The sequence below is a fragment of the Phaenicophaeus curvirostris genome, chromosome 1 (genome assembly GCF_032191515.1).
Source record: "Phaenicophaeus curvirostris isolate KB17595 chromosome 1, BPBGC_Pcur_1.0, whole genome shotgun sequence".
Taxonomy (NCBI): Eukaryota; Metazoa; Chordata; class Aves; order Cuculiformes; family Cuculidae; genus Phaenicophaeus; species Phaenicophaeus curvirostris.
Window position 1 is genome coordinate 98,839,582 of NC_091392.1, and position 119,035 is coordinate 98,958,616.

General features: G+C 44.7%; 2 protein-coding genes across 4 annotated transcripts; both read left to right on the top strand.

The window, feature by feature from the left end:
* The first annotated feature begins 7,735 nt into the window (after positions 1–7,735).
* Positions 7,736–80,310, top strand: PTGFRN (prostaglandin F2 receptor inhibitor). Its single transcript, XM_069869724.1, has 9 exons — positions 7,736–7,814; positions 37,716–38,081; positions 38,936–39,355; positions 42,628–43,011; positions 49,449–49,874; positions 57,218–57,637; positions 68,296–68,403; positions 75,146–75,451; positions 76,721–80,310. Exons 1-9 carry the CDS (start codon positions 7,751–7,753, stop codon positions 76,885–76,887), a joined length of 2,661 nt encoding a protein of 886 aa, XP_069725825.1. The 5' UTR covers positions 7,736–7,750; the 3' UTR covers positions 76,888–80,310.
* Positions 80,311–91,785: 11,475 nt separating this feature from the next.
* On the top strand, positions 91,786–110,251 carry CD101 (CD101 molecule). 3 transcript variants are annotated; one of them, XM_069869698.1, is made up of 9 exons: positions 91,786–91,905; positions 93,034–93,411; positions 94,324–94,740; positions 97,534–97,917; positions 98,683–99,066; positions 100,044–100,448; positions 105,885–106,289; positions 107,146–107,541; positions 109,862–110,251. In XM_069869698.1, the coding sequence occupies exons 1-9, from the start codon at positions 91,854–91,856 to the stop codon at positions 110,056–110,058; spliced, it is 3,018 nt and encodes a 1,005-aa protein (XP_069725799.1). In that variant the 5' UTR covers positions 91,786–91,853; the 3' UTR covers positions 110,059–110,251. The 3 variants fall into 3 exon arrangements, with proteins under 3 accessions (XP_069725799.1, XP_069725803.1, XP_069725812.1); XM_069869702.1 differs by having other exon boundaries at positions 106,026–106,289; XM_069869711.1 differs by lacking the exons at positions 107,146–107,541; positions 109,862–110,251 and adding an exon at positions 106,607–107,135.
* The last annotated feature ends 8,784 nt before the right edge of the window (positions 110,252–119,035 follow it).

Sequence of the window (119,035 nt, forward strand, 5' to 3'; positions counted from 1 at the left end):
GTGTATTACGTGTAGCACTTCAATCTTGCACAGGCAGAGACCTCCTGGCTTCTTGTCTGTGTAATTTCCATGTCACAGGTTAGCCTAAAGTCAAGGTTAGGTTATGCACCTTGTGTAGTAGAAGGTAACAATATGTAAGGTTGTGGGACCTGCCAGAGAAACACAGTTACTGCTTATCTGATTTATCGTCATCGCATGGATGTCCTACTCGTTGCAATCAAGGTCAGAAAAGGATTTGAGCCTGTTTCTGATGTGGGAAGACAGCAGTCCCACAGGTAAAAAACACAAAGAAGAGCTAAGCTCAGATTGACCTCAGTGAAAAAAAGCAATCTCCCAAAATGGAGTTGAACTGGACTGTATCAAGAGAGTGAATCTGGAGCAGGGTGAGAATTGTACCTGCTCATGTTATAAGCAGAGACTTTCCCCTCCCTCATGACTTCAATTTTGCCTAGGAGAATCCATATATAAACAAACAAATGCCAACAGAAATGTTTCTATTGTTTTCCTTCTCTGTTTCTAATCAAAACTGTTCCTTTAAAACAGAGCAATATCCTCCCCTATGATTTTTGCAGTCACAACACAGAAAGAGAGAAAACCTGAAAGCAAAATTGACTCCTTTTGATTTTTCCTAGTTCAAGAGAGGAAACATGCCAGTGGGAAAGAGAACAAAAATGATACCAAGTAAATCTGAATTTTAAACTGCCTCTAATGATCAACAGCAATCATACAAATATTTATTTTCTGGTTTTATAGTTTATTTGTGTCTAAGCTGACAGGAGATCTTTAATTTGATATTCAGTCTTCCTTACATGAAGATATATATCTTTTAGATTGGTTCTTTAATAATACGCCTCTGTAGGAGTTCAGAAAGCTAGTTGTTGGGGGATAATTTTGTCAAATGCTGCTTTAGCATGTAGTTTCTGTTCACTAATTCTTTGGTTGATGATGCTCAGTTTGTACTAGAGATCAAATCCCATTTGCTCTCAGGTTGACAGGAAAATGTCCAATCATTTGAATAGAGTGTTGATTTTACCCCTGCTGCTCACATCGTAGTAGGATCTTCCATAACATATAACGCCAAATCTTTAATACTTGTCTAGTGCTTTGGATGCATCCTCCTCATACTGGATAGTAAGCATTCACAATTTAAACTAAAAAGCAATGGGGGAACTGCAGCACTGCTGCTGGAAGTGCAAAAGAGAGGCATGAAGTAGGAGAATGTCTCAGTTATTGCATAACTGGTTGGTTAATTTTTTTTGCGTGTAGTTTGCTCATGTGGTGCCATGTGGTGTCATGTGGTGACACAGATGTGCAACCCACAGCCATGGACAAGTCTCTGCAACCTGCCTGTTTCCTAGTTATTATGGCTCTATTATGATGTAGACCATCACACGAGTGAGCATCTAGAGATATGTTGCTAAATCTATACATATGCATTGAAATATCATGACACAAGGGTTTTTCTCCTCATGTCTGAAAATTCTATCAAATTCAACAAAAGCTCAGCATGTAATATAAAGCAGCTGTTTATGAGTGGTTAAGTAGTCAGGAACCAAACTTCAGGCAGATAGATTTGAAAAATGTAGTCAGTCTTTAAATGATGTGCTGTATTGAGAAGAGTTTACTCTAAAAACATTCATGAAGTCTGTGTGTTTATGATGTAACAAAACCTGTAGCACGTGGGGTGTGCTTCTTGCTTTTCCAGGATTTCATTCTGCCTTCCTGCCTCACAAAACAGCTGTAACATTAAACCCATTGGAATCTGTAAAATGCTTAGAGATCCACTGAAGGGAGGCAGTAGAGGAGTAAAAAGCACTCAATTTTCATTGCTATTATATCAGGCAAGATAGTTTCTAGAGTGTCTTCATAATAAATGAGTAACTGCAAATGTAGAATCTGTTCTATGCTTATTAATGAGCACCTTTTGGACTGTGGTTGAGGAGGATCTTTTTTAAGAAGGTGAGTGTAAATTTGAAGATTTGAATTCATATTTCCATACCTTTCTTAGGGCCATGGCTTGAAGCATTGAGGTGTGCTTTACTAGTGCATGAGCATCATCCAGGTCTGCTGGCGTTTGAATAATAGTGGCAAATAGTTTATTTGACCATTTTTGTCTGGCGAATTTCAACTAGATTTTCAAATAAATCATTCATTAATATTTTTTTCTCATGATTTGGTTAGCTCAATAGCCAGCTGAACAATATTCTTCAAATAAATTACTTGCTTTTCCTTCATCAATCTGCAAATAATGTATTCACAAATACTTTTTACATGAGGCAGCCAGCTCTAGCCAGGACAAATCAAGGTAATTTCCCACTCTTTTGATCAAATGCCAGTAGGACTTTATCTTGGACAGCTCAATAAAGACAGGTTTTAATGCATAATACATAATGGGTAAGCTGAGTTTTTCACAGTTCTTTGCGAGCTCTCTGCTATTGCCCATATTTCTGTTTAGTTACTGAGAGAGGAATGACAGAAGGGCATATACTTCCCACCTAGGTGTGTTCAGAAGCATTTCATAAAACCGACCGTACAGCTTCGAGGGCACAGGGCTCACATCAGCAACAAGAGAGATGGGGCAGCCCCTTGGTGGGAACATACAAGCTGTTTAATACAGCAAGGCAAAACTTAACAACAGTTGAGGAGAGGAAATGAAGATGACTGTTGTGCCTGCTCCAAAACACAAAGGGAACCTAGAGGCAGAATGAAATCAAGCAACGTGGAATTTGGCCAGCATGCTGGGGATAACGTCTAGCTCTTGAGAAGAGTCTTTAATGAGTAGCCAAGACAGGAGATGGCACATCCTCATGCAGATGTCTCCAGGACAACGTTCGCGCTGTGGTTCCCTTTCCCCAGGCTTCTCCTGCAAGCAGTTTGGAAGCCACTGACAGTCCCCTTCCTACCTCTAGTGGCTCTCATATTGCTCATGAGCAGTTGAGCATGGCCTTATCTACCTGTCTGCCTATCTCTCTCTTTCGTTGTGGACAGCATAAGGCTGACATACACAAAGAGCAAAGGCCCTCACGTAGCTAAGGCACTAGGAACAAAACAATTTCTCCCCTGCTTAAGGTTTGCAGCCAGCAATTTGCACTGCAGGTAAGCAGCACTTTTGCAGCCCCTGGCACTATACAGGGTGCTGGGTCCTTGTCAAGGTGAGTCCTTCTGTTGTTGTTGGGAGGTGTATGGGTCTTCTGAATACTGTTCACCCTTGCACTCCATGCTGTATATGGGCCCACTATGCAATTGATTTACCTTTGTCCTCTGCTGCTTGGTGGAATGAACAAGAGTTTTGTCCATGTTTTTCACAAGAGAAACATTGCAAACGCTAGCAAGTGTGCGTAGGAGGAGTAGCACAAGTAGGGAGTGGTTGCATGTGGGTTTCTTTAGGGTAAGCATGTGTTCATCTTCATACACATATGTGCATGCATATTGTTTAATATAACACTTCATTCTTGATCCTTCCCTGAGATTCTGTTGGCTGATCTAGTTACCCCAAAATGAGATGCTGTCAGCCTATATATTATGCAGAAGTGTAGGCAAACATTTCTGCAGCATCATCAATAAATGAATTACATGTGGTATCTACCCAACAACAACATGCTAAACACTGAAAGTCAAATCGGATGCCTTCCTGAGAAACAAACAACTGACCACATATTTACTCTGCATCTCATAAATAAACATGGAGAAAGCACAAAAACAGAAGAAGATATTTGTCTTGACTTTATACTCAGAGAAAGCTTTTGACTCAGTTCGGCTCTGAAAGCTGAACTATACAAAATGGAATTGGCAAGGGGAAAAAATGACATAATCACATACATGTAACAATCCATTGAAAGTAGGACACACAAAAAAGACAAGAAAACAGGCTTTGAAGGAGAAGGTAGGCTAGCACAGCGGTCAGCTTCAGGCCTGCTCTGTCATCTATGCTGGCGATTTATCAGCCTCTGTTCTCGAACAGAATGAGGGATCTCAAACACCTGTTTAAATTGTCACAACGTTACAAAACGTATGTTAACACACCCTGCTGCAAGGGCATGTAGTGAGGAAGGAAGAATATCAGTGATGAATGGCAGGATAAAGATGCTCTCTTGAAAAACACAGGTGCAGAAAGAAACTTGGGAATTCAACATGGGTAACGGACTCCACAAGCTTTTCGTGCAGCATAGGCAGTTAATGGTCTAATTCCATATTTAGATATGTGAGAAGGGAAAACCAGACAACAACTGAGAAATGAATTTTACTCTGTGCACAGCATGTATGTATAGTCCACAATCACATTGCATCCAGGCTGGATGCCTACTAGTCCTAAAGCACAATTCAGAAATCAAAAAAATGCTGTAATGGCTGAAACTGAGTCTTACAATATGAGGCTTCAAAGAAAATCTATTCAGTTTAGTAAGGACAAGTGATAGGAGCATCATGTATAGTTACTTACCCATGATAATGGGATAGGTGTGCAGCTTTGTAGACAAAGGCATAAGAAGTTCTGATGTCTCAAAGTTGAAGTTAAACAAATTCAACCTTGAAAGAAGCAATTTCCTAGCAGTAAGGATAATTAAACATTGGAATAAATTAGTAGGTGGAGTAAGGCACTTGCCATTACTTGGAGTCTTTAAGAGAAGATGTGTTGTCTTTCAACCTCTCTTGGATCCAGCTGCTGGGAAAAAAAAAATGTATGGCTTGCATATATGAGTCAGGTTAACGAGTTAAGGTGGCCCCTTCTGTCTGGAAGTCTGACTACATGGGAGGGAAAGCAGTTCATAGTAAATATGAGGTGAAAGAGTGAGGTGACATTTGCTGAGAATACCGTACAACACAACTCAGGATACCAGGGGTTTACCTCTTCTTCACACCAGTGTAACTAAGTGTGCAGCAGTGGTGAAGCAGATGCTGGTATCTGACAGTTATAGTAAGGGCAATAGGGAGTTTGTGATTGGACAGTCGTAAGGAAAATCTTTCCAAGGATATAATGAGAATCATCAAGTCACTGCTGTAGTTTTTCAGCACTGTAATTCAGGTCTGGAATTGGTGATCCTCAACTACCAGCAGAGCACTTGAAATGGAAAGCCCAGAGCAAATAATGACTGGGCCTTCCGCAAAATCGGTGGCCTTGTGCATACAGTGAACTTTGCACCCATGACTACATCCATGTGTATGTATTAAGATTGCTGCTGCAAGGCTTCAAAAGGCACAAAGGGATACATTTTCAGGACTAGAGTTTGATGAAGGATCAGCAGTTTAACCAGCATGACCGAATCTGACCCATAAGGGTGAGAGATCTTCTAACCTGTTTCCTGAAGTTGATGTAAAGGACATGTCTTGGTTTACAGAAGTGGTATTTGCCAGTGGAGAAAAAATGTTTTTGACTGCCGGCCAAAGGAGGAGCAGGATGATCGGAAACAGGCAGCAAGAACAAACAGGCATGTGAAGGTATTGTAAACACAGATGAAAGCTGTCTTGTTTCGTTTGGGCAGCCCTGTCGCAGTCATGTGTGTGAATTCAGCCTGATCTGCGGTTTGGGAGCTCAGAGAACTTCAGTATGGACAGGACCAAGTGTCCCCAGGCTTCTAATTGCTGCAGCCACACAAAGAGATCTACAGTGTGCAGGAGCACAGGTGATTGTGGTTGGAGGGTGAAAGTTCTCATCAGTTTTAGGAGGGTCTTGTTTCATTCCCATCAGACAACACCCTTTCTGTTGTGATGCATTACAGAATGAATAACAAAGTTCAACCTAAAATCTAGTCTGGTAATCACACTTGGCTACAAATGCAATTCACACTTCCTGCTAGTGAGAGCAAACAACCTCGCCCAAGCCAAGGTGTGCTCAAGACCAAGGTGTGCTGGAGAGGCTACAATAAAGCCTAAACCAGCCATTTTGTTCAGGAACAGCGGCCCCAAACTGTGCTTAGGCTCCGGAGATTCCCTACACAGAGAAATGCGTAACACAGCTCTGGCTCCACCAAATAGCCAAAAAGCAGGTAGCCTGAAAGGAGCCCGGGCAGCAAACAGCAAAACGCACACAAGGAGAGCACCAATTTTGCAATTAAAGTGGCAAGGGGATTAAAGGAGCAGATAACTGTCCAAGTTACTGGAGAGCAGGCCAGCGCTTCAGTTCTTTGTTTTTACAAATGAACACAAAATTAAACCCCCGAGCAAACAAAAATCTCTGTGAGCAGGCCAGGAAGAAAGGCAGCGAGCGGTGGCATGAATGCCGTGCAGCCTCTTATTGAGTTAAGCAGGAATGCGGGCAGGGGCAAAGAAACCCAGTCCTAAAACACAGCAGCGCTGCTGTATGTGGGGCAGCTACACGGAATGTCCCACCTGGAGCAGAGTGCTTAGAGTGTCTCTGTCCCAAGGAGCATGCCCACCATTGCCATGTGCGCCTCGGGGTGGAGGGGAGGCAAGGGACACGAGTGGGCTGCGGGTGCATGGATGGGGACAGAAGCGAACCTGTAGATTGGGGAGTGCGACCGGGTGTGAGGGAGGCTCCGTGCTTGCAAGGTTGTCAGTGAATCTGCAGGCGAGACATGAGTAGACCCTGCATTTCGGGCCGTGTGACTAAGCGTGAAGGAGGCTCTGTGCTTGCAGAGTGTGCGTGAACCCACAGGCAGCCCAAGCTGGGGTTTGTGACATGAACGGGCCCTGCATTTTGGGATGCGTGACTGGGTGTAAGAGAGGCTTCATGCTTTCAAGGTGTGAGTGAATGGGCAGGCGTGACAGGAGTGGACCAGACATTTTAGGGTGCATGACCAGGCACAAGGGAGGCTCCGTGCATGTGGGGTGTGAGTGAACCCACAAGCGGCCCAAGCTGGGGTTTGTGACATGAGTGGACCCTGCATTTTGGGGTGCGTGACCAGGCGTGAGGGAGCCTCCGTGCTTGCAGAGTGTGCGTGAACACGCAAGGCAGCCCCACCTGGGGTTTGTGACATGAGCGGACCCTGCACTTTGGGGTGCGTGACCGAGCACAAGGGAGGCTCCGTGCTTGTAGGGTGTGAGTGAACCCGCAGGGGTTTGTGTGCAGGGGCAGGGGTCGCAGCAACCCCCCCCAGCCTGTGGGGTGGTTCTGTGCCCGCGTGTAGAGGCAGAGGGGACCCCAGGCTATAGGGCTGTGTCTGTGCCGGCATGCGGCCACCCCCCACCCCCAAGCTGGAGGCACCGGAGGGGAGCGGGCACCAGCGGATCCCACCCCACCCCGCAGCTGCACAGATGGGGCAGAAGACATCGTTCCCCGGGGGCCGGTCGCCTCCGGGATCCCCTCCTCGTCTCGGGGAGCTGCTTTCCCCCCCCACCTCCATCCCACCCCGGTCCCGGCCCGTCCCGGCTGCCAGGTCTACCCCGAGCCACGTGTTCGGGGCTGCCCGGGGGCAGCGCGCGCTCCCCTCCCCCTTTGTCCCGGGGAGGGGGCCGGACAGCCCCTCCTGCCCTTTCCCCACCCCGTGCGCGCGCGCGCCGCCTCCCCGCTGCTACCTGCGGGCGGGGGCGCGCGGGGGCGGGCGCAACAAGAGGGAGGGCGGCGGCGGGGTGTGTGCGTGTGCGGAGGGGGGAAGTTTGTCTCTGTGGTTGGCTGCGCCGCGCGGCGCGGCCGGGCCGGGGCGGGCGGGCGGCTTCTGTGCTCTCTCTCTCTCTCTCTCTTGCTCTCTCTGGCTCGGGCAGTGCCGGCAGCTCGGTGTCCTCGGGAGAGGCGAAGGGGATCCCGCCCCCGCGGGAAGAAAGAGAAAGAGAAAAGCACCCGCGCAGCCCTGCCAGCATGGGGCACCGCGGGGAGAGGGCGTCCTGCATGCCTCTCCTCCTCTTCTTGCTGCTGCTGCTCGGTGAGCTCGGGGAGGGGGGCGGTCGGTGGGAGCCCAGCGCTGCTCGCCCATCCCCGCAGCCTTCGGTCCCTCCCGGCCCGGGGGCAGGCGGGGCTCGCTGGGCTCGCTCAGCCCGGGGAAGGGAAGGCTCCGGGGAGAGCTCGGAGCAGCCTCCCGGTGCCTCGTGGGGGGGCTACAGGGGAGCTGGGAGCGGCTCTCGGTCGGGAGCGCAGGGGCAGGGCGAGGGGGAGCGGCTTTAAGCAGAAAGAGGGGAGATTTAGATCAGAGATTAGGAAGAAAATTTTTCCGATGAGGGTGGGGAAGCAGTGGAACAGGTTGGCTGGGGAAGTTGTGGCTGCCCCATCCCTGGAGGTGTTCAAGGCCAGGTCGGATGGGGCTTTGGGCAGCCTGGTCCGGTGGGAGGTGTCCCTGCCCAGGGCCGGGGGGTTGGAACTGGATGATCCTTAAGGTCTCTTCCGACCCAAACCTTTCTGTGATTCTATGAAAATTACTTTTCCCTAGCTTTCCAGCTTTCTTGGCTCTGCTAGGTGCCATGCCCTTTTAAAATCATGCTGGCTAAAACATGTATTAGCTTTTATAGCTTAGAATAATCGCATCTGGGATTTGTTGTTTTTGTTGTTTTGTTTGTTTTTTTTTTTTTTTGTCTTGTCTTGGATTTTTAAGGTCCCTTCCAACCCAACCCATTCCAAGAGTGACCCCCGGTGCTGCCCTCGCAGCTCTGCAGCCCTGCCCCCCCGCCTCCAGCTTCTCCAAGGGCTGGAGCAGGGGCTGGGTGCCGGGTATCTCGCCACAACTTTAAGGGTCCCTCTCGGAGCAGAGATGGGATGTAAAGGGATGATGCTGCTTTGTGCGGTTTTCCCTGGTTGCGGGGCAGCGTTGGTTGCTCTTTCTTGCACGACCTGCTGTGGCTGCTCTAAGGTAAGGGCAGTGAAAATTGGCCTCGCAGAGCCGAAAGGGATGTTTTTTTTCCCTGCCTAAACGGGAAAACTGCAGGAGGGGGCTTCTCTAGGCTGGCAGCAGAGTCCCGAGCTCTCCGGGTGCTGGAGGGAATTGGGGGAGTGATGCTTTTCCAGCCCCTCTTGGCTCTCGGGGTTTGCTGCCTCTGCCGCGAAGTTCTGCTAAGAGATAACGGGTAGCTGTGTGGTTGGTGTTTGATGCCTTGTTCGCGGAATTGTGGAGCTGTTGTTGGCTTCACGTGTGGTGGTCTTCCCTACTAGTATAAATGCCAGGCAGCGTGCAGAAATAAAGACTGTAGCAAGGACACAGAAGGGTGGGTGGTGGGTTTGGGGGTTTGCCCCCTTGTTTTAGTCTCCTGAAGTTTGGACTGGTAATGTTGCTAGCAGCATTACTGAAGTTGTAGTGAATACAGCTAGAGAACGAGGGGATTGTTCAAGTGAGGCAGTTACCTGTAATATTTCAGCAGTTCTGTGTCAGCTCTGCGCAATCAGGAGTACTTCAAGTGCTGGCAAACAAGTTTGCCCCATAGGTTCTTGATTCAGACCGCTTGACTAATTGTAAGTAGTATGTGAGAGCGTTTTCCAGATTTGGGATGGAAGGAGTGAGTAACTGAGCAGTGCCCCAATCCCACACTGCAAGGCTTTTCTTTAAACACAGCTCTGTTTGCTGACTTAGTTTGTGCTTGTACTTTTGACACTGCTATGACTAATTCTTTTTTTAAAGTCTGCCAGAGCACTTTCCTCATGGTTTGGCTGTTGAATCTTTCATAGCGAGATCTGCAGAGCAGGTACACTTGCAAACTCTGCTTCCTAACTAAACCTGGGCTTGTCCCAGGCTCTTCCTGAGGTGGCTTGCAGGCAGTGAGTGAGCAGAGGGTCTACAGGTTGAGATCCCACCACACAAAGCTGTCTGCTTTCTCTTACTTGCAGCTGAGGTTAGTCACCTTATTTATCTTTACAACATAGGCATTCTTCCAGCTGCGAAAACAGTGAAGAACTGGAGAGAACACCTTTAGCGGTTTTGTTTAGAAACAGAAAGGAAATAAATTTTTTCAAGAGAATGGCTTAGTAGGGCAAGTGGAAAATGTGAACTCCCAAATAAAGTACTGAAAGTAGTGCAGCAAAAAGTAACAACTATTAAGGGTGATGTGCAACAGGAAAGCTATCTCCTTCTTAATTCCAGCTGAAAAAATTGCAAGAAGTTAAAATGTGCATGCACAGATATCAAGTTCATGATATGGTTTGTCTGAATGTTCCGAGTTACCTTTTAGGGATTTTCCTTTGTTATGTGGTTTGGGGTTTTTCTGTTTGTTTGTTTTTCCTTAAGCTGGTATGGTGCTGTTAAAATTGAAAGTGCTTTTGTGTGCAGGAAAAGAAACAAACCTGAACTTTTCAGTATTACTTGTGGTGTGTACTGCAGCGTGGCTATCTTCTGATGCCATTACTTGGTAGCTTCCCTGAGATATTCCAAATGTTGTTGTGAAGGTGCTTTTCCTCTCACTCTGGATGGGAAAAGTGTGCTTCGTGAAAATGTCTTGTCTAGCAGCTCTCTAATAGATACAGATTGGGCTCTTTGGTTAACTAATGTGCTGCAAGTATTGAGGAATTCTTGTATAAGCGAGGAGGAGGGAAACAGTTGAGGCATAGAAGAGTTAATCTCTTGCGTATACTTAGACTTGACTGTTTTGTTCAAATCTTTATGAAATAACCAAGCAAAGGATGCAAATAGCTGAAGTATTTCTCTGTAGCAAATAATGCTTCCTTATCCTTTCTCCTGGATCCAGTACAGTTGTAATTGCTTGCCACTGTTGGTAAGGGGGTTGTGGATTCTAAGATTAAGGCCAGATCTAGTCTCTCTTTTTTCTTCCCTCCTCTGATGTGGTTAGATCCTGAGAAGAGAGGGCAGCATTTTGCACTGCCTTTGCCTGCTTTATGTGTGATTTCACTCTGCAGTCAGACATCTGCCTAATCTGCCTGTAAAACGCTCTGGAAACCAAAACATCTCTCCCAGGACGAGGTGTCCGAAACTCAAAACAGGTATCCTATGGTTCCCAGGGCTCAGACTGTAGTGTAAACAGTAAGCCTTGCAGCCCCTGGATTTTTTTTCCCCTGATTCTTGTTTGAGATTCAAGCTAAGAATTTCAGTATATCCGAAAAAGCTGTTTTTTGTTTAAGTGCTATGGGGCTCGAGGAGAGCCGGCACTTGGTAGATCCTGGGGGAAAACCATTGATGATGGGTTTCCCAGAGATGGCCTTTTTCTTACTACCATTTAGACCTGTGTGACACTCGCTGTCTGCTATGATGAAAGTCAGTTCCAGCACACCAGATCCCCAGGAGCCTTGTGCATACATGAATGGAGTTGTTTCCTGCAACTCTTATCTGAAACTCTTTATTGCTTTCTTTTTTTTTTCTTCTTTTCCTCAGAAGCAACAACAGTTAGTCATTTGAATCAAGGTTTAATTCAAGCTCTGCAATAGAAAGCTTTTTGTAATTAGTATAAGTTATTGTGATCATGAACTTCAAGGAAAATCATGCTTTAATCTTTCCCTGCATTAGCAACTGAAGTGAAAACATAAGAAAATGGGAGAGCCTCAAGGTTTAAGGCAGGGAGATGATGCAAGAACGAGTGGCCATGGAGCGTTCAAGGTGTATTAGAGTGTAATCTACTTCTTGTGTCCTTGCTGCTGCCTGTTCACCTGCTGGTGAGCTCAGCGCTGGTGCTGGTGGTCTTGGCTTGCCTGCTCTTGGAAGAAGGCAGGCTCAGATCCTCACTGCTACTCAGAGAAGGACCTGACAGCTAGTCTTGCCCCTCTCTGTTGTAGCTTTAGAGGTGGTTAAAAAGGTCCCCGAAGGGGAAATAATGACAAGCCTGTCCTGATCTTAGCAGCTGCAGGATGCTAAGGTAGTAGAAGCGCATAGGGAGTGTTGGAACTGAGTCCGGATGGCTCTGGAGGGCAGGTGGTGTTGCTGAGGAGGTGCTTTCTGTGTGGTTTTGCCGTGCTGATGTATTTTCTTAGCATGTAAGCTGTGGGAAGATGTGGGAATCTAAGGGCAAGCGGTGTAGTGAGTGTTTTTTCCTTTACATCTATACTTTTTTTCTGGTCAGCAAATTGTAGCTTAGTCACCTTTTCTGGCTGTCTTGTGTCTTTGTAGGTCCTGTCCAGGGCTGTTTTTTTAGGGAGTCTGGGTGCTTTTTCTGAAATTCTTTGACCTTGTTCTCCAGGTTTCTCCATTGCTGTGTTTCGACATAGCAACAGCTTGCTCTCTTTAGGTAGCCTCTGTTGTGTTTGGCTCTAATCCCTGAACTGAGGTATAAACCTGCCTGAACAAGATTTGAAGTAAGCAGTAGGGGTCACTTAAAAATGCAGCCACATGCTTGATTACAGGGGAATGTACTTAAGAAATAGTATGTATACACCTATCTAGCTATATAAACAAATATCCAGGAGCATCTGGAATTTCAGCTTTGACACTTAGTACATTTATGGATTGATTTGGTTTTGTGTAGTTCTTTTTTGTAGCTGGATTTCAATTTTTTTTTCAGTTTCCGTAATCTTTGTCAAACACACACCTGCAAAACAGACCTGTATGTTTTCTTAGTAGGCAATGGTTACATATCTCAGTAGGATATTTCTAGAAAGTGAATATTTCAGTTGTCTGGTTTTAGGTGCCTTTTGCTGATGTATTTTTGTGTGTGAATTTCTGTGTTTTAAAAGGAAGGGAAATGGACGCGCTATCAGATAATGTGAATTCTTTCCAATTATGTATAGGAATTAATCAATTGCAATTGGAAAGAACGTGAGGAAAATGTTACTAATATGAGCTGGGTCTGAGTAGAGGTTATGTCAGTGTCTCTCAATGTCTCTAGTATTTTTGAAATAAATGTATTAGACTAGAAAGTAAGACTATATCAGAATACAAAGAAAAAAAGAAAAAAAGGTATTTTTAGTACTTTAATTTTGACTATTACTGGAGATGTTGCAATTGCTTCCCAGACCCCTTCTAAATGTCCTGCTTTCTTACAAGACCTGCAGTAGAAAGTGATGAAGTCTGTTTTCTAGAAACCTGAAAGGTGAAATTGTCTAGGGACACCAGTGTTTCAGTTTCTGTCTGAGAATGGTAAGCAGTTTCTTGCATGATCCTGATTCCTAACCTGAACCAGGTACCCCAAAACTGGATCACACAACGACAGGGAGAAACTGTAACATAAGCAGGTTTTGTCTGGGTTGTTAATATCACCTGCTCTGAAGAAGGAGTGAGCTTGTGTTTGAGAGATACAAAGCTCTCCAATTGTCCATTTTTTTTTTTTGTCTGCTGATTCTTCAGAAAACCTCAAATGGTAGCTTTCCTCCAAGGCTTGAATACCTGCTGAGAAGTGCTTTAAAAATAATGAGATAAACTTTTAATACACCTTATGTATTAGGTTTTGTAAGGGGCAAAGGTATAAAACCAATTTCAGACCAAACTGCTTTTGGCATTTAGTGGTCTGAAAAATAGCTGCTCAGATGCCAAAAGCCTTGAATAATGTCTTTCCAGATCATCAGCATATCTAAAATAAGATAAGGAAACACAAGTTATGGAACTTTAAAAACTTTCCTAATTTTTGGAGTTTCATATCATAAACTGGCTTGTTCGTTTATGTTTTATAGTTGTAAAGCATAACTGATTTCCTTTGATTTTTTTTTTTTTTTTCCTCTGGACTTTGAAAAGGTTTCAAACGAGGGTTTTCAGTGGAAACCATTGTCAACTTTAACTATGGTATTCTGACTAAGTCTACAGCGAGGAACTAGAAGGTGGAACCGGTGTTGCTAAATGCCTTTGGGTCTTGTAAAGTTATAAAGCATTATGGTAATGCTGGTAGATTTGAGTCGATGTAATTGCCATGTGGACTGCTTGAAATTTGTGATAGTGTTGCAGTCAGTGCTCCTTTTCATTACACTAGATGAGGCAGGTTGCAGAGATAGTCTTATATGAAGGGGTCTGAAGAAGCAGCTTGGAGAACAATATCTTTTGTATGCAGTGATGGCAAAATACTGCTGCAGAAATATGAAGAATTGCTGAGGCAAGCTGAAATATTTCACTAGGGATAATCTTTGTGGCCAGATGGAACTTGCATGGATGCTGTAAAGGATCTGAACTGCTAGCTGTGCTATGGGAAGAATAGGCAAGTGACTAAGACACGAAGTCCTGGACAGGATTTCCTTTAAAAAAGGGTATGAGGATGGATTTTGGAATTAATTGACTTGTGAACTTCAAGAATGAGCACTAATTAATGACTGGAGCTCTCAGACAAGCTGTCACAGCTGCTGATAGGCAAGGTTGCCAGGAATGTCTGTAGTATATCTGCTTAATACTTTTTGTTATGAGGGACATCTCTTAAGTTGTTTATTATTCTGCAAGACTTTAGGCATTCATGCTGAAATTTTCTGGGCTGGGTGCCTACCACAGGTTGACTTTTATTTCCTAGGAAATATACCCCTTCCATCCTGCAAAAAGAGCTCAAATATTTCCTACCATGACACATGGGGAGGGAGCAGGAAGAGGAGAAAAAGAGGGAGAAGCTGGTTTTTTTTGTTTATTTATTTATTAATTCTTGCATATTCTGGCTTATTGCCCCTCCCTGCTCTTGAACAAATAATAATTTCAGTTCAGCTGAGAAGTTCTAGCACCTCCATGCTTTATAGCAAGAGCTGGAAATGTGGCTGGAGAAGAATGTAGCTTTTGCTGTTCTTATGAAAACGTCCAAATTTGGCCCCATTATAAAACTTGGAGAAGGATCACTTTGTAAATGCTAGGTAGGGGAGTAGTGTCATGTCCCTAGAGAAAGCACTTTGTTCTTGCTTTAAGGTGTCAAAGGATTACAGCTGTAATTGGGGGGCAGAGAGGTAGAAGACTCCATTTTATTCCAGTTTAAGACTTCTGTGTGTTGTGACATCCTTTCCCACTCTTCCCCTTCTCCTTTCTCTCCTCCTTCTGCCAAACTTACCGATGCTGGAGCAATGTATTGGAGAAAAAAATAAATGCAGACTTTGTGTGGTTTTTAACTTTTGTTCTCTAGCTTTAGCTCTGTCAGGCTTTTTCCCAGGTGTTCATCATTGTCCTTTACATCATGCTGGCTATAAAGCAACTCCTCCTGCTGCTTTAGTTGCTCTCAAAAAGGAGTAAAGAACTTACACTCCTCTCTGTGTTTAACAGGCTTGATTAGTCTGGACTTGCCTTTCTGCTGACTTTCTTAAAGATGTGGTTTAGCTATGCTGCTTATTGCTTGCTTCATGGCTGCAATTTGCATGCTTTTATGCTTTTTAAGTCACTCTTTTCTTTCCATATCAGTAGTCATTAAAAAGAATTTGGTGGAACCATCACTGGGGGTCACGTGTGCTAGCAAGAGTCCAGTTCTGACAAAAGCCCGTTCTGCTTAGGTTTGTCAGTCTTAAAAAGAATAATTGCCAACATAAAGAACTTTGTTTCTGTGCATGTTTCACTGTTAGCTCCAACTGCAGAGATTTAACATCGTGTTTCAGTCAGTCTTTGATGCAATGTGGCTGTGGGGAATCTTTGAGCAGGCTGTAACAGCATTGTTCTCCTACACGCATTAAAATGATTGTTGTGAGAGAGGCTTCCATGGGGACCTCTGCCAGCTTCTTATTGATGTGTTCAGTTTCATCTATTGACACACTACCCTTCATTATTATACAGTGAATCCTGTGGCAGTGGAATTTGCTATTAAATCTGCCCTGCAAAAGAGAATTGGCAGGAGCTGCTTTAAAAGCAGCATGACCCCAGTGTTTGCAAAGAATGGCTTCTAAATATGAAACAGATGCTGAACTAATAAAGGGCACTTCCTAAATTTTCAGGGTACCAAACATAATAATTCTGAGAAAAAATCAGAATTCACGTAATTTGGGAATAATCATTCAAGTTTTAGAACCCTTTCTTCCCAGAAATGTATGTCTGATCAGTACATGTATTCATTTGTGCTTGAATAGAGCAAGTAATACTGAGGTGAAAACAAGCAATTATTTGTTAATGGAAATTGGTAGAATAAGCAGTGAGATGTTAGTCTTTCCCTCTGTGCTCTAATCCTCTACTGAATGCTAGAGGATAGGAGACGTGATGCACCTTCCTTTGTCTTTCGCCATTGCACTGTTTTGTGCTTTCAGAGCACCACTCGTAATATTTATCCAGACGTTACAACCTCTGTGTTATGTTCTTTAGGAGCCCGGTGACATACCATATATTGGTAAGTTGTCAGTGGATAGAATATGTCTATGTAAAGAGCCTTTATGTTGTATGTAGAGTGTGTGTGTTTGTTTCAGTACCTATGGAGATTTAAATTAATGTGGAGTAGGAAGTCTATTGCATCGATCTGGTTTCCCTTTGATCTCAGGGTTTGGTTCTAGACTAGGCATGCTGTACCTATTGGCTTAGAGAGCTTAAATGCTTGGAGCAGGCTTCATCAGTGAGAAAATAAAGAGCATGACAGCTTATCACAGACAAAAATCACTTTGTGGTTGTCTGAAGGTGGGAGGTAGCAAGGTAAACCTGGGTCTTTCATGCCTATCACAAAGCAGGGTTGAATGGATGCTAAAGCTATTGACTAAGCCCTGGGTGCTGGCAGAGTATTGATAGACACCTGACAATAGTTGCAAAGCTGCTGACATCCCTAGTTTTGTGGGTTTATTTATTTTTTTTAAGAAAGTAGAAAAACTATGTTGAGAAAATAGCTTATAGAGCCAGAAGTCAATGGACACTTAAGTGTGGCTGTTAGAAATCAGGGAAGGAAGGTGAGGAGAGAGTACTGAAGCAGAACACGCTTCCCAGAGAGGAAGGGAATTGATGGAATAGCTTGTTTAAAATGGAAGAATGAGTTAAATGTGTCTGCATGAGGTGGTGGTGTTGGGGTGGTTATCACCAAAACCCAGCCTTGGTAAAATTCACAAGCTTCTCAAAGCTCTTCGAGCAAATATTGAAATATCCTAGTTCTCTAAGCAAAGTTTTCTGCTTACCACTGGCAGGTAAATAGAATATCTAATTGTAGACTCCTGCAGAGTTTAAAACAAGGACTGAAGTGGGATGCATGCGGCTGCAGAGTGTGCTGTGGCATCTGAGTTGTTGCTGGTGTCTGCCTTCTGAGTCTGGAAGGGAGGGGTGAAGGGAAGGCTCAGTACTCTGAATAGTTATTGGGTGGGGATGTCCTTCCAAAATAGAACTTGGAAGCCAAGAACAAATGATATTTCAGATGCTCGTGATCAAAGAGAGCAGGGAGTTTTCCTGTTTCAGACTTTGCCTGGTGAACCCATAAAGATTGATGGAGATACGTCAAAGCTACTTAGAAAGCAGCTGTTAAAGGCAATTTAAAGAATTTCTCACTACCCCTCCTGTTGGTGTGAGCAGTCAGTTTTTTTGTTTTGTATGCGTGTAAAGAGATTTTCTCCCTGTCTGAAATGGCACAGACACACCTCTGTGACTTATAACCTGAGTCCTTTCCTTGCATAACAGTTTCTACCTGGAATAAGAAACTAGTCTCTTTATAGTGCTGTCCTGGAACATGCTTATGCCATCAAAATAACTTACTGGCTTCTCTTTATTCTGTATTTTCTTCTTCTGCTATTGGCGCATTGGGCTGAGAACTTGCTTTGCGTATGTGGGTTTGGCCAAAGTCCAGCATGAATACTGTTTTTACATGAGTGACAGTCTGGCGTCAGCAGTGCTCCTCCAGTGCCAGGGTGGCTTGGTGTTGTAGAATCTTGCTTGCAGTCCAAAATGGGATTTTGGTCCAGTGACCGTTGAGAGTTGACAGGCGTTACTTGGAATTAATGCCTTTCGACTGTGGTTGCTGCCTCAAAGGAGGCTGGTAACAGGAGACATCCTTTGACTGCCGCTTGGGTTGAAACAATGTGTTCAGTGAAACTGTTTGTTGTGGAGATGATCAATGGGGAACTTACAGGGTGAGCCTTGGAGAAGAGCAGGCTGTGCATGGGGGTGAGATTATGTTTGGAGGTCTTGGTGGGGAGGAGGCAAGGCCTCAGGCTGTAGATTCTTGAATGGCACGGTGATGAAGAACACGTACTTCACGCTGATGATATTTTGCACCTTGGCATAAGGTCTTTTTTCACCTTGGGCACACAGGAAAGCGGGGTGGTGGTAAAAAGAATGAATGGTGCCTGGGCTGCTTGGTTGTGAGGAGAATGGCACAAACTCATAGGAGATCTAGCAATGGCGCGTGCTTAACCTCCTTCGGAACTATGTACATTATATGTGTCGAAGTCCTGTTGGGAAACTGACTGTAGATTAGGTATCCTTTTCTCCTACCTACTGTCTTAAGTGTCGTGCTCTTGTATTGACAGGGTTTGGGCTTTGGGCTTGAAGCCTTGTACTGATTGTCAGAGGACAAAGATACCTGACCTAAGGGCCCACTCCATGAATTGACCTGGAAGGCTGCTAGTCCCAGGGAGTTTGCTAATATGAAGATAGAGCCTTCTGGTTTTGAGCATCCAGATGTGAATCCAGACTTCTGTCTGCCTTTTGCTGGGCCTGTGTAAACCGAATTGCTGGTTTTGCTTTAGTTGTGAGTGGATGTATGTCTGCTGGTCTGACTGAAATAGCAGCGATTACTGCTGCTTTCTAGTCAACAAGATTGCTCCCTGAACAAGGCTGAGTGGGCTTGGTACCCAGGTTCTGACACAAAACAAACAGATGCATGTCGGCTGTGGATGAAACATGCACACGGAGGCTGCGAAGGGGTCAGCCTTGTCTGCCCTGTTCTTGATCATTTTGTTTGCATGGGTGAGTGAGGTTTCAAACTTTGCTTTTCAAACTTATTTGAGTGCTTCTCAGTGCTGTTTAACATCACCACTTCCTCCTGCACCTTTCCATCAATTGTTGTTTTTACAAGCATTATAAATCTTTAAGGCTCATGAATTGACAATTGCTTTCAATACATATGGGCAAGGATATTTTTAACTTGTGGTAATTAATGCCCTACCTTTAAGACTTACGTGGAATCCTGGATGTATGCCACCAGATTATGACAGGAAATAACCTGATGATTGTTCCTGTCTGTTTAGCAGGATCTCCAGGTCCCTCACAAGGAATTGCATGTACCCACTCTGTGGTAATTTAATACAAAATTTGCTCCTGGATGTTACATTTACCCTCTTTGAAACAGATCTCTACTTCCTCAGAGGCAGTAGGATGGATAAGTCATGCTGAGCATAACCCAATTCAGCTCTGTGTGTTATGATGTATTCTGTTGAGTTCAAATTTTTTATTTTGGGTTTAGTCTCTAAAGATGTGCAAAATGGGGCAAGTATGGCTGCCTGTGGTGGTGTTCTGCTGTTGCATTCTTTGGAGGTGGCAGCTTTCTACGCTGAGCGTAGTTTGGACAGTTGGTGAGAGTTTGTGGGGATCTGTGGCTCTTTTTCAGTACCCAGTGCTGCAGGAAACAGACTGTCTTAGCTAGCCTGCTTGTACTGAAGTGCATGTTTTATATTGAAATAGGTAAAGGGCAGCAAATGCCTGCTGGAAAACTTGAATAGCACTCGTTTACAGAAAATTCTGTTTATCTGGTGGTATATATTGTTGGTATTTTCAGGAGAGCTGAATCTCTCGTCCTCTTTGGGAACTTCTGTTTTTGTATTTGAAGTTACATTTTGCCTGCCTTTTCTCAATTTATATCCACTACCTCTACCTAAACAGCCTCCTCTGCAGTGTCGGAATTATGAGTGCCAGCAAGGATTTTTGTCAGTTCATCTTGGGTGGTTTTTTTCCTGCAGGAAAGTGACTATGTGTAGAAGCACTAGAAAGTGTACTTATGATTGGGGAAAACCGTGAGAGGCTGTGGGACTTGGCTGAGTTGGAGCATGTCTTGAGGCACGATAATAGCAAATGTATAACCGCAAGTGAAATTTTACAGAGGTTCCTTGCTGCATCTGTTTCAGAAGAAGGACCTGTGTGCCATCTCTTCTGACTGAATCAGCTTATCTAATGAAAGCTCTCTAAAGGATATTGCTTTAGACCGCTGTGGTTACACAAATAATGCTGCTAGGTCATACAGGTCTTCTGTGACTTGAAGAGATAAATTTGATGATGATTTCTGCCACGTGCATACCGAATTGTGTTGCATGGAAGCTCCTGTCACTAGTCTCAAGTAATAATAAAACTGGAGTTTAAAATGAAGTAAGCTCTGAAAAATGAAATAGTTGGCAGAACATTCTTTGAACTAATGAGTCATAGAAATTATAGTCATATAGAAATTCTGGTGTCTGTTTCTGGATTCCCCTGTGCCACTTAGCATCTTCTAGTTCTGATTGCACAAAATTTTCTTACATTGAGGTTGAAACTAATAGGCATGGGTTAGTGTTTCCTTTCCCTGTCCTCTGACATATCTGGCATTTAAGGAGCAAATGAGGACAAACATTTAACTGAGTGATATCCCGGCTTAGCAGAAGTTTGTGAAGTTAGGCTGAGGAAGTCTGTCTGTTTTTCATCCCTTTTGCAGATCAGATGCCTCATTTTAAGCTTTTACTGCAGGGTGTTTCTTGTACATCCAGTACTGTCTTGTGGTCTTAGTCTGGCTTTGATATCTGCAATTCAACATTAAGCTGTTGCCTATGTCCACAAAAACATACACATGCTGAAACAGTCCCCAACAGTGCTGCTAAATTTATTAGCTTCCAGGGTTGACATTCAAGGACGCAGCTTTTACCTCTGCTGTTGTTTCAGGCTCTCTGCAGATAACTTATGGCCTTGTCTTACAATACATCTGTTTGGGTGGGTTTCATTTAAAGTTGGTGCTAAGCAGTGTATAGGTATGTATCCTTCCTGTAGCAAATAGGGTTCCGTTTATAATCTCAGTTGAGTTCTGCTGCTTAACTGGTGATCATTTCAGTGATAACCAGTTTACTGACCATGCTGGTGACTCTTTCCCAGCAGTCAACTATGTACATACCCTTTCTTAAAGTGCTTATCAGCTAGGAATAAGAAGTGTTCTTGATGATTTAAAGCATCGTGCCCAAGATTTTTTTTTTCCCTAGAGATTTTGTAATCTGAATAATGTGATGTCAGTTCAGCTTTATTAGAATTGTAACCTCCCGTAATGATTAGAAGAGAAGAATACATCTGCCAGGTGGATTAATGAAGATCGGTCTTTTCATCAGTAGGGAGATGTTTTTCAATAGGATCTTGGAGAATTCTGGGAGATCTCACTGATTGTACTGAGCAGCTGTAGGTGATGGACAGGTAGTGGATTTCTTGCATTGAACTGCTAATAGATAAAAGTACAGTAGTGTGAACAGGCAAAAATACAAATACCTTATAACTGCTCAGGAAAGCTTTTTACTCAAGTGTTAAACTGATTTTCTTTCTTTTTTTTTTTTTTTAATGTAAACACCAGTCCTCTTTGGCAAAGAGGATCTCTTTTTATGATAAAGGCAAAAAATGCTTCTTTTCAATTTACACACAGGCTGGACTTCTGTACTTTAAGACTTCCTAACAATCCCTTGTCCAAGGCTTATTTATTCCTTGTGAAAGGGACAATGATCTTGAAATAATCTGTGTTTTGTCTAGGGAAAGGCAAAACTTGATCTGGTTGTGTGCTTTGTACCCTGCATTTTGACTTGTGGTAGGCTTGGGCTATAAAACTATGAACAATGGACGCATTTGTAGGCTGCTCTTGCATTGCATTACAGCTGGTGCTCCTCTGCTTGAATTCTTTGAAATGTCTTAATTTGATGTTGTGGATTTTAAGTGGTTTAAGCTCCTGGGAAATGGTCTTCAGATCATTAATCTCTAAACCTGTTCTTATTTCTGAAAAATTAAGTGGGGAGGCAAGGGGTGAGGTTGAGGGAAAAGTTGTGTAGTTAACTAGAGCTCTGTAAATGTTGTACCTTCTATTTCAGTCTTCACTTGCAGCAGGAGTGCCTTCTAGGTACTTTGTTACTTTCCTGTAACTGTAATAATTCCCATTGCTCTCTAATGATAAGCAAATTTTACTATAGGATAGTGCTGTTAACATGATTTAAGACTGCCATACCAACAAGAGAGCTAAACACAGTTCATTATGTGATTCAGTGAAATAAAAAGTCAATGAGCAGGGAGTATAGATAGTACTTTAAAGCTTCAAAGTACTAAATTTATACACAATGAAGAAATTAAGAGAGAAATAAGCATTTTTGTTGTATTTATGTATGAAGGGCTTGTCAGTCTTTTTGTTCTGGTTCTTAAGTTGATGTGTATTGCTGACATTGGACATGACTAGGTGCAGAGCTGGGAGGAGGATCCTTTATTTTTAAACCATCTGTTCGGAAGTCCAACTACCTGTGTACTGCATCTCTTTCTGAGTGTTAATGAAGGCATAACTCCTTTTGTCTTGCCCACTGGGGCTTAGATATTGCTTGAAAAAGTCAGTGTTATGCTATTTTTTCAGATGTTATCACGAAGCATGAAAGAAAGGAGAATTTCCTGATATTGCACAGCATTCAATGCCTTTCTTGTTTTTTTCTTTCTTTGCTAATGTTGGTGAGATCAGGCTTTGAGTTTAGGTTTTTTTGCAGCCAAAGTGCAAGGCTTATGTGCCCAGTGAACACCTCTTGGGTATAGGTTGGTGTGATACAAACGTATTTCACATTTCTGTTTTCTTCATTTTTTTTTTCTTATGTATAGGTCAATGTTTTGTGTTTACGTTCTGAAGTATATGTTAGTTGATATTGTCTCTAGGGCTAATGCTGTGTGAACAGGTCTCCCGGAGTTCACCTGGCTTCCAGGGTATGTTCTAATAAAGGGATTCTGTGAAGGGGATGAAGGCTTGCTCTGCACTTTGGATGGCAATGTTTTATGTTCCAGCTTTCTGGGTCTAATCAAAAGTACCTCTGGGGAATATTAGCTCTCCCTGTGCATTATGTACATCTCCTTTGTTACCTGAGGACTGCTTGCCCTTGAACGAAGGAGGCAGTTCAGGGAGGCGCCTGTTAGCTGGAATTGGCTAGAAATCTCAAAGGTGCTTAAAAGGTACTGCTAAGAATCTTCTCTCACAGTTTAAAAATTTGGACTGGTAAGTCTAGAGACTGTCACCAAGTCCATCTCCAGCATTCCAAGTGAATTTTAAGACCCTTGACTTTCTAAGTTGGTGATCTACTTTTGCCTCAGTTCTTATACTGCTCTATACTATATGCTGTTAGACAGTGGCTGTGTTTGCACCAGACATAAATTGTTCCTTTGTGTTAATACCGTGGCTGGTAGAGTCTTTAGAGACTTAGTCTGCAGTGCCATGTTGCTTTTGCAGTGGGAATTTGGAACTTGTAGTATTGTCTTCAGTTCTTGCGCTACGTACGTGTACCAGTTTGGGATCCATAAAATGGCTGGTCTGCTCTCTGTTGTGATGAAGTTTGGTTGTAGAGCCTTTTGTTCTGTCGAACAATATAGTATAGGACATAATTGTTCTTCCCAATGTGGCAAATATGGAGATGCCTAGGGTGAATGCAATCTGCTGTCTGTTTCAATGTAAGCTGATTATAAAAGTGTTAGTTACTGAGTAATTTCAGGATATCCAAGTTTCACCCAAATATGAACAGCTACTTATTTTGTACGTAGGTTGTCTTATTAAATAGTGTAACTTGGAACAGCTCTGCAAGGAGACTGGAGCATAAAAGAAACAATTAAGCATCTTCCCTTTGGGCATCTTTCAAAAACTGTATTCTCCTCCTCCTGCTATTTAAATGTCATGTTGGTTCTTTACCCACCTCTCTCGTTTCATGCTCAAAAGAATTCCCATTCTTCTGATTTTTAAGAGTTATTTGAAAATTCTGTGTTCTTTTGTTCTTTTTTTTTTTTTTGTTTTGTTTTTAATGTCTCTTCTCATTCCTGGGCACAGCCTAGACACCAGCCTGGGTGTCCCTGAGGAGCAGTTGTGGTAAAAGGGCACTTCCTCCAAACTCCCTCTTCCTAAAAGTATAACAAGAGGGAAGGCTGACACCAAAAATCTACTGAGCCTTGTGTATTGCCTCTGCTGGTAGAGAACAGATGCCTAGAGAAAAGTGAGCATACACCATTACTATCCTAGTATGTTGTCTCATAGTCATCTGTAGCTTGGAGACTTCCTAAGTTAGGGGTGATACCCTCATGTTTGACCTTGAATATTTTCTCCAACAGTTTGCTGACTCACAGGTGTTGCATTTGGCCACCTCTGAAGTTCCGTTTTCTGAAATGTTCAGGATGATGGTGCATATTAGCTGATCTCTGACTGTTTTAACTTTCTCCTTCTTTTTTGTCACCTGTGGTGTTGACCTTCCTGTACATGGCATGCCTGTGACAGCAGCAAAGATGTGTATATAGGCATGCTTATCTGAAGATTAGTAGCTAAAGGCTGGATGACAAACTTTACTAAGACTCCAAGCAGTAATATATTGTGATGTTGTCTTTTATTACGTGGTTGCATGTGGATTTTCTCAAATATCTAACAGCGTAAAATTCTCCCCATAGCTTAAATGTGTGTTCTGTTGTGCTCTGTGTATACCAAGGCGGCTATTCAATATCAGTTGTAGAGGAAAGAGTAGGTGCTACTGCAAATGCTGCAAGTTAATCAAAAGAGGTAGCACTGAAAACTTTCTAACGTGTAATGTAAAGAGAAAAAAGACTTTTCAGTTTGTGTTGGGGAACATGAGGAGACTGCTGGATTTCTTCAGCCAGGCACTGAACTGATGAACCTTGCTATTCCACTACTGAAGATAACAGACTACTTGCATTGAATACAGGGCAAGGTTTTCAGAGGTGATGGAAAGCTTGAGGCTGTAAGCCTGAAAACTTACAGTCTTCCCTACAAGGGTGATCCTTAGGGTTTTTTTGAAAGCTGATCCTCTTGATTTCTTGAACTAGCTTACTTTGGTCACAAAAGTGGATTTTTGTTTTTTTTTCTGCTTGCACTAGAAGGCACAAGCACTGAGGAATTTGTTTCTCTCCAGGACTGGGCTAACTGGGAGAAGAGTTGTACCGACCGTGTATCTTAACTAAGATAGTTCAGCTCTCTGCAGGTTTTGAATTCTTTGCATGTTGCCCACACGCACGTACCTGCCCACCCTTCCGAGAGAGTCTATTCTTTTTGTCCAGTAAAATGAGTCTTCTAGTATGCAGCCGCATACAATACCATTTCCTTTCACATGTAAGGGCAGCTTTTTAGAGGTAGAATTCAGGGGCAAAGACAGCTAGTTCCACGGTTAATTTGCCTTCAGCTCTCAGAGGCAGTGAATGCCAGCAAATTTTTGACTCTTGCTTGCTTTCTTGATAATTTTGACTCTTGAATTTGTTCAGCAGGGATAATCAATGCTGCAAAGTGTGAGTGGATTTCATATCCTAGCCATATTTTTTGTTCCTGGCTTAGCTCACATTTGTGATTTAGGGAAGAATTCCCCTTTCCGCACTGAAGTTCAAGTTAAATGTGAACAGCCCTTTAAGTATCCTTTAGAAGCATACAGGCTGCATTTTCATTACCACCTCAGTTGGGGTGAGGATTGAGTTTTCGAGATGAATCTCCTCACTGTCCCACTTTCTGCATACTGCTCTTTACTGGGAAGCAATCTGAGTGTACAATTAGGATGCCTTTGGATATAACTGAACTAGAAGTTTCACTCTAGTAGTGTATGTGCTGTGTTTTGGGTGCCGATGGGTCTTTGGTCTGTGACACTGAACTTGGTCCAGTACAAACCCCCTGCATAGTATGATTTTTAGGGCTTCTGCCCCAAGAATCACCAACGGCTCTCTGCAGCCTTTTCCTCTTTTGGGCTGTGCTAGGTGCTAAAGTAGACAGTTGTGCTAGTCTCAAATCTCTATATGATGGGAGATAAGCTTTTCTGCTTTTTAAATATTAGTGAAGTAAAAAAGCAGGCCAACTTGAGTTCCATCTACTGATCTACCTTATTCTCAATTTTCTTGAGTCTTAATGCAACCAACCAGATTAGTTTGAATGTTGTTTGTGAAGCTTTTTGCTGTGTCTTCAGAACTATCTGTGTTGGTATTTGTCTCTTGCAAATAATGAAGTGCTGTGGCATGCCTGTTTTTAAAGCCAGCTGTTTTGTAAACCCATCTGGGGGTAATTTTATTTAACAGTCTGGGGGGGGGAGGTTACACAGACCTCCTTAAAAACCTTGACTGGAATTCCTGTGTGCCTTCTAGATGTAGTTTAATGTCCTTGACCTCTCATCTTATGTGGGCCTCTTTCCTCCTCTTGCCCATTGTGTACCACTGACCTTCTCCTTTGCAAGAGGGCAAAAATACCATAATGAAAAATGTCTTTTTCTGAAACAGGGTAATTTCCCGTGTCTACTTTTTTTTAATACCGGAGACCAGACTAGCTGTCTTTTCTGGGGCAAGAGTTTCTCATCAGCAGTGCCGTAGCAAATAACAAAAGATCAGCCAGCAACAAGTACTGTAAATACCTTGCAGTCCTGTTCTCAATTACAGAATTAGTTATGTAAATCTTGTATTAAAGGAGGAAGAGCCCTGATGTCTCTTAAATCATACTTTGTGTGTGCACGCATGCGTACAGTTCCTTCTTGTCGAGGAGAAAAATACCTGTGCTTCTAACCTGCAGGCTCCATAGAGATTAGCATACTAAACAGTATTGCTCTGTGTGACCTGAAATTGGCTTTCAAGTGCTAATTGGATATATGGGCTTTGAGAGAAGGGGTTTGAAAACATTAGTGTCTGGTTTTCCAGGTTGTAGACAGTAGTATGTATATGGTGGTGGTGTAGGTGCCCACATGAAGTCCTTGGGGGACTTCTGAGCTATGGGGGCGCCAGTTGAGAGCAGAAGCTAACTGCTTGCTTTGCATTTGCTTACTTCTTCTTTGCCTAGCTGTAGGTATCTTTGTCTTTTCATCTTTATGTAAAGAAACAGTGCAATACAATGAAGTGAGCACTAAGCCTGAAACCAGGAATGCCTGTGATCTATTCCTAACTGCTTCTGTTTTACTGCATGAGATTGGTCTAGTCAGTTAATCTGTCCAAGTAGACCTTCTGCAGCCAAAGAGCTGACAATAGCTGTGCTACTGCACTTACCTGCATGTGCCGACGAAGCACAGGCATTCATTCCCATGCTGTAACACCCATTCTGTGTGCATCTGTTGTTGGCATTTTTAATGTGGCCACTTGCTTGGAGATTATTTATGGTGAAGATGGGACTGCTAGATAATTAAATTACAGACAAAAAGGATTACTCTATAAATACTGAGATCCATTCCTCCACTGGCTCATATGGCTGCAAATCAATTGTCAGGCGTGGAGCCAAGATGGGCCAGTACCATTTGCTGCCCTGTTAAGCAATTCCAGCAGCCTTGCTGCCCAGCCACTTCCTTCCGTTATCTCTCACAACAGCAAATGCCAACAGAGTGAAGCTGCCCTTCAGGATCCCTTCCAGAAAATCTGAGAGCCTGACGTGTTGGGTTGTTCGGTGTTGTGGCTGCTGACTTCTGTAATTGGACTTTGCTATTTTGCTGGTTTTGAAGCCTCCACGATCTTCACTCATCCAGTGAAATGCTTACTGGGAAACTAGTCTCTGGGTACTGAGATTTGAAGTGATCCCCAAACCCAATTTTTTGGGAAGTGGAGGTTAAGATTAATAAAATCTGGATTATGAAAGCATTTTGCAATCCCATTTAGACTCCATTTGGCTTTAGACATGACTTTGTCTGTTATGGGTGGGGTATTGGGTTAAATTGCGGGAATGCCACCAAATTTAAGCAGGTAAAAGCACCTAAATAAACACCACCACCCTCTTCTTCCCCAACTCCCTGCAAACCCAAACGTGCACGCACACACACACACTCTTGATCAAAAAAAGCACCAAAGAAAAGAAAGCACACAAAGACAAAGCACAGAGAACAGCCAAGATACTAACACCACACAACAAAACCCTGAACAGCTGTTGGTGGGGTTTTGATTTGCTTTTTTTTTTTTTCAGTATATCAATGAAAAGTGAAAGACTGCTGGATTCAGCATTTATTATATTTGAAAGCATTTTGAGTGTTTCTTGGATATTACCTAGTACTAAAGATAACCTGGAAAACAAATGATTGCTTCATATCAATAAAAATAAATACCTGCTGCTCTGGGAGGAAAAGAGGGTGATGATACTGAAAAGGGGGGAGGAGGGTGAGTTCCTGGATTTCCTTTTCTAAATGTATAATTTGGGAAATTATAGATTTATGAAACACATGGATATTGCTGTATACACGTTTTTAAAAAAGTTTTTTGAAAAGTCTTTTGAAAAATACTTCTGGTTAGAGCGAGTCCAGACGAGGGCCGCAAAAATGATCCAAGGGCTGGAGCAGCTCACCCACGAGGACAGGCTGGAAGAGTTGGGGTTGTTCAGTCTGGAGAAGGGAAGGCTCCAGGGAGACCATAGAGCAGCCTTCCAGTACCTCAAGAGGGCTACAGGAAAGCTGGGGAGGAGTTCTTTATCAGGGAGTGCAGGATAGGACAAAGGAGAATGATTTTAAGCTGAAAGAGGGGAGATTTAGGTTAGATGCTATGAAGAAGTTTTTTCCTGTGAGGGTGGTGAGGCACTGGAACAGGTTGCCCAGAGAAGCCGTGGAAGCCTCATCCCTGGAGTTGTTCGAGGCCAGGTTAGATGAAACTTCGACCAACCTGATCTAGTGGGAGGTGTCCCTGCCAATGGGAGAGGGGTTGGTACTGGATGATGTTTAAGGTTCATTCCAACCCAAACTGTTTTATGATTCTATGAAAAATACTTTTCCCTTCCTAGCTTTCCAGCTTTCTCAGCTATGCTAGGTGTTTTCAAAATCATGCTGGCTGAAATATGCATTAGCTTTTATGGTTTAGCATGATTTTGTCTGGGATTTAGGTTTTTTGTCTTGTCTTAAATTTTCACACCGGTGTATGATCTTAGTTAATGTAGATGCTGATTTAGAAATGATTCATTCTATTCTGATTGTTTTCTCCATTTAAATCCAAAAAATGTTCAGTTTCATCCTGGTGATGTGCTGCATTCCACATAGAGCAGTATAGAGCAAATGGATTTGGACTGTTCTGCTCAGTTCCAACTGCTTTGCAAAAGATTTAAGATAACAGATAAGTTCAAGTTAATCATGTTGCAGAACAGCACTTTTTTTAATTCTGCATATTCCAGTTCGAGGACTTTTTAAAAAATGTATGCACTCCTCTTGAATTAAAATGAGTATTACAGTTTTTAACCTGTATCATTCCTCTCCACTAAAGAAAATGAGGAGATGCTTTAGATACAGGATTTCTACAAATACGTGCAGCCTTCCTTCCTACTGTGCTAGCTCTTCAGCTTTGAATTATGGGCTTTACTGCTTTGTCAACTGTTTTTCTTAAAATGTAACATATTGAACCTCTCCTCTGGCAATGCAAATTGCTTGTGAGGCAGAACAACAGAAAATCATGTGTCTTGATGTCGCAGTCTAAATACCACTTCCGAAGTACCTGGACTTTTTGGGTCATATGTCACCAGGTAGTCTAAGTGGGCTGCTCTGGCAAACTAGTGTAAAGATGGGGTTCTGCAAGACTGTTTGGAGGAAAGTAAATGAACCTTGTTAGCAGGACAGGTATTTCAGGTGAGACTCAAGAAGAAGCAGCATGTTGACTCTTGCATTTCATTGTGTTTTCCTGTCCTTCCGTTTTTGCTTCCAGCTGCATTTTTGGAGACTTAACAAAAGTAATTATTTAGATAACAGCCTTTTATCCTCAACTGTCAGGCAGTGGTATGGAAAGGAAATAGGAGATCTTATGTGATGGACTTGTTTGACATCCAGAGGAGTCTAAAATACCGTCTGTAGTACTATCTCTGCCTGTTAGATGCATGTTTTGTTTGGACCAGTGGTGCCACAGTTCTTTGCTTGCCAATGGCCACTCTGTTTGACAAACTAGCCTTCTGCTTTGTGGAGCTGGGAATAATTTATGTGGCTCCTCCTTTCCCCGCTACCTGCTGTATGCCTTGCTCTGCCTTCCAGTGGCATACCTCTCCCCATGACTGGGAAGCAGTGGCACACAGTGGGATCTATGCCGTCAGTAGCTGGCGGTAGGGTTTTAAGCTCTAATTAGTACTGCATATGCAACCTGGATTCTGCCTTTACAGCTTCTGCTGTAGTTTACAGGTCTCTTCTTGTATTGCAGCAGGAATGATCCATGGAAGCGCTTATGGCAGATTCGTGTGATTTGTTTTGGCAGACAATTGAAATAAATTGTGTGCTTTGGTGAAAGAGATGCCAGCCAGCTGGTCTTCAAACAGGTGGAGCTGAGCAGTTGAATAGCATTTTATTGCTGATAGCCCAAGAGATGAGAGACAATTCTGCCTGTTGCAATTGCCTTAGCAGAGAGACATGGCAGAGGAAGGAGATTTTCCTGCTTGTGGGGCAGTTCAGTGGAGTTTTTACAGAATGGGTTTTTTTGGGTGGCAATCTGCAGTGATACGGTGTATTTTATATGGTGAAGTATTATTCTCTTGTAGTCCCTGTCTTTTTAGACAAGGCCTTCTGACTGCTGTTTCCAGATCAGAATGTGCCGATTACTATACATTTATCCGAAGTGATGTCATCCAGATGCTTGTGTCACGTAGAACAGATTGGATCTAACTCACTGGATACTCATCTGGCCCATTGTGCTGGTGCATTTTGTGTATTTAGAGTGAGAGTGGAGGGTGTTTTTGACAGGAGGTGGGTTTTTTTTATTTATTTTTTTAAAAATTTCTTAGAAATGGGTGGGGTAGAAGTATGGAAAATATATTTCATTTTTCTGCTGAGCTCAGGTGGTTGTCTCCCTAGTCTCTAACTACAAACAGCAACAGGCAAGAAGTTTTTGAGAGAGTTTCCCTCCATCGATGGCAGAGAGAGCTTGGGTAAGAAGCCGTATAGGGCAGCAAACATCTAACAGCTATGCAGAAGGTCTCCTGGAAATCGAAAGATGCACCATAACGTAACATAACTGCTTGACTAATCTGGTGGTCCTCTATAATGGAGTGATTGCATTGGTGGATGAGGAAAGAGCAACTGATGTCATCCTCCTTGACTTCTGTAAGGCCTTTGACACTAAGTTGGAGAAAGATTGAGTTGGTCGGTGGACTGTTCAACAGATAAGGAATTGATTTGCTGCATCTGAAGACTTGCAGTCAACAGCTCAGTGTTGAAATGAAGATGAATAAAAAGGATGTCCCTCAAGGGTCTGTATTAAGACTGGTACTATTCAGTATTTAGATGAACAACGTAAACGGGACGGAGTGCACCCAGAGCAAGTTTGTGGACAACACCAAGCTGAGTAGTGTGATTGATTTGTTAGAGGGAAGGGATGCCATCCAGAGGGACCTGACAGGCTTGAGGAGTGGACCTATGTGAACCTCATGAGATTCAACAAGGCCAAGTGCGAGGTCTTACACCTGAAATGGGGCAGTCTCCAATATGAGTACAGGCTGATGCATGAATGGGTTGAGAGAAGCCCTGCAGAGAAGGACTTGGGGATGGTAGTGGATGAGAAGCTTGACATGAGCCAACAGTGTGCGCTTACAAACCAGAAAACCAAACATATCCTGGGCTGCATCATAAGAACTGTGGCCAGCTCTCTTAGGGAGAAAGGCTGGGAGAGTTGAAATTGTTCAGCCTGGAGAAGAGAAGGCTCCAGTGAGACTTTATTGTAGTCTTTCCAGTACTTAAAGAAGGCTTATAACAAAGCTGGAGAGAAACTTTTTATCAAAGCCTGTAGTGACAGGACAAGGGGCAGTGATTTTAAGCTGAAAGAAGGTAGGTTTAGACTGGACCTAAGAAAGCTCTTTACGATGATGGTAGTGAGCCACTGGAAGAGGTTGCCTGAAGAGGAGTTGTGGATGTTCCGTGACTGGAAACGTTCAGTGTCTAATTGGCTGGAACTTCAAACAACCTAGGCTAGTGGAAGATGACCTTGCCTACAGCAAATGGGTGGAATTAGATGTTCTTAAAAGGTCCCTTCTTACCCCAACTATTCTGTGGTTCTGTGATAACTAAGAACTCTGTCCTAGTGAAAGCCTTGTGGTTTGCTTAGGTGCATTTGAAATCATTTTTCTTGGGGGTGGTGGGTAATGAATGAGGAAGACGTCAGGTCATTACTGTGCAGCACAAAATATGCTGTTTTAATTCTTTTATGTGAATCTTAATCCACATGTTAAAACAGAATCCATCTGGGAAGGTGCTAGCTTTTTCACCCCATGTTGGAGATGTGGCTTTTCTAGGATATCTCAGATGGTGTGGAGAACAGAGCAGTCCAACAGCCTTGCAGTTTCATAGCATTTCTGAGGCCTTATTTAAGATGCAGTATGCGTTTTTTCATCCTGATAGAGATAATGGGTTTTAAGCAATTACACCCAGGCTAATTCCTTCTGATAAGAGCTCTACATTATCTAAAAAAAGAATCCTGGCCGCCTGGGAAAGAACACAAATGTCTCTCTCATGGACTTTTTCATTCGCTTTTCTCTGATATCTTCAGATGATATGCTGCAGATCTTTCAAACCATAAAAATCTATCGGGTCTTTTTTTAGGTAGGGAGTATTGCAGTCAGGAAAGTGTAATGGTACCGTTGGCTTGCGAGGTATGGAGGGAGCCCTGCATGCTTCAAATGATTCCAGGCTATTGTGGTGATTACAGCTTCAACATAAGGAATTAAATTTGGTCTCTTTAGAATGAAACCTGTCTTCCCTCCCTGTACAAGCTGTCTGGTTGTAAGATGCTGGTTGATTCTGCTTATTAGGGTGGTCTGAATTTTGTAATTTGAAAGAGTAGCAAGAGCCTACTAAGAGCACAGCAAGGGTTCGGAGCATAGATCCTGACCCCTGATGTGTGTTTTTCTGCACTGGAAAGAAGAATGTGATGTCCTGTGTTAAGCAGGAATAGTAAAGGATCTCATTTATTTAGGATTCTTTTTCTTTTCTTTTTGAGACCAGTAAAGAGATTTCACTAGTTAGCTGTATTTCTGATACTCAAAGGCGTTAATTTGATTCTGCTTAATCTCTCTGACTCTTCCCATCATACTGTATTGGTTTTGGCTAAAGTAGAGGTAATTTTCTTATTAGTAGCTAGTATGTAGCTATATTTTGGATATGCGCTGGAAACAGTGTTGATGATGCAGGGATGTTTTAGTTACTGCTGAGCAGCGCTTACATTGAGTCAAAGCCTTTTCTGCTTCTCACACCAACCCACCAGTGAGCAGAGTAGGGGGTGCACAAGAAGCTGGAAAGGAATAAAGCCAGGACAGCTGATCCCAGCTGACCAAAGAGATATTGCACACCATATGACATCATGCTCAGCAATCAAACCAAGCGAAGATTGGCTGTGGGGCCACTGCTCGGGGACTGGCTGGGCATCAGTCAGTTGACAGTGAGCAATTGATTTGATTTGCATCACTTGTCTGTCTTGGGTTTTATTTCTCTTTGTTATTTTTCTGTTCATTTGAATTTATTATATTTCGATTATGAAACTGTTCTTATCTCAACCCATGAGTATCCTCACTTTTACCCTTCCAGTTCTTTTTCCCTGACCCTGCTCGGGATTGGAATGAATGAACAGCTGTGTGGTACTTAGTTGCCAGCTGGGGCTAAACCATGATGCATGCATATACAATGCAGGGTAGAAAATGTAATTGCTGCATTTAAAACCAGGGTGAAATCCCAAAGCAACATGCTGCTTGTGTAAATGTGCTACTTTCTAGGAAAATAATGTTTTGTATTTAAAAAGTGATAATTGCAGTAACAGTATTGAATGGTTTTCAAACATTGAAGGCATGTTTGTTACAACTTGTTCGTTCTCTCGTTACAACTCGTTTGTTCAATTATGTTTTTGATGTGGAGCAGCCTGATGGTAATTAGAGCTGGGAGGAAAGGCAAGAAGAAAAGAGGAAGTTTGGAGATAAAGATTATAATCTCCCATGCTGATATGCTTTGGTTCTCCTTCCCAAGAGAAGAGCTTGTGAATATGTGGCATACTGTCTGTCCTTTCACCTGCCTGCCCGCTAGGGAAAGTCACTGAATGCCTCCTGGCGAGAATCTGCTCAGTTCTCTTTCAGAACTGAGGAAGGTGATTTGTGTGGACACATTCTCTGGTGGGACAAAAAAAAATGCAAAAATAAAATCTTTTTTCCCCCCTCCATTTTGTGGAAAGGCTTAATGTATTGCAAACACTGTAGTTACGCAGTGCAGGATGGAAGTGGGAGATTTGGGATTTTGATAGAAATAGCAGGCAGAGTACTCAGCTTTAATTGTGGGGAATCCTTTGCTTATTCTCTAGTGTGGCACAAGAAGGGTTGTCCCTGCTCAACCCCCTTATTTACACAGTGCTGCAGCAAAGTGATGCCTGGGTTGAAAATAAATGGAGGAGTTCAAGGAGGGAAAATTGTTACCACCGTTTGCAAAGTTGGCTGTGGTATTTTTTTTCTGTCATAAACTGTTGTGAACTTAAAGGGCCGCTGTATTTTCTTCACAGACACGGTAATGTTTAGTTGGCAAATGAAACAACCTTTTGTTCGGAACGCTCTTTGGAGATGAAAGGCATCAGCAAAGTTGTCACTGTGTCTCCCATGACTGCCTTAGTTGAGTTGCTGGACTGTGTGTTCTAAGTCTTTCTGATGCAGAGGCTCAAGTGCTTAGTCTGAGCCAATTTACTCGTTCTTCAGCTCTTACTTTTTTGGATTTAATTGGCTTCCTACTGCATGTCACATTGCATTTTCTTTGGATAGCAGGCGTGGAGAGTCGACCTCCATCTCTGAGCTGCTAAGGGAACATGTTTTCTTATTAGATGGAGCTGTCTAGTGCAGGCTGGAGGAAACACCTTGTGTAAGAGTGCTGAAGCAGAAGTGTGTTCTTTGCAATGAGAATACTTTCTCAGCCTTGCGGGCAACTCTGCAGATTACCTCTCATCTCGTTCTTTCATAAACGATATGTAGATGCAGAACCTATGTGAAGATGAAGCTCCTAGAAGATTTCCCTCATTTATAGTAATGTCCTTAATGAAAGAGGAAATCCTCACCAGCTCTTTCCTTGAGGGCTTGTGTAGCTTGTTGAGAGTTTAAGCAGACCACCTGTTCTGTAGATCCTGCACAATTTTGCTGCCTTGTTTTCTTGGTTAGCCTAAAAATGACAGATCGCTATTTAATGTACTCGAATTGACTTCACAGTCTATCTGTTCAGTCAAATACTTTTGTTATTCTCTTTGAAAGGATTTCATGTAGTGACAGCAATTAGATGGTGCGTCTAGGTGATGGGACAAATTAATTGAAGTATTTCATGGATTATTGCTAGAGAACAAATACTAGCTGAAAGCTGCCTTGGCTATGTCTGGGCTATCTTGTCTCTGTACTATTAATATGGCAGCCCCCTGTTTATTATTCTACCTTGAGCCACGCTTTGCCTGTGTTCCCGGTGGAATATTTCATGTATTCCCTTGGGAGAATCCTCTTATAAAGTACTTGACAAACAACCACAAAGGTTGCCCTACTTTTTGGATATTTCTAGCCTAGCCCTGCTAAAGGACTAGTGTAGCCTTGTACTCCTGTCACCTGTCTAATGACGCCAAAGAGTAAGTCCCATCCCTTGTACTTGATTACTGACCTCCTTACAGGGGTTCCTTGGAATTTCATTTGGTGGTCTGTTGACTGAAAAAATAAAGATTTGCATTTAGGCAATTAATCTTGTGCTCCAGCAGGGCTGATGCTCAGCACTGCAGTTTATGATACAGAGCCAGTTATTGAGTTCCTACTAAATATGCTTTTTTTTCAGTATCACTGACACCATACTGAATTGTCAAAAGTTCTGTTGTTTTCTGTCACTAGTGTATAGGCTGTTCTACCTTACTCCGTATGTTCTACAGTTAAATGGAATTCAAGTGAATTCATTAAGGATGTCACCTTTTATTAACAGTGAAATATGTTAGATGTCATGAAAAATAAGTGTTTCCAACAAATTTAGAGTTTAAAGCTCTCATATAACAAAAGCTGAACTTCCATTGCTCTGGGAAGATGGAAGCAGTGTATGCAAGTAATGCAGGACACTGCAAGAATAAAATCTTTGTAAAAGCGCCTTGTTTATCTGCTAGCGTAAAATGGAGCTTGCATCTTGCCAATATCAGTGCCTGTAGCTCTGTGCCTTCTGCTGCAGCTTCATGAAACGTTAATCCCTAATGCATAGCAAGGAACATAACACCTTGTTTAGTAGTTAGTGATGCTTTTGCTGTTGACTGCTGCAGGACAAAAAAACAGAATCCTGAGTTCACAGCTTGCTTGATACTGAGCCTCCTGGGTCACCTAGAAGGGCAGCTCACCCTTGGAGTGTCAGCCCTGTGCATGTTCCTCTTTACCTGTGGGCAGATGCTCTGCAGTAAGTTCTTATTCTTTTCTATTGTGATGCTGTCTCTGTATGCTCCTGCCTTAGGAAACTCCTGATTTATCTTAGCAGTAACAAATGTTATTGTTTGTAAAGTACAACATTTTAACTGCTACAGGCTGTCCCTTTTCTCTCCCACAGCCTGTTCCACTGCCCTCCTTTCAACTTTGTGTTAAACTGGAATTCCTTCTGGGGCTGCTTCTGTGAGAAGTCATTGCTTTATAGCAATAGGGTACAGACTCCACAGATCTGTTGAGGAGTCCCTGTGCCCCCTATCTTTTCCTTTGACCTGCCCTCTCTTGATGAAGGTACTATTCACCCCCTACCTTCATTTAATGTCAAAGGGTCTTTAGTGACCTTGGAAGAAGAGAAACTGAGAGGTGCTAACCTCAAACAAAATGTGCAGCGCTTGGCACATTAGTCATGCCTTCCTCACCTCTAGATTGGATTAGTGCAGTGCATGGTATGTGGGTCTGCTGCTGAAGGCACGTGCAGAACAGTGTTGTCTGCTTGTTTTAGTGTTACAGGAGAGCATTTTCTAGAGAGATGTCAGCATCTGAGGAGTGCCCTCAATCAGAATCCTGAGCTGACTTCTCACATTGGTCTGCTGGAAGCTAGTTTGGCTGTCACATGGTGCTTTAAAGCTTACCTGCTGCTCTTACTACTTGTAAGAAGATAAGTTGAAGGATTGAATGGGGCTGCAGCTTAAGACCGAGTGAGGAAATACATTGAAGCCCTGCAGCTTTCTGTATTTTTGTTGGTTATTTTTCTGTATCAATGATTTTACCATATGGTGCTTGTTTAGAAAGATGTTCTTAAACATACATGGTCGGGGAACAATACATTGGCAATGGAGGTTTTTCTTTTTGATTCACATGTGAATGGTACAGAAAAGTCCAGCTTCCTTATTAGGACTAATCAATCACTTGCTCAGGTATGGTCTTCAGAGAGGGATATAAGGGGTAAGAGATTAACCCCAGTCTGCATTACAAAGAAGTTTAATGAAGTATTAATTATGGGTACAGAAGGTTGTGGCAATGAGGGAAATGGACTATTATGGCTAAACTTAGTGAACAGCCTGCAAAATGAAAAACATACTGTGAGCTATGAGCTAGGGAAGTAAAGTCAATGTCAGTCCTTGGTTCAGCTGTTTGCTGAACTGTAAGTGGAGATAAAATATGCATTTTTGTAGTAATGAAAACCACTTATTAGTGTTGTCTAGGTGTCTTCCCTAGCATTTGGCTTGTTGTAGAGGAACTGCTATCCATTGCACTATGGCTAGTTCTCACCTCCTTTTTTTTTTTTTTGTTACCTCCTTACAATTTCTATCTCTCTCCCTCTTTTGTTACCTAATATGTTACTAAATAAGCAATGAAACAAAGTTTGCCCTTGCTAAAAATGGTGTGTTTAGGGGCTTTTGCTCCAGTGATATTAAATATTAATGGAAAATATTGCTCTTACTAGTTCTAGCTTTCTGCAAAGTGTGGTGCCCAACCTTATTCTATTTCAATTTTTGTTTGATCGAAGCCTATACTGGTAATTCCTTTAACTGTGTGTTTTCTCTTTTTATTCTTCTGCCTAGCTTTCTGCAGAGGGCGTGTTGTGAGGGTGCCCAAAGGCCCTCTTATTCGAGTCATGGGCACGGAGGTGACGATCCCTTGCAGTGTTAGTGATTATGATGGACCCAGTGAACAGAACTTTGACTGGGAGTTCTCCCGGGAGACCGACTTCATGCGGATAGTGAGTACCTGGGATTCTACATTCACCTCTGAGGAGTACCAAAAACGTGTGGGCCAAGGGGATATCAAACTGAGACGGAGCAGCAACGATGCTGTGGAACTTGTGATTAAAAACATCCAGCCAACTGACCAAGGGACATACAAATGCTCCACGCCCAGCACTGATGCCACCGTTCAGGGAAATTATGATGCAGAGGTCCAAGTGAAAGGTATTTCTGAAGAGTGAGGTGTGCTTTAAATTTGTTTTTGGTATTGATTATAGATGTACCCTTAAGAATGTTGACTTTCTGTTGCTTATGAGCATTGTGATTATTTTTTTTTCCTTCTCCCTGTTTGTTTTTAATTCTTCTAAAGCCAAAATTAAAAATTGGGAGGCATGATAGCAAAGGCAAGTGAGGTGAAGAAGCAAAGACAGACTGTTTACTATAAACACTACTTTCCTTTTTTCTGTCTAGTAAACATGTAAATAAAAATGGGAAAACTAAGCAGTGAATTTTCTGAAGATGTCTACAAATATTTAATGTCCCTAAGCCTCTGGGTAGAGAGGCTGACTTCAGGTAAAAAACACAGCCTGTCTTCTCTCTCTTACTTATTGTCATTTAGGGATCTTTCTGTATGAAGGAGGAAATCTTCCTTTCCCCGTTTTGAATGTTGATAGTGCAGTCATGTCCTAGCTTTTCTCTCTCATTTAGATTTTTTCAGTAATAATTTGGGAGACTATTTTTTTTTTCAAGTGTCTTATGTTTTACTCCCATGAAAATCAAGATGATTATGGAGATGGGAATAGTCAGAATGATGACGTTTGTATGAGAAACTAAAGCAAGGAGAAGGATAAATGAATCTGAATGTTTGTCTTGGCTTGTTTAAAGTGGAACGCTTCCTTTAATGGATTTTCAGCTGAATTTCATTGTTCCTGGAATATATATGGGGAAGGAGGAATTATTGGCCAGCATTGCTCTGTGATATTTTACTGCTTTATATCTGAACAGGTCAGTGTGGATGTTTTCTTCTTGCTTCTGTTTTATGATGCTTGTGTCTTTTGGTCTTTTCTTCACTTGAACAGTGATTTCTGATGGCTTATCGGTGAGTGGTTCAAAAGCACGGTCCTCAACATCTCTCAGGCTGTCTGAGGGTGACTCCTTCAAGTTGCGCTGTTCAGCAATTACCACCTCACCAGAGCATACTCATCTGCATGTGACTTGGCAGATCAGAAGCGGATTGTCTTGGCGGGACATCCTATCTCTGACTCATGAGGGCAAATTCCAGCCAGGTCCTGGCTATGAAGAGCGCTACCGTAACGGAGATATCCGCTTGGACACAGGAGCAAACGACACCTATCGGTTATCTGTATCCCAGGCCTCATCAGTGGATGGAGGTGCCTACAGGTGTCTTGTGAGCGAGTGGGTGAGAGGGGCAGATAGCTCATGGCAGAAGATTCAGGAGAAGAGCGTGGAAATAGCAAATGTGGCAATCCAACGGACTGGTGAGTGTTACTGATGGGCTGGGGTCCTAGCTTGTAGCTACGGCAGTGCTATGTTGAGACTGTGATACTTTGAAAGCAGAAATTTTATAAGCTGAATTAAATGAGAGTATATTCCAGGAGAACCTCAGGTGTTGTTTGGCTAGGTAGCCTTTTTACATCTGAGTTGATAGAAAAATTAAGCTAAGCGTTTTCTAGCTTTTATTTTGAGGGGAATGGGGATGATGGCATGGAAGGATTGACTGGAACATCTTAGATGCTTAGACCTGGATTTTGTCTCATCCTTAGTTCGCTTCAGTTTGCTTCTGGTTTTCATGTTTCTTAAATAAATATTGTATTTAACCCCTGAGCACCCCAAACCTTCCCTCTGCTCTTTCATTGACATAGGGTTGTCCCATAGCACTAAAAAGCTGCACTTCCCCTGTAAAAGTGGATTGTGATTCAGTGACAGATGTGAATCTTTTCTGTAGGTTGTTTATAAAAAATAGCATAGAAAGAAGATAAAGGATGAAGGCAGCGATGATTTAACATGACCAATTTTTAATCACTGGTCTGATTGCTCCAGTTGGTTGGCAGGAGTCTAGGACAGTAATGGTTCTGTTAGTCAGGCACCCAATGATGTGTTTAAGGAGACAAAAATACATATAGTGCTGTGCTGAGGATATCCAGATATTCCTGTCCATATAGATTTCAGGAGTAGATGCACCAAGTTGTTAATTGTATTAGCATCACCACTGCTAGTTGAAGGAGGGAAAGCAGGGGGGTTGATGCATTTTGTCACTCAATAGGTGAAAAAACAGGCGATGATGGTCCCTCAGAAATGTGAGATTATGGTGATATTTTAGAAATATTTAGGCAGTAAGGATGTCTTTTCTTTTTTTGTAATCCTTTAATCACTATAGAGGGAATCCAGAACTGCTGATTTTTAAAAATTTTTTTTTGGGGGGGTAGCTCATTTGGATGTAGTTTTAGTGTCCTTGTGCAACCTAGCCTGTGAAATCTGACAGGATCAAATTGTCCCCCTTTTTTTAGGATGTATTTTACACAGTAAACGTTACTGGTGCACTTTGCCGAGGCAGGGCTTGCTTAATTAAGAGCTGTAACTCTCTATTTTGACACCCTTTTGAAGAGATTTGTTTAAGTAGGTGGGATTTAATCAGTGGCTGAAAACAGGGTGAGGATTGCCAGGGTCAGTAGTAGTGCAGTTTTTTGATGTGGTTTGGGTATGCATTTTTGTTTGGGGTGTTTTGCCTTCATATTTCGCTCTGTTACTGATAGCACTGCCACTTTGTCAGAGGCATGAAGGCTTTTTTTTCAAGTTATGCTAAATGGGATAGGTTATTCTCCAACAAAATGTTGTAGAAATTTTTGCCCACACATCCTGTAGTAGGACTTGAAGAGCCCTTGTGCTGACATCTGAGCCTTCTGCACTTGCATGATAAAATGAACTCGAGTTGTAAACAGTATGCCTGGCTGCTGCACTTCCCTCATTCTCGCCTACTGTAAAATGTGGGGTTAAATTTGTAGAAACAAAATTAAAAAAACCCCAAATCAAAATACCCCCGCCTGCCAAAGATGAATTAATATATCTAATGAAAGAGTCGTGCACAGGATACTTGTGTAACCTGTGGGTTTTTTTTTTTCCCCTTTTGTTGTTCTCCTATCTACTTGCCCATCACTTTTATCTCCTAAAATCACGACATCTTTGGGCTCGATTTGTTCTTGTATGTGTTTTTTTAATAGTCTTTGCACAATAGATATATAATGCTAAGTGAGGCCTTCAGACATGTCTGTAACCAAAAAAGGAGCATTGACAATATACATATGAGTAAGTACTCTTAGAGTCCCTCTATATGCAAATACTGCCAGATTCTGAATGCCCATCACTATTTCATGAAGGCAGAATTGTTCCTTGGAGAAATGCTGCTCTTATACTTGCAGATGAGTCTTATTTTGTATTCTGGTATTAGTCTATTAAATTAACTAGGCTTTCCTACTGATTCTAATCTCATGATAAGAACGTAAGGGAAGTCCCAATGAGATTCTCATCAGGCATTGGACTTGTCTTTAATACTTGAGTGGGGCTTGCTACCTTCTGTGCAGTTTGACCTCTCTGTGCTATCAGGTGGTGAGTGGTGAGATGAGTATTGCTTGGTTTTATTGGCAATAGTTGTGGCTGCTCAGTTTGGCTGCTCAGTATCTGTCTTGCTTGATGATAATCCTATAAAATGTTTCACATGGGTACCTACTATATTGTAGAACATGGTTTTACGTAGAAGTCGCTAATCTGCATCAGAGATATAGCTGCCTGTTTAAGGCAGGAATCTGTATTCTGGCTTGTGGTCTTGATCATAGATCTGCTGAGAAAAGCCAGTGCTGTCTACTGGCCTCAGCTAAGACTTTAAGAGCAGCTGCATTACACACTGTGGGAACGATGCTGCACTGAGATCCAAATCTCATCTGTAGATGTTGTAGTATGGAGGGAGTGAGCAAGTGAAGACATGTGGTGGCCAAATAACTTGGTGATTGATTTGCCGTGAGGTTTACAGAGCACACAGAGCACCCCTGGTTCACTTCTGACCAGTAACTAAGAACAGCTTTTCTAGTCCTCGTCTTGTCACTTCAATCCTGTGGCTTTCTGTTAACAAAACTGTAGCCAGCCTGGTAACCCACAAAATGCAGATGATCCCATTTGAATGCTGGCTGTGACTGTATGTGCTATGAATATTAAAGATATTCACTGGTCAGTGAAGGAGTTTGTTTTAAATGTGTTTTAAGTGGCTACTGGCATTGCTTTAAAGTCCCCAGTGTGTGTTGGTCACAGCAGTAACTGGAGGAGTCAACAGTTACTGCTGCCTCCTGTTTGCTTCCATTTCATGTCTCTGCAACGCACCTCAGGTCAGTCAGGACTCCAATATGTAGCTGTGGCTGCTTCTCATCTAAATCTGTTCTGTCAGAGGAGCTCAGAACCATTTCAGCAGAAAGCAAGTTGAGTTAAATGTATTTCCTAGTGATTTCAGTGGACACTTTACCTTCTGAGAGAGTCCCAAAATCCCTTGACCCTCCTGTGAGAATGGAAAATCCTGTACACGTTTTCTTGACTGGTAACGTGTACTGCCCTTGTGATAGACTGTGCAGCTCAGCATTCAACAGGCATTTGAAAGTAGGACTACTGAACTACTTCAGAAGCTTCTGTAATAAAATGAGAAGTCCTGGATAACTTATAGTGGACTCTAAAAAAAAATTGTTTGCTTTTTTGTCTCTTTATTTCTAAGCTCTAGATGTGGTCATCTCAACAAGCAATGTGTCTTTGACTGAAAGAGACTCCCTGGATCTTACCTGCAACATCACAACAGACAGGAGTGGTATTTTTGAAGCTGAGGTGATGTGGTATTTTTCTACATCACCTGATGATACCTTGTCAGATGCTCAGGTTTTGCTGAGCATGGACCGTGATTCTGTTGTCAGTGATTCAACTCTCATCAGCCTGAGCCGTGTAGATAGGAACTCCTATCACCTCTTGGTGCGTGACGTGGATGTGGAGGACTCTGGCTACTACTTCTGCCAAGCAGCTGTCTGGGTACCACTGCACAATGGGAGCTGGCATAAGGTGGTGGAGAGGACATCTGCACCAGTCAGTGTGGTGGTGACAGCATTAGGTGAGTGATTTCAGACTTCATGGGTAAGGTACCGTGTATTCCTTGATGCCATCGCAAAAGGGAGAGGACCTTGCAGAATGTCTTCTGTGCAAGTTTCTCTTGTTTGTATCTATCATCTGTATGCAGGGTGTCTCTCTTGCTAACCTATAAATATGCTGATCTATTGTTTGGGGTTTGTAAATTACAGGCATTTAGGATCCCTTACCGTATGTCCCACTTACGCACTCCACTTTCTGGTGTCATTGAACAGCCTGCCTTGTTTTCCAGGCTCTAAATCTGTCCCTGTTGTCATGTTGTCCCCTTTCACCTTCCTCATACCATTAGCAGATCTCTGATCCAGCAAAAGGCATTCTATCTGGGCTGTGAAAACAGTGATATCAGATGTTTCTGCTGGTTTTTGTCATATACCATAAAAATCATTTAAAACGGAAACTTCATAATTTACTCTTAATAGCTTTCAAAGTTATTGGGTTTTTGTTCTGTTGTTTTAATCATTAGAGAGAGATTGTGTTCTACTTATGGATTTGGAGTGAAACATGACTTTATACTGCTTTATTTTCCTATCTCAACACAGAAGTCCATTTTATGAGACTGTGTCATATAGCTATTGAGTAGTGTGACTGAGGATTGAGATAGACCTGGCTTGTGGCTAACAGTGCAAGCAGCGTTGATTAGCTTAGTGATCATTAAAACATATTTTTCCTGCAATATTTAACATCCCACTGTGTGTGTGGTGCATTTTTCATCATTCAGTCCTAGAGACCAGTGGATTTTTAGCCTTTTGGACAAGCAAAGGATTATTTGTGTACTTGAAGTTATGGCTTCCATATGTTACTTCAGCATTTCTGTAGCAAGTTCTTTTAAATCACCAGTGGGGGTGAAAAATCTTCTTAAATGGAAACTTTGTGATCTCTTTATTTTCTCCTTCCTTTATCCTTTAGTTGTTCTTGGTTATTTTACAGCTCTAATACCATCAATGTCCACATTTTTTTGCAAGAAGCTGGTTAGAAGCAGGTGTGTTTAATAGTTCATTTAAGACTTGTTGACTCAATGAGGAACAGAAGCTGTAGGTAAGAGATTCAACAGGCTTATCTGACCTGCCCGGCCTTTAGGAGCAGGCTGACAATATCTTTCCCTATACCCCTTCTCCAAACCAGATTTGTCTTGGGAATCCACTGTCCCTTATGCATGCTGCAGATTGTAAAGTGTTTGCTTTATGTCACCCCAGCTGAACTCCTAAGCTTTGGAGATCTCTCTTTATGCAAATATCATGAGGAGTAAAGTTACTTGTCACCTAGGACTTCTGGAGGGCAGACTTTGGACTGTTCAGAAAGCTGATTGATAAAGTTCCACGGGAGAGAGTCCTTAAGGACAAAGGAGCCCAAGAGGGCTGGATACCCTTTAAGAAGGAAATCTTGGTGGTGCAAGAGCAAGCCATCCCCATCTGCTGGGAGATCTGGGTGGATATCAGAAAAAAAAGAGGAAAGTTATATGAGCTTTTGGAAGAAGGGGCAGGCATCTCAGGAGGACAACAGGGATAAAGTGAGATTACATGGAGAGAAAATCAGAAGGGCTAAAGCCCAACTAGAACTCAGATTGGCCAATTCTGTGAAAGATAATAAGTTTTTCAATGAATATATCAACAGCAAAAGGAGGGCCAAGGAGAATCTCCATCCCTTACTGGATGCAGGGGGGACATTAGTGACAAAGTATGAGGATAAGGCTGAGGTACTTAATGCATTCTTTGCCTCCATCTTTAACAGTAATTTAAGATGTTCTCTGGGTACTCAGCCTCATGAGCCAGAAGACAGGGAGGGAGAGCAGAACAAAGCTCCCATGATCCACGAGGGAATGGTTAGAGACGAGCTTGGCCAATTAGACATTCACAAGTCTATGGGGCCAGATGGAATCTACCCATGGGTGTTAAGGTAACTGGCAGAAGGGCTTGCCAAACCCCTTTCCATCATCCACCAGCAGTCCTGGCTGACTGGGGAAGTTCCATTGGACTGAAAGCTGGCAGATGTTACATTCATTTACAATAACAGTCGAAGGAGGATCCAGGAAACTACAGGCCTGTCAGTCTGACCTCAGTGCTAGGGAAGGTCATGGAACAGGTGATCTTGAGTGCTATCACACAGCACATGCAAGACAAGTGGGTAATCAGGCCCAGTCAGTGTGAGTTTATGAAAGGCAGGTCCTGCCAAGCTAACCTGGTCGTGTTCTACGAAAAGGTGACATGCTTGATGGATGAGAGAGAGAGGCTGTGAATGTAATGTGCTTGGACTTCAGTAAAGCCTTTTACACAGTTTCTCACAGTATCCTAGTTGAGAAACTGTCTGCCACCGTCCTGGACAGGTGCATACTTTGCTGGGTAAAAAACTGCATGGATGGCCAGATCCAAAGAGTGGTGGTAAATGGAGCTAAATACAGTTGGAGGCTGGTCACAAGTGGTGTCCCCAGGGCTCAGTGCTGGGTCCGGTTCTGTTTAATATCTTTCCCTGCGTCCAGGTCATTGATATTGAATGTACCCTTAGTAAGTTCACAGATGACACTAAGCTGGGAGGAAGTGTCCATCTGCTGGAGGGTAGAGAGACTCTTACAGAGGGATCTGAACAGGCTGGGTCGATGGGATGAGGCCAATGGGATGAGGGTTTAACAAGGCCAAGTGCTGAGTCCTTAATTTGGGACACAACAACCCCGTGCAGTGCTACAGGCTTGGGGAAGAGTGGCTGGAAAGCTGCCTGGCAGAGAAGGACCTGGGGGTGTTGGTTGACAGCCAGCTGAATATGAGCCAGCAGTGTGCCCAGGTGGCCAAGAAGGCCAATGGCATCTTGGCTTGTATCAGAAACAGCATGGCCACCTGGTCCAGGGAAATGATTATCCCCCTGTACTCTGGACTGGTGAGATTAAGTTTTGGGACCTCGCTACAAGAAGGACATTGAGGTGCTGGAGTGTGTCCAGAGAAGGACAATGAATCTGGTGAGGTGGCTGGTGAACAAGTCTTACAAGGAACAGCTGAGGGAACTGGGGTTGTTTAGCCTAGAGAAGAGGAGGCTGAGGGGAGACCTTATCACTGTTTACAACTACCTGAAAGGAGGTTGTAGAGAGGTGGGTGTGGGTCTCTTCTCCCAAGTGGTAGGTGATAGAATGAGAGGGAATGGCCTCAAGCTGTGCTGGGGAGGTTCAGCTTGGACATTAGGAAAAATTTCTTAACTGAAAGGGTTATCAGGTGCTGGAACAGCTACCCAGGGAGATGATTGAGTCACCATCCATGGAGCTACTTAAAAGGTGGGTAGATGAAGTGCTTAGGGATATGATTTAGCAGTGGACAGGTGTGGTTGGACTTGATGATCTCAAAGGTCTTTTCCAACATAGAGGTTCTATGATTCTATGAAATACTAAAAATCAAAATCCAGCAAAACTTCTAAAAAGCTTGTTGTTTTAAAATGAGGTCTAGATATGTCAGCCTATCCATCCTGTCCCCTAGTTTAATCTTGGGGAGAGAATTACTTCAATTTAGAAGCAATGAAACTCAGGATGATGTTGCAGGGTGCTGTATGTAAGGTATCTCCATCTACTAAAATTCACAAAGTATTGGTTGTGTTGGAAGTATGAATGAATGTAGGTGTGAAGTGGGAATGAACCAGTAGAGGTGTAGTACTCCGTGTTTGTTCCCAGCTTTGCCTGGATGCAAGTATCCAAGCCTAAACCCTCTTAGTGTTCAGAGCCTCTTGTCATCAGAAACTGGTGGTACTGTCCAGATACAAAGGCAGAGCTCCTGCAACATAAATTTACTGAATGAGTGTAGCATATAGAGAGACTGCTTTGAAGCTGGGTTTTCAGAAATAAATAGCTGTGTCACAAGGTTAAATCCCAGCAACAATGACTTTAAATTTTGCATTTTAACATTGTACAGAACAGTTGAGCCGTGGCTGTTTCCAAGTATACTTGTAATGTGTGCTAGAAGCGCGCCAGTGATGAATGTCTTCATTTCCTTATTCAGCCATTCAAGTTGCACATTCAACTTGTGAGTGTTCCCTTCTTGTCCCACTGATATGCATGTGTGTACATGCACACGTGTTCACGTGTACACAGACGTGCATTGTGTGCTTGTTTACTCTCTTGTAGTGCTCGTACCTGTAGGACTATTCCTTACTCTTTCCATTCCAATTTGACATTATTTGAGAACAGGAGAGAATACTCTTCAGCAGAAGCTTGGTTGCTAGGGCACAGGAAAAAGGAATAAATTTTCAGCATTTGAGGTTTCAACTGCATCTAGAATTCACCAACTCCTCCTCCTTAATGAAAGTTAAGAGCTGCTGAAGTATTAAGTCATTGAACTGTCAGTGAGGCTGTTCTTTGACAGCTGACAGAGTGGAGGAATGAGGTTTATCCAGCCAGCCTTTTATTCTTTCTAAATCCTCTGTTTGAGTGTCTGTCAGGGTGAAGCGCCTATCTGGAGTGGTGCTGTCAGACCTGAACTCTTTTCTTAGCAGTCCTTCCCCTGCCCACAAATAAAACAAACGTGAAGTGGTTTTCTAGGAACCTGTGTTTCCTGCAGCTTTTTCCTTCTTATTTTTGTGAACAGAGATGAGTTTCTGCTTTCATAGCCATTGTTGCTGTGAAAATATTAATTGATCTTGAATGCATTCTTTTTGGGGAGAAGGGGAGGAGGAGTGGTAAGAAAATTGTAGCGCATGAGCAGTATATCACAAGGCCTTGGGAAAGAAGAGTCTTTTGTGAATGAGACAGGAAGAGTAGTGTAGCTGTAGGATATGTGGAGGCATATACCAAAAGTTAGTTCTGGCCACCGTTAATAATCCATGCCTTGGTTGCAGTAGAGGAATTCTATGCCTTTTCTTTTTATTTTGCCTTACTTATACTGAAAATGCAGAGAAACCTGCACATATGTTCACTGATAGTAGGTACTATGGCCTTATGTAATTATTACTTTCATGCTTGTGTGTTAGCTAACACTGCAGAAACTCGCCATCGGTATCACTAGATACTCTGGGGTCTGGTGTGTATTAATGACCTTGGTTTTGCTAGATGCAAGGACACTGCACATAATGGTGAGAGATCTTTTCTGCAAGCTGACATAGCAGCAGCTGCCAGCTTGCTTGATACAATTGTTTTTATCCTTTGCATCTGAAGTCCAAAAGTGCATGTGCAAACACAGTTTGCAGTTCTATTAAGATGCTTTATTATCTTGGCTGATTGGTGAGCTAAGTCTAAGTTTTAGCCTTGGCTTGCCTTCTCTGTACCAATTATAGCTTCAGTTAATTGTTTCTAGGAGGGCAAAATGCCAAATAAAACATAAAGCAAGAAATAAATATAGAGCACTGAATACACTTGCAATGTAAAAACCATGTGATGAGTATTGGCCGAGCAGTTGGAAAGCTAGTCTTTTTTTCTGAATTATAGTAGACAGCAAGACAGAAGAATACTCTACCAGTAGTAAATAAATATGTATTTCCTTTGTGGTGTGAGGTTCTTGCTGTAATCTTTTTTCTTTATTATCTCTGTAGTCTGAGAGAAAATAGTCATGCGGCTGCCTTATCGCTTCTAGGCTTTGGACAGCCAGCTATTTCAGGTTTAATACAACAGCCCCATTCTTAACCCATGAATTTCAGGCACTCCTTTTCAAGCTTGAGTTATTCCAGCCTCATAGCACACAGCAAATGCTTCTCTATTCAGACTGTGAAGCGCTTCTGATCTATGCATCTTTGATTCTTAACCCACTTAGTATTTATTGTGTTGCCCACAAATTTACTGTGCACTGCTGTTGGTGCTGCCTGTGCCAATGGTGGTACCCATGCTCCCTGTTTTTTGTCTGGGTGGGTGAGGTGTTTAGGTTTTGGGTTGGTTTTCAACATTCTTAAACCATATTGTAGAGGCATGATGGGATTGGTTAAGAGTAGAAAAGAGGACGTTTCAGGATGGGAAATGGCCTTTCAACTTGGAGAGAAACTGGGAAAATTGCATGTCTCTGGCCAGTCCAAAGCTAGGAAATAACCATTCTCCTGTTGCTGCAGCCTGCCCCAGGCATTTGAACAGGTGCAAAAGCAGACTGGTTGGTCTGAAACTGAACCCACATGGTGAGTTCTTGGGGCCAGACCTAAAGAAGAGAATGAGTTTGCTCACGAGATCTTAGTCCTGATTTTTCTGAAATGATCCGACTAAACATGTGAACTGAAAGGTCTTGCGTGGAAATGCAGGTTTTTCTTGTGTCAGAGTGTGGTGCAAGTCTGAGAGTTGGAGTCCAAGTTCTCTGTCCCCAGGTCTTGTAAGAAAAATGCTTATTCTGGCTTTTAGCTTCTAGCTGAGGTGCTTTCATTGACTGGATGTTGGAAGTTAGCCATATCAATGGGTTCCGGTACTTTCTCCCTTCTGCTGGTTGTGTCTAACCTCTTTATTCTGGGCTTCCTCTCCTGCAGAGCCGGACTATGAGGTATTTCTGAATGCCTCTAAAACACCCAAGTTTTCAGATGACCCCACAGAGCTCAACTGCAGGATCACAAATGCACAAGACACCGAAGCAAACATCCGCTTCACAGTTTCCTGGTACTACAGGCAGCGCCTGCGCAGCGATGATGTGGTGTCAGAGGAGCTCCTGGCCACGATGGATGCAGACTGGACGCTGCAGCTTGGGGACAGGAGCAGGGAGCGGACTCACAATGGGGAAATAATTTTCTTTAAGAAGTCTGTTGACACCTTCAGTTTACGAATCCAGTGGACTTCAGAAAATGATAGAGGGGATTATTTCTGTGTCATCTCTGCATGGAGCAGGCACCGCAACAGTAGCTGGGTAAAGAGCAAAGATGTGACTTCTGCATCTATCAACATTTTCTGGGCTACACAAGGTAGGAACTTTGCACGCATTCACTGAGAGATCTGAATAGCTGAGATAGTTTTCTCTTGAGTAGGCCTATCAGCCAGAAGGTTTTCTAATGGTATTCTGTGTTATGAAGAGAAAAAAAGCACAACCTTGTGTAAAGGCCTGTTGTTTATGTATGGAAGTAACTACTCAACAGCTCTCACAAGTTTTATGCCACAGTTTGGAGTGGGAGTGCAAAGCAGAGATACTTCAGTCAAACTGTTCTGAGACTTTAGGACCTGAACTGTCATTGTGGCAGGGGTGGCATCCAGCAGTGATGGATGGTCATTCCCTCCTGTCAGGACTTGGAGTATTTTGGTTTCTCTCGAATGCATCTTCCTACTAGCAACTGGGTTGTCTTGAGGTGAAAAGAGGAATGTCACTCACTTCGCCTTCTCTGTCTGCCAGTTTGAGAGTTGTTTTTCTCCCTCCTACAAGCCCATGTTTAGAAGGCGCTACTCAGAAAGTTCATGGGCATAGTAGTACCAGAGTATAAAAAAAAAAAAAAAAAAAAAAGTGGGTGGCAAAGAAAAGTCATTAAATGATTTTTGTGGATCTGGGCCTTTTAAGGCCAAAGCAAACTAGCTTTGCTCAGTATTTAATCTGATTCTGGGAGCATTTCTTAGAAGCTAAATATAGTTACCTGAATAATTTAACAGTGATTTAAAATGTATGTATTGTAGCATGGGATGGCCTGTAGGGTGATAGTTTTGGCTTAGTGAGAGGTCATGCAGGAGGATGTGTTGGATAGGGACAGAAGGAATAGGATAACCGAAGATGCAATGTCTTGGCAAAAATCTGTAGCTAAGCTGCATTTATCCTGATAGAATTGTTTAACAGTCTAGCCAGGCAGTCACAGGCAGAGCACTGTATTTCAGAGACAAGCAGTTTGAAATTAGTTTAAAGTTGTTTAGGAGTAATCCCTATAGAGAGGATTGGAGAGGTTCTGCTGTGATTCTGCTTCAGTGGAGAGAGAAATGGTGGATTGCTTGCTTAGCACTCCCTTCATCCCCAGACCAAGCATGGTCCACAAAAAGGTCAGGTTTTTTTCACTGAAGCTGGCTTCTCCAGCAGGAGTGAGATCTTTCATTAATGCTGTATACTGGTCACAATTAGTTCAGTTGTTATGCCCCAGCACGGAGTGTGCGTGTATGTGCATACAAGCATAATGGATCATCGCCTTTGGAGCAGCTAGAGAGACCAGCTGGAGTTGAGAAGTCTCAGCCTGTGTTGACATTTCTGAGGGAAAACAAACCGTGACAGGTGTGAACATTCCCTTGTTTCTGGTTTTATTCCAAAAACTCTGCTAATTTTGCAACACAAATGTAAATGTTAGAGTCCCCATGCTGAAAAGAACATTTTGTTGGCAAAACTTGGAGTTGGGGAATTTACGATGTGAAGTTGAGCTCTCCTGCAAACATCTTCTGAAAAAGCACCTTTTAATGTACATAAGGGGAGGAGGGGGCAATATATGGGTTTGGTTCCCTGTCTTTCCCTCTACGCCTCACACGCACCCACACTCCCACACCTGGCTCTTTCAGCAGTCTAGCCCCAGATGCCTTTCTCTTTGTGCCTTGTCCTCTGCAATATCCTTTTCGCCTGAGCTCCAGACTCAGCTGGGAGACCAGCTATAGCCAGCAACTATGAAGGAGTTAATCTACTGCTGTCTCTGCTCTCTGACTGTTGTTTTGACAAGTATCTCTGGTGATTTGAGTCCCTAACTGCTCCCAGTGCTTATAAAAGGGAGCAGCCAGGCTCCCATGTGTTTGCCTAAGGAGAGAACAGAAATTTGCCTTTTCCTTGGATAGCTTGTACCTACACAGAGGCTTTTCTTCCAACTATTTAATTATTTGCATCGTCTGTGTTAACTTTAGAGCAGTGCTTGGGAGGGAGGTCTTTAGAGAAATCCTACATTGGAAAAGGTTTTTCTGAGTTTTGAGAAAGAAGCAGTGGTTTTATGTTGTGTCTGTGGGTCAGTAAGCTCAGAGGGGGTGGTCATGATAAGAAAACCTTTGCTTGGGGTGTTGAAATGTAAACATCACGTGAAGATGGCAGTCGGTTTTGTGTGTGTTGTATAATAAGTTGTATGTTTTCCCGTTTTAGCTTGAGGTTTGTTATCTTCTTTTTCTGTTTTGTTCTGTTGGGACCAATAATGCTCACATATCTTTCTGCTTATGCAGCTTTGCAAATGCAGCCAATCACTATCATAGATTTTTGACATGATCTGCCTGATTTGTTTCTTCCTCTCTTTCTTCTACCCAATCCACTGCCAAGGTGACAAAGCATCTTTATCTCCCCTAAAAAATTAAAAACATCACTTGTATTGGTATTTTTTGCCTGTATAGAGAACAAATTCCAATCATTATAAAGGGGTAAAGGAAGGGAGGAGGCTTTCCTTGACAAGCTGTGTAGGTGATTTTCAACCCAGAAAGAAGTTTGACAGCTTAAAAGATAATTTTATTTATTAATTTGATTGTGAGCACAGTCTGTATTTAAAACACAGCTGCTGTTTGCAGTGGAATGCAGAACTGGTGCTTGTTGCCTAAACCAGCATTGTCATCTTTGGGTTTGCATGGAATTCTTTGCAAAAGGTTGTTGAGGCTCTGGAGCAAGTCCAGAGAAGAGCAACAAAGCTGGTGAAGGGGCTGGAGAACAGGCCTTATGAGGAACGGCTGAGAGAGCTGGGGTTGTTTAGCCTGGAGAAGAGGAGGCTGAGGGGAGACCTCATTGCTCTCTACAACTACCTGAAAGGAGGTTGTGGAGAGGAGGGTGCTGGCCTCTTCTCCCAAGTGACAGGGGACAGGACAAGAGGGAATGGCCTCAGGCTCCGCCAGGGGAAATTTAGACTGGACATTAGGAAAAAACTTTTCACAGAAAGGGTCATTGGGCACTGGCAGAGGCTGCCCAGGGAGGTGGTTGATTCACCTTCCCTGGAAGTGTTTAAGGCACGGGTGGACGAGGTGCTGAGGGGCATGGTTTAGTGTTTGATAGGAATGGTTGGACTCGATGATCCGGTGGGTCTCTTCCAACCTGGTTATTCTATGATTCTATGAAAAGAGAACATTGTCTTCTAGTTGAAATTGCAAGTCCTAAAGGTACTATTATTTTGGCTTTTGTTAATACTTCTATCTCTAATGTACCAGATAATGGTATTTAACATGATTTTACTTGTCCTAAATGCTTGCGCAGACCCTACAATCACATTTAATTGGGAGCAAGGGCATCTTTAATCTTTTCAGGAAGTCCTGTGAGTAGAGAACAGATGGTATTTCTGCCACCCACTTGTCTTTACCATTGCTTTATGGTAGACACAACATAGTACAGACATGCAGTGAAATTCCCATACCCATGGCACCAAGCTGCCCAGTCTATGTGCCAGTTTCAATGTCGGAACAAGAAAGTGCATGAGGTTAGGTATACAAGCCCCAGTCAGGGGTGGATGGGCTTCTCGTATTCATGGCTGTGTGAGGGTGACACGTTCCCTTTGCTTGTCAGGGGAGCAGGCTAGTAAGGGTGGGCTAGTTGCATGTGTGCAGCAGTGGGGAGAGCCTCTGCATTGTGTATACATTTATCAGGTTGTGGGTTGGGTCTTGGTGTGCCTGCTGTACTTTTAGAGCACTTGGTATTGGAGCTGGTGGGGCTACAATTGTACCTCAGGGTGTTGTAGAGTCTCCTTGTGCAAAGGGAAAGCTGTTATTACCTTAATGTCTGTTGCATTCCCTGTACTTGCAATCTAGCTAGTGCACTGGGGGATAAAGAAGCCTTTATGAATATCAAGATGGCATTACTTGGGGCTGCTGACGAGATATTAGGCACTGGGGTTCCTGTTTGCTGTGGCCATTGTGCTTTGTTTCTGACTGTAGTCAAGTGGAGCACGGGTAAGATGTTTGCTGTTTCTTAAAGTCTCCTTGCCCTTGTAGCTGTTAGGCTTCTCTAGCAATTTGGCTGGCTTAGATTAGGTGAATGCTCTTTTTGGTCACTACCCAGGGAGTTCTCTTGAACTGAGTACGCACTTTGTGGTAGAGAGCAAGAGTGTGTGGCTCAGCCACTCAGAGTGGCAGAGGCATGCACTACTGGGCTCCAAAGTACAGTGCATTACTGTAATTTTATCTGAATTTCTTGGCTAGGATTTTTTCTGCTGTTAGCCCTGTGCCTTGGAGTAGTGCCCAGACTGGTTAAACCATACCAAAGCTTATACTTAAAATCTCTTCCCCTGCACTTCCCAACATAAACTGTGCAGAGTCCAGCCTTCTGTATGCATCTGAGTGGGATGTGTTTTATCGTGCTTTTCATTCATGGAGCTTTGCAAGAAGGAAATGAAACTCTGCATGTGGTTGTAAGTGTGTGTGCAGAGGGGCAAGCGTGCAGGGTGGTGGTCAAGAGACAGATACTGTTTCCTTGCCAATTCTTAGAAGGCTAGAAATGAGATCTCAGTCTGTAGTTCTTGGAAGAAGATATTGTTTAACCTCTGGCCAATCTTATGGTATAGAACTGATGAGTCGTTTCTGTTAAGATAGGAAATGTGAAGATGCTTCCCTTCCCCACTTAACTTTCGGTGCACTTTACTGTTATTTCTAACCTAAGTGCTCAATCTTCCGTTTCTCCTATTTCCCATAATGTGTGCGCTGTTACATGCAGAGACAGCTACGTGCTTGTCTAGGTGGGAGGGTAGAGTGCTAACTACATTTCATCTCCTGCCTCTGAAAGAGAACTGTTTTATCACTGAACTTTACTGTGAGGAATGGTGATCCAGGCTTTTTTGGTTGATAGGATATGGGGCTTTTTTGTTTTGTTTTGTTTTACTGTACTATGTATTTTTTTTTTACTTTCTTACAACAAGGAATATTCAGCATGTGTATATGCTGGGAGGGTTTGTCCCCCCTTTTTTGTTCTGGTCTGCATTTCATATGGTTTCATATGAGGGGAAGTACCTCTGCCTTCCGTATATCTCCTTGTTCTCTGTTCAGCTTCCTAATAGCTAATCTTTTTGAATTCTATCACTGTTCTCCAGCTGCATCTCTAGACCTCCCATGTTCCCTTTCAGAAACTCTACAAATGGCATTTCTGCTGCCATGCTACCACCACCCTTTTCTTATTTTTTTTTTTTTTTTTTTTTAGCAAACACAATTGGGAAAAGCAGTATTTTCTGTTGTTTTTAAATGGAAAGCCAAGAAAGGCTATCTGGGAACAAAGTTTGTTCTGCCCTTGCAGGGGACAAGACACTCCCCTGTGTACTGCTGCCTGACCTGTGGCTCAGGAAATAGTTGAAGGAAGGCATTTGGAGCCCAGATAGCAGGAAGACTTGTCTTTTCTTAGCTACATCTGTACTGCTCTGGTCACACAAAGGTACTTTTCTTAAGCACATGTATGACAGGCCAAATGCAAGATTTCTTTTCCGGTTTCTAGGACCCAGTGCTCCAACACAAAGGTCAACAGCCTAAAGAATGTTGTATCAGGAGGCATTTCTGTTCAGAGTCTCCTCACTAGGCCTAGAAAGCAGCAACATGTGGCAGAGAAGTATAGCTAGTTGTGCTTTTGGAGCAAAACATAATTGTCCACTATATACCTGAAATATATGGCAGGCTGATCTGTGCTGGGGTTCTAAATGCTGCAGCCCTGTGGAGGGGATGTTATCAGAGTCACATGGGCACCGAATGAGGAAAAAATGGGTTTGAAATCCAGAATAAGAAGTGTGATGAGTTCTCACACAATGGAGCAGAATGACTCTGTGCAACTTGAGTGCCTAAATGTGCAACTCTTGTATTCCCACTTGCATAGCAGTTGGAAGCGTGATGTGGGGGGTTTGATGTGGAGTATCAAGTAATTCTGTGCTCAGCTAGACCACTAGAAGCAGCTCAGCCATCCCCGCTCCTGCTGTTTCTTTATATAGCTTTGTACTGTGATCTGCTCTATACAGTACTGATTTAAAGTTGTCATACCAGGTTTCTCATCTTGTGGGCTGTGTTTACTCATTGTGAAATCTGCTGCTTGAAGGCAAAACACTGCAAAATGTAATCTTGACAAGTATCTTGTTGCTTTTGTGGGGAGGTCATAAATATTACTGTGTTTAGCTCAGTTTTGGGGAATGTGTTACAGTCTCACTATTGCTTCTTTTCCTGAGAAGTTTCACCTTGCATAAAGGTGATCTGTGTAGTTTTTTAACGTGTCTACAGCTTTTTTTATAAGGGAGGGGAAAGAAGAATATGCTGCAGCAAATTAAGCCCAGAAAATAGACTGGCTGAATCCTTGCTATACTACTACTCTGTGAACTAGGTGTAAGCTGCATGTTTTGCCCCAGCACCCTTTCCTTGGGAAGAACCTCTGTGTGTGAGATGCCTCTTCGTCATAGTGCCAGGAAACTAGCAACTCCTTCCCCTTTTATCTGGTTCTGATTTCGGTTGCTCCTCATTTTCTCACTGTGAGCTTGTAGTTTTTTGTGTCTTGAGGCTGTTCTCCTAGATGTATAATTTTCCCAAACCCTGTAATTAAGAGATTCTTGGGATTGAGAAGCTGGCAGGCTTGGAGTATGCTGAAGAAAGGGAAGGAAACTGAGCAGTAAGTGTTGCTGGCATTCTTGATGCCAAATGGACTGTTGGGAAACATTAAGGCTTCTGGTAGGCTTGTACTCAGGTGAATGCATGAGAAGAAAAAGGAGAAGAACACACATGAAAGGCAGAGCTATGCTGAATTCTTTGAACACAGAGGTGTGTGTATGGGGATGCTGGGGATGGCAACTTGGTCTTGTGTTACCACCAACTCTTGTCACGTAGTTTCAACTGATCTTGGGAGTTCAGCTGAATGTGTCTGGTTTGCTGTTAGGGTAGGTTGTCAAGGGAAGTGAAAGAAGCTATGTTAAGCGCTTCAGATTCAGTTAGTGGCAGCTTTTGTCAGTAGTCACGAGTACTTCAGCAGTGTCCTTGTACTCTGTCACTGAGGGTGCTTTTTCAGATCCAATGTAAAACTGGGACTCTTGAGTTTTGTCTGACTAATATCTTTATTCCTGAATAAAAAAATCCTAGAGGTCCTGTTGTGCTATGACCTGTGTATTGCATTATCTGTTCAGCAGTAAGGTATTGTTTGAATTCTTACATATTGATCCAGACTGTTTTGTACTGGTGTGTGTGCGCTGTTGAGTAGTGTTCTGAAATGTCCATATGTGTTTAGATAAATGTGCTGGGATTTATCTCTCCAATAAATGTGCTGGGATTTGTATCTCAAAAAACCCCACAACTTTGCTTATTTGTTATCTTCTAGATTGAAAAGTGCTGCAGAAATATCTGCACCTATTTATTAATCCTTCTCTTGCTGCTTATTTTCTTCCCTCTTCAGATTACACGCTTACGGTAGAAGCAGTGAAATTGAAGCCATTCTTTGTAGCAGGCCACACTTTTGAGATGACATGCAAAGTGTCTTCAAAAAACATCAAGACACCACGCTATTCTGTCCTTATTACAGCAGAGAAGCCACTAACGGATCAGTCGAATCCCAATGGAACCACTCGCATAATCTCCTTGAACCAGGATTCAGTAGTGCGGCTGGAAGACTGGACGGACCAGACTCGTGTGGATGGTGTGGTTCTGGAGAAGGTCCAGGAGAATGAGTTCCGCTACAGGATGTATCAGACTCAGATTTCTGATGCTGGGCTGTATCGCTGTGTGGTGACCGCCTGGTCTCCGGGTGGTGGTGGCATGTGGCGTGAAGCAGTGAATGGCTTATCCAACCCTATTCAGATAGACTTCCAGACATCAGGTTGGTATGGAATCTGGCAGCTGTGTGTCTAAGCCAGAAAGGGAGAAAGTTCTATGATGCTTTCCCAGTGGTTACCCTGTCTCTGCGAAATGTAATACCTACTCTTGGGAACATGGAGGAGGTTTCCATGTGGTATGATGGCTGAGAGCTTTGATTGTCTCTTTTGCTGGTGCTTGTGTCCTTTGTGCTATTGATTGTTTACAGAAAGATGTTTAATGAATTAGCTGTAATTGTAACCCCTTGCTTTTTCTTTACTAATGCAGCTTTTATGGTCCTTCGGGCTCAGTTCTCATTATGGAATAACTGCTGCCACATTTGCCTGCTTTACCACTAGATTGCTGTTAGGAAGCAGTTGCTTTGGAAGAACATTAATATAAACTGGATTTCTGTTCCAAAAGAGACTTGATTAGCACAGAATTAAATTGTCTGAGCACACTTTCCTGTTGATGTAATTGCAGAAAATGGTCTGGTCTAGGCAATGGTAGCATTTCAGTCATCTCAGCAAGTGTATCCTGCCACTGGAGGACCTTAGAGTCCCCTTGTGGGTGGACAGTAAAGCTTCACAATTTTTGATTCATTTTGATACCCAGAAGTGCTCCTGTTCCTCACATCCTTGCTGAAACCCTTGCCTTCATCTGTACTATAGCCTGCCTGTTAAGATTTTTGAGAAGCATACCTGTTGTGATATATTGTTGGTGGTGGTGGAGAACACTGGTTTGGGTTGCTGAAGGTGGATGTTAACACTGATTTCCTATCATGCTCTGTGGGTGGGAAGTGCCGCAGGAGTTGTTTCTATAATGGTGGTACACTTAGGAGTGAAGGGCTCATCTTGTGATTTTGTAAACCATTCTGGTGACTTTTTGAGCAGTTTTGAAGAGCTCTCAGTGTAGCCTGCAGGTGCATCCTATATTGAAGCTCTATAGTTAGCTGCTTTATCTCAACCCTTCTGCACTCCTCCATTCCTATTCACAAGCACAGCTTGGGAGAAGGCCTCTCCACACATTCCTGTTCTTCATATGAATTATTCTGCTTATGGTACTGGGGATTTAGGGTATTTAGAAGAGAGATATGTGTGTGACTAGGCAGGATCAGCCTGACTTCTGATTGCATCCATAAGTAAGGTAAGCATTCTCTATGAGGTGATTTTTTAAAAAAACCAATCTTCCTTCTATGAGGCATAGTAGGAAAAAGACAAGGGCTGAACATAGCGGGGCAGCCTCCCAACGAGAACATCATTTTGTGAGGTGCTTTGAAATGTAGCATCCTGGTACAAACCCTAATGAAGATGCAGCCTGACCTAACGTGGCCAAAGAGAGGACATTGACTCAGCCCAATGCTTCTTTCAGTTCTGGTTAAGTTATGGTTGGCTTTTTGTTTAGTTTTATTGTCCTGAGAATAATCTGTTAGCTGACTGTATTCCAAACACTTCTTAGAGCAGCGCTGTCATGGATGAATATTGCTTGTTGTCATCTCAGGATGGTTTAATGGGCTATCCTTTTAGCCTTATTTCTCTTGATAAATAGGTCAGACAAAGTGCAAGAGCAGCAAAGGGGTGATGCCAGAAACCAGCAAGAATGAAATCTGTCCCACCCCCTCCCCTCTGAGCTCTTATGTGGAGCACTTATTGCACAAAAGTAGTGGTTGGTGACTCTCCCAACATTGCTTGTGTTACGTCACTTTGAACTCCCACCAAAAAAGTTTGGTGAGATGCTATTAATATCCACAGTTAAGAGGGGAAACCTGTGAGCTATGCAAGAGAGGGAAGTGTGCTTGTTGCAGTTTTGACTTCTTTTTGCTGTCACTCTTTATTCCCAGCCTCTTCACCCAGATAGGATTTCTGGTGCATGGAGTGAAGAAAGGGAGGTAGCCTGTAGCACTGCCCTGGGAATGAGTGAATTCCTGTAGCAGGCCTGGGGGAGAGGAAAGGATGGTCCTGAAGCCCTGTCAGCCTTTCATTCTTTACAAAAGATTTGAAGAGAGAAATAAGATCCCAGGCACATTTTATGAGAGTTATTTCCCAAAATAATCTTGGCATGTAGCTGAAATCTGCTTGAAATACCTTCCTTTCTTCAGTTGGTGGAGTCCTTCAGTTGTTACTTGGACATCCTTGCTAGACTTTCGTCTCTAGGCATGATGAGGACATGTGATGACCACAATTAGTATGAACTAACTGTGAAATTATTATTTGTAAGTTTTTTCTGGAATCGGATACATGAGACAGAAGACACTTTGTGCTTGTGTCACTTCAGTTTTGTTTGCTGGTTTTGATGAGTCAGGGAGCTGGAGGTAAGTGGCAAAGTAGTGGGGCAACTATACAAGCAGAGCTCAGATGTCATGCCCTTATCTGCATCCTGTGGTACAGGCAGCTCTCCTTGTTCTCCAGAAAAAAGAAGCTGGTGCCAGATTTTCCCTAATGGGAACACTAAGAGGTAGAACTGCTGAGATAGCTAGTAATTTCTAGGGAGAATGAAAGACTTCCCCCAGACTAGAGGAGAGAGAGTAACAGGAAAGTGTTGTAAAAAGACTGCACGCTCCTCTGCTTTTTCTACGTAACTGTAAAAGTTGGTGTACTGCTCTGCTAAATCAGAGTGATGAGTTGCTTATGAGTGTGTTTGTCCCTAATAGTGCAACTGATGTTAAGTTTTCCTGACTTTGGGGATTCTCAAAGTGTAACAAAAAGGTATTTTAACTGTAATTGTTGATGTAGGGGAGGAATATAAAAGGAAGACTACTTAAAAAAATAGAAAGTATTCCAGTCTTTCCCTGCTTTGGAGGTTTGGACTTTGACAGCAGTTTTCAGCTTGCACCGTGAGGCTGAAGGTGGGAGGTGATCGATACTGAAACAGCTTTTCAGCAGACAGTAGCCCTTAAAGGGTTTAACGTGAAGCTTTTAGTCATAGGAGGAATTTATTTCTCAAATGGTTTTTATTGCTGCCTTCTGATAGGGAATGGGGAGGTTTGCTGGGCTTGGAGAGCTTTTCTTCCAGTTTGACTCCCTCCCAGATCCGAATTGAGTGTTTCAAGGAGGGGCTTTTAGCATGCATACGCATTGTGCAGTGTGATCTATCTGAACAGCAGGAGGCCTATAAGCTTTTTATATGTGAGCTGGGGACTACTCACATGAAACTTCAGTGTTCCCTGCCACAATAGTCTTGAAATGTGGCAGTGCTCTGAAATGTTTTTCCATGAACATCTGCGGAAAATGTCTTGCTCAGATTTTTTTCCATTCAAGGCAGAACTTGCTGGCTGTAAGCAGAGACCTCCTCTCTTCTTTCTCCATTTGCTGTTGCAGAGGGACGCATTTATTCCATTGGGTTCATGATCTGAAATGTTAATATAAAGGCATTTATTTGAAACTTCCTGAACTAAAAAATAAAATGTGGATTTTTGTCTACTGAATTATACAAGCTGGAAGTCAAGGAGGAGGGGGTAGGGGGTGGTGAGAAGGCTCATAGGTCATTAATTTTCACACATTCAATCAATGGCAGATTGTTCTCAGCTGGATATATTTTAAGACCAGAAAGGATCTTGTGAATCCCCTGGTCTGGCCTTATGGATCACTAAACTGATTTCATAAAATGAACGCCTGCTGTATGTTCACTAGCTGTAAGCAAGCTAAGTGTTTGGGAGGGGGCACAGGGAAGCTGTGAAGACTTCAGTATTCTTCAGTGCTTCTTTTTTCTTTTCCCAGTCTAGAACAGAGGTTTGGGCATCTTTCTCAAAGGTTGCCCAGCAATGAGAGAGACAAGAACAGCTGCCAGTGCTTGTCTTGAAATTTTCTCTTAATTTCATTGCATCATTTCTGCTGAATCTCAAATGCATCCACTCTCCTCCTGAGCTATTGGATGGTGTATGTGTGCATAACCTTTCTTTCAGCCTGGAACACACCCGTCTCACCTGTCTTCTGTTCCTTGCTGTTCTTCTGAATCCAGTGTATGAAGATAGCTTTTTGTAAGACTTGCGATCCTACCCACCCCCACTGAAGTCTCTCACTTCTCTTCTGGTCACCTGAAGGTGTTGCTTCAGTGGCAGTGCCACTGCAAGGGCTGGAGCAGTGGAAGAGAGAGGGTGGCTTTTTCATGTTTCCCTTTGCTGTCAGCCTTAGCTGAGCTGGCCAGCAAAGGTGGGAGTCAAATAGCTGGAAACTTACTTGAGATCAGTGTGCTTATCTTATGCAGGTCTGAGTACAGGTATCTAGTTCAAAGGGCTCCATCTGCAGCTTTTGTTTTTAATGCTGAGGCACCTGGTCTCTGTGAAGTCAACCTGGTTTATCCTGGAGTCATAAATTCTTCTTTGGCATTTGTCCTTTAATTTTCTATCCTTTTTACCCTGAACCTGGCAATCCAGGTTAGTGTTTAGAGTGTCTTTGCCCAGTATACACTCATGGGGATTTCCAAAGAAGTGACTTATTTTCCTTTCCCTTGAGGGAAGCAGAGAGAAGGAAGCTTTTCATCTCATATTGATAAGTAGGTTATATGAGAGAACCGTTTGGGGCTTGGCTGTGCTCTGAGCTGGCTTTCTCTTGTGCCATTCAGCATAGGGCAGAAAGCTCTGGAGAGGCAAAAATAAAAGAGAACTTTTAAGGGAAGAGTCTTGATGAAATCTTCAACTCTGGATTATATCCGCATGGCAGCTCATTGCACAGCAATGTATTATCATTCACTTTGGAAGGAGCTGAGATAAACTGAAAGCTGCTGAAATATGAGCTGAGTATTGATGTTGAACTTGCAATTAAAATGAAATGATGCCCTGCAATGACCCTGAGAGATAATTGGCTTCGAGAAAGGAGAATAGAAAGTTTCTTAAATGAAGGAAACCTTAATCATGGAAATGAATGAAGAGCAATACAGCAGAAACTCTTTGGCAAGAAAGGCTGGTATTTTCCAGCCACTATTACTGGGCAGGAACATGCTTTGTCATTGTACGCCTTTGTGTCTGTGTGCATTAATATGTAGCTTAAAGTAGAAACCACAGAGTAAACTACTGGGGGCTTCTTCCAGTAACAGCTATTATGAGGCTTGTGGTAAAATTTGTTAGGGAACAGCTCTGTGAGGGGGCAGGGAGCTGGAATAGTGTGGGTGAAGGAGCTCATTATCTGGAGAGAGGCAGGTCATGGGATTCTTGGTTCACCAGCAGATGATTTGATGCCAGGGCAGATATGAGTAATATTTTGGAAGATGGAGAACCTGTGAGTTGCATCAGTTTTTTTTCCCCGTTGTGGCCTGTGATGCCTGGTTGAATGCAAGCAGGGAAGCTGCATGCAGTAATTGTGGCCTCCCTGCTGGGTAATGGACTAGGCACAGGCTTCTTGGGTGGAATGGCTGGCTCTGGATTTCTGTTGTCAGTCAGGTTACTTGAGCTTTCTTTGTTCTACGTTACTTGTCTGGAAAATAAAGGTAACTGATGTCCGTGGGGAGACTGTACCTTATTTTTGCAGAGAAGTACTGGATAAAATGATACAGAAAAAGCCAAAATGTCACCTAGGTGATTAGGATCTCTTCTGTTGTAAACCTAGATGTTAACCGGCTTTTGGTTATTCTCCATCCTTTCCCCCCTTCTTTTTCTTGCAGATTTAAAGTGTTTGGATTACTGAGCAGTGAAGGAAAGCAGGGAGAATGGGGAGATAGCAGGTAGATAGGGCTCAGGACTTTTTATTTTTCTCCAATATGTAAATCCTTAAGCTGAGTAAATGACCTCAATAAACATGAACTCCTCCTTTCCAACCTGCAGCCTGTTAGGTGTGAATCTGATAGAGCACAAAATAATAAATCAAATTTGGTGCAGCTTATAAAGACATCCTTTCATTTATGTGTGGAAGAATTTGCAATACACTTTTTAGCTGAAAACTGTATCACTTGCAGGATTTGGATCCTGGAGTTTCCTTCCTAGGTTGCATGAAATCAATGGTTTGAGCCATGAGATCTGTTGTGAATGAGGTTGTTCAGAAGAATTTACACCAAACAGGTCCTGATCCTGGAACTTGTTTTTACTTTAAGCACTTCTAGATTTGTACCATTAAGTTCTAACTTCAATTTCTTCACTTTCTGTTTCAAATAATACAGTGTTTTTCAAGCATTCAGAAGTCCAGAAATGCTCTGGAAACCTTTTTATTCTTATCTTGATTGTCAACACTTTTTTGATATAAAATTGTTATTACCTTAATAAAGAAGAAAACCTTAGATACAATCCCTAAAAGAAGTTATGTATGGCTTTGCTATAGTGAGGAATAGAGATTTTGGCTTAGTTTAAATCAAAAGTCTCAGCAAAAGTTGGCAATTTAAGGGAACGTTGATGCTTAGCTCTTAGGATTAGGAATGCTGGTTGTTTTTGTACATCTATGCTCTAGTTTCCAATTATTTTTCTGCTTTCAAACTTGTGAGTAGCTTTCCTACACTTAATTTTTCTTTATTTATGATGAGCTTTACAGGTCATGTGTGATCTGTCAATACTGTAACTGAAGCTTAATTCTCATTTGTTTATTCTCCCGAGTGACCAGTAGGTGCCAATAACAGTATTTCGAACTGTTAAATACAGGTGGCAAAGTGAGCAGAGCCACATCATCTGTTATCTGTAGAGTTCTATTTTTGTCAGTGTTAATGTAGCATGAGTTCAGATCTCATTGAAGGACAATTCATGTTGCCTCCCCAAGCCTTCCTGTGACACTCTAAGTGCTTGAGCATGATGATGCTAAGACCGTGATAGTCAGTGTCACCAGTGTCTTCTGGGAGTTGCCTGTTACCATACACCACATCTGTGAGCTTAGGCTTGAGGGTGTGGGGTTTTTTTTTCCCCTTGGAGGGTAAAAACTTAAAAAAAAGCACTTGTTTTTTAATTTCTTTTGTGCCAAGCCCTGTTTGCTGGAGTCCAGATCATGGGACTCTTGAATGCTGTGGTGTGATAGTAATGGGGAAAAAAAAGGGCAACAAGGTCCATACCTTGCTAAAAATTTCTGTGACATCTTTGTGACATCTTTGTGACCTCTTGGGAGGTCTTCAGGAGCCTTGCAAGCGTGTCTGGGAGCACCCAGTGTTTGCTCTGGTGCTGGTTTTTGCCCAAGGGCTTTTCTTGAGCCTGCAATAAAGAAGGTGCCCAGTTAGATAAGGGTGGGTGATAGCTTTGCTTGTAAGCTACTAACAAATACTGGTTTGCTGCTGCATTTGTTTGAAATCAGCATGCAGCTCGTTCCTGCTTCTCTCATCCTGCTGCCAGACAGCTTCAGCTGAAGCCAGCGTAAATTATTTAAGGTGTAGACATAGATCAGGTAAGCTATTATTAGGTTCAAAGTGCTGGTCAGTTGAGTTTTTTAGAATAAAACTAACCAAAACCTAGACAGGAGCCCCTCTGTAGAGAAGGATGTAATGTAGATAACTTTTAATAAGGGATTAGAGCCATGTCATCAGCTTCTGTGAGTCTTTCTCAAGCTGTGTAGTGACTACAACTCTGACTCAAGTGTACCTTATGGTGGAGGGTAGGGGATTAAATGGTCATTGTGGTCCAGCTCAGGGCTAATGGGCCTCTCTTGCAAACAGCTTCCTGCCTTTTTAAGTTTGATAGTGGGTGAAAAAAATATCTATGAAGATGCTTTATTTTGTTCTTTCGTGCCTGAGGGCCCAGGGTATGGGGCATGTGGGCAAAAGGCCTGAGGTACTCCCAGAGAAAATACTCCTCCTGAGAAATAGCAACCATAGTGAACTAGGAAGCTTCGCTGTAACAAAGCTTGCTTTGGTTTAAAAAAAACTAAAAAAAATTTTTTTTTTCCCACTTTTCAGCTGGAGAGAGAAGAACACAACTCCTGACACATGTCTAGACTTTCTTTTGAAATCCGTTTCTTCTAACATAGGACAGTGATTTCTCCATGGAAGTACAGATGGTAATTTGCAGGAGATGTACCATAGTAGTGAAATAAGCGAAGGGAAACAACTGTTTGTGGCTTACCAAGGGGAAGTATGATCACAAAATGACAGAGCATCTGCTGCCTGGCAGCCTTCTTACTGCCCAGGAAACTTTGACTCTTTATATGGGAGACATGGTAGAGATGTGCTTAGTGGCCCAGAACTGGAGACTGTTTAGAGAATGCTGCATTATCATGATAAATGGCCTTTCCTGGCTGAGTGACCAAACAAGATTAGCTTTTACCCCTGTGTCATTCAATGGCTAGGAGGGCTCAGACTCCACCCTGCATTCATAGTTTGTTGGTCAGGGCTTGAAGCCAGTGCCTGTTGAATGCAGTAGATGCCTGCAATTTCACCCTAGGAATAAGACCTGAAAAGTCCTACCTATGCACATTCTCTGTCTTCCCTTGTTTACCCTGTCAGGACTCAGGTAAGGGAGCCAGTCCTTGGCCTGACAAAGTTGGGATCGTGGTTTTCATTCTACTTACTCAATCCCTGCCAATATCTATCCAGGGCAGAGCCTGTTTGGAGTAGAGCATGTCCCATATTCCTGACGTGATATAACCTCGCTTGCTGCTGGGGCTTAGGATACTCCAAGCTATAGACAGTACCAGGATTACTATAGTGCTGTTATGCCTTTGATCAGTGCAGCAGAAGGTATGTGCTGGGAATGCAGGGTTGTTCCTGGCAGATTTTGACAGTCTCTTTGTTTCTGTTACTGTAACATTTCACACACAGCTTGAGACTTTTCTGATTACAGTTGGTTGGAGTGTCCTGGTCCATGCTGCCTTTAGTCTCCTGGGACCTTGAACTTCTATCTGCACAACTAGAAAGAAAATGATGGAAAATGTCTTGTTTTATCTGAAGATGAATAATCAAATAGGTTGCAAGGGGAATATTGTTGGGCCTGTGTGTGAATGTCAGGAAACAAATCAAACTCGCAAGGAAAGAAGGGTTTGGACAGAGGATGAGGAAGCAATCAGATTAATCTTTCTCCATTTCTCCAGGAAAGAATCCCATCATGCTGAGCCTAAGTTAGGGCTGCAGCCTGCACTTGAAGTCATGACCTTAACAGCTACACTTCAAAGTGTTCTGAGTCTCTTATTTCCTTAAATGTGTTCTAGCCTAAGCATGTAGGGATCTAGCCCAGTAGTTCACATATAACCTCCATTGCATCTCTACCACCCTTTTGATCTTGCTTACTCACTACCTTATTTCTTTATTAGAGGGGACTTCTAATGTTGAAGTGGGTACAAATCTCTGGAATCTGTGTCTACGTACTGCCCTTGTGTACAAATTGCAACTGTTTCTATTGTGCAGGACAGTGCTGTAAGCGTTTTATGGTGTATAACAAAGAGCAGCACATTGTGCCCTGCGGAAATTGTGGGGAGAATTTTGGATGCCACTGTAGTAATTGCGTTGCAATTGGAATTAATTTCTTAGTGTGGTGTGTATGTCTGCTGACCAAAACAAGTCAAGCCCCCGTAGTCTAGAATAGTTTCACAAAAGGTGGCAGCTTCAGCTTCATAACACATCCAAATTTCTTTCCAGAACCTCAGTTTAGAAGCATTGTGTGGAGTTATGAGCATAGCTTTCTATGGAAACCTGTCAGAAGGGCAAGGGAAAAGTGGGTTGCTTGAATGATTTCCTTAAATGTTCTCCATCAAAAGCATTGTTTGCCACAGATCTTCAATGGATTTAAATTTTGTTTAAAGTTCCTGTACTGAAACAGTAGCATGTAAGAGTGAAGGAGAGCGAATCTTCTAGTGGCTTTTCTTTCTTGCCCTAACTATCTTCTATGATTGTTGCTGCTGCTGTCCCAGAGATAGCTAAGCCAAGTAATAATAGCAGCTAATGGAGTCCAGGGAGGGTAACAAAGGTTACATTTTAATCTTAGTCCCAAACTACTTCTTGGGTTCCCTGACTGCTTACCTAAAGCCATCATGGAGGCCACTATTAGTGTCAACTTCTATCCTACTCATGTTTTGCCTTGTAAAGGAGGGAACACTGAAGGTATTTTGACATATTCTTCAGTTTCTGCCCTGTGAAATAGAGTGCTAGCAATGATGGCATATTTGAGGAGTTGTAGTTTTGTTAATTTTGCACTAGAGATGCCGTTTTTGTTAAAATGCAGTTTTGTTGGGGAAAGTTTGGTTTTTTAACTTATGTACATCAATGTCAAACACTGCATGTTGTTGTGTTTGAGGATTTCATAACAGCCTAATGGGTTTCATTGATAGCATCACCACTTTGTAACTGAGGGAATTACTGTAGCCTTGGGCTTTGAGAACTCTTCTACAAAATCAGCTGTCTGTTGGAGAGACTGAAGGAAAACCCATAGAAAAGTGTTATCAGATGCAGTTTTGTTGTCAGTGTTTCAGTTCCATAGCAGAATAGTCTGTATTGTTAAAATACTGGTTTCCTCTTGAATTTCTATTGACAGCGCTAGCCAAAAAGATCCCCATGGGATTAGCCTGAACTCTTGTGCTGTTAGTGGAGTCACCAGTGGAAGACCAGCTCCTTTTATGCAGAATGGTAGATTTAGGGAACAGCCTCTGCATTGGGTGATAGCTCTGGCAGTTTGAGTACTTTGTCTTAGTGCAGGAATTAATGGATAACTGTTTTGCAAAAACGTATGTGATTGCTTATCCCTACTTCAGAGCTCTGTCATCACAAACTAGCAGAGAATACTTCAAAAAGATGCAAGGAAGGTTTTGGACACTGAAGAAAAGCCTGTCATGAATAATTGTGGTTACTCTTTTCTAGGTCCTGTGTTTAATGTCTCGGTGCATTCTGACAGCCCAACGGTTTACCAGGGTGAACTGGCAGACTTGCTGTGTATCATCACAACGGAAGGAATGCCACTCGAGCCAGGTATTTTGGCAAAATTATTTTACTTGTAATTCACTTGCCTTCACCAGGCAGAATAATACCAGCACTTACAACCCTGTGTCTTTTGAGTGAGGTTGGGGAATTGAGAACATAACTAGATAAATACACTAGAACGTATTTGCTTTACAAAACCCAATTTAAAACAAAGTTCTTTATTTCACATTCTGATGGGAAAGGAAAAAAAGTGTTCTTACTGCTAAACCTCCAAGTGCTGTCTGTACTGACTGACCCTGCAAGTGGCGCTCCACTTAAAACCACTAGATCGTCCATGAAAACTATTCTCATCTCCTCTAATTGGAAAGGACCTCCATTGGCAAAACCTGTTAGGAGGAAATGGTCATCTGTAAACAAGTTGTAAAGTCACCTGTACAGTCAGCTTCACACTTCAGAGTGGATTTAAGGCTTAATTTAAATCTAAAAATCACAATAACTGGCCACTGCAGCCTAAATGCCAAAGAAGAATTTTTATTGCTGATGCCTTCGGAGGTGAGCTGCCTATTTTGTGTGGAAGAAGAAAGAAGCACAGTACCTAGTTGCCGAGAAAAGAATAGTGAACACTTAAAAGACTAATTTTTATGAAAAGTGGAAAAGTTCAGAGAATTGCTCAAATCTAGCTGTTTGCCAAGCATTGTCTGGGCTACTTTTCATTAAAATGCTTTGAGAATAACTCTAGTTATTATACCCAAAGCTTGGTTTTGGAGTAAGTTTATGTTTTTAAAAGTCGTCCTCTATGTATATGAAAATGTATTTTTTAAAACTAGGTATAAATATGTATGTAAATATAAACATATAAATGTATATATCTTAATGTAAATATGTTACAGTTCATGCCAAACTTAAAAATCTACACATAAGCAACTACAAAAGAGGGCCTGTGCAGAAAACATTACTTAATGTAGTAGCTGATGAGATGAAGTACCAAGCTTAGTGAAGGCCCATCACTTTGAAATTCAAAGATGTCTGTTGTACACTAAATCGAACTGTAGCAGGGAAGCAATTTGCTGGATTACAGTTGTGTGCTGCCTGTGAAGAAGTGATAGAAGTCCTTAGATTGTATTATTGAAGTGCTTGGTAGGGAGGAAAAGCTGAGTAAACTTTATTGCTGTCAAAGGACTCATAGCCTGGGATATTGGACACTATAAGCAGCGAGGTATGCCTGTACATATACCTCAGTTTCCGCTCAGCAAGAAACATCTTCTAAGTTCAGGTGTGCCCAGGCTCTTAGAGGTATTGTTGTAGAGCAGTACCCAGAGCAGCTGGCTTACTTTGCAGAGCAATACCTACTGGCAGGGAGCAGCTACAGCTTCTGCTGTTTTTCAACAGCTGAAATAGGCTTGGGGCTGCCTTGAGAAAGAGGCCTCAGCATCCCTGACTCACTTAAAACTTGAAAAGACTCTGCTTAGTGGCAGTGGGGCTTTCCTGTCAGTGCTCTGCTGCAGTTGGGTTTGTGGTGTTTTTTTGCATGTTTGGTGGGTTGAGACTGAAAGAAGTACTGACAAGGATAATCAAAGTGATTGAAGAAAGAAGGTGTCGTCTTCCAGGAGCTTCTCCTCAGCACAATTAAGTTTTAACAGGGCAACTTCATAAGAGTCCCTGAATGTCTGTTGCATTGGTATGTAATGACTGGAGTTGGAAATGACATTGTTTCCAGTGGTTATGAGTGCAGAGTTTTAAATGTCAGCACTGTAATCTGTTCCACAGCTGGGTAATGTCATCTTGAACATGGCAGATCTCTGCCTCTGGGGTTTTTTGGTTGTTTTTTTTATCCTTGGGGGGAAGGGAGGGTGTTGGTTATTTTTTTTGGCTCTAATGGGGCAGATGGGGTGCAGGCAACCAATACACCTAGAATGAAATAAAGCATGGAATTGTGGCAGGTTCTGAGGGAACCTTTCAGTTTATGCTCTGAGCCCCCAGTTGCTACGTGAGCAGGACTGGGGGCCTAACCAGCCATGCTGTGTGGAAGAACCCCATCTGGGCCTTTCATATGGGCTTGAGAAGCTAGCCTTTCCCCTGTCCTTGCTGCTCCTCTGGATGAGACCAGCAGAAGAGCTGCAGCGAACAGCTGGAATCTATGCAACAGCTGTAGGGTGTGCAGACTTCCTTTGTTAGTCTGCCTTCTTGGCCTTGAGAGATGGAGGGGACCAGAGCAGTGGGGTAGTGGGGCAGGTTAGGTGAAGAAGGGCCTTAAGGGCTCATATGAGAACAAACAGATGTAGTTGCTCAACAGTAAGCTTGCTCCCTCGTATTCCATCTCTGATCTGTCTATGCTGAGTCAGTATCACAGTTTAATTTACGACTGGAATGGAGAACTTGCTTTTTAAATGAGTGCCAAACATTAGACAGACTGAAAATACACAGGGCTGTCTAATCCCAGTGGGGAAATGAGGCATGTTGTTAGGGAAAGCCTACACCTGGTAATCAGATAAACAGAGTAAGAGTTGCCAGCATCCCCTAGAAGGAAACAGATGACAGCGGTACAGACATGGTCTTTCCATTTGGGAATGTGATGGGAAAGGAGAGCAGAGGAATTGCACTCGCCCCTTTCCTGAGGGGCATGGTGGCTTTCAGAGGTCATTTACTCTTCTGGTGTCAGACCTACTGCAGGGCTGTGTTTTGAGGCCTCTTGTAAGCAAAAAAGAATCAAGAAATTCATAGGGTATCTTGTTAAATGCGCACTCAAACAGTCTGAACACAGTATGACAGCCAGCTCTGCTCCTGGCCACATAGGCACTAAACTTTGCAAGCATGTATGTGGATTAGTATTTATGATTCCTGTAATAAGTTGAGGTGTCAGATGCCACCTTTTCTCTCCTTTTGTGTGCACAATTGGAAAAATAAAGTGCTTCCAAAGAGCCGAGGAGAAGTTAAATGACCAACGATCTTTGTCAATGCCCTTTTTTGTTACAATTAGATGGATCCATTTTTTACTAGGAGTGTTATTTATGGTATGGATCCTTGTTTGGTAGAGGCAATTCACAATACTCTGTGTGTGTGTGTTTGTGTGTACCCACCCTGTGGGAAATTTTAAAGAGTGGAAAAGGTTTTGGCATGACTGCCACATTCTTTAATTTCCTCTGCTTCTTTGAGACCCTGCTGAAATGGAGTGTGTATTACTAAGCTCAGTACATGATGGCAACTGCTCCATCTAAAGTGCTTCTTTGGCTTGGCAGCTGTGGTTGGTTTTTCGAATTGATACGAGGGGAGTATGTGTGTCAGGGGGGAATAGTAGTTCTTCTGTGCCCTGAAGATATAAAAGCTGCTTTTGATATTTCTGTTGAATACACATTTTCAGAAATGATCTCTCCAGATTTCCCAGATCACCCCTTCTTGGGCTATGTGCTTAGGGATTTAAAAGTACTACTTACTGTGCCTGAAAGGAGATGTTTTTTTTTATCTGCTCCAGACAGACCCAGTGAGCACTCCAGAGAATTTAACAAAACCATCTTGTTTACCTCTTGTATGGCTTGAAGTGGTTTGCTCAGCTCTCTAGGAAGCCCTATTCAACCTCATTTAAATGTAGTAAACAAAAAGGGTCTCGAAATTGTGATTCAGTACTGTAACAAGATGCTGAGAGAACTCCATTCTAAGCAGTGGAAGTGCATGGTTCCTAAGAGCTGGTCTAGAAATAGGATTCCCTGTTTTGAGGAGTGATTGGCCAGGGAAGCAGCTAAGTCCCAGACAGCTTAGTCCTGTGTGTCAAATTTAAATGTGCATAAAGATGTGCTTTACATGTTGATGATCCTCACTGACTGAGGAAGGGAGGAAGCATAGCACCACTATTACTCTGCTCACAGAGCTCTGAAACATCCAGTTCCCAGTGCTTTGTGTTCCTTCATGAAAGCTGCTGAGTTGTGTGATATGGGGGCACTTGAGTTCCTTGATGGCCTTCTGAGCTTAGCACTGGGATGTTATGCCCCCCTCTAATGTGGGACAGTTTGTCCAGGTGTCCCATACTAGAGCATTGTGGAGCACGGAAAGAACTGATGAAAGAAACCTTTGTAGTGTTAAGTGCAAGTGTGGTTCTTGTGTTTGTGGGTTTTTTTAAGACTGATGACAAAAATTCTGAGTGACCTTGATGCAAGGTGTGCGTAGCATAGTACACATGCTTTTTGGAACCATACTGTGTGATCCGTTTTATGTCAGTAAAACTACGTATTAGCAGTTTGGAGCTGCTAGGTATGTTCATCACTGATCTGTAGAGAGCATCTGATTTATGTCCTGGTTTTGCTAAATTTTCCTGTGTTTTTTTTTTATTGCATGAAACCCAGAGATATATAGAAATGAATCAGATGGCTTTGCTGTGTTAAGCTATTTCAAGAAGGATAGTGACAAAGAGTACTCAGAGCCAAATCCTCCCTCTGACAGTCTGTAGTGAGTCATTAATTGCAAACTGTGTATACTGACTAATAAAATATGTTGGCATAATACTGTTGTCCCATGTTGTAATTACAGAAGATAGATTCCGCTGTTTCAAAATGACAGCAAGTGCCTGTACTCATCTTTGTATGTGGAGGGAAAGGAATCTCAAATTAACTGAAACTGAAAAGAAGAAATTCTTCAAAGGTAGCAAGTTGCCTGGGAATCTGAAGGCTAAACCTTTTTTTAGCAAGTGCAGTGGTTTGTTCAGCATTAGTTGGACTTAGCCTGGAAGGTGTCCATATGCTTTTATGGTACCTGGAAACACGAGCTGATGGCAGTTTTTGATGATCTTTGGAAGGAATTGGTCATTCCCAACGTGACTGTCTGTAGACCGGTGCTATTACCGTATTTGGCATAAACACACAGCAGAGGCAAAGAGTAGTTTATAGAAACAGAGCTCTTTCCAGTAGAGGCCCCATTTCCTACAGCTGGATGAGTACACAAAGCAGAGGTTAGAGTTTGGTCCTGTTAACTGAACATGTGCTTATGGTAATTTTTATTAGCATTGCTTTCAAGGGAGGTTGTCCGAGTGCTGCACCAAGTGACTAGCAGTAGTACTTGTAGCATGCTAGACAAGAGCAATTGTTGTGAGGGCTGCTGGTCCATACAACCTACGTTTAACCTCCATGCAGGACTTGGAAATCTGCTCCTGAGGTAGGGTTGCAAAACAGGCAAGGTGCTCTCTTGAGGTTCTGTGCTGTCACCTGGAGCAGCTGGCAGTGGCAGGCAGGGCAGGGCAGGAAGCTGGCTGATATCTCAAAACAGTTTGGTCAGCCGGCATCTTTCATCTGCTTTTTCATCTTTTAATGTTGTTTTTGAAGATGTTTCTAAAACTAGTGGGCTTTACAGGGGAGCTAATTTTACCCCAGTGGGGTAAAACAGTGGGTGGGTTTTGTCTGCAATAAGGAGGAATGTTACATCCATCCAGCTGATGCTCTACTTCAAGTGGCAGAACGCTGGATGTCCTTTCTCTTCGCTTCACTTTAAAATATTATTTTAAGTTTCCTTTCCTTCGTGAAATGTTAGCTTGCCTGACAGAGGCTTTAAAATTATTTTCACTTGTATCTGCAAAGAATTTGAGTACAGCAAAAGTGGAAGTTTAGAGAACAGCAAACTCAATTAGATGAAAAATCAGTTTTAAATTTCAGATTGCTAATACTGTATTTTTCAGAGATCTCAATACTAGCAAATGGAGGTTTGACATATTATAGAGACTGTCTTAGATGTGAGAAGGTTAATTCCTGTGTACACATGCTATCAGTACCCAAAATTCAGGACCGAAATAGTAACCTCTGTTTCCACTTTGGGGCCATCGGTTTACTAGTATGCCAGGAGGGAAGACCTGTTTGTTGATGACAGAAGTGAGCAGCCTTTCCTGTCCATGCTTTAGGTCATGCCAGGTTTCAGACTCTGACAGATGTTGCTGGGCTCACATTAGCAAAGAATAGCAATGATTTTTAAAGTAGTTACTGAGCTACATCAGCCTAATAGGGTTAGACTGAGATCTGCTAATGGGATCAATAGGATCTTGCGTGAAAGTAGAAAGTACTATATGTGCTGATGAACTCTGACTACCTGTCAGCTGTGTTAAATGTAGAAGGTGTTGCAAATGCATTTTATAGACTTATCTCCTTTGGTGGTAAAACTTGTACAAGGCGTGATGGCCAACGAGGCATGACAGTAACCCACAACTCTGGAAAAAGTATATAGAAGCATTGTAGTCAGGCTTCGCTCCTAAATGCTTTGTCGTTTTGTGGTTATTTTTTGTGCTCAGTATAGAATCTCTATATTCATTTAAGCAGACTAAATGTAAGGAAGGGGCCTTCTGGAAAGAGCCTTCCAACTTTGTAATTGTGTTAGCCCTGCATGAAGATAGTGTTTGCAAATCACTGTCTTCTAGCAAATGCCTAGAACTTCTAACCCCTTTTCATTTTAGATTCAGCGTAGATATAGAACTTGGTATCAGACTAGGCTTGCTTGGTGAAAACTTACATCAGACATGAACTATAAATGCTAGGATGGCAGGCAGGAGAGCAAAAAAAATCTTTGTCATCCATGTAGTAAGTCACCATTTCTGTGCAGTTACATTCTTCCTGCCAGTGCATTTCATTTTAGTTCACTGCTTGAATCCTTCTAGAAAGGACATGTTCAGGGCACTCTTTTTGTCTTTTTTTTTTTCCTTTCTGCTGTCAGACCAGTGTTGGTTATGCTGCTTGCAGATTAACCTTTCTGCTGAAGAATGGGAGTATGAATACTTCTCAGAGTTTGCCAACATGTCCAAATTATTCTTTGTCCACAAATGCAGATGATATGTCCTTTGATGTCTCCTGGTTTGCTGTGCGCTCCTTTGCATTGGATAGAGAGCCCGTCTTGCTGGCCTCAGTGGACCGGAGAGGGATTGTGACCCAGAGCAGGAGAAATGGGAGCAGTGATCTCAGTCTGGAGAGAATCAGCCCACTGGAATTCAGACTCCGTGTGCATGGTTGTGAGGACCACGACTTTGGGAACCACTACTGCATGGTGACCCCATGGGTGCGGTCCGCCACTGGTGTATGGCAGCGAGAACCTGACATCAAAGCCAAACCCATTTTTCTCTCTGTGAAAATGGATGGTAAGACATTGCAACATATGCTATGTGACTCTTTTTTAACACTTTGTTATGTCTTTCTGTGACAAATACTCCCCACGGCTGTTTTCAAAGGTGCCTGTGATAATCTCATTAGACTTTGCTATCCTTGCCTGTTGTTTTGCAACTTCTGGTTCCACACTCTGTAGACTAGATAGGCTTGCTCATCAGACTGGAGTGTTCTCTTTCCTGATCATCACTTGGTCATGTTTTGCGTACCTGGGGCATCTTTCAGCCAAGGCATTAGGCATAACTTCTCTCCAAGTGTTAACCCTTCTGCTACCTGTAGGAGGAAGCCTTGGTTTGTAGATAGGAAGTGCTGTGCTGAAGCAGAGTTGCATTATGTTTAATATCAAAGCTGAGAACAAAGTCTGAGCCCTGACTCCATCCTCCCTCCTCTAACCAGAAGACGTGCAGCTCCCTGCACTTTGTGCCTTGTTTGCTTTCCAATCTGAATTGCAAGTGTTGCTAGATTTTGAGAAGCAAGCTGCATGCTAGAAGCTTCATTCAGCATGTAGCTAAGAAGGAAAATTAATACAGGAGTGGTTTTGAGCTAGTTGCTTTCTTCTCAGTATTTCCTGGAAAGGTCATATTGGGAAGTTGAACTTCAAAGTGAACTTGAAAGGAATCAGAAGGTTTTGTTCTCCCTGCTGTGCAGATAACTATTATAACTGTATTTTCCAAACTCCTTACAGTTCTTGACTCTGCCTTTTAAGTGAACAGTAGGTGCCTACAAATCAAATTTCTTGTTTAGGTACCAACTTCAGAGTTTGACAGAGTTAATGAATGGCATTGAGTATACTGTAGAAGTAGTTCTAATCAAACAAAGCATAAAGGAGTCCACTTCTTACATTTTGGAAACATTGCAAAGAATGCAGCCACAGACTGCCTCTAATGGGGAAACTTTGCAAGGCTTTCCTTTGTGTAGAGGAACAGGTAATGGGATACCTCTTGGAACTAGCTCTACTTTGCTATCTTATTCCAAGGTTCCTCTAGTCCATCCAGCCTCCCCGAGGCTTTGAAATGATGAAGGCAGAATTAGGGTGAGGAGGTAAGGGAGTTCAGTAAGACCCAATTTTCCAAACCTCAAAAGACAGAAATCAAGAAAGAAAATCAGCGTAATTTCCTTCTGAAATAATTAATCTGCCCATAACTGAATAATATGAGATTTTCTCCTTTTTTTTAGGCAAGAACAAATAAAAGGAATCTCTGAATTTCTCAGTGATATCTAATGACTTTGCCTTCCTCTTTCAGTTCTGAATGCTTTCAAGTATCCCCTATTGATCGGCTTCGGTCTGGCCACTGTCATTGGACTCTTATCCTGCCTCATTGGCTACTGCAGCTCCCGTTGGTGCTGCAAGAAGGAAGTGCAGGAGACAAGAAGAGAGCGTCGCCGGCTAATGTCAATGGAAATGGACTGAGCATGGGAGCCAGACACACTTGAATTTTGGAAGAGACTCACAGGGCTCTTGGACTGTGCTGAGACACTCGCTCACAGGCCCAGACAAGTCGGTGTATTTCCTCTCCGATTTCAGCCTGGACCTCAAGCTTCTCCTTGTTACACATCATGTCCTGAGAGCATTCAGGCCATATTTAGCAACTCGGAGTTCTCCTTTTTCCAGCAGCACTTTCTGCATAGGGATTATGCCCTTTTAATGTGCAAACTGTTGAGCCTTCTGCAGGGCCCTGTGACAAAATTCACTTAAGGTTTTTAGTTTGTTTGGTGTTTTTCCCCTCCACCGTGGTTTTGAAAAGATATCTCTGTATGAAAGCATAATGGTCAGGGTGATGGATGGGAAAGGGGCTGGTAGAAGTATTAGGTTTTAATTGTATTAACCGATCTACTTTTCCCCTTTATCTCCATCATACCCTACAGTTTCCTTTCTCTGTCCGCCTCAGTATCTCAGACTTCTCTGTGTTTGGTTGAAGGCTGAAGAAGGTTCCTCTGCTGGTGCTTCATAAGGCTGTTCCAGCAAAGAATTGGTATATGGTTGTCGGCATGCCTTCTCTTCCCTGGCTTTCAAAGGGTTTGCTGTTAACCCCAAACCATAACTTGCCTGAAGGTCTTTGAGATACTATTAAAAAACTTTTTTTATTTTGTTTTCAGTGCTCAGAGCTCTTAGCTGTGGTGAATAGGGGCTAACTTGACAACCCTGAAGAGTCAATCCTCAGACAAGCATTTGTTGGATATCTGCTTAGAGCCACCTTCTGCCCCGCCATTCTGCCTTCTTTTCTCCCCACTACAGCTGCTCACTTTGTGCCTCAGACCCTGTTCTGCTTGTAGCAGGGGGGCACGTGTCTAGGGACAAGACCTAGCCTTCTGCTGGCCTCAGTGGAGAGGCAGGAGACCTTGCCCCGCTAGTGGAGGTGTGACTTACAAAAAAAAATAAATGAATGAGGTGGATCTTTGTCTGTAGTTGGCCATCTGATGGTGTTTATAGAAGACTTGTAAAGTATATATTACCAAATGCACAGGCCAGACTCTGTTGCTGCTTCTGCCAGTCACTCTGTGGTAACCCTTGAACCTATGAGCAGATTCAAAGATCTGCAGTAGCTGAAGTGCAGCTCAGGGTAGGAATAGGAGCAAGCCCAAGAGGGCAGCTGGAATCCTTCAGCTTCCCAACGGTTCATTGTGTGGATGGGTCTGCAGCAGGGATTTCCCCATAGGTTTGAGACCTTTTCCTAGGTGCTATAGTATAGAAGTCCCGGTCTTCCATGTACACTAACCAGTTCCTTTCCAGGCAGTTCTGTCTTCCCAGCACAGCTAATGTTTTAAGCAATAAATTCAGAATATAAAGATACTGTGTATAAACAAACAAGGAAGTAGGACTGTACTGCAATCTGATGTCACAGCTAGGATTTGGCTTGCATCAAGAAGTGCGAGAAATGTAGAGTTGAGGCCAGGGCTTAATCCTTTCCAGTTTGTTTTTTTTTGAGATAAAAGAGAAGATGCTTTCATCTGTGGAAGGTGGTGGCTGTGGTGTGCTGTTGCCAATCTAGACATTAGTTATGTACTAGATGATCTTCTTCACTAATAGCTCATCCCACTGCACATTCCAGGAGAGCTGCGCATGTAGTGTCTGTGCTATGAAGGCTTCATTTTGCGTCAGTGTTCATGGAACCTTATACTCAGCCCTGTAGCTATTCCAAGGTGGGATGGTGGTGGTGTTTTTTTCAGTAAGTTTTCTTTGTGTTTTGTTTTGTTTTTTCCTTCCTGTCTTGCATTGTGACCTCTGTTCTGAGGCTGATGTGAGGGCTTTTTCTAGAAGGCTGTTCTGCTTCTGGCATGTGAAACATGCGTGCAGTCACATATGTATACATATGTACGCATAGAGGTGTCTAATGATTTTTTGGAAGCTGAGCGTGAAACATCTTCGAAATGGACTTGATTTGCAGAGTTCAGGTTTGCAACTTATTTGTCTCTTTAACACATTTCATGTAGTGTTCCAAAACTGGGACACCCAAAAACCTATAAACCTCTGGAAGACTTTGGCCTGAACATTCATAGCAACTTTTCTTTCTGACCTTCCTGGAAGAGCTCTGAAAAGGCCTGTGGTGCAGACAGCAGGAGCAGGGCAGAAGCAGTCTCTATCTTCAGCTGTGAAAGCCCAGAAATCTGTAGAGATGTTTTCCAAAGGAAGGGAGTTGAGGGAAGAATTTGCTCAGATACTTTGATAGCGAGAATTTCTTTCTCTCCTGTCTGTCTGCTATAGTGAAATCTTGCTTTTTCCTTGGATGTTGTGAAACACCGTTATGATGTTTGGGATGCTGGCTGTCCTTCCCACACTGATCTAGGAGCTTCTTTCCTGCATTTAAGTCTGCTTTCTTTCTTCACAGAAGGTCTGTGACACTTGGGGAATCTTGGGAGGGGTGGTTAGTGGTGGTGAAGTTTGAAGCACAGCATTAGTCACTTTCTGTCCTTGCAGACTGACTCCTTGTTTATGTGCTCTTGGTTAAGTTTTTGGGAGAGAGGATCATGACTGTAATGCAATAATTAGGGAATGAATGAGCAGGGAACCACCAGCTCTTCCCAAGCACACAACACAGCACACTTTCTCCCTGCTGGAAAAAACTCAGGGTTATTTTGGTTGGGGCTTCCTGCTCCTCTAGTGAAAGGTCCCCACGTCCTTAGCTAATGCTGACCTTCCTTCATGGCCCATAGAAAAACATCTTTGTCATTCCAAGTGAAGCAAGTTTGCCACTAGCTTGTACTGCTGCCAGCCCCTTGGAAGGCAATGCTGCATCCCCTTCTTCCTTGTATTAGCTGTAATTGGAAGACTAGAGGCTGAGGGGCTAGACTTACCCCCATAGGTTTCCTTCTACTTGTGCCAATTTTGTATTATCCCCTTTTTTTGAAATACGGTGGGAATCTTATCTCTAAAGAAAAGAAAAAATTCTAGGTCACTTTCCATGGGTTTTTTTATTATTATTATTATCATTATTATTTCCTGTGTGAGTGGAGGTGTGTGTGCATCTGGTTGTGTATTAAACCTTCAGAGTATCAGGAGCCACCCCCCTGAGATGCAGTGCAAGCATCTATACCCTCCCTGCTGCAACTGTGGTATTGTCAAAGTATCCTAAGGGCTCACGTTGATCTTTCTCTGTTTGCATTGCAAATTCTCCTGGTTAAGCTGGTAAATTCCTCCAGGCACTTGGAATTTTGATCCAGGACAAGCTTGAACATCATGTAGCAGAAGGGCAAGATATTTTCTTTCTTTTGTTTTAATTTCAAAGTTATAAAAGTGTTTGGCACAATTCTGGAATGCAGGTACCAAATAGTTCTAACAATGCCGTGTAAAATGTTTCTTTTTATGTTTAAAATAAAGAGCGAGCCTTTTTCATTATGTCTGTGCTGTGGGTCTGGATGTCTGAGCTATGGGCAGTTCTTTCCTTGTACCTTGCGTGGATGCAGACACTGTTGTTGAGGCAAGGGTATCAAATGTAAACCTTACCTTCCTGTTTCCAGCACTGTTTACCCTGTAAAATAAGCATGAACCCTATTTTACAGAAAGTTTTAAATATTTGCCTACATGTGTGTGATAAATTAGGGAACATAATTGTTTTCTGAGTCTATCCTATTTCTGCCCCACTGTAAGTCAACCTGGTTTTTGGGAATTATCCTTTTGATTATGCAGGGCCAGAAGTCACAGTTAGGAGTTTGTGTGTTAATATCTGCTGTAAAACCTAGGCATTAGATGTTGAGTCTTCCTTTAACCCTTCCTGAGGCTTCTTATTTCCCAGGCACCGGGAGGAAAATCAGTAGTGTTGGAAGTAAACTTCCTCCTTCCCTTGTCAGTGGCTGAATTTGGGATTCCCACCCTCAGTAACCATGTAAGGACACCATGATAATACAGCAAGGAGGTGACTTGCTTTTCAACAAGAAGTTGCTTGAGGCAGAAATGGGTTTGGGGGGCCAAGACAGGCTTTAGCAAGGTGAGTTTGTGTTCAAACTGGTGCATTCTCTGTCTGAGATGGCTGCTGTGCAGGCCAGTTGACCGCAAAGTGTGTACCTTTGTCTTCTTTCCAGATGGTGTCACAGTTGGCTTGGAAAGATGCTCTCTGTAGAGTGTGCTTACATGAAGCTGGGAGATGACACCAAGCTGTAAGTTCTTAAGGGGTGACAGGGTCCATCAGCTGAGATAGAGGAATGTCGAAAATGGTCTCTGATCCCTCAGCAGAGCCTTTGGCAGGTGTTTAACACATACGTGTCTGTGAGTAATGAGTGGCATGCTTGTGAGACAGCAGTTGTTGGCTTCTAGCTGTGCAGGTTACAGCTTACTGGTAGGCCTGGATTAGCTTTACAAAATCCTCTTGCCTCCCCCATCCCCTGTAATGACCTGGATCTTAATACTGTTCTTTTAAGTATGCTAGGATTTTATCATAAGGAAGAAAGCCAGAAACTGAAGTCTGGAGGTGAAGAAGAATGTGCAGAAGAAACGCAGTGAATGATGGGAGTTACCAAGTCTCCAGCATCACCTTGTATCTGCCATGGTTTTAGCTCAGCTACTTGTCTATAGAGGGATCTAGCTGCCTACTGTCACAGAGGCAGTCTGAAAAGCAGTTTTGTGCCAGAGCCTGAGAATTCAGATGTTTCTACAACACCAGGCTCAGACAAAACACTTGGCTGTCCATGTTCTATGATGGACCCTGGTTGTGCTGCATTGGCTCTAGCTAACTGCCCTACTCGGCTCAGGACCAGTCCTAAAGCCTCTGCTGAGCTGAAGCTGGCTAGTGTCAAGTAGGATGCATGAGAAGACCTGCTTCTTTTTTGTCATGTGAAGATGAAGTCTGGTCATTTAAATCTTCCAAAGAAATGTATGGCTTTCGCCTTTTCAGTGGGATTTTCTACGTGTCTGTGATTGCAGGGGGCTGACACAACAGGTATCAGGACAGATGGCGTTTCAAGAAAGAGCCTTTTAGCAACTGATCAAAGCTGCAGGATGTGTTAACTGAAGAAAATGCCAATGATGATTTCCTGTACAAGGTAATACTCGTACACCTTAAATACAGTATGTAGCCTTCTATTGGTCAGCTCCTTGCCAGGGATCTGCTACTGAGAAAAACAGCATTAGGCTGTAGCCACCAAATGATTGATATTAAGAGCTCCAGGGGGATGCCTGGTTTATTGAAGAAGCCCGTTTCTGTGGGTTTCCAGGTCCCTGAGAAGAGCTGCCACAAACACAAGATATTCTCTCACTGGCAGCCAAGTTGCATTCCACAAGGTGCCAGAAGTGTAAGTACATGTCTGCTTCCACCCCTGCCAATGGGGTTGAAAGGCAGGACTTTCCAAAGCAGATGTAGTGAAAGCAAATTAGTATTATATCATACTTTGTTCATGTGGAATTTTATAAACACCAGCATGTATTGGGCTTTAGACTAGACTGCAGACTTAGTCTGCGTGCACCTCTGCTGGCTTCAGAAGTGAATAATGAAGCTGCAGATAGATGGACATGAAGTTTTGTTTCTTTTTGGCAACTTCAGTGGGCTGATGCCCTCTGGTTTCTTGTTTGTATGACCCTACCAATGATTTGGTGTGTTCAACAGACTGCAAGGAGTCTCAACGATTGCTTCTGTGCTGACTTGAACTCCACAAAGGCCCTGGGCATGGTGTAGCTATGCTGGGATGTTAGGGCTATGGTAAACAGGGAAGATATCCATGCTGCTTAGCATCTGTTTGATGAAAGCTATATGTGGCTACAGCCAAATGCAGGTTCTGAATGCAAATAAGATAGTACTAGCCTCCCCTTTGGTGTTCAGGTCCATCTTTCATTCTGTCCCCGACCTTGTTTGCTCGTTTCCTCCACTTTTTGTTCCCTCTGCCTCCCCTCTTTCATTTCATGTTCTTCCCTTCAGAAGCATCTTGTCTTTGTCTCTCTGTATCTCTAAAGGACCATGCTCTTGTGCTTATCTCTTTGGATAAGAGCAGGGATGTGGTGATGTGGTATGTCCTTGAATCATCTACTGAGAGCTCAAACTGCAGAGCTCCAGCCCAGTGCCCACTACAGATCATCTGCACGGTTGGCACCACATACACATGCACGCAAATGCCATATAATTTTACTCATGAGGATTCCAGACAATATGCATGGAAACTTAGCCCCTCTGATGGGGAAATGACTCAGGTTCCCTTTGCCAAAGCAGAAGGGTCAGATTTTCTTTCTAGCAAAGTGGTTTTTGCCTTCTTTCTCCTGAGTGGCTGGTTGCTATCATTAACGTAAATGCTGGTAAGTATCTGTGAGTTCCAGTCAAGTGACCACTGTGCTGAACACTGTACCCAGTATGAAACAAAGTAATTTCTCAATATAATGATGACGGGATTCATCTTCAACACCCAGGCTGACTGCCCTGGTCTTGAGAAATAGATACTTAAAGAATGCAGTTTATCTGACCTACTTGAGACATACATTTTGGAATACAAACCTGAAAGTACCCGTTTCTCACCATTAGCTGTAAAGGAAAGCGCAGCTCACCTAAGACATTAGAATTAGGCAAGATAAATGTATTGGCCAGGCGGGTAGGAGCTGAGAGAGAGGTGGCAATGGTAGCTCGCTCTAGTGATGGGCTGGGGAAGGAGGGAGGAAGCCACAGCAGAAACCTGTAACCCATTATTCAACCAAGAGACGTGGTGCTCCCAAAGATCTCTGTGACAGCCATTCTCACATATCTTATGTTTTTTGTGAAAACCGTTCCAGGATGGATTTTAATCTCCATTTTGTCACTTGTATAATATGTCTGCCTTTGTATAAGAATAGTCCTTGGATGACAGTTACTAGGATGGGTCCAATCCATTCTAATTAGTGTTTTTTATTCTTGTGCAGGCTCCTAGTCTTCTGCTATGCAATTTTTTCTGCTGTGTGACTACTGGAGTCAACCAAGCCTCATTCTGAGGTTCCTAGTGTCTCATCCACAGTGTCCAGTCTCTTCTAGTAGCTATACCAATAGTAAGTGACCAGGCTTCTTTAAATATTTAGAGCAAAATCATTTCTATAAGGTGAGTCTTCCGGCAATGAAAAGGATAATATGTCTTTCTACTTTATCAACTGTTTGGCCTTCTTCCACAGGAACAGGCTTCACCAGCTGTTTTCTGTCACTGCCTACTCTCTTCCCCCCACCACTGTGGACTGACAAGCATTGCCTCTTCCACTAGCTCAGAAGTGTCCATCTCTAAAGTTTCAGGGACAGCCCCTTCAGAAGCTGAGTTTTGAGTGCCCAGCCTGGCAGAAGTATACATTTTCTTTAGAAATAAGATGTTAAGGTCCTTTTAAAGCTGATGACTTTCCCTGTAGCCTTTCACGTACATGCTGAGATGCCATTATCTTTTTCTTTCGCTCTTTCTTCTGTCTTGCATAGTCCCCTGAATTCATCCAGAAAGATGATTTTTAAGTCATTGTTAATTAAATTCCCCTTCCTCAGCCTGATTGTATATAGTGTTAACAAGATGAGTCTTGGGACTCTTGGGCACGGGGTTGCTGTATTTAAGGCTTCCCTTACTTTGTGCCAGTGGTGGCAGCAGCACATCATCTGAGTGTCATCTCTTCCCAGCTTGACTAAGACCTATGTTTCAGCGGTGAGAGAGGTTCTCCAAGTCTCTGGGAGTAGCAGAAGAGGTGCTGCAGGCTGTTTTAGGTGGAAAGTGTCAGGCAAAAGCAAGATAATTGCTGCTGTGTTGCAGTACTGGGCACATACTTTATCAAGCCCATCAGTGGCAACACTGAAGGAGGGGTTGCTTTCACACAGAGACTGACAATCTGAGCACCAAGAAGTGAGATCTAGTGTGTACATTTGCAACTCTTCCTGACATCTCCATTTAATCAGAGCTGTATACCCCGCAGGCTTTTCTTGGAGTTCACTGTAGGTCCTGCCTTTTGTTTGAAGGAAATTTGTTTGGCTTAGCATAAATATAATTTAGTTTTTCTGTAACTGTAGCCAAAACATCCTCCTTTCGTGCAAATGGAAGATACCAGCAGCAACAACATCAGTATTGCCTACATTGTATTCTGCTCTTGGGAAGCTTGTGCAGCAATGAGGGCAACGTGTGGTGGTGTTGTCCAGAGTGCTTTACCCAAACCCGAGAAAAATGAAAAGGCAGTATGTAGGAACAGAGCACCTACTGCAAGGCTAGGAACAGCTGTCTGGTAGCTAAACACATCCCAACCACTAGACAGCACGTTAATACTAGATTTTGAGACAAGATCCCTCTGGCAAACTCTCGGACCCCAAGCTGAGTTTCTTTGGACACCTGTGTATATGTACTTGAAGAGAAGGTTCATATTCGCAGGTGAACGATTCTTTCAGAGCTTTGAGAGGAACTGAAGCTGACAGTTCTGGGATTTTAAAAAGAACCCTATTGGACCTTGTGAAACTGCTACTTTGCTTGTGATCCCAGAGGAGTGGACAAGAGAGGAGGAGAGTAGTTTTAGGTAGATGAGCAATGGCTTTTGATACTAACTGAGCTGTAAGTGTAGTTCTGCCATTGCTGCCTTGCTTTATCACTTCCAGAGCCTAGCTGTGTATCATTCCCACCTTGATTGTAGAAGTAGTGGGCTGGTCACACTCTTCTGGTGCAGGCAGCACTTTACTGTCCTGGATGGTAAGGATTGGACTTTCTATCTGTGTAGGAGGCAGAGATTCCCTGGGTAGCCCTTGTGCTGCTCTGTGGGACCTACAGATTCTCTCTCTTCAGCACCAGCCCTGCAGTTGCCTGCCTACAGTTCATGGATGCTCTGCTCACTGTAGTAGGTTCAGGGCAGGGAAAAATTCACGTGCTTTCAGATTCACATGCTGCCATAGGAGGGAGGCATGTGCCTCCTAAAGGGCCTTGGAGACCCTCTGCCTACTTCTAGGACTGGAAAACACACATTTTATGCATCTTCCACTCAGGCCTGATAGGAGAGCACCTCCCCACCGCATCCACTGGTATAGTGGGTTTTGGCAGCTGGAGTTGTCATTTTTTCCAGCTTAGATGTATTTAACAATTGGCTGCAGCAATTGCTGTTTAATTCCCTTGCTAACATTTCCAGGGCAGCTATTTAATTTTAGGGTTTTTTTAAACCCTCTTGCTTCTGGAAATCCTGTAATCGAATCCAAGCTCTGTCAATCTAATTAGTTTTGAAGTGCAGCATCTCCATAACTTAGAGACCTAAATAAGCAGCTTAATATTAAAACCTAGCTTCTCTCCCAACACGTAATGCTGTTCTGTATTCCCCAAGAGAAGTTTCTACTGAATGGCAGCCCACTGTGACTGCTCTCCCTCTTTCTCTCTCTTATCCTCCCTCTTCTCTTCCCCTTCTCTGCCCTCACCGTGCCTGTCCATTGGGAATCAGTGCACGTGCTGCAGTGGGGGAGTGCTGAGAGTTATAGAGGGCAGGCTACGCCACCTTGGAGCCAAATGCTACAGCCAGAGTAGCCTGATGTGGTGCAGGAAAGGACAGCTGCTGACGATTCCTCTTCACCATGGTACTGCAAGGAGCTGGCAGAGAGGAGATGAATTATCTCCCCTGGTGCAGCATCCCTCCTGATCCCCAGCAGCATGTTGTGCTGTCCCTGAGCTTTCCTAGGAGATTTATGCACTGTTGGCCCAAACTACAAAGACTGATGGAGCTATGGCTATAGAGGAGTGAGGCTTTTCAGCCCTTTTGTGTGGGTAAAAGATTTAAAATATAAAATAAGGGATAGTAGAGTGGGGCTAAAAACCATTTTATTAGGATAATGAGGCGTGTGGTTCAATCTCTGCTTATGTCCTGCTGGCAGAGCAGATTCAGAGCAAGCATGTTCGCCTGTGGCAGCGAAGCATGAACCCATCCCACTTTCCTGAAGGACTTTGGTGTCTCTGCAGTGCCCTGGCCAGTTTTGTTCGTTTGACTTTTTGCAGTAGAAATGATAGTGGAAATGTGAACAAAAACACTAGCTGACCCCAAAAGAGCTGTGGGCGTTCTCCTCCTAGGCCAGCCTTGTCTGCTCACAGCTACTGAGAGCAGCTAGAGTCCTAAAAGAACTGCAGTTGCACAGGACTGGTGTTTCTCTGCTTCTCAGCTTGTTCTGCTCTTAGATTTCAATTCCCTTTTTTAAAAAATTATTTCTTTCAGTTCTTGAACCAATTGTACTATGTTTTTTTGCACAAAACAATTGAAACAGGTTTTCTGGACTGCTGTGGGTTTTGCTCATGAAGACTGTCCTTGAAGCCATGTCCCATCAGGGCCCAGGACACACAGGATTTGAGCAACACAAGCAGTCCTTCCCACCACCGTGAGAAAAGATCGCTGCTTTCGTCACCTTCTCTAGACTTCCCCCTGGTTTTGTGGCTGTCTGGTTTCCGTGGGACTGGCAAGTGGTTTGGTTCAGTAGCACGTCAGCAGGGAGATCTTTATCCACCCAGATCTTGCTTGGCTCCAGCAGCCCAAGGTGGAAGTTCACATAGCTGTGAAGCGAGCTCCCAGCAAAGCGAGCCTGGCTCCAGTAGGAGCTGGAGAATACAAGCATTTGTGCTCTGTCAGGATGTTTCTGCCCACGAGTGCGTGCCCGAGGGATTGCGGCTGAGCTGGATGGCCTTGGGGAAGTCAGGCAGCCGGTCAGCTCCCACTCTGTAATTGGGGGAAGTAACCAGCTGCCTTTGATGTCTGAGCCGGCTGAGAAAACCTGATGGCAGACTTCAAAGTCTGTTGCGCCAGCTCTCCTGATTATCTGTAGGCTTCTGGTGCATCCCCCAAGACTGCCAGATTATCCCAGCTAATGCTGCAGTCTTCCCTGGGTCCCCCACTCCGCCTGGTGCCAGCTCCTTCCTTTCAAGGCTGCAACCTCAATCCCTCCCTCCATCCTCATCCTGCCTTTCCTCAGTCGCTGTGGGGATATGGCAATGGCATTTCTGGGCAGCGGACATGCCTCCTGAGGTCTGTGAAGCAAAGGCAGAGGAGGTATTTTTGAAGAGTTTTCTCATAGCCCGCACCCTTGGGCTGTATTCCCTCTCCCTGTTTGATCACAAGAGCAGCCTGAAATGCAGGGAGCTCTCTGCAGCTACCCTTTGCAATGCACCGAGGTGTTTTCAGCCAAGAAGGCACCACATGCCTTTCCCCCCAAAAAACCATTAGGGAGCAGAGTTCCCGTGCATGCTGCTCCAGGGAAGGTCATGCAAGGAGAGGGCTGTGTTGTCTTTGCCCCCATCAGCCTCTCTGCTGGGACCTTGCTGCTTCAAATTAATCTCTAGCTCCTTTACCACCTGTGCTTTGGTTCTCAGGGAGCACCAGGGTGCTTGTTGATGTAAGTAAAAATGGAGAGGGCAGGTTGTTGCTGAGGCCTCAGAGTTTGTGCTTCTCCCAAAGCAGTTTGCTTTCACCTGGGATGTTACACAGCAATGCCAAAAGCTCATGGGGGAAACCCTACTTTGAAAAGCTGAAGCTCTTTTCTCCCAGAACAAGCGTCCTTGGCAGTAGCTGAAAACTCTTCCTGTGCAAAGCCAGGTTTGCCCAAGACATAGTTTGAGGTCTGGTTTTCTTTAGAAGGTGGGGTTCACTGCTACTTTTCAGAAAGTGGAGTAGGCTGTGCCCTCTGCAGCAGTGGGTGGAAGCCAGTGAAGAATGTGATGGCTGCAGTGCAAGAAACCACAGTTGCGCCCAAATACAGTGAGGGACCTCGTGGGGGTTATAAAGCCAGACAGGAGATCTGGGTTGCAACCTCTCCATTGTGCTTGCCTAGTTACTTTTGGGTCTTAGCAGTATGTTCCCCCTCAAAACCAACACTGACTGTAGGGTTGCCTCTCTCATCCTCAACAGCTTCCTCTGTAGCATTTCTACCCTGCTGTAGGGCCCATCTTGCCTTATCCCCATCCCTCCTTAGGCTCCTTGTAGTGTGCAAGGGGAGTGTCTGGTCAGCAGGTTTCCAAGTCACTATGGATGTTGCCAATTGCTGCTGTGCTTTTTTGGTGGTGCTTTTCCTGGAAAGCTTTGGCCCAAAGTGATGAAGCAGCGTCCCAAAAGGGTGCTTGCAAAGGGATCCAGGGAGGCAGGAGGAAGCAGAATGGCTGCACAGGCATGCAATCAGAGATGGTCATCGCCTGTGTGAAGGCCAAAGCCTGATCTCCAGCCTTGTGCTTTGTAGTGGGAGATGGTGGCACACTGCTGAGGTGTCTCAACAGGTGGCCCTGCGGCTCAGGTGCTGGTGGTAGCCAGGTTATGGCAAGGGCTAGAGGTCATTCATGTTTAATCCCCAAGGCCCTGGTGCAGCACTTCAGTCTCCCAGGAGAGGTGTATGGACACATGCACCACCTGACTTGGAGGAAGCAAATCCTCTGCTCCTTGTAGGTATGGGCAGGGACCCTCTATACTATCCAAGAAGTGTATTTCCTCTATACTGCCAATCTGGTGTCATCTCCAGGAAAACAGAGTAAGAGGATCTCTCTCCCCATGGATCTGGCTTCACTGATGTCATTTCTAATAGTGATTCTGTCTGTGTAAAGCCTTCTCTGATCATCTTTCTTTTCCCTCCCTTCAGTGGTTAATAGCCCTGCTGTGTGTCTGTTTGCATTGATTTCCCAGGGAGGAAGAGCATGAGCTTTAGACTGCGCAGTCCTGGGAAGAGGGAGCTGTTGGTTTTGCCCACAGAGTATCATCGTTGCCAGTGGTAGGGCCAGGCCCGGCAATCCTGTTCTCCCCGGTTTCTCTATTCCAAATGTAAACAGGGACTCATGCATCATTAGAGTTGCAAGCTTGGAGTTAAACTGTCCCCATGTGTATGCTTATCTGCACACTGACTGCTGGAAGCTCACTGAGGTTGAACTCCAAGTTTCCTTTCCATTTACTGTTGCTGTAGCAGAGATGCTTTTTCTACCCTCCGCAGTGGTAAGTAAGTTGGCTTATTGTCAGCAGGATCATCCCTGGGGCACTGCTGGCAATGAATTCCTCTTGGAAAGCAAATCACTTCATCCCTTGTTTCTGAGATAAGGGGGGTTTGGTCCTGCAGCAGAGAATGAAAACATGACACACAGTTATGGGTAGGGCACATGGCTGTGTCCTACTGCCATGGGACATGGGTCCTCCTAACCAACAGGTGTGCTGGGGCACTCCACTGCTTGCCAGCCTCTGTCTTATCTGCTCACTTCCTCTATGGAGTCAGCACATGGGTTTCAGCCCTGCATTGCACCATCCTTCTCCAAAACAGATGCTGCTCCTCTGAGACATTCAGTCAGTGTGCAGTGGCATCAAGGTGAGAGCGGTATTGCTCAGGGGGTAAATGCTTTGTGCCACCATCTCTTCTGGAAACAAAATAAAACAAACTCCACCCTCCCTCAAAAATAAAACAAGCAACAACCAAACAAGCCCTTCCAGAGAATGTCTCCAGTTTGACCCCTCGCTTGAGTTTGGCTGCATGCCCAAGAGGCTGGTTTTTTTCTTTCCTGCCTGGGATGTGTGCCTGTCAGCATCCCACCATGTCCCCCACACCTCCTGGCAGGAGCTGCAGCCTGCCCTAGGCCAGGTGTTCCTGACTGCGGGGTGCCACAGGGCAGCTGAGCTAACTGCAGTGCTTGCATCTGGGGTGGTGACCAGCCACCTCCTGTCCTCAGCCCTCCAGTGCAGCTCCCCGTGGTCTCATCACTCCTGCGAGTGGTACTGGTCTGGGAACCCCTGTGTCTGGGTGCTTGCCCATGGGATGTGCTTACAGGAGAGCATTCCCAGATGATTTCTGCCAGTGTGGTGATCTTCCTAAAGCTGATATGCTGTCTGGGCTGGCTGTTACAAAGGAGGCCTCCTGCCTGTGTAGTCAATGGGCTTGTAGGAATGCTGCAGGAGAGACGAACCCACTTGAGGTGCCCCATTGAATCCTGAGGCAGAGCTTTGTTGGCCACCCTCCGGAATCATAGAATCACTAGGTTGGAAAAGACCCACTTGATCATCTAGTCCAACCATTCCTATCAATCACAAAACCATGCCCCTCAGTGCCTCGTCCACCCGTCCTTTAAACATCTCCAGGCAAGGTGACTCAACCACCTCCCTGGGCAGCCTGTTCCAGTGCCCAGTGACCCTTTCCATGAAATTTTTTTTCCTAATGTCCAGCCTAAACCTTCCCTGTCAGAGCTTGAGGCCATTCCCCCTTGTCCTGTCCCCTGTCACCTGGGAAAAGAGGCCAGCTCCCTCCTCTCTACAACCTCCTTTCAGGTAGTTGTAGAGAGCAATGAGGTCTCCCCTCAGCCTCCTCTTCTCCAGGCTAAACAACCCCAGCTCTCTCAGCTGCTCCTTGTAAGACTTGTTCTCCAGCCCCTTCACCAGCTTTGTTGCTCTTCTCTGGACTCGCTCCAGAGCCTCAACATCCTTCTTGTGGTGAGGGGCCAAGAACTGAACACAGGATTCAAGGAGCAGTCTCACCAATGCTGAGTACAGAGGGAGAATAACGTCCCTGGGAAGCACTGTGGCAGCCCAGCCTGTATCTGAGGTGTCATGCTGCTGTCTTCAGCTGTGGAAAATAAATAGCTGGAGGGAGCTTCAACCCTAGAAATCTACCCCCATCCTCCCCCAGTTCTGGCCCCTTGCTTCCTCTGTTAGTAGGAAACAAGCTACTCTGTGTAACTAAGCGGGAGTCACAAATTAGAGGGTTAGCCTGTGAGCTACCATGGGACAGCAAAGCCACAGCTGGTAGCACACAGCAGCAGGAGGGGCCTTGGGCATCAACCTTGTCCAGGCAGCATGAGGCTGGGGTGCCAGCTGTCACCTCCCAGAGGCATGTTGCTTTGCTGTTTGTACCGTGCTCCCCGACCTCTCCTTGCAGTTTCTAAGCAGAGGAAACCACCACTGCTGGACAGCTTCCTCCCAGCTGCATTCAGAATAGCAGGGTGGCTGTTGCTGTCACCAACAAAAGCCTTTCACCACCCATCTGGGAGAAGACTCAAGTAGAGCAGTTTCCCATGGGGCTTACGTGGTGCCTGGCAGCTGCCTTCCTCCTCCTCTTTCTCCTAGGTGAGTGCCCTGCACTATGACAGGGACTTGCCTGGGGCGGATGGGGGGAGGTTAAGTACCCCCTCTGTGTGAACGGGACCTTTGCAGGTGGGTGGCTCAGTGGGGCACCTAGCTGGGGCTCTGGGGCCAGGACAGCCCTGATGTGGCCAGTACTAGTCTGGATCGGTGGCCGTGGGAAGAGATGTGATGGCGTGTTCTCCTTTCACCGCTGTCTTTTCACTCTGATGCAATAGCCCAGACCCTGGCAAGGTTTTGGTGAGGGGGATGTGCACACCCCACTGCACGGCTACTAGGTGTGGGGAGGGGGTTGCTTCACCCCCCTTCCCTTGGGAAGAGGTTTCTAAGTGTTTCTTAGGCTGTGCTGCCACCAGCTTTCTTCTCTGGCCACATCTCCATGGTTGGTTTTTGCCTTGGTGCCCATGTCGTGTGGATATCTTGCTTGGTGTGCATGCTGGGCACCAGAACAGAGCAAGTGTCACCCTTGGGAGCTCTGCAGTAGGGGAGGCTGCATGGCTGGCCATCGACTCTCCAAACCCTCTGCAAGCAGAAATAGAGGGAGCTCTTGACACCTGGTGCCTCCCTGCCTTCAGAGGAGCTGTTGCTGGCCCTTTCTCCAGATTCTGTCCATGCAGCACTGATGCTGCCTGCTGGTTCCCTCCACTGTCCTGTGTCCCTTGGCTTCTGCATTGCATCTTCTTCTGTGGGAGACGACAGCTCTGGCACCTGCTCCCTTTACCCCCCCAGCTTATGCAGGACCTGAGTGCTCAGCCCTTTTAATTTTAATGCACGTGGTTGCTGCTTCCTTGGAACACCTGGCTGAGAGATGCTTTCCAGACACGAACAGGCTTGACAGCCCTCTCTGATGCTCTGGTTGCTATTGTGTTGACCCCCAGTGCGTTCAAAGATAAGAAATTTTGGGGGTCTGTTGTTACAGGACTTGTTCTTAAAATTTCAAGGGGTTTGAAGTCCCTTAGACTTCATGCATCAAAGAATGAGACTGCACAGGAACTCTTTTCTGTATTACATTGTGGTCCCGTGCATGTCTGTACCCACTGCTGTTTTGCATATGGAGCCCTTGGATAACACACCTCCCTGCAAACACTGTGTGTGCTGATTGTTTGCCAGCAGGTTTGAGCACTGGCCAGCGGGTGGTGACAGTTCAGAAGGGGCCACTCTACCGTGTGAGGGGGTCTCACGTCACCCTGTGGTGCAAGGTGAGCGGCTACCAGGGCCCGGCAGAGCAGAACTTCCAGTGGTCCATCTACCTGCCTTCGGCTCCTGAGCGGGAGGTGCAGATCGTGAGCACCGTCGACCCCTCCTTTCCTTACGCCATCTACACCCAGCGCGTGCGCAGCCGGGGGATCTACCTGGAGCGAGTGCAGGGAGACGCTGTCCTGCTGCACATCACCGACCTGCAGGACCGAGATGCTGGGGAGTATGAGTGCCACACGCCCAACACCGATGAGAGGTACTTTGGGAGCTACAGCGCCAAGACTAATCTCTCAGGTGGGTCCTGAAAGAGTGCCCTGCTCCCTGCCAGGCAGGGTTGCAGGCAGGTTTCTGCTGCAGTCACCTTTGCACTGGGGAGAAGTTCTTGTCTCTGGGTTTCTAACAGAGGAGCAGCTGGGGAAAGAGGTGGTTAATGGGACTGGTGGACATAAATCTTCCTTCTCTCTCTCCACTGTGGGATTGGTAATCTACCCCTGGTTGGCCAAGGTGGGGATGCCTTGCAAGTTGCTTTGGCTGTTGCCTGCCAGCCAGGACAAAGGAAGGGAGAGGGAACCTCTCTTGTCCCATGGCCTGATTTGAGCTTCATCTCCTGATGCAGCCACACCATTTCACAGCTAAGTGCTTAGAAGGGCGGGAGTTTTCAGGTTTTGCGTGTTAGCTCTTCGTGTCATCTTAAGTCAGAGTGTGGGATATGACCCAAGTGGGATACTATCTGATGGAGGGAAATAGCAGCTTCTGCAGAGCCCTGGGACAGGGAAGGTAATGGGGTGGAGAGATAAAGGACAAGGCCCTACTGTGTTCCCACCAGGTCTCTGTGGTTGTATGGTACATCCACTTGGTATTCACCGATTTCCTGCTTTATTGTGGTGTTGTACCAACCTGCACTTGGGATCATGAGGTGGTGGATGTTAATCCCCTTGGCACTGCCTATTTAGTACTGCCTGTGTTTTGAATGAAAAGGTACTGCAAAGAAGATTTACTTTACTTTCTTCTCTTCTGAGGTTTTAACCACTTCACACCTTGGTGTAGGCTGGTGGAAGCCTTGCCAGTCAGCTACAAAAGATATTTATTCTACGTTGTCAAGTCCCTTAGGGCCTGGTCAAGGAGTCATAGTGGCTAGCAGGTTGCTTGTCGAGGTCAAGAGGTTATTTTTTTTTTAGCTGCTCTTTGTTTCTCCCCCATGCTCAGTGGTTGCAGACACCCTCTCGGCTTCCATGGTGCCCCAGATCCTCGCCCACCCAGAAGGGGACACAGTGGAGCTTGCCTGTGAGGTGTCCAAGTCCACTGCCCAGCACACACATCTCTCTGTTGGCTGGTACCATCTTCTGGGATCGGGAGACCAGCGTACCGAGGAGGTCCTCACACTCTCCAAAGATTTTGTCTTAAATCCTGGACCTTCTTACACGCAGAGGTTTCTGGCAGGGGATGTGCGTCTGAACAAGATTGGGAACACCACATACAAGCTCTCCATTGGGGGAGTGGAGCTATCTGACCAGGGGCAGCTGTACTGTGAGGCAGCTGAGTGGATTGAGGATCCTGATAAGACGTGGAAGGACATCTCCCGCAAGCAAACAGAGAGGACGTCACTGACAGTCATAAGCCAAGGTAAGGCCCTTGCAAAATCACACATTGTGTCCAACTCCTTGGTGCATTCAAAGCTCTGCAGAAGCAGCTTTCAGTGGCCTTCACCTGCCTCTGTCGCAGCTGGTCTGGCTGCCTGTGCTGTGTGCCGAGGGGGGCGAACTGGACTCGGGGCCGTGGCAGCCCCTGGTTTAGGAAATGTTGATGCTTCTCACTTTGGAGGTTCATGCAGCCAAATCTCTGATGCTGGCAGTGGTCTTGCGTGCGAGGGCCCACGTGAGGTGTTGAGAGCAGCACGTGCCCACAGCGCACTGGCTTCTTGGCATCGTTAAGCTCCAGTGTGTGGAAGACCACGTTGCTAGACTGCCTTGAGGGTCTTGCAGCCTCGAAAAAACAAAATACATAAGTCAGATGCCCGTTGCAGTGTCTTGGCAACAGGCACTGAGGGACATGGGGATGTGCTATGTGTGCTGCATGGCTGTGGTGTCATCTAGAGGTGGCTTGTCTGTCCGTGCTGCCACAAGTCTGCTGGCCTCCAGAGCAACAGGCAATGCTGCTCTTTAGACTATTCCTGTGTCTCCTCCTAGTAGTTCATATATGGGACTGTGGGACAGGCTGTGCTTTGTGGTGGGTGCACCAAGCTTACGCTCTAAGAAAATATAGTATTAAGTATTTATAAAGAGGAGGCAGACCTTCTACCACATAGGAGAAGAATTAAAATAAGAAAGTTTGAAAAACAACCCCTTGCCGGTGGTGCTGATTTGCCTCCACTCTGTCCCTGCCTGGCACCTCCTGTTCCCTCTGCCCAGCAGCTTCCCATGGCTCCTGGCATCTGTGAGCTGTGCATCACTTTGCTCAGGACTGGTGGGAAAATCCCTTTCCCCCACTGCCCTGACATGGTTGCAGAACTGTGTGTTTGCTGCGGCTCCTCTGAGCACCCTGCCTGCTCTCCCTCATGCTTCAAGCCCGTTCCTGGCTGCAGTCCCTTAACCTGCTCTTCCTCCAGCTGCCTGTGGTTAGCTGTGCCCAGAGAAAGGGAAAATCTCTTTCCCGACAGTAAGTTTCACCTCAAAGGCAAGGTTGTATCTAGTTGACACCCCTTTAACACAGGCAATAACATGCAGTAAAATGAGAACGAGTCTCTCACAGAAAAGATTCCTGGGGAGGTGCTGTACCACGTCCCTATGCCTTGGGTGGAAGGAGGAGGCTGCAGAGCCAGGGTGGTGAGACGAAACTGGTGTCTCACAGGAGGGTGATGACTCAGAGCAGGAAACCAAAGAAATGGATGAGTAAGGGCCAAGCGCCCCATTTCTTTTGTTTAGAAATAGAGAAACCTTGTCAGAGTTTACTCTTTGCACTGTGGTAGCCAGTGAGTTGGAGGGATGTGACAATGGTAAGAGGATAATGTGGTGGTTGTATTAGAGCTGCTGATATTGCCAGGGGGAATAGTGGCAGGAGTACAAGCCCTCCAGAACATCACACCTGCAGGACCAGGGTTTTTCCTCCAGTGCTGGGAGCTGGCAACCACTGTGACTGTGGCAAACTGCTCCAGTGGTTTCTATAAACTCTTCAGAAAATATTTGGGAATGCCAAACATATCTGCAGTGGCTGGGATTCTTGTTCACAATCTGTTTATCAACCAGTGTTTAAGTTCACAGGCTGATCTGCTTTCAATAAAATATTAGAGGCCTTCCATTGGCATTCTGGGACCTACTCTATTTTACCTCCAAACTACAGAGCGTAGCCTTGCCCATGGTGTTAGGCGCAGGGGCACCACAGTGACCCAGAGAGATGGAGCACCACGAGCCAGGCTGCCTGCCTGGGGTGTTGGGGTTCAGTCCTACCTCCTGTTTTCTGGCTGTGCCACCACTGTGTGGGGTGACGGCACAGGGTGTCAGAGTACCCTGCGGGTCTCTGACTGCAGCCGCTCTCCAGCTGGGATGAAGCTGGGAACCAAGGGATGTTAGTATCAGAAGCTTTGAATACCCTGCGAGGAAGGTGAATCATATTGTAGGATCTAGAGACAGGATCCTTATGTCAGGTGCAGCTGACTGCCCGAGAGGGTCTGCCAAGGATAAGATGACTTTGTACTCCCTCTCTTTGCTTGGCACCTGCTGCTGGTCAGTATGGGGGCAGGACAGGGGCTAGGAGTTGACCTCCACCTCCTCTTGCTTTCCTCCCTCCCCGCTCCACACTGCGACAAGCTTTGACATTTCTGCTTGCTGTAGGAACTAACCCAAAACCGCTCCAACTTTGAGAGCGTCTCTTGCCCACATCCTGCAGCAGCCAGTGAGGGCTGCAGCATATGGGACCAGCAGCATCAGCTTCAGAAGAACAACCTGTATTCCAACCCACACATCTTCTCCCACCGCAAACAGCAGAGTTAAAAGCTCCACTTTGTGCCCCTTTCTGTTTTAAAGGATATTTGTTTCTTGAAGCAGAACAGCTCCAGGAAGCAAGATGGGGCAGCCCCCTGCAAAAGCCGATGCTTCAGGATTAGGGCAGCCCTTGGTTCAGATGCCTGAGTTGAATTAGTGGCTGATGTCCTGATGGGTGTTCAGCTCTTGCAGGAGGTCTAGCTGCTTTGAAGAGGAGACCTACCTCCTTAGGGCTCTGGTGCTTCCTCCACTTGTGACTGCTGTTTAGTGCCTGCACCTGGCACGTCTCCCCATTTTCCATCCTGATTATGTTCCTAATCAAAGAAAATGCTTCCATAGAGAATTCCCTCCCATTTACCTCTGCATGGCCATTGATGCTGCCAGGCAGGAGGGAGGCGTGAACAGAGCCACCCAGCCCCCTTTTTTTGATTGCCTACAGGCAGAGATCTCTCCGTGATCATCACTGCTGCTGAAAGCTCCCTTTCCGAAGGTGATTCCTTGCAGCTAAGTTGCATGGTGGAAGCCCAGAAGAGCAGCAGCAGGCAATTCCAAGTGCTTTGGCTCCTCAACAGTGCGGAAGTGGCCCGGGTTGACCCCCGTGGCGTATTGATTTGGAAGGAAGAATATGAGGAGAGAGCCAAGCTGGGGCGGCTCCGAGCATTCAAGCAAAGCAACACAGTTTATGTCCTCATCATCTACGAGGTGGGGCTGAAGGACAACGGTACGTACCACTGCTCTGTTTCAGAGATGAAGACTCTTGGAGACTTCAATATCATCCAATCCAATCTGTCATCAGGCATCCAAGTCGATGTGAAACCAGTAGGTCAGTAAATCCTAATGGTTGTTCTTCTGGGTAAAACCTGCAGTGATTCCTGACTGGGGAACACGTCAAGTCTGGCCTTTCAGCAGAGGGAACACACCTGCTGTTTGCACCAAGAGCATGAGAGTGCCATAGATTTTGATAGATAATAATGGGAAAAGCACTTGCTCTAGTAAACATTAGCATGGCAGATGCAGCAGTTGTGAACTGTGTAAGCCTTTAGCTCAGTCTCTTTGCAATAAGTTTTGGGGCAAATAGGTAGAGTTCTGGGGAGGTTGAGTCCTCCTGTGCCTTTGGTACAGAAAATTGTGTGCAACACCTGCTGCTGGTCCCAAGGCTCACAGGATGACCCAGAAGAACAGGTACTTCTGGATGGGGGGATCATTGCCATTTCCATCAGGGGGCGCTTTCTGTTTCGGAGGGATGACTTGTGAGAAAAAAACTCTAAGACAGATGTGTAGGAGACTATTGGTTTCCTTGCCATAGCTAGATTTTGGTTATTGTGATATAGCGGGAGCTGACTGTTGGGACTCTGTTTCTTAGTATTTATTTATGTATCAATGTCTCAGGAAAGACATTAAAGAATGAAAAAAACCCACAGAACCCTCTCCAAAGTTATAAGAAAAGGCTGGTTGAAAATATCAGACAGTTCCTTTCCTTTTTGAGTGTCAAGATTTACCTGGTCTCTCCATTTAATGTCACGATATCACTAGCTTTCTCTGAGGACAACAACAACATCCTCTCCCACGCAATAACTGTTGTTTGCAGAGAGCCGAATGCACCTCTCCGTGTCTACCAGCACGCCACACATCATGGCAGGAGATGCCTTGATCCTCCTTTGCCAGGTGCAAGGAGCAACCAGCCCTGTGTCTGTGCAGTGGTGGCACCTGCCACCACAGCATTCAGGTCCTCAGGTACTGGTGGCCACCATGGAACGGGACGGCACCCTGAGCTTGGGCAGCACCTACCACAACAACAGGACTCGGGGGAGTCTCCAGCTGGAGAAAGCAAGCTCTGGCACTTTCACCCTGGTGATCCCCAACACATTGGACGAGGGCGATGGTGGGCGATATGGATGCAAAGTAACGGAGTGGTTCAAAGGCCAGAGCTGGACAGAGGAGGGGGAGACAACAGTGACAGTCAGCTCCATGGGTGAGTTGGGCCATCCTTATTTGTGGATGTTTCAAGCTGGACATGCTGGAGACAATATTGGAGAAGTGGGTGGATGCACGTGGGTAGGTCAGAGGTCCTGCTGTGCCCTGAGTTCCACTGCTGGTGTAGGGTGAGCTGGAGCTGATCACTGGGCCCTGGAGTGCTTCAGTTTCCCCATTCCTAGAAGGGCGCTTGAGTCCTCCGTGAGATGTTTTGGGAGAGACAAGTGGGACACAACAGCTAAAATGCCCAGAGATCAGAAAGACAGTAGTTTGCTCAGCAGGTCTTTCTGACTGTCTCCTTAACTTGAAATACAAAATATTGGTTTTAGCAGTGTAATTGCTTACAGTAATTAAGCTCCATAAAGGCACTTGCTGAATGGTGTGGTGGCCTTTGTCAGAGATGGTGCTAGCGTCTGATCACTTCTCCTGCCCTTCTGTCTGAGCAGAAACCTACAAACCTTCTCAGTGTGCAATGCTCACACCATTTCTTCTTTTGATTGCTGGAACTGGGTGCTCTTATGGAGAGGCCGCTTTTGTCTGTGACTTAGCTTATTTTTCCGTGGTTATTGCTGGGCCAGGTGCCTAAGAGCACCGGTTGGGCCACAGGAGTTGTTAGGCTTTTGTGGATGGTGGAAAAGAGTAGCAAACAGGGAAGTAGCAGCACAGGGCACCCAGCTCCCTGCCACAGGGTGGGACTTGGGAGCCTGGAAGAGAGGGTACTTGGGAATGGCCGGGGGGCTGGGGGTGGGAGGGCAGGGGCCGAGATTGAAGAGGGCGAGGGAACGTGTGTTGCTGGACAAGCGCAGTGAAACTTGGGGGAAGAGTGGCACGGGCAGCGGAGTGGCAGGACTGCTGGCTGCCTTGGGATTGTGGTGGCTGGGGCAGCACGGATAGCGCTGCGTGGGAGGGGTGGTGGCAAGGTGGTGCAGGGCAGGATTTCTGTCTTGGCACCAAGAGCTCTCTTCTCCTGAGCAGGTCTCAGTCTGCAGGCCACACTGAGAAGCAGGATTGCCACTGTCAGATATGGGCAGAGTTTTGAACTCGACTGCCAAGTGAGCGCCAGCTACACCTTCGAGGAGGTGCCGATGTCTGTACTGTGGCTCTTCCAGCCCAGCCTGCCCACCGGCCACTACCACGAGCTGGTCCGAGTCCTTCCCAATGGCACCACGGCTTGGAGCACAGCACAAGCACACTTCCAGGAGAAAGCCCAGCTGATGAGGGCTGCCACCTCCTTCAGGCTGCGCCTCCACAATGCTATGGCTGCTGACCAGGGGATGTACCAGTGTGTGGTGGAGGTCTGGAGAAGGAACACTCTGCCACTGGGGCAGTCGGCAGCCACTGTCAGGTCCAATTCCGTGGGAATAAAGGTGGTACTGCCAGGTAAGCAGTGACACAGGTGCTTCTTCAGCACAGATCTTTCCTTCTGTAGCTTTAAATCCATCAAATGTGGCCATCACAACCAGGACGACTGATAGCTAGTGTCCCCACCAAGGTCAACTCCCAGGCCACACAAGACAATACTGCCTGTCCTGTTACTTCCTCAGCACCCACAGCTCCTGACAACACTCTTGGAGGAAAATTTAGTATTGGGAAGTAGCAGTGTATATTTGTTTGCAGATTATGTTAAGCATATAGGAACTAACCTTGCCACTAGGATTTTAAGCCTTCTAGGAAGAAGTAGGGCTCCCCAAGAAGCCTAGTTGAATCATAGAATAACAGAATGCTTTGGGTTGGTGGAGACCTTAAAGATCATCTAATTGCACCCCCCAACCCCCAGCAGTGGGCAGGAACATCTCCCAGTAGGTCAGGTTGCTCAAAGCCTCATCCAACCTGGCCTTGAACACCTCCAGGAATGAGACATCCACAACTTCTCTAGGTAACCTGTTCCAGTGCTTCACCACCCTCGCAGTATGAATTTTTTTCCTTATGTCTAATCTAAATCTACTGTCTTTCAGTTTAAAGCCATTGCTCCTTGTCCTATCACTACACATACTTGTAAAAAGTCCCCCTCTGGCTTTCTTCTAGGTCCCTTTTAGTTACTGGAAGGTTGCTATAAGGTCTCCCTGGAGCCTTCTCTTCTCCAGGCTAAACAAGCCCAAATCTCTTAGCCTGTCTTCATAGGAGAGATGTTCCATCCCTCTGGTCACCTTTATGACCCTCCTCTGGACCTACTCCAGCAGGTCTGTGTCTGTGCTGAGGGTTCCAGAGCTGGATGCAGCACTCCCGGTGGGGTCTCACCAGAGCAGAGTAGAGGGGGAAAATCACCTCTCTTGACCCACTAGTCATACTTCTTTTGATGCAGCCTGGGATGGCTTTCTGGGCTGCAAATGCACTTTGGCTCATGTCCAGCTTTTCATCCACCAGTGCCCTCCAGTGGCTCATGTCCAGCTTTTCATCCACCAGTGCCCTCCAGTCCTCCTGAGCAGGGCTGCTCTTAAGTCCTTCCTCCCCCAGCATATATTGACACCGGGGATTGCCCTGACCAAGGTGCAGGGCTTTGCGCTTGACCTTGTTGACCTTCATGAGGTTTTCATGGGCCCGACTCTCGAGCCTGTCAAGGTCCCTCTGGATGGCAGTGCTGGGCATGTGCTGTGTCTCACATTGTGTGGGCTTCTGAAGGGCAGCGGAGAGAAGCTGACCCCCAGAGCTGGTTCTAGGAGATGTCTCTGTCCCCCCTGAGCTTCCCGTGGTGTATTTGAGATTGGCTAAGAAAGTGCCAGGGCTCTTGGCTGGGCTGGGAGCCAGCACTGAGCTACAAGGTGTTGGTGGCTCTGGGCAGAGGTATCTCCTCCAGGCATGGCTGGGCTGTGCAGCTACCCACCTCTGCAGGCAGGGTCTGTGCCGCTGCCATGCGTGCCAGCACTGTGCAAGGAGCCTCATCCTCTTACGGAAGAAAGATGCTGCAAATGCATTGTAGCCCCCCTGCCTCCCCTGGCAGCAGCACAGTGTCAGCTTGCCCTGCTCTTGGCTGAGGCTGCTGAGGGAACTGAAGAGTTGTCCTGACCAAAACCTCTGAGCCTGGCAGGCAGGTTGTGAAGATAAGGGTTTGTTTTTTCTTATGACTGTTCTGCCAGCAGTGAGGAGTTCTTGCTCTATAAAGTGTTCCTTCCTCTAATCTTTTGATGTTTGTGATTGCAACCCAGTGCACTGAAATGATGTATTTTCTGTGGTTTTTAACCAATGGGTTTACTGTAGTGTCAGCTAATATGTTTCCCTCTCTGTTTGAGCTCGTTTCCATGGTTTCTCCCTCCTGCTCCACTGCTGCTCTTTCCTTGACCCTGTGGAGTTGGGTGCTGGAGCGCTCCGTGTTACACCTGACCTAGAGCCAGCCCAGAGTGGGGGTTCTGTGGGAGGCCAGGGCTGACAACGAACAGTGGTTCTGAGCATGTGTTAGTAGCGTAAATGGCATTAAGATGAGCAGGTGTAATTGTAGATCGTCTATACCAAGGAGACGGTAGCAGTGGAGCAGCAAGGTATTTCGACATTTGGCTCCAAACATAATGCAGCCGTTACTGGATACTGCGATGCTATAAAGAATGTAGCAACTGGGAGGGGGTGATGCACAGCGGGAGGTGGCTTCTGGCTCTGGTATCATCTCCTTAAAAAAGTCAGCATAAGCTAGTGAAGGATATTTAGGAAGGCAGAGAAAGTCTGAGGAAGGTGCTGGCTCTAGCAGCAATAGGATGAGGCAAGGAATGAAGCTGCAAATCATGAAAGTCACCATCCTGTTTCTTCATGTATAAAATCTCATGGTTGGAGCCCGTAGTGATACTCCAGTACTTGACTTTTGCTTCCACGTTTTACTTACCATTTGGTGTCAGTCACTACTTTAGGAGTTCAAATGCCCCTGTGGATCTGACTTGTAGCTTCAGACACATAAAAGGTCATAACAGGAGGGGAAGGAAAGATCCTTTTTGTGTCCAACTCCTCAGGTACTTCGCATCTGACCCTTGCTGGGATCCTACAAGTAGTGCCCTGAGCAGGTGGATGATGCCTAGCCTTAGCAGGACTGCTACCACTAGCCTCTCAGTGCAGCCACCCACAGTAGCTTCCCTTGGCTCCAAAGCAATTCACGGGGGGGATTACAGCAGCCACCCCTCTGGCCGGCTGGCTCACATGGGTCGCTGCAGCGGCTGTGCCCTCCTGCTCCCTCCTGTGCTCCTGCTGCTCCCAAGCCAGGCAGAAAGCACGGCATCAGCAGGCAGCATTCACAGAGACAGGCAGCAAGAAACTGCTTGGTTAATTACATTGAAATTGAAATGGAATGGGAAAACAGCATCATCTCTTTCTGTGCCAAAGGAAAAGGCAGGCAGCTACTCTGCCCTTTTCAGTAATTGATCTTTAATGGGAAAGAGAAGAGACTTGGAGGTGAAAGAAAGGGGCTTTGCAGCAAGTGCTCTGCTTCCTTTCGAGGTGATCTTCTCCAAGAGCTTAACAGCAATTTTTCCTAATCAAAATCGAGTGCTCACAGCAGCTGATCCTGTGCTTTTTGCTGAGCTCTGGTAGATTTTGCAGAGCGTTTGCTGCCCTGATGGGTGTCAGGCCAAGCCATGCTCAAGCGAGAGGCCCCCTTGGGCAGTTTGCTGCTTCCTGTGCTGGCAGCTTCTTGGGTTTGGGGAAAGGTTTTACCCACCCGCCCCGACCATGGCAACACTGCTGGGAGAAGCTCGCTTCAAGGGAGGTGTGTGTTTTGGTCGAGCATAGCTCCACAGCTGACTCTTCTGGAGCAACTTTTCGCAGGGAGAAGTGTCAGAGCTGCTTGTGACGAGCAGTGTGGTTGCTCTGCCAGCACGCTCTTGTTGGCAGCTGACGTTGGGGAAGGCACATCCGTGTGTCTGACATGGGAAGGCTGTCCTTGCTGTCCACCACCTCTCCTGGACCTGCCTGCTCCTCTCTTGTGGCCTTTGAAAAGGAGGTAAAGGCTCTAGTTAAACTACGTGTGAGGATTTTTAGTTTTCTCTTTGGCAGAATTTACTTCTGGGTCCCTCCTGGACTTCAACAGGCTGGCTGAGTGATATTCCTGCTGCACTGAACAGCTGAAGTTAAGAAACAGGTGTCTTATTTTTTCCAGTGATCTGTTCACCTGTCACAGAAACACAGGATCGCTGAGGTTGGTAGGGACCTCTGGATGTCATCTTGTCCAAGCCTTTGCTGAAGCAGAGCCACCTAAAGCCCAGAACTGACTTTTGAATATCTCCAAGGGCGGGAGACTCTCCCTCTCTGAAGTTTTGTGCTTCCTTAGAGCTGGCTCTGGCCTGGGTGCACTTTAACTGCTGAAGTTGGAAGACATTAACTTGCATCTGCTTTCCAAGTGTGCCCAAGCCTACTTGGTGTCTGCATGTGAGATTCTGATGAATTTGCACAGCTTCCTGATTAGGGTGATTGCCTTCTTCTCTCTTCTGCTTCTTACCTATCCCCATTCCTTCCGAGCAGGGCATGTGTGCTGTGAAATGCAGAATGGGACTTTGGAATGGCCACCTCCCGGTGGCTGTCACTGCTGAAATTCTCACCACTCAGGTGAGGTAAGCAGATACTGGGATTTATGGACATTCAAGTCCTAGTATAGAGGAAACTGCCTAGCTTTTGGTGACAGTGTGTCTGTTAGCAGTGTGGAGAGGAGGAAGTGCAATAGGGTGCCAAGAGAAAGAAGCAGTGTAAGCGGGTGAGAGCTGGGAGATTTTTGTTGGGAAATTTGAGATGGAGGCGGAGACAACGCACAGGGATGTCAAGGGCCATCAGTTGGATATTTTGCTTTTACAGACCTCAAAAGAGACATTGATGGCCTCTGAAGCAGATTGTTTGAGTTTTGAGAAGAAATGCTTGAAGGAAGGGGAAATGTGTGGGCTCTATTTTGTAGCGTCCTTCTTCCCCATCAGCCACTGCAGGAAAAGTCACAGCTCCATTGTGGTCCACAGGCTCTCTCCCTAACCTGCTGCTGTCACATCCCTTGGTGAATTGCTGTAGAGGAGAGCCCCCTGCTGAGCCTGTGGCAGCAGATAGGGGGCTGAGATGCTCTGCAGGGACGTCTCGGTGTGTTCTCTGCAGCCTGTTTCCGAACCATCACCCAGAGGCTAAGATTTAACGGAGCTTACGTTCCCCCAGCCTTCACAGCACAGGGCACCCTACTGTTCATCATGTACACAAGGAAAATCCAGAGAACATAAACTGAGCCTACAGATCCTTAAAACCGTGATGGTGTCTTGTGCTGGGTAATTTCTGTCTACCCACAGCTATCTGTGTGCGCTCCTTCACCTGACTGCTGGCCCCATCTGACAGCGTGGAGGGGAGGGCTGAGAGGGAGCGCAGGCAGTCAGAGGCCCTTCGAAGAGACAGGTTCACAGCCTTTCCGCTACTGGGGGAGGAGGAGGAGGAAGGGCATCAGCAGTGGGTGGTGTGTGGCAGGAAGGGGGTCCCTCAAACCAAGGGCAGCACAGGCACATTAGGAGCAACAACAGCGTATCCTGCCAGGGGGGCAGAGCTGCAGGCAGCAGCACAGCTTCCCTCTCCTGAGCTGCTTAGCATTAAATTGTACAATTGCCAGGTGTAATCACAGTGGATGTTCACGACTATGTTATGTGGTTTCTGGTTAATAACCACAGCAAACACTTGAGGTGGTGACTTGTTAGCAAAACTCATGCAGAGTCCCCTTAGTGCTCCTGCTCCAGCATCCTCTAATGGGTCTTTGTCCTCTGAGCACCCTCTTCCTCCCTCCCTCCTCTTTTGGTGGATCTCTCAGTCCAGTCTTATTTCTCTCCTTGTCAGCATCTGTGTATTGGCAGCTGTAGCTGGCTTGATTATTTTGTTTCTCTGTTTTAGAAAGCAAGCTTCAGGTATCTACCAAAGAGAGCTCTGTGGAGATTGCTGGTGGTGCTGACGCAGCCATTGAGTGCAGGATTGTGTTTGCCCAGAATAACTCTCAGTTCGCTGTTACATGGTACCTCCTACCTCATCTGGCAGATGCACCCCCCCTGCAAGTCTTAAGGGCCAGCTACAGCAGCGTACTGGAATATGGGGCTGAGTTCAGCTCTCATGACAAAAAGTCTCGGTTTCTAAGCCAGAGGACGTCCAGCAATGTTTTCTGGCTAAGGATACTCTCTGCGAACCCTGGGGACCAGGGCAGGTACTACTGTGTGGTAGAGGAATGGCTCTGGCTTGTGGACAGCTGGTACAAACTCGGAGAAGGAGCATCGGGAAGGACCACACTGGCGTTCAAGCTCCCAGGTGAGTGGTGGTTATCTCTTGCATAGGTGCCACGAAAGGAGGTTGGACCCATTTACTGTGGGGCATGTGCAAAGCCTCTCCTAAGATGGCCATGCTTAGGAGATGCAGCAGCTCCTGTGTTGGATCTTAGACTTAGGGGTGCAGGGGGTATCAGTGCCTCTCAGAGGGAAATAGGGAATTAGGAGGATTTATGACATCCTCCTAAACCAACTAAGCTGGTATTTCTGCCACCAGCAGGTGATATCTAATGCTTCATAGAAAAGTGAATTGTGGCATTTTTTCCCTCCAAAACATAGTGCACTTGGTTGATTGTACAGTTCTGTGAATAGAGAAGCGGCCCTTTCCTGGTACTCCAGAGCATTCTAAAGCAAGAGCCAAAGTTTTCCCTACCTTGCTATCTATAGCCACAGAGAACAAGGCTGAAGGCTCAGCTGCTCGCATCTTGGGCACTGCACCACTGGAGTGCATGGTGAGTCTTCCTGCCTCCAGTTCTTCCTTCTCTCTCAGCATGACCTGGCTTATGGTTGCAGCCTTAAATAAAGTGGATCAGAGAATTCCAGTTTCCTAAATAGCTTTTGTTCCAAAGCATGCCTTATCGCTCATTTGCAGGGCGAGGGAAGTATTACAGCAGAGGGTTATGAACAGGGGGAAGACATGATAAGGGGGGAAAAAGCACCTCAGGGAAAATGAGTCATAGGAGCAAGGGTGTCTGTGGGTGTCCTGCTGAGACTCTTGCAATGGGCCATCTCAATCTCCCATGCTCCAAAAGATTTCTATCAGCCTGCAGGCACAGGCAGGAGCATTTCTGTGGTGGTGCAACAGCTTAGTGGCTCTTTCTGCTTGTATCCCACCCCAGAACATGAACTGCACCTGGAGAAAACCAACTACAGCATCTCGGCGAGGGAGGGTGAGGATGTGACACTGCACTGCCTGCTGCAGGACGCCTGCCCACCTACCACTCGCATCTTGGCTACCTGGTTTAAGGGAAAGGAAAGCAGCGATTCCAAGCCCTTGGTCACCGTCCATCGTGATGGTGCTATTGAGTATTCCCAGGAGAGCCTGTCGAGGAGGCTGCACCTCCGCCGCCCCACTGCTGGTGACTTCAGCCTGACGCTGCGCAGCGTGGAGGAGGGTGATGCTGGGGTGTATTACTGCCAGGTGCAGGAGTGGCGGCAGCAGAGTGAGAGGAAGAACTGGCTTATGCAAGCCTTGGCACACTCAGGATACACTCGACTCACTACCATCCCACCAGGTAATGCCACTGGGTGCTTAGGCTGCACCGGTTTGTCCTTAGCCGTTCTGGGGTGTTGGGGAAGGATAATGACAGCTCTTTGCTGGTGGTGCTGGCTGCAATGGCAAGAATGTAGAGGGGCCGGGAGGATTTGCTAAGTGATCACAGTGTGGTCAGTGCTGGGGAGATCGCCAGTGTTGTGTTGAGAGGAAGGGGAGCCCTTTGAGGGATGCGTGCTATAGGCCTGGTGGGAAGGCAATGAGATCCCATTCCCATTCTTCTCGATCTGCTAGGGCTGAAACCCAAGTAAGTACTTGGCATTGTAAACTTTGGAGGTGGTGAGATGCCAAGAGCTCTAATTGTGAGGCACATGGTCCAGAGGGTCCCACTGAGTGCGCTTGTGTCAGCAGTGGCTTGTGGGCTCTCTGCAAGACCATGGACACAAACCCCTGTTCTCAGCTGTGCAGTTTGGGCCAGAGTGCTAACTGGTTTAGGGGAAAAAAAATCTTGGTGTGATTTTTCTGGCAAGCCTGTCTCCTGTGAGGTGTCTAAAAATGGCCTCTGTTCTCTTAGGGTGTGCTGGAGTGCGTGCTAGGTGCAAAGATAGAGCTAGATTCTGTGTACAGGGTTTCAAATAAACAAAAGCAAAGGTTTCAGTCAGATGCATACAGTGTTTTTAGGGAGATAACTGGCAGGGGAAAAGTATTCTCTTTGCCTGTTTGGGGAAATAGCAGGCTTGGATGACCCGTGTGGAAGAAAGAAATACGAACTGTGAAATCAATCTTGTTGCATCCAGCTGACAGCATCCATTCTTCTCGTCCCTTCAGCTCTGGAGCTGCCATGCCCAAAGCCAGCCTGGGTGCCCACATGTGGTTACAGCTTCTGCAGCAATTACCGATGCTGACCGACATGGAATAGCTCAGGGGAATACTTGTAGAGCCCTCCCTTGTGCCTGCTGCTGGCACAGGCATACACAGAGCCGGCGTTCATGATTCTGCACCTACAGCAGAGCTAATCTGGATTTAATTGCACAGGGAGGGATTGATAGCACTTCATCCCCCTGCTGTTATGTTCCTGCTGTTGTCCATCACAACTCCCTCTAGCACTTGTGTTTCTCCTTCATCACCTCCCTCTGTCTATTGTTACCCATTACTGGTGGAGTAACTATTGCTAAAATTGCTCAGTAACTGCTGGAAAATTCTCCTCCGATTTTCTTGTGTTTTTATCAATTGGTTTTCATAGTTTTCACAAAATCTAAGAGATTAGCTGGGTGTTTTTTCTTTCTCTCTATTTTTGGTGTGCTTCTCCAGTGATGCAGGTATCTTGAAAATGCCCTTGTGGCTCAGATTTCAGTGTTTTGGAGAAGTTTTCTGAGGGGTAATGATACAGCCACTTCAAAGTAAACCTGTAACCAGGGGTAATTTAGTCTCTAGTTGTTGATGTGGGTGCTGCCCTTTAGGATGCCTTCTTAAGATTAGAGAGGCACTCATGTAGTAGAGACTTCTCCTTGTTTTCCTATGAGAGAGTAACACTTAGAGATGGATAAAACAGACCCAAAGGAGCTGGCATGATGTGTCAGGGTAGGCCAGTTGCACCTGAGATCAGCCTATGGTGTTGAGACTACATGTCAAGAGAGGAGATTTTGATGGCGAGGATTAATGGGGGGCTGTAAGGAGCCCAGGACAAAAATGGAGAGGCTGCAAATGAGCGCTATTCAGCTAGCATGGAACTGATCAAACATGTTTCTTTGAAGTACCCAGAAAACCCACCAGCAGTACAGGCAGCCTCCACCTCACCTGGGGAGCTTTTCTACAGGAGGTGCCAAGGATGGTGAGGGGGCTCAGCTGCCTGCAGCTCAGCATGACTGAAACAGGATAGGAGAGTGGCTGAAGCAAGAAGGGCAGGTGTCTGGGGAAGTCAGAGACCTGCTTGATCTCTTTTCCTGTGCTTTCCTCTTGTCCCTCCTTGTTCAGTGGCGCAGCATCTGACAGACCTCTGCCTCAGCCAGCTGTCATCCAGGGTGTAAAGGGTCTGTGACTTTTCCTTATTGAGCCCAGTCTGGAGTGGATTAGCTGTAGAGCCATGCTCTTTCTGTTGGGGTGTTTGAACAGAATGAGCCGAAGCCCTATCTGACCTCCTGAAACAAGAAATTGAGGCAAATTACCAGGTTTCTCTCCCCCTTCTCCTGAGATAGCTTGTATGAGTTCTTCAAAATTTGCAGCTGTTGAAGATTGAGGGAAAAGTGATAAGAAGGTAACCTATAGAAACAGTAGGAGAGAGAAACTCAGACTAGCTTGTGGCCTCACTTACTTTTATTTTTTCTTTCTTCTTTTTCCTCCAGAGTCAACTGTTTTGTCTAGGATCTGCTCATCCCCACCACTGCTGAACTTCATTCTGTACCTACCATTGACTCTGATCCTTCTCCTGGCTCTTGCTGTCTTCTGCTGGTACTTCAAATTCAGAAAAAGCAAGAATGCCAACATCACAGAAGACCAGCTGATGGAACTGCAAGGGGCTGGAGGGGTCAAGAAAACTTAGCAGATCTGGAATGGCAGGTGTAACTTGAATAAGCAGAACTGGACAGCCGAGGAGTACAAAGTACTTGCAGATGGGCTTTTTATTGTTTTGCAATACCTCTTGCAATGAATCCTTGAAATTGCATGTTTACTTTCAGTGGTACAAAGTGGCTTTGAATTGCTAAGCAAATAGGGTTTTTGTATCAGATATTCCTGTCTCTTGGGTTACGTACCCACCCATTTCATGCTCTGTTCATTGTGGTATATTTGAGGTCCTTGCGGTATGCGTCTACCCCTGTGGATGGAAGTGGTGTTATTCCTCTACAAGTATAAGGGAAAAAACAGGTCTTTTTGCACTGCAACACAGAAGTATTAAATTTCTGCTCATTTTAGGTGACTTGACAAAATCTGTAGTTTGCAGGCTATAAACCAGTGGCAGAACTGGAAATGGAGTGTTAGTGTCCCGTTTAAGGCATTGTGTTGCCTTTGCCCACCCTTTGCTGTGGAAGCTCTCAGATACTGCTGTCCCCTCATTCTGTGACTGCTTGTGCCCAAAAAGCACCTTCTCTGGTAGGAAATGGGTATTCATCACAAAACCTGTCACAGAAACATGAGGACTGAGCAAGGCTTGCTGGGGCTGAAGAAAGTCCATGGTGGGATACCACAGCCATCCACAAAAAATTAATCCTAATAACGCACTCGCATGGAGTCTTGGATCCCAGAAGAAAGAAGTGGACACCCAGCCATTCTGGAGATGAGTGTACAAAGATTTCTAGCTCCTTTCTTTGCTGGGATGCAGAAGACAGCATTCAGCCTCTTGTGCCTGGACTGTCTGTGGGTCAGGAAGGTTCACAGCTGGAACCTGCTATTAGACACCTTCAGGTTGTGCTGTGTAGTAAAAAGGCCATGTACGTGCCTGCAGGGCAGTTCCTCTATGCTCTGAGATGGAGATCAGGCTCACCTTTTCAAGGCCGAGAAGCTATGCTGCTTGAAGACTGGCTGGCTGATGCATTAGAGGAAAGGCCATTTCAAACCAATCCCTGTAAGTCAAGGGATACTCAACCCCTAGCCCTGCGAAGTAGAATGTGGTCCTAGTGAGTTGTAAGGTCAGGCATCAGAGCAGGACTCAAAGCTTTGTCCTCAGGCAAAAGCAGCCACGTAGACAAAAAACAGTAGATGCCTATGAACCTGCTTCCTTTGACTAGAGGAAGGGCTGGAAACACCACAGGCCTTCTAGATGATCTGTTTAAGTTCTTCACTTTCCTTATAATTACAGAAACTGCCTCCCCTGTATCCTGAGGAACTGGGAGGTCCTTTCTCCCTTTCTTCTTGAAAAAAACCCACTTTCTGCTTAAGTTTGAAGCCTTACTGCTCCTATTTCCCTGTTCAGCTGCCTCCTCTGTCTGTGCTGGCTGGCTCCAGCTTGCTCAGCCTTTCCCTGCAGGATGTTTGCTGGACCTCATGCGGCTTTTCCCTTTGCTGCCCTGACCCCAGCTGTCTCTCCCACAGTGTGAGTGCTCAGAGCCGCATGCGGGATGCTCTGCAGAGGTATCCCCCCTGCCTTGTGGGTTATGTCCAGTTTACACATCCCAGTAGGATGTTTGATTTTCTGTGTGCATGTGACTGTTTGTGCTCGGCTCACAGTTGTCAGGCTCCTCTCCTGCAGATCTGTTGTCTAGCAAGTTCCTTCTCAACTGTGTGCTCAGACTTGTGACTTTTCCTATCTAACTGAAGCACTGTTTGCATGGGTGTGATGAACAGCTTTCCATACCAGTTTGCGAAGGGTCCTGCTGTTTGTTTGTCTTAGCCTTGTCTTGATAATGCTTTAGCTCATGGACCAGTCTCAGTCTGTTTTGATAGAAAAGTAGATGCTCTCAGGACATTAAACTCTCATAAGTTTCATGAAAAGTCGTAGCTGGATGAAGAAGAGGAGAATGAAGAGTTGTCATGCCAAGGAAAGGCTGCAGCGTGAATTGCCTGACAGCCAGCCCTGAGCAAGACGTACACTGCCTGCCTGCCTGGTGCTCACAATCAGGGGATACAGAAAGGAGATGTAGGTGTGTTAGGACATGAGAAAGGAGAGAAGGAACTATTTTTTTACCGTAAACTATTAACAATTAATCCATTCACATATTTTACTACCAGTATTGTGCTGTCTGTCTGTGTTTCATTTGGTTTGTTTCCTTAGCTTGCCTGTAAGAATACCTTGGGAGCATAATTCACTAATCTAGTAAAGCCAAGAGTATGATGCCTGCTGCTTACCCTTTCCCACAAGGCTTGCAGCCTTCTGGCAGAGGAGATTAGATAGGTCTGACATGCTCTGCTCTTGTTTAAAACCAGGTGGAAAAAAAATATAATTTCTTTTTTTCTTGCATTCTTCTAAGTGCTTGTAAGTACTTTGTCCCTGTATCTCCTTGAGGCTTAGTTAAGAAATTGCAAGTGCTCAGGTTCTCCTTCTTTTTAAAAGATAATTTTGCCCTTTTCTTGTTACTTGGTGTCTCACACCTCCTCAGGTGTTACTGCAGCAAACCACTAACAGGTGGCTTGATGGTCCATTCTTTACGTGGCTTGGAATGCACCTCATCAAGACCAGCCTTCTGCTCGAACACCTAACTTACTTAGGCTGCTACATATTATGAGAGTGCTGGGATGGTGACATGGGATAGCCACCGCCCCACAGCAGTGCTCACATCTGTAGGTCAGTCTCCATAAGCCATGCAAGCCCTGTGAGTGACCTGGCTGGGCTGGGTGCATCCCCCAAGCCCACGCTGGCCCCTCGCTCAGCCACCTCACCACTCCATCATGGGTCTTTGGAGGCATCTTTGCTGCTATCTGATTTTTGTGTAAAAAGCCATAGACTCTACTGCAACATGAGATTTTTGTGTCTGGTGGACTCGGGGAATAAGGTGAGCTGAGAAAAGGGGGTTCCTCCATCAACATCTCTCTTTTTGCTCAGTGAACCAGAGGTCTTCTGATGAAAGGTCTGCAAGAAGGATGTGTGTTTTTGCAGTGGCACCTTTTTTCCTCCTTATTGTTTTTCTCGCTTTGCTGGGTCACTGCCAAACCTTTCATCTATATTTCTTAAGATGTATTTTTTTCCATGAGTGAACTTAGAAAGAGTTGTAACTTATCACAGCAAAAGCTGCAAAACAGTCCTATTTTTAAAGGGAACATTTCACTTGGCTAAGGTAAACGTGGAGAAGAAGTGGAGAGGTGTGTGCGCACAGGTGTGTGATGGGTCAGAGGATGGTGTTGATTTTACTGCCAAGCCTCTTGGCCACCTTCAGCCACCCCTGCAACCATGTTTTTTCCAAGTAAATTAGAACAGTTGATAAAATATATATTTAGCTGTTAATAGCTCTGTGGAGGAAAAACAGCGTAACAGGAAAGACCATGCAGCACAGCAGCTGCCCCAGTTTTATTCCATCTCCTAAATGCCCGCTTGCCAGAGAATGTCTTGTGTGGGGTCAGCATCCAGTGGGGAGACCCAGGATGCTTTCATGTGTTTTAAAGCAATTTGAATGGGCTACAGAGCAATGAAGAGCTGGATCCAAGAGGAATTAGTCAGTTGGGAAGCACTATATAAACACAAGAGCTGTGTTATTCTCTTGTGTTCCTATAGGAAGGTATGGAAACCATAAGACAAGGGAAGAGCAATGTTTCCACCTAGGCAAGTGAATACAACTTTGCAGCTTGGCAGACCCTCACTGTTCGGAAGGTGGATGACATGAGGATGGTTTGGGTGGGAATATAACCCCTGCGTTGTGTTGTCTTCATGGAGCACACTCATGGTATCTGCCTTTGGGCAGGAGCAGAGCCAGTGTTCAGCGATCACCAGAGCATCTTGCCCAGCGTACCATGGGACATGCCAGTGATGTTCTCACATGAAGATGGGTGCATTTGAGGACCTTGGCTCCTCTAGCCTGTGAGAGGGGAGCGTGAGTGATGAGTGGGTTGTTCTGCATGAGCAATGGGAAGTGGCTTACAAGTGAGGAAGTACTTTGTGTCCTCTAGCAGCCCATTGCTCATGCAATGTGCTGCCAGGGCAAAGTTATTGGGCAAGGTTGCTAAACTTTCAAGAAATGCTTTCAAACTGATACCTTGGAATTGTCCTGGGAAGTCCCCTCTCAAGCAGCATCTCTTCATTCCTTCCTATTAATTATGAGTTGTTTTGATATTTGATATTCAGTTTTCTCCTTTGATAAAATATTCAAAAACTGGAAATAAAAGATGCTGTTTTGATATGTGCTTTGGTCTCACTTGATGTCACTTTGTATTCCAGATGGTTCCTGCAGTCCCTACTTGTTTTACACGTCCTTCAGCCTTTATCTTTGGCACCTAAGACAAAGCAGAACCACTCCTAGGACTCTACGTCTTCCTTAACCACTAAGAAACTGCTTTATCGTATCTGTCTGGTACTGGATTTTTGGTCCTCCTCCAGTCCTCTGCCTCCTCCCTCTTTTCTTCCACCACATATTATGGGATTGCAGTCCTGTTGCACAGGGCAGGAAAAGGTATCCCTTGTCCAAGAGCAATACTTTCCAAAGCAGAAGCAGTTCAAACTGTGGGGCTCAAGGTGGGAAGAACGTGTGAGAAGCAAGTGGTATCTGGCTCGCTTTGTTACCACAGGAAGCAAGAGGGACCAGTTTGGTGTCCTTTTAGCCAGCTGCACCCACAAGCAAAGAGGCTGGTTGTAGTGGTGTGGGACTGACAAGATTAATGACCCCCTACCTGCCTGGGCATTTTAAAACAAAAAAAAAAAATGGTTTTGTGGACATAGTTTAAACCAAATAGGAGCTGCTAGAGAAATATACTCATATTTAGAAGTGCAAACGGAAAGTGAGGCCAGACACTACTTGCTTCTGCAGTCTGAACAGGAAAAAGAATACCACAGGCAACAAACTTGAGCATCTGCTCATCTGGATTTTCTTGCTTTCATTATATTTAATTATATTTTTGTTCCTTTATATTTCTATGGAGAATTACATGATTATAAGTGATGCTGGCAGGGTGCTGAACCCTTCTCTACTGCCAGTGCCAGTGAGCTCTCCGGGGATGTATGGGCACAAGCTCACTACTGCCATTGCAAGCCACTCAGCTCTGTCAGCAGCTTTATTTAAAAAGAATAATCCAAGCAGGGGGTATTTTGTCTTTTAACTGACACTTTGCTCGTTCCCCTTGCAGGCACCTGGAGCAGGTCCTGTGCCTGGGTGCTGGGCAAAGTGAGGGGAGTGGGAAGGAGCTGCTCTTCTGGCACCTCTGGCATCTCACAGTGGGGGAGGCTGTGAAGTGGGGAGTGACTTATCTCTCACTTTGTGTGTTCTGTACCTGCTCTTTGTAGGGGTGGGGGGGAGCATTTGTTTCTGGGATTCTCAACTAGACCTTATCACTGCCTTCAACTACCTGAAAGGAGGTTGTAGAGAGGTAGGTTATGGCCTCTTCTCGCAAGTGACAGGACAAGGGGAATGGCTTCAAGCTGTGCCAGGGAAGGTTCAGATTGGACATCAGGAAAAAATTTTTCACCAAGGAAGTCATCAGGCACTGAAACAGCTGCCCGAGGAGGGGGTTGAGTCCCCATCCCTGGAGGTATTTAAAAGACAGGTAGATATGAGGTACTTTAAGGATATGGTTTAGTGGCAGATAGGAATGGTTGGACACGATGATCTCAGAGGTCTTTTCCAACCTGGTGATTCTATGAACTAAGCGTGAAAATTCACCAGCAGGAGGGGAAATATTAGTTTTATCATTATTTTAAGCATGAGGGAATGAATGGGTGAATGCTGGGAGCAGTGTGGCAAGCCACGATGGTCTGTGACTCCTCACAGTCCCCTCGTGGGATGCTAATAGGGAGGAGAAGCCCACTGTCCCATTTGAAAGAGAAGGGCCATGACCAATCGCTATTAAATGGTGGCAGTAATGCCTCAGGCGGTGGCCACGGGATAAAAGGCAAAGGCAGCCTGAACTGTAAAGATGTTTCATTTCCCTGGTAATGAGGGAGACACACTGTGGCAATGAAACCGGAGAGAGAGAGACCGTGAGATGCTAATTTCTGTTCCTGCTGCTGCTGCCGCTTTGATCTGAAGCAAATGCCCGTTTTAAATTGCAAACGGATGCAAGTCAGATATCATCCAGCCAGTGGCTTACAGGCTTAATGAAGTGGGACATACGCTTCTGCCTGATAATGTTAGGAGAGGCAGACAATTCAGAGAGGAATTACTAAAGGTCTAAAGGGACAGAGAGGAAGGATGAGGATGTTGTGGGGTAAGTCTCACCATTGCAGTGTGGCACGAAGTTCCCTGCTTTCCGTCCCTGGGAAGCTGTGCCTGTGGCTAAGCTCCTAGCGCCTCTATGCCTGGAGACAAAGCTGTGAACACCCTTCACTGCTATTGTCTATGTTTTAAGGCACACATCCTGTGAAGGCAACACAAGGTCATCCTGCTCTTCAGTCTCAAAGTGTGAACATCAATTTGGTGTGTTCCCCAGGTGAGGGAAAGGTACGGGAAGCTAAGCAGCTCATTTTGTGCTGTCGTTTGGACATTTAGTTGGAATTGAGCAAGACAAAACTTCTTGTGACTTGACTGATGAAGCTATCATGGGGCAGACCCCAGTAATGCGATTATTAAGCCAGAAGCAGTGATCTGGGAGCCTGATAGCTCACATGGGACAACTTCTTGAGTCTCTGCTACATGCAAAGATTTGACCTGTTTTGAAGAATGAATGCCTATAGGGATATTTATTACCCTTTTCACCAACACCAGGTACTTGGGCCCTAGGATCAGGCCAGAGTTTGTTGTATATCTTGCATGGGTACTCAGAAGCCTGGATGGCTCTGTAAGCTGCTACGCTAGATGAGCCTGACACAGAAAAATCTCATGGATGTAGTCCGTGCCAAACCAAAAGGATCTCCACAATCTCTACAATGACCATCATCAAAAGGTCTTACAGAAACTAAGTAATGATGGAATAAGACTGGCAGTTCCTTTCATGGATGAACTACTTGTTAAAAATAAGTAAGTAAATACAGTGGTTCTGACAGAAAAGTGGGGTCATCAGTGATCAGACCTGTACTGCTCAATGAACACATAAATGGTCTGGAAAAGAGGATGATTACTAAGTGGACAGCCGACCTGGCAAGGGTGCAAGTCGGGGAGGGCTGGCAGTGACTGATTAAACCCCTGGCATGGCTACCAGGTGGGGAACAGCTGAACTACCCAGGCCTATCCATCTGGGGGACGTGACCCCAGGCTGTGAGAGAGTTCTCAAAGGGCACGGAAAGGACTAACAGCAGTTGGTCTTCTCTCCCTGCACGAGAGCAGTAGGACACTGAAGCTATCTAGCAGCAGCCTTGAAATGAAAAGAATGGAAAGCAAAGTTTTCAGAAAAAGTGAAGTTTAATTGGAAACCTCCTTGTTATGGGATGTTTTGCTGTAATTTTGTGTTTTCCAGGAGAAAATGAACAGAAGGGACTCTTCATGGTTAGCAATGCTCAGTAGTAACCATCCTGGTGAGTACTGAGCTGCAGCTTGGTAGGGGTTTGGGAAAGTATCATATATGACTGCTCTGCTTTTGTCTTCTGCTTTAGACCTGTGCTTTTGGCCATTGCTTAGACAAGATGAGGAGGTAGATAGTCTGACCAACTAGACATTTTTATTTATAATCTTATTTCTATGTTTACATTGTAGCTGTATGTATAGCTGTATAAGATGCAAAAAGAGGAACATATTGCCTCATGCTTTTTCTTCCTTTTATACTGACTATCAGGGCTTTTTTTTTATATTAAAAAATGCTTCTAAAAGCATTAGAATCCTCTTTCAGTAGAGTAAATCATGTTAATCTGCAAGCTACTAAGCAAGATGAAGTTTTTAGATTATCCTTTCTTTTCCTACATTATCTTCCATTCAAGGACTTCACGCTCTCTCAATATCATAGTTGAGAATTTTCTCTGCTTAACAAATGAGGGAACTTAGACACAGTAGTTTGCTGTGAAACAGGCAAAAAAATCAGAAATCTGCTCTTTTAGAACATCTCTAGAGAAGGAGGCAGGAGGAAAGACTAACTCCAAAAGTGAGAATCAAAGGGAAAAAAAAATCTCTCTGCTGGACCCAAAATAAGTTTCCATAGAAACACATTTTTTTCTGAAGATGAATTACTGCAGTATGAAATTATGATTGTGGATCTAATTCTGCAAAATATTTAAGCATGTTCTTTGCTTATCCCTATTCAGCTCAGGATGCAAGCATGTGATTTCCATGGAGGCTTATGTGCTTTATTTGATGGAGGTAGAAATAAGGACAAGCTGTGTTGAATTGGGATCTGGGCTTTCTTGTGCTTCCTTGCTGCTGTCAAACTTGCAACTTATTTTTTATGACAGTACGTGTTGCTTTGCTGCTAGAAGTATAGATCCGGAGTTCAGCACAAAGTTCCAGCAGACTATTCCCACCAATGGGGAGTGGAGTCAGCAGAGTGTTTACATTGCTGGGTACTTTATTGTTTTGTTAATTAACTCTTCTTCTATTTACATGCAGACTTAAATTTACATGGAATATTTATTCAGTAAATGAACGCCACGGTGATTATCAGATAATTAACTGGAGAATTGATGGCTTGAGAGGTTGAGATTTGTTCCTAATCTATCTTTTGTGCACCTCTATTTATGGCCCATAGACATTTTAAAGATGGGATAGGTTCTTAATATCTTGCATGCTAATTGCTTTTATTGTGACTGTGTGCTGGTAAATGATTGGGTTTAGTTTAAGCTATTTAAGGCTGTTTTGTGTATCTTTTTTTTCCCCCCTCTGTTGTGACTTTATGCTCAGCCAAATTAATAGGACAAATAAGGCCTGACTCAGAGTTTTATTCCCATTTGCTATACTTGGAATAGATGAAGCTTTTGTGTAGCCAAGCTGCGGTTACTCTTCTTCACACAAACTTTCCATCTTCTTATTCCCTCTTTATTTCACACTGGCTTTCAACTTTTTATTTGGGGAGCTGTCTATTTG

Bases quoted from the DNA above. Each gene is read 5' to 3' on its own strand.
- CD101 (XM_069869698.1), top strand. From the start codon at position 91,854: ATGGGGCTTACGTGGTGCCTGGCAGCTGCCTTCCTCCTCCTCTTTCTC. The intron at 99,067-100,043 runs GTGAGTTGGGCC...TCTCCTGAGCAG, and splicing joins AGTGACAGTCAGCTCCATGG to GTCTCAGTCTGCAGGCCACA. The intron at 100,449-105,884 runs GTAAGCAGTGAC...TCTCTGTTTTAG, and splicing joins AATAAAGGTGGTACTGCCAG to AAAGCAAGCTTCAGGTATCT.
- PTGFRN (XM_069869724.1), top strand. From the start codon at position 7,751: ATGGGGCACCGCGGGGAGAGGGCGTCCTGCATGCCTCTCCTCCTCTTC. The intron at 43,012-49,448 runs GTGAGTGATTTC...CCTCTCCTGCAG, and splicing joins TGTGGTGGTGACAGCATTAG to AGCCGGACTATGAGGTATTT. The intron at 68,404-75,145 runs GTATTTTGGCAA...CCACAAATGCAG, and splicing joins AGGAATGCCACTCGAGCCAG to ATGATATGTCCTTTGATGTC.